General features: G+C 45.2%; 2 protein-coding genes across 8 annotated transcripts; both read right to left on the bottom strand.

Annotated features, from left to right (window-relative positions):
• Window positions 1–19832: 19832 nt before the first annotated feature.
• Window positions 19833–100732, bottom strand: GAN (gigaxonin). 7 transcript variants are annotated; one of them, XR_009499007.1, is made up of 14 exons: window positions 100421–100732; window positions 68457–68571; window positions 66251–66601; window positions 63522–63739; window positions 63184–63305; window positions 59667–59779; window positions 58548–58697; window positions 57489–57625; window positions 57102–57230; window positions 42862–42969; window positions 34378–34573; window positions 25854–25945; window positions 25053–25236; window positions 19833–19909 (listed from the first exon to the last, which is right to left on the bottom strand). XR_009499007.1 is itself a non-coding variant. In XM_059904472.1 (11 exons), exons 1-11 carry the CDS (start codon window positions 100585–100587, stop codon window positions 47313–47315), a joined length of 1794 nt encoding a protein of 597 aa, XP_059760455.1. In that variant the 5' UTR covers window positions 100588–100732; the 3' UTR covers window positions 46019–47312. The 7 variants fall into 7 exon arrangements, 1 of the variants encoding a protein (XP_059760455.1); XR_009499008.1 differs by having other exon boundaries at window positions 25053–25200; XR_009499010.1 differs by lacking the exon at window positions 42862–42969.
• Window positions 79180–91061, bottom strand: LOC132353869 (protein SLC31A2-like). Its single transcript, XM_059905367.1, has 2 exons — window positions 91035–91061; window positions 79180–79602 (listed from the first exon to the last, which is right to left on the bottom strand). Exons 1-2 carry the CDS (start codon window positions 91059–91061, stop codon window positions 79180–79182), a joined length of 450 nt encoding a protein of 149 aa, XP_059761350.1.
• Window positions 100733–108965: the final 8233 nt, after the last annotated feature.

The following is a 108965-nucleotide window of genomic DNA, read 5'->3' as shown; positions in this document are numbered from 1 at the left end:
TCTTTCAATAAGAATATCTCTTGGTCTGAGGTTGAAGTCAGTGTTATGGAGCCCCCAAGATACTGCCAGAAGCTCCTTGAGAACAGAAACCACTAGTTCCTGGTTGACAGCAGCACTCCGTGCCTGCACGCAAATAGGCAGTGACTTTTGGTCAGACTCACCTACCCTCTGTTGCTTAGGAACGTGCAGGCAGTAGGTCGAGGTCAGTGAGCGTGTGAGGAGGTGGGACACATTGATAGCTGGTGATACGCAGAGCCCCTCGCCTCCCACTGTCCCAGGTTCCTGACCTAAAAATGAGTAAGTCCAGCTGTCAGATTCCTTCAGAAGTCCCCTCCCTCCAGCCCCCCAGCCTCTGTAGGAGACACAAGCCCATCAAGTTTCCACTGATGGATCATGTACCCAGGTCATCCTTGGTGCCACAGGAACCCTGACTCTGCAAAGAACAGTGCAGGCCCCTTAGAGTTCACCCTCCTGGCATCAAACTTGAGAGGGTTACGGAGCAGCAGGAAGGGCACGCAAGTTCACGAACCCTTCACTCTCCTCAGGCCCCCACTGGCCAGCGGACTCACAAAGGTCACCAGACAGAGCTGCCGCATTCTGCATTCTTTGCTGCAGTCCCAAAGAGCAACGTTCTGCTCTCACCTGCTCACTTGGGTCAGCACGTGGGAGACTCAGCACTACAGGCTTACCCCGGGCCATGCGGGTGGAGAAACTACTCCGCTCGAGGAGCCGGGGGAATGCAGCGAGCAGGCAGGGAACTGCCCTCGTGAGCGCACATCTCAACCCCGAGGTCCCTCACGTCACCCCTGGAGCCAACTCAGAGGGGAAAGACAGACCTGTTACCCTGGCTGCCCACAAAGAGGTCTGAGGAAGTGGCCAAGTGCCTGGTGGGGAGGAGAGCATCGGAGCTGACGGCCAGCCCTAGGAGAGGGCCACCTAAGCACCCGCTTCTAGCAGCCCTGCCCCTTCCGGCAGACGCCCACAGGTGGGTGTCCTCCTCGGACTGGTCTCCAGCGGAGATCCTCAGCAGCCTTTGCCCAGCTCCCTCCTTGCCCCCACCCCCAACTATGAAGTGGTGCACAAACCCAACACACTGTACCCTGCAAGAGGGCAGGGTCCGTTCCATTTCTGCACATCATCGTGTCCAGTGGTATGCTGGTGAATGTTTAACCATCGGCTTGCGGGGGGCGGGGAAGCCCTGATTTATAGCATTTGACAATTCCCCAGTTGGAAATATTCCCACCATGGCCGTTTTCAGGTTATCAACATGCATCACTGAACGTGAAGTTGGGAAGAGACACACCCCATTGTAGAGTGCTTCTACCCTACAGACAGAACATTCCAGGGGGCAGCAAACAGTGGCTGAGGGGCCAGACTCAGCTCATGGCTTACAAAGCCTAAAATATTTACTACCTGGCCCTTTTACAGAAGAAGTTTGGCGACCCCTGAAAGAGACATAAATAACCTACAGAACGGAGATACAAAATGTAGTATAATATGTAGTCAAATAATTAGGAAGTGGTGAGTTTTATTACCTTTTTAAGAATATGATTTATTTAATCGTAACTCTATATTAATTCAATCTTGTTTAATGGCTGTTTGACAACCAGCTTGCAAAATTCCTGAAAAATTAACAATCAGCTCTCATGAGCCAGTATAGGTCAGCTTCAGCAGGCCCCTGCCTGTTCTGGCCCAGAGAAGATGCACGATGGTTATCTGCTGAATGGTTGGAAATCAAACTGCAACACCAACGTTCTAACCACTAGGCAACCTTGCCCTGCTTCCTTCCTTCCTTCTTTCATTCAGTTCCATTAAACATGTGTCTGTTAGCACCTAATGAGTGCCAAGGACTTTGTTGGGGACTACAGATACAGCTCACACAAGATGCTGCCCTCATGGGCTCATAGTCGAGCGAGGGGAATCAGACACCCCTCCTCCCCCAATCACCCCCCCGCCGCAAAAAAAAGTATGCAAGGAAGAAAACAAACTCCTTGCCCTTTCCTTTACCAGCTATGTGTATCTTTGGTTGATTTACTATAAAATGGGACTGCAACAGTACCTTTTTCCAGAGTCATAGGAATTAAATGAGATAATCAGTGTCGAGCTCACAGCCTCGCACTGGGTAAGCACTTAGAATAAGCGCTGGCTATTTTGTGTTGCCACTGTCATTTTAGAACCCATGTTTCCACGGCCCTGATCGCAGGCCCTCCTCTAGATCACTTCTCCAAACGTTTCCCATCTGCCCAATAACTGGGATACAGATACCCAATACAGCATCTTTGCAGGGTTTTCAACTTTGGCGCTATTAACATTTAGGGCTGGATCATTCTTGGCGGCAGACAGCTGTCCTGACGACTTCAGGGTGTTTAGCAGAATCCTTGGCCTTAACCCACAGATGCCAGGAGCAACCACAATTTGTGACAACCAAAATGTCCCCAGACGTTACCCCGTGTCACCTGGGAGACAAAATCAGCCCCGATTGAGAACCGCTGGTTTAAGGGAAGACGTTTTTCCCACCCTGTCAGCCGGTACAGGCTTCTCCCCAGCCATCCTGTGGTTCCCAGTCTGGGGGAGATTATCTTGTCCACGTTCATGCAACGGCACGTCCTTCCTCAGATGCCACTTCCCAGGGGCCGGAGGAAACTCGCAGCCAGCTTTATCAGACTGTCAAGGAACACGAGGACACACAGGATGAAATAAGGTGCAACCTGTTTTAAGTCGTGTTTTTGGAGCCCTTTAATGGCATGAAGCCATGCCTGTAATCATATGCCAAGCACCAAAAGCAAGACAACAGAATTGTTTGTTCTTAATTTCATAGCTGCCCATGGCACTGTTGCTTTTGGGGAGCGGTCCGGAAGCTCCATCCGAAAACTCCGTCTCAAAATTACATCACCCAGGAGAGCATTCCCGAACCTCATTTTTAACAGGCATGAGACACCAGCGTAACGGAACACACACTCTGTACCGATGGCATTTAATGTACTGATCGAATAATAAAATGTGCTTATTCTCCTGGTATAAGGAGAGGAGTCATGTTTTCATCCTTAAGTTGGGGAACACGCCCCTTCTGCTTCTGAGCTGATGTGAAGTCAGCCCATTTTCTAGGCTCACGGGTGGGGAAGAAGGGAGGAGCGGGTGGGAGCACGATTCCTACTTCGCAGCCTGTGATACTGGGTGGCTGAGTGATGACTGTGCCACCCCCACCTACTTCTGTGGTTTGGGGGATTTGGGGGGGCAAAGGTGGGCATCAAAGGAACATGGAGTACCACCCGCTCTGCCTTTCTTTCTCACTCTCACCAAATAATTAAATCTGAGGTTAATTTTTTTTTCAAGTATTACAGAGGATTGAACATTTATCTGGAACTAATCTTTGTTACACACAATCAGTGGATTCGTTTATATACACACACCAAACCCTTAAGAGCGGTTCTCTCTGGAGTGGTGGGATTACAGGTCATTCTTTTCCCTTTTGAAATCAACATTATCGAAGTATAATTTACATGAAATAAAATGCACCCACTTTAAAAGAACAGGTTGATAAGTGCTGACGAATGTCTACACCCAGGTAACTACCACCCCAATCAAGGTATTGACGTAGAACATTCCCACAACCCAAGAAAAGTTTCTTACGCTCCTTTGCCGTTGATTCCAGCCACCCACTTGCGGACCTAGGCAACCCCCGATCTGCCTTCTGTCACTACAGATAGTTTTACCCCTTCTTGAACTCCATATAAATAGAGTCAAGAGATATATCCTGCTTCGGGTCTGACCTCTTTGATGCAGCGTAACAATTTTTGCAATCCATCCGTGTTGGTGCACGTATTGTGGTCTGTTCCTTTCATGGCTGACTAATCTAACCATTACATGGCTATAACAATTACAGGGAAATATCGCTTTCTTCTTTATGCCTCTCTTCCCACCCCCCAAGCCCAAATTTTCTACAATGAACATGCATTGATTTGTTTCACTTTTTAAAATGAAGATGAATGCCATTCGTTTTTTTTTTTAATTCACGGGGACTTTATGAAGAGCCCAAACGCCAGGCTGCCGCTGACTCGTGGAAGTGGATGCCTGACACAGCTCCGCAGAGGACTGAAGGCCATGGATCATATTTTTAAAAATAAAAACCACTGTGTTTTTCAGATTAATTGCATCTCTCTCCCACACCAGCCTTTGCGGTGAGCTGCTCAAATTGACCAATTTAAATGTGACCTCACTTCTTTCCCCTCCATCCGCTCTGAGTCAGTTGCTAAGAAGCAAAAGGAAAGGAAGTATCGGGGGGGGGGGGGGAGGGAAACGTGTTACATGTGTGGAGTACGTGTGGCTCTTCCAAAACTTCCCCACACCCCCCTTCCATCAGCTGAGGCACGATCGAGGGTTTGTGCAAGATCCCAGAGCAGGACAGCAGAAGGATGCCATCCAGGGGCTCCAGGTAGGATGCGAAGGAGGCTGAAAGCACAAACTTTGCATCTGGAGCCCAGCCGTCCACCTGACTTAGGTGGGTGATACTAACCAAACCTCTTAACCTCTCGGAGCCTCAGTCGCTTCATCTGTGAAACAGAGATCCAATCATGATACTCACCATCGAGCAAATGAGATAATGCATGTAACGTGCTCAGAACAAGGTTTAGGAAGAAGTCAGTGCCCAATACATGGTAGGGAAAAAAACGGTTGCTCAACTCCTGGTCCCTTCTTTCTCCAACCACAGCACGAAACTGAAACTGCAGTCTGCTTGGGCTGACAGGAGAGGAGTGGACATTTTCCTGTAACTCCAGGGAGCAGACCCTCGCAGATGCAAAGAAACGAGGGGAAGTCAGGCTGCAGCATCCAGGTATTCACCAAGACCCCGGTTGCAAGAGAAACCAATCAGAGTAGCTTCAAAAAGGGTGGAAATGGGTTTTAAGGAATCGAGGGTATCTCACAGAACCCCAAGGGCATAAAGGTAGGCAGGTCTCAGAAAGAGCCAGAAACCAGGGACCCAGGAGCTTTCTCTCTGCTTTGTGTACCTGCTTCTCTCTGACTCATCCTTCCCCCTATCCTGGCTTTCTCTGCTGTGTTGCCTCAGCCTGACAGAAGGTGACCATTCGAGAGACCAGCGGGATCAACAAACTAGGAGCTCTCTTTTGGTCCAGTTCTAAGGGAAGAACTTGGTTGCTCAGTTGGCCCAGATGCCCACCCTAGCCAGTGTCCGAGCCGAGCTGTACAAATATGGCTGCTGGCAACCCCTCCTTAGAGGTGAGAAGGACGGTCAGGTGGGTCACTGTGATCTGGTCAGACCCCCCCCCCCCAAGAAACGTCTTATCCCAAATAACAACTACTTCTTTCATTGTGTTCCCCAACCTTGTGCATTTCTTGACTTTATTAATAATAATAGCAAATAGCCACATAGGGCTTACTGTGTGCCAGCCACTGGTGTAAGCACTTTGCCTATGTTGATTCCTTTAAATTAATCCTCACAAAATTGCAATGAGGTTTATTGTGTCCATTGTACAGATGAGGAAACTGACAAGCGGGGAGGTTAATTAACTTGCCAAGGTCACACTTGAACTCAGCCAATCTGGTACCAGACTCGTTCTCTTAGCCACCATGCCATGTTGCCTATTTTAGCCCCGATCATGTTTTTTATCATTTCTCTGTTAGCCCATGTCTCTCAAAAAGAGAAAAAAAAGATGAGGAAGGGGATGAACGCCATCTCTGACATTTCACAAAAGCCTTTTACAGTAGACAATGGAAAACGCTGGAACTTTGCTGGCTGTCCTCCCTGTTTCATTTTGAACTGTGGGAGTCGGAGGGACAGGCATGACAGCATTGTTATTGCCTCTCCACGCTGCCCTGTGACACTCCCCTGGCCTGGACCACCTGGGGCAGGACCTGCAGCTTCTTAACCTGCATGCAATGGGCGCTCAGTAAGGTGGTTTTTGCCGAAAAAATGTGTTCCCCGCATTACAGTTTTCAAAGCACTTCCAAAGACAGGCAAAGAGATCAGTTAATATATTGTCCCCATGCTACCTCAAGGAAGGGGAGTCCGTGGGAAGAACATACACGTGAGAACCCAGCCAAGGAACAGGAATCACGGCAGGGTCTGCACAAAGCCTCCTCTCTCCTCTCTGCCTTTTGTCCTGATCTCTCTGGGATTCTGGTCCAGTGCCTCATGGGACTCTGGCTGCCTCTGCTATGTGTCTGGCACTGGGCCTGAAATGGCCAACTCAGCCCAAGCACCAGGGCTAAGTGGGCACCATCTCCCAGCTTCCCACCACCTCCAAATGTCCATGTGAGGAACCTGATGGATGTCTGGATTTTATCCAGACAGGCCCCGAGTCTCAGGTTCTTTGGCCCCAGGCTCAAAGAAGGAAAGTAACTTGCCCAAGGTCTCCCAGAGGGGAGGCCACCAAGTCAGGATTCTGGCCTGTCAGCACCCAGACTCCTTTCCTGGGCTGCTGTAACAAAGCACCATAGCCTGGGTGGCTTAGACAGTGGAAATGTACTCTTTCACAGCTCTGGAGGCTAGAAGTTCTAAACCAAGGTGTCAGCAGGTTTGGTGCCTTCTGAGCGCTGAGAAAAGGACCTGTTCTGTGCCTGTCCTGTATCTTCTGGCGGTTTGCTGGCCATCTCTAGCTTGTAAACAGAGGCATCTTCCCAAGCTCTGCCTTCAAGTTCAAGGCATTCTCCCTTGGTATGCCTGTGTCCAAACTTCTATTTTTATAAGGACACAGTCATACTGGATGAGGGGCCCACCCTATTCCAACGTGACCTCATTTTAACTTATTACCTCTGCAACAACCCTATTTCCAAATAAGGTCACAGTCCTTATGTGGAGGTACTGGGGGCTAGAACTTGGACTTTTTTTTTTTTTTTTTCTCTTGGTTGCGCTGCATGGCTTGTGGGATCTTAGTTCCCCAACAAAGGATGGAACCCGGGCCCCCCAACAGTAGAAGTGCAGAGTCCTAACCACAGGACCGCCAGGGAATTCCCCTTTGGACATCTTTTTTGAAGGGCATAATTTGACCCCTTACAGAGCCCAAAGCCGGCTTTGGAAGTGCCACTCCATTCTGCCCCAGCCGGTTCTCACCATGACGCCCTGGCTCCTTACAGCCCCGGAAGGCTTCGCTCATCCTGTTTTCCCTGGAACAGGCATGGACAGAAGTCTGCCCTCCTGTCCTCCAGCTCACATGGGAGCAGTTCCCAGGAAGCAGCTGTGATTCAGGAGGACCCACTGGGGCACCCTGGGTGGGGCATTAGGGAGCTTTTATTCAGACGGTGGCCCATTGTGTGACCTTCTCCACCAAGCCCCAGTGTCATCAGGCAACTGCAGAGGCATTAAACCTGTACAGCTCACAATGGACTAATGAATTTCATTCAGCGTGGATGACAGTGACCCAGGCATCAAAGCCGGCTGGTGTGACCTCCGGCCTTGTGGTTTCACAATGGTGATGCTGGACAGGTGTCTAGGTCCTGGGCCAGAGATTCAGGCAAGTGATTCATTTCTATATTTATTCACTTCTCTATTTGGTTTGGCTAAAAATCTTCAGCAGATTTTCCTCGAAGGTGAATCAGCCAAATCTACCCCCCGAGGATTAGTTGCATCTCGGAAGCCCAGGATCTGGGTTAAGGAAAAGTCGGTCCTGCCCATTTCTTCAGCCTTGACAGATATCACCAATCCTCTGTGGAATGCTACCTAAGATCACAGGGCAGGAAGGGGTGGGGTGAGGAGTGGAATCCAGGACGGTGTAGCTACAGTCTGTATTCATTTGGTACTTTGACTTGGTGACTCACAGTTTTGAGACTGGACTTGGTGTCTGCCTCCTTGAAAGGAAAAGTGCTAAGGGCATCACCAACGCATCCAGATCCCAGCAGCTGCGACCCCCTCCTTCATCCCCAGGGAGCAGTCAGTGAGATGGAACATTGGCCTTGCCAGACCTCAAAGAAACCCCTATGGGGCTTTCAGTCCACCCCTCCTATTTTGCAGGTGGGAGAAACTAAGGGTCAGAGAAGAGAAGGAGCCTTACCCAAGACCACACAGGTGATGGATGGGTGGCAAATCCAGGCTCAGAGCTCCTGATTCCCCAACCCAGAGCTCTCCCCGGCCCCCAATCTCCTGCTTTTCTTCTCCCCAATCTCCTGCTTTTCTTCTCCCGCTGCTGACGGAGGATGCCGGATCCTTTGTATTTCTCATGTGTCTGCCTGTTGTCGGAGTCTGTGGAATCAAATCCCTGGGGAGGCTCATCGTCCTCTTTTCCATCTGCCCCAGCCCCTCGAAACCAGGCCGTGCGCTCCCTCGCCATCCTAATGATGTGTGCTGTTGCTTCCACCCTCTCCTGGGATTTCTGCAGCTTTTCACACTTTACTGCGTTTCCTCTGGGCCTCCCTCCTGGGGTCACCACCCTCAGGCCCCAGATTCCACCCGGGGCATTTCCTCTGAGCCCCTCTGGCTCTGTTTCCCACCTCGACACTCCCTCATTCTGCCATCGTCAACTGCCTGATGCTGGTGGTCCTTCCTCAGGGCCTAGTGGATAGGGTGGGCCCAGCAAACAAAGTGAAGACAGACCCCCTTGTGGCTACAAACCAACGTAGCTTCGAAAAGTCTAGCAGCCCAGGAACACTTTTAAACTTTTTTTTTTTTTTTTTTTTTTTTAGAAAATGGATATATTTTCACTTGGAAAAAATCAGAAGATACAGATGAAGAACAAAACAAGTCATAATGGATGTTAATTAGGTACCCACTACATTCTAAGCACTATGCACATATTAGCTCATTTAATCCTCAAATGAGAAATCCTACACGACAAATGACATGATTTCTTCAACAAATAAATGGCAACAAAACAAAAAAAAACAAAAACATGAGAGCAAGGAGAGTGTTGAGGTTAAAAGAAACTTAAAAGTGCTACCAACTGTAGAGAGACAGGTAGATAGATAGGCAAGTGACAAAGCACAGTAAACATGTCAGTGGTTCAATCTAGGGGGTGACACACGCGCTCACTGTAAAATCCTTCTGCCTTCACTGGATATTTGAAAATTGTCCTATTAAAACTCTGGGGAAGGGATTTCCCTGGTGGCGCAGTGGTTAAGAATCTGCCTGCCAATGCAGGGGACACGGGTTCGAGCCCTGGTCTGGGAAGATCCCACATGCCGCGGAGCAACTAAGCCCGTGCGCCACAACTACTGAGCCCGCGTGCCACAGCTACTGAAGCCTGCACACCTAGAGCTCGTGCTCCGCAACAAGAGAAGCCACCGCAGTGAGAAGCCCACGCACTGCAACGAAGAGTAGCCCCCGCTCGCGGCAACTAGAGAAAGCCGGTGGCAGCAACGAAGACCCAACACAGCCAAAAGAAAAAAACAAAACTCTGGGGAAATGGATATATCAAGCAAATGAAATGTGTGGATCTTATGGATCCTGATTCAAGCAAATCAAATTTAAAAAGCATTTATGGGACAACCAAGGATGACTATACACTGATTAGACTTTAGATGATTTCAGAAATTGTTTTTTAAAAAATTTTAGGCATGATAATGGTATTGTGGTGGGGTTTTTTTAAGAGTCTCTTTGTTTGGGATTTGCTTTAAAATAACAGCAGGAGGAAGGGTGGGGAGGTAGAGATGAAACAAAATTGGCAATTTATTGCTAACTCTTGACCCTGGGTAATGGAGGTTCACTAGACTATTTCTTCTTCTTTTGTGATGGCTTGAACATTCCCATAATAAAGAGTTAAAAAGAAGAAAAACACTCGTATTTTGCACTTGAGGAAACTGAACTGAGGTTTAGAGATGTCAGGTTATTTGCCCAAGATCCTGTAGCCAGAAATCCCTTAATAGGGATTAAAGAAAAAAATTCCTGGAACTTCCCTGGTCACCCAGTGGGTAAGACTCCATGCTCCCAATGCAGGGGGCCTGGGTTTGATCCCTGGTCAGGGAACCAGATCCCGCATGCATGCCGCAACTAAGAGTCCGCACACCGCAACTAAGAAGCCCGCATGCCCCAACTAAAGATCCCACATGCCGTAATGAAGATCCAGCGTGCCGCAACTAAGACCCTTCGCAGCCAAAATAAATAGATAAATAAATATTAAAAAAAAAAAAATCCTACCTGACATCCTATCACGCACTCTTCACACCTTGGTGAATACCCAGAACTTCTGTGCATATCAAAGGATTGTACAAGACTTAAAATATGTGTATATACACTGCCTGACTCCATCCCTGGGCAACGTGAATCATGTTAGTGTTGTCCTCAAGCATCTCTTTCTGATGTGGAACTCCGGAAAAGGAACTCACCCATATGGAGGGCCTTCTGAGCTAAGCAGTCCAGCCCAGCGATTCAGAGGATGCTCAGGGATCCTCCAGCATTACTGCAAGTCATGTGATTGTCCCTGTTTTTACAGAGGAGGAAATAAACTCAGAAAGGAGAAGCAGCTTGTCCAAGGTCACAGACCTAATCACTGATAGGAAAGTCATGCCCGTATTTGATGATGTGACTTGGTGAAGGTCTGTCTGCCCCTGTTGCCTGGAGCCTTCAGCAGGGCGGCAACCTTGTCGGCTTCCCTCACGGCCATACAGCACCTGAACACGAGAAATAAAGCCACAGGGACAAAAGAACGCACAAAGAGGTGTGGCTGCGATTTTTTTTTTTTAATTTTTTATTTATTTAATTTTATATTTCTGGCTGTGTTGGGTCTTCGTTTCTGTGCGAGGGCTTTCTCCAGTTGCGGCAAGTGGGGGCCACTCTTCATCGCGGTGTGCGGGCCTGTCACTATCGTGGCCTCTCCCGTTGCAGAGAACAGGCTCCAGACACGCAGGCTCAGTAATTGTGGCTCACGGGCCCAGCTGCTCTGCGGCATGTGGGATCTTCCCAGACCAGGGCTCGAACCCGTGTCTCCTGCATTGGCAGGCGGATTCTCAACCACTGCGCCACCAGGGAAGCCCTGTGGCTGTGATTTGAATCCCCCCTCCGCCAATCAACTACTATACTAGGCATCCTTTTTGTAACAAAACCGTGGTCAAAGACACATAACGTATAATGTACACTTAACCACTTGATAAACGTACAGCTCTGCAGCATTAAGTATATTCACCTTGTTACACAACCATCACTACCATCCATCTCTAGAACTTTGCAACTTTCCAAACTAAAACTCTGTCCCCGTTAAACACCAACTTCCCCCTTCCCCTCCCCCCAGGCCCTGCAACCACAGTCTACTTTCTGTGTCTATGAATAATCTGACTACTCCAGGTCCCTCATATAAGGGGACTCGTACAGCATTCGTCCTGTGTGTTTGGCTTACTTCACTTAGCATAACATCCTCAAGGTTCATCCATGTTGTAACATGTGTCAGAATTTCCTTCCTCTTTAAGGCTGAATAATATTCCACTGTGTGGACAGACCACATTTGGTTGATCCATTTATTTGTGGATAATGGACATTTGCATTGTTTTCACCTTTTGACTATTGGGAATAATGCTGCTGTGAACACGGGTGGACACACATCTATTCAAATCCCTGTTTTTCCTTATGGGTAGATGCCCAGAAGTAGGACTGCTGAAAAGTACGGCAATTCTCTGTTTTTAGGCACTCTTTTTTTTTTGGTAAGATTTATTTATTATTTATTTATTTATTTTAGGCTGCATCGGGTCTTAGTTGCGGCATGCGGGATCTTCACCAAGGCACGCGGGATCTTTTCTCGTCACGGTGCGCGGGCTTCTCTCTAGTTGTGTCACGCAGGCTACAGGGCGCGTGGGCTCTGTAGTTGTGGCGCACGGGTTCCAGAGCACGAGGGCTCTGTAGTTTGCGGCATGCAGGCTCTCGTTGAGGCATGAGAGCTCAGTAGTTGTGGCACGCGGGCTTTCAGTTGCCCTGTGGCATGTGGGATCTTAGTTCCCCGACCAGGGATTGAACCCGTGTCCCCTGCATTGTAAGATTCTTTACCGCTGGACCACCAGGGAAGTCCCTAGGCGCTCTTCTGAATCAATTTTTAGGCTGCATTTTTCACCTAATCAGGCACCTTTCCATGTTGCCATGTTTTTGTAATTTTGGTGGCCAGCTGTGGGTCCCAGCAAGGTAGGTCAGTTCCTGCAGACTTGTTGCCCTCCTCCTGAAACCTCCTTCCTGGCTCAGCCTGGTCCACCAGAGAAAACTTATCCCTCATGACTTAGTTTCATGGACTCAGACCAGCTTCGAGCCCCTGGATCACACCTGAGACTTCCCTGGGTGTCCACTTCCTAACTGACATTATGTGATCCTTTGGGTGATCACAAGTGGAACATCCCCCCTCGCTATGGAGGCAGCAAGTGTACCCTCGTCTCCTCTGCTCTCTCCTTACCCCATCTACTTCTAAGTCTCTTCGTTAGTCTGCATGACGAACAAATGTTATTGAAGTAATTAAGTAATTACCTTCTCTCCTGGGGGTTATGTCTAACTTTTCAATGTTATTAACAAAGCCACAACAAGAAGATCTTTTTGTCCACGCCGTTGAATCAGTTCTTTAAGATATATTCCCAGGAGTGGGAAAACTCATCACTGGATTTGGGAATCGGGGAGGAAATAAAAGAAAAACAGCAGACTGGGTGCCCGGTTCACCAAACAAGGGAGCCAGAAGGCAGCGCGTGTCGGTGAGAGAAAGCGACTGTTGAAGGAAGAAACTCTTCTTCCCACTACAGATAATACCTCTAGTGGGTGGAATGGTGGCCCCCAAAAGATACATTCCACCCACAACTTGTGAATGTGACCTGACTTGGAAAAAGGGTTTGGCAAATATAATGCAGGATCTCAGGATGAGATCCTCCTGGGCTAGGGTGGGCCCTAAATCCACTGACGATCCTTAAAAGAGAAGGGGAAACAGACACAGACATAGAGGAGAAGACCACGTGAGATGGAGCAGAGGTTGGAGTGACCCATCTATAAGCCAACAAATGCCAAGAACTGCCGAAGGCCACACGAAGCTCAGAGAGAGGCATGGGACAGATTCTCTCTTGCAGCTTCCAGAAGGAATCAACCCTGCTGACGCCTTGACTTCAGACTTCTGGCCTCCAGAGCTGTGAGAGAATATGTGTCTGTTATTTTAAGGCACCAAGTTTGTGGTCATTTGTTATGGCAGCCCCAGGAAACTAGTACCGTATCCATCTCTGCAGCCCCTTCCAGAAGGACACAGCCACAGCTGCGGGCTCCAGCTGGGCTCATCCTGGGAGCAGGCATAGACGTCACTGTTTTGAGCACTGAGCCCTTTTCAGGAGGAAAATCCCCGGGTGTGCCGTGAATACTGATGTCAGGGATCAGGATGCCGGCGCCTTGGCCCACCAGGGAAACCAGAGCATGAAATGGGGTGAGTCCGGCCACTGGCAATCCATCTGGGAAAACAAAATTAGATTTTTTTTTTTTTATCCATTGCACATGCAAATAAATCCCAGGTGGACTGAGGCCAGAATGTGAGAAACAAAGCTTGGAATTATTTAGTAGAAAATATAAGACAGTATTTCCATGACGTTGGTGTAGGGAAGGATTTCTTAAACAAGATCAACCTTGGTGCTTGAAGCATTTGACTACGTTGAGATGAAAAACCTCTGTACATCAAAGGAGACCGTAAACAAGTGTAAAGGTGAGCCAGAGACCAGCTGAAAAGGCTTGCAATGCAGGGTAGTATCCAGGATCTACAAAGAATTCCTACAAATCAGTATGAAACACACTCTTAACTCCAACTGAAAAATGGGCCAAGGTATGAATAGGGAATTCGCCAAAGCAGACACAAAACACATGAAAAGATCTCAATCTCACTAAAAACTGGGGGGAGAGGGGGCAAATCAGATGACAGTCATGTGCACCTTCAGCAGACTGGCCAAAAATGAAAAATTCTGACAATGTCAGCAGCTGTGAGCCCTGAGAAGCAGGAAGGTCTACGTGTCCCTGGCAAGCGTGCACTGGTGCAACCAGGGTGGAAAGCCATAGCCTCACTAGTGTCATAGGGTGACCTGTGTCCCCCCCCAAATTCATATGTTGAAGCTCTAAAGCCCAGTACCTCAGAATGGGACAGTGCTTGGAGACAGTTCTTTAAAGAGGCAATTAATTTAAAATGAGGTCATACAAATGGGCCCTCACCCAACAGGACTAGTGTCCTTGTAAAAAGGGAAAAATTTAGACACAGAGACAGAAACACATAGAAAGAAAACAGTGGGAAGACTCATGGAGAATGCCATTTACAAGCACCAGGATGCCTGAGGCCACCCGAAGCTGGAAGAGAGGCCTGAAACAGACTTTCCCTCCTAGCCCTCAGAAGGAACCAACCTGCCGACACCTTGATTTTGGACTTCTAGCCTCCAGAACTGTGAGAGAATACATTTTTGTTGTTTAAGCCACCCACTCTGTGATATTTCATTACGGTAGCCCTGGGAAACCAATACAGCCACCAACCAAAGAATGGCTCATTAATTGTGGGACATCCACCCAATGAAATCCTATATGAGAAGGAAAGCAATCAACACAAGCAAGCTGCAGAGTGACACGGACAGTATCATACCATTTACACAAAGTTTGGAAACATAAAAAAATGCTAGATCTAGTTTTTGCAAACGTAAATGAATAGAAATAGTATGAAAACAAGCATAGGAAGAGAAACTCCAGAGAGGGGTGATATATCCCTGGAGGGAAGAAGAAACTTAGCTACAAAAGGGCCCCCTGAAGTCAGGAGCTTCAGCTACACCTAGAATGTTTCTTTAAAAGGATTGAGAGAAATAAGGTAAGACTCATGCATTCAATAAATGCTGAGTGCCCACTAGGTGAGGGGCAGGGGTGGGGCCCATGCAAAATTGCCCCCAAGAGTCTGGGTAAATGCTTCTTGATTCATACCCTTCTCTGGGCATCCATCCTCTCCTTCACCCCAGCAGACATCACAAAAACACACAAGGTGAGTTTCAGAAGGCAGCTTTTTACCCACATCTGTGAGCGTGCACGCACGAAAACACACACAGACTTCAAAAAGAACAACACGACATAGCAATTTTCTCTCTCTCTCTTTTTTTTTTTTTTTTTGCATAAATAAGCAGAAAAATTCAGGTCCATCTTTCACATCGTGGTAATAGGAAAGAAAAGAACAAAAATATACCAAGAAAAAAGCTGCCAGCAAGACAACAGGAACCCAGTTTTCAGCGAAAAAGGTATGCATATCCCAAAGCCGTAACCTCACAAGGCCCAGGAGGAAATTCAAAGAGGAAACAAATGTATGGAAAATGGTCAACCTCAGGAGTGGCCGGAATCCCCACTCACAAACCCTCCCACCTGCACACGTCGGGAGTGACGGGGGTGAGGGGGCTCCTGGGGCCTGAGGTGGGCCTGAGAATTCCTACCCACTGGGCCCACAAATGACAGGGAGCAAGTGACCTTCAGAGAGGCCAGGTGTCTGGAGTGTGGGAAGGGGCCAGGCTGAAGAAGGTCGGGGACACCAGGCCATGTGGGGAGGCCGGGGGCTCCCCAGAGACTGTCTCAAACACAGACGATTTGTGAGTGCCTCAGTCATGGGGCAACAGAGTAACTGTCACAGAAACTACGATGAAAGCACCACTTTACTCTATTTCCAGTTTTTTGAATAACACCCAGTGGTGGGAAGATGGGGGACTAAGAAAAGGAGAGCTTCTGTGCGCACAGGATCTGAACCATCCATGAATCACCCAGTGCCCATTAAGGGTGTGCCAGTCAGTTTCGGGCACCGGGGCTGCCCTTTCATCCAATCAGCTGGTTTCGTACTTACAGCAAGTCTCTGCGGGGCACTGGCATGATCCGACCATCACTGGACTGACCAACTTGTCCGGGTTTGCCTGGGACATGCCTGACTTCAGCATGGAGAGTCCCGCATCCCAGAAAAACAGGGACAGTTGGTCACCCTACACTTTTCTGGTGAGGAAATCTGATCAGAGAGGTGAAGTGGTCGGACCAAGGCCAAGTCGCCAAGCCAGGGTTCAAAGAATCCACAGTGGCCCAGGTAGGGAGCAACAGAGAAATCAAGGGCACCCAGATCAAATCAACTTTGAGGGCCCTGGACACGTGCTCTTTTGGACAAGAGTAGCTAAGCCTCAACACCGGGTGAGGGCTGGTGAGTTAGGCAGGCCCAGCTGCCACCCATGTCAGTGTCTAGAGGGCTGTCTCCTCGTAAAGCAATTTGGCAACTTGCAGTTCGTGCTGTGAAACTGTCGAGCCTTTGACTGAATAATACTATGCTTGGAAATCTATTCTAAGGAAATTATCCCTTTTTTAAAATTATTATTAAAAAGCTACTGGAGGACTTCCCTGGTGGTGCAGTGGTTAAGAATCCTCCTGCCAATGCAGGGCACACGGGTTCCATCCCTGGTCCGGGAAGATCCCACATGCTGCGGAGCAACTAAGCCCATGCGCCACAACTACTGAGCCTGCACTCTAGAGCCTGAGAGCCACAACTACTGAGCACGTGTGCCATAACTACTGAGCCCGCGTGCCACAACTACTGAAGCCCATGCACCTAGAGCCCATGCTCCACAACAAGAGAAGCCATTGCAATGAGAAAACCATATATTGCAACGAAGAGTAGCCCCCACTCACCACAACTACAGAAAGCCCACACGCAGCAACGAAGACCCAACGCAGCCAAAAATAAAATAATAAATAAATTTATTAAAAAAAAAATAAACCTGAACAGTCCACAGGGGGCAATGGCTTCGTACATCATGACCCATCTGCCCAGGGACATTGTCACACAGCCACAAAAATGTAATATGGATGACTGGCAACATGGAAAACTCTTACAATGTACGTTGTAGCTTATGGAACAGGATAAAAATGTCTCTTGTGCCTACAACTTTGCAAAATGCTCTTGACTGAGGATCAGGCTGGAAGGGAATATGCAGAGTGGTGGGCATGGTGGGGATAAGGGAAGATTTTTAAAAATTAAAGATAGTTTTTAATCCCCTTATATTGTCTTTTCAAAAGCAAGAAAGAATTTTCTGCACAGACAGGCTCATGTACATGGACAGAGACATCACTTACCAAGACGGTCTTTGTGGCACTGGTGGAAATACCAAATGATTGGAAACAACCTGAAAATCCATCAAGGGGGAATAGTTAAATAAAAACTGGTACATCCAGGGACTTCCCTGGTGGTGCAGTGGTAAAGAATCCATCTACCAATTCAGGGGACATGGGTTCAATCCCTGGTCCGGGACTATCCCACATGCCGCAGAGCAACTAAGCCCATGCACCACAACTACTGATCTTGCACTCTAGAGCCCATGAGCCACAACTACTGAGCCCTTGTGCCACAACTACTGAAGCCCACGTGCCTAGAGCCCGTGCTCTGCAACAAGAGAAGCCACCGCAATGAGAAGCCCGTATACCGCAACTAGAGAAAGCCCGCGCACAGCAACGAAGACCCAACGCAGCCAAAAAAAAAAAAAACTGGTACATCCATACAATGGAGTACTACATAGCTGCTAAAAAGAATGAGGCAGCTGCAGTTACAGGACGATCATTAAGATACATTAAGAAAGAAAGGCCAAGTGCAGAAGTGTGTAGAGAATGCTACTATTTGTGCACAAATGACACACACACACACACACATACAGCTATACCTATATTCCTATATACGCAGAGACTATCTCAGGAATGAGCTCTGTGGAGGTCTATGGGTGCCTGGATGACACGGGTGGGAGGGCGCTTACCTCCCCTCCATGCATTTGGTACATGTAGTGGGTTAAATGGTGCTCCCCCCCAACCCAGATACAGATACCGGAGGCATTCTACAGATTCAATGCAATCTCTATCAAATTACCAATGGAATTTTTCACAGAACTAGAACAAAAAATTTTTTAATTTGTACGGAAACACAAAAGACCCAAATAGCAACAGCAACCTTGAGAAAGAAAAATGGAGCTGGACAGGCTCCCTGACTTCAGACTATATTACAAAGCTACAGTAATCAAAATAGTATGGTACTGGCACAAAAACAGAAATATAGGTCAATGGAACAGGATAGAAAGCCCAGAAATAAACCCACGCACCTATTGTCAATTAATCTATGACAAATGAGGCAAGAATACACAATGGAGAAAAGACAGTCTCTTCAATAAGTGGTGCTGGGAAAACTGGACAGCTACAAGTAAAAGAATGAAATTAGTGTGTTTTCTAACACCATACACAAACATAAACTCCAAATGGATTAAAGACCTAATTGTAAGGCCGGATACTATAAAACTCTTAGAGGAAAACAAAGGCAGAACACTCTTTGACATAAATTGCAGCAATACCTTTTTGGATCCACCTCCTAGAGTAATGAAAATGAAAACAAAAATAAACAAGTGGGGCCTAGTTAAACTTAAAAGCATTTGCACAGCAAAGGAAACCATAAACAAAACAAAAAGACAACCCACAGAATGGGAAAAAATATTTGCAAACGAAGCAACCAACAAGGGATTAATCTCCAAAATAAACAAACAGCTCATGCAGCTCTACATCAAACAAACAACGCAATCAAAAACTGGGCAGAAGATCTAAATAGACATTTCTCCAAAGAAGACATACAGATGGCCAAAAAGCACATGAAAAGATGCTCAACGTCACTAATTATTAGAGAAATGCAAATCAAAACAACAATGAGGCATCACCTCACATCGGTGATCATCAAAAAATCTACAAACAATAAATGCCAGAGAGGGTGTGGAGAAAAGGGAACTCTCCTACACTGTTTGGTGGGAATATAAATTGGTACAACCACTATGGAGAACAGTATGGAAATTCATTAAAAGAATAAAAATAAAATTACCATATGATCCAGCAATCCCACTCCTGGGCATATATCTGGAGAAAACCATCATTCGAAAAGATACATGCACCCTGATGTTCACTGTAGCACTACTTACAATAACCAAGGCATGGAAGCAACCTAAATGTCCACTGGCAGAAGAATGGATAAAGATGTGGTACATATATACAATGGAATGTTACTCAGCCATAAAAAAGAATGAAATAATGCCATTTGCAGCAACATGGATGGACCTAGAGATTATCATATTAAGTGAAGTAAGTCAGACAGAGAAAGAAAAATATCATAGGATATCACTCATGTGTGGAATCTAAAGAAAAAAATGATACAAATGAAGTTATCCAAAAAACGGAAACTGACTCACAGACTTCAAAAATGAACTTATGGTTACCAAAGGGGAAGCATGGTGGGGGGAGGGATAAATTAGGAGACTGGAATTAACATTACACACCACTGTATATAAAATACATAACTAACAAGGACCTATTGTATAGCACAGGGAACTCTACTCAATATTCTTTTTTTTTTAAAACATCTTTATTGGAGTATAATTGCTTTACAATGGTGTGTTAGTCTACTCAATATTCTCTGATATGGGAAAAGAATCTAAAAAAGAATGGATATATGTATATGCATAACTGAATCACTTTGCTGTACACCTGAAACTAACACAACACTGTAAATCAACTATACTCCAATATAAAATAAAAATTAAATTAAAAAAAATACAGGATATCCAGGGAGCTGCTCACCGTGGCTGGGAGGGTGGGCTGGGGGCAGTGGAGGAATGTACACATCACCCTGGAGACCCAGGGAGACAGAGGGAAGCCACATGGCCCAGGTCAATCGTGGAGGGGTGCTCCGGGGACGGGTGCTCTCCCAGCCTGCCTACAACCTCCTGCGGGTCCACGGAGGCTCAAAGCAGTCACAGGGATGTCGTGTGGATTGCAACCCTCCCCCAAAGACTGCACTGTGGTTGTTCTTGTGAACTCATCAAGGGTCAGTAAGGGCTCTGGATGTCATGCAGATCCATTTGATCCAGTTCATTTGTTCATTCATTCATTCCACAAGTATTGACTGAGTGCCTACTATGTGCCCAGCCCTGCTCCAGGCACTGCTGACAGAGCCGTTACAGAGACACACTGTGAAAGAGACAAATACATGAAATCAAAGGTATGTCAGGTGCTGCTAAAAGCTAAGGAGGAAAAGGAGGTAGGGGTGGAGGACAGGGAAAGGGGACGGTTTGACTTTAGGTAGGACGGGCCCTTCACTTTTGTTCTGGGATGCATCAGTAGGTACTCAAAAAATATTTGTTGAATGAATCGTAAAATATAAAAGGCGCAAGAGACTTTGAAGATCATCTGCTCCCAAACTTTCAGTTTACAGATGAGGAAACTGAGGCTCCAAGAGGCTAAACCATCAGCCACGTGTCACTATAGCTATGAAGTGACACAGCAAGGAGGAGAAGATGCTGGGGTCGTCCGCCTCGTGACGCCAAGGCGATGCCAAGGCTCCGCCAACGGCCCTCCCTGCTCCTCAGCCGTCACAACCTGTGGAGGGCAGGGCAACTCCACATCCACTTGTGGCTGGAAGCAGTGAAAGCCTGTGGCGCCGCCCCTGACCCGGGTGTGGAGACGCAGGGCCGGCTAGGTGTTGGCGCTGGACGCTGAGCCTTGCCTCGCCTGCAGCTCTTCTCAGCAATCTCAGGGGATGATGAAAAGGTGCCCCTCTGCTCCTGGCGTGCATTTGCAGTGACTTGGTTTACACAGAGCCCAGCCAGCATGTGGGGATCGTGCACGAGGTCACTGATGGGCTACCGGCCAGGCCTGTGCTGGTGCCCCAGGGAGGGGCCCAGGAGTGAGTAAGGCATGCCCCGCCTCCAGACACGGCCATCAGAGGCGCTGGGAACACAGCTCAAATATGGCAGCCTGCAAAGCAGGGGCAGAAAGTGAAGATCTGGGGGCTGTGATGGGGAAAGGGGCCTAGGATGGGGGTCGGGGAGCAGCACCGGTGATGGGACTTGAAGGATGGGCAAGATGGAGATGGTGGGGGCAAGGCCAGGAGGAGAGAGCGCGACCGGGCTCAGGGGCAGGTGTGCGGGTCGGTGCAGAGTCCGGGGCTGTACACCCAGAAGGGCAGGGTCAGTAACGAGGCTGGTGGGGGCCTGGCTGCCGTGTCTTTGATGGAAAGCCGCGGGAGGTGTTGAGCACGGCAGTGAGGGAGAACGGAGGATGCTTCTCTGGAGGATCTGAAGTTCCGGATTCATTTCCTAGTTTCCCGTGTGACCTTGGGCATGTCACCTGACCTCTCTGAGTCTCAGTTTCCTCCCCTGCACGTGGGACTAAGAATACTTGCTGGGCTGCTGTGAGGACCAAGTGAGCACAACACAGGAGCAGGGGCCACTACCAGGAGTCACGTCTTTGACAAACATTTATTGGGCACCTACTGTATGCCAGGCTCTGAAGCTGACCTGGGCTTCAGTGGTGAAGGGCAAAGGCTTCTGGCTTCCTGGGGGGAGATGGACAAGTTATCAAGGCTCTCAAATTCTGGTGGGTGGGGCCTCGGGGGCAGGGAAGGGCATCGCCCCAGCCTGGCGGCATCGGGGTGAGCTTCCTGAAGGAAGAGGAGACACTCCCTCGGTGAGAAGGAGAGGGAGGAACAGCATAAGCCAAGACCCGGAGGGACAGCCTGACCCACTGGCCCCTTGTGCTCCTGGGGGCAGGCCTGCCCCTGCCATGATTGGACTTGTGTCCCCAGGACGTGTGTGTGTGGGAGCCACTGGCCCTTGGCAGCGGCAGTGGGCAGGAAGGCTACACGTCCTGCAGTGCGCCCGGCAGTCCCCGCGACCGGGATGGGCCCACGTCCCGCGTGACAGTCTGACGGCTCACCGGGCATTCACGTAGGCGAAAACCCTGCTTGAAGTGATCTGCGTCTAGACTCTAACTTCATCTTACATACAAATGCAAATTTTCTTTTACTGCCCCGTTTTAATCGTCACTGAATTTTCCAGGAATGCAACCACCATGTCAGTTGAGGGAAGGTTGTTCTTTGTTTCATTTGGACATTAACCAAGAGCTGGTCCCCATTCTGGAAAATCACGTCACCAACGGCCTCACCCACAGGGCGCACCTGTGACTGTCTGCACTTGTGGCCGCTGCCTTCCTGGAGATCCTGGTACAGGACAAGCTTCTGATTTCCCACATATCATTTTATGACAAATTACCTTCCTTTTAATCCTCCGCTTTTACATTATAATGAGGGAATTATAGCGCTGTTTTGGAAATCGCACATACAGGTGAATTACATACCTATGAACTCAACTTCAGGAAAGAGAGTCACGTTACAAAATATTAGTTTTATAAAAAAAGCATCGGGGGACCTCCCTGGTGGTCCGGTGGTTAAGACTCCGTGCTTCCACGGCAGGGGGCATGGGTTCAATCCCTGGTCAGGGAACTAAGATCCCACATGCCGCGCGGTGCAGCCAAAAGTTTAAAAATAAATAAATAAAAGAAGCGTCGGGTCTGAATGTTTGCGAGCCCCTGAGTCAGGAGACAGACAGGGAACTGGTTTTGTGATGGTGTCAGCCAGGGCTGAGTGGAGGGACCAGCTAGCCTGGGGCACCCACCAAGGAGCACGCAGACCTCAGGCATGAGTCAGTGATGTGGGAATGAGTCAGGATGGGGGGATCAGAACCTCGCACCACCCCCTCCAAACAGTGCCCTCAGGCAGAGATTTCAAAAGTACCTTTGCCTGGTACTGACGCATCTGTGTTCTCACAGGTGCGTCCTGGGAGAGGACTGTGAATCCGAGAGCAGCCAACTGCACACAGGTGCCCTGATTTGGGCAGGCAAGGTGGAGGCTCTTTACAGCAAATAAGACTTTGAAACTGAATCCACCTGGGATACAGTCGGCCTTTAAGGAGGGTGAATGACCCACCAACGAGGGCAGGGAATGTCAAATGAGAGACACTTCCAGACCAAATGGCAGGTCACTTCAGAGGACATGATCTAAAGCTCCTGGGTTCACCAAAAGAGAGAGGGATGGACTTTCTATTCGTAAAAAATGTGGTTTCCTTTTGGATAAATGTGCAAATATTTAAAAACTATCAAGACGCGTGTCAAATTTCCAACCTGCCTGGGACCCCCGGGGTTGGACCCCGGCTGTCCCTTAGAGGGATGAGGCTAGAGTGCCAGGCATCAGCCAGATGACCAACGGCCTCGTAAATCACGTCAAGGAGTTGAAACTTAATCCCAAATTTAATGGAAAGCCTTCGGTGGGTGCTGACCAGGGAGCAACGTGATCAGGTCTGCATTTTAGAAAAGTCAGTTTGGCTACAGGGTGGACGATGGATAGGAGGGTTCAAAGGGAAGTCTCGCAGCATGGTGGGGGAGGGGGCAGATTGTCTTAGGGGCAGGAGATGACAGTAGGGGCCGTGTAGTGGGGAGATGAGGGTGGCCCAAGAAATCTCGGGGGTGTGGGCACAGAGGTGGTCTGGATTGCCTAGAAGGGAGATGTCAGCGGCCTGGCTTAGCAAATGGGCATGTGCAACCCTTCTGTAGCCCATGCCCTGGGCAGGCACTGCTCAGGCAATCCTCCCAGCAAACCTCTATGGCAGGTCCATTATGATCATTTCCGTCATTTTTACAGACACGGAAACAGAAACAGAGAGCTTAAGCCCTTGCCGTGGTCATCTCCGTGGGACCCCATTCTCAGAGATTCCAGGGCTCTTTCGGAGGCAGACTGCCAGGTCTCGTGACTGATTTGTGCTAAGGAAGAATGCGTGTCTGCGTGGACTGGCCAGGGTCTGCTCAACCTCATTCAGGAACAAAGAACTCAGGTTCTTCTGTCCAGACCACGGCCCCTAACTCAAACCTGCTCATGCTGGGAAGGTGGCCCTGCAGAGTTGCCTCGCTGAGAAATGGGTGGTAGAGTGTTCCCGATGGGCAGCCGAGCTGGGTGGGTGCAGCCAAGAGCCTCTTGTCTGAGTGGACACAGCTGCCCCACGCAGGGAATGGACCAGACCCTCCTCCCGCCTCCCGAGGTCACAGGCAGCTCTGATCAGGGCCAGCAAGGTGCAGGACGCCCCTCCGCCCCTCCCTTCCTGCTTCTCCACCGTCACCGGCGAGTCACTTAAGCCCTGTCCAGAGTCCAGCGGTCCTTCTGCAGAAGACCTGGCGGGGTACCGGCTGGAGGCCACAGCGCAGAACCTCCCCCTTCCCCACCCACGCCTCCCTCGGCGGCCGCGAGAGCAGGGGAGGCCGGCCCTGTGGGTTTGGGGCGCCCTCTGCTGGACATTTTCCACTATCCGCCGTGTGATGCCGGCACCTGCCTCTGGACTGGATATTTGGGTGTTTGCGGCAGGGGGGACACGAGGCATGTGGGGAGAGGATCTTCTTTCTCCTCAAGCTGGGAAGCGGAGGCAGTCACAGGGGTAAGATGGCCGGTCCCCAGCCGATGAGAAAGAATACGCAAGGCAGATGAGCCTACGTTTTTCATTTCAATTTTTGTGTCCCCATCAATAGCGATCTGCCCTGCTGGGACCCCCACTCCATCCCTCCCACAGGCCGTCTTTGATCGCTTACCTTATTTACGAGTCACAGTAGCCCTCGATAATCACAGCACTAAAATCATTTTAATGAATATCACTGCTACTACTACTTATTTTATTGGATATTATTTATTAGCTATTGGATTCACAATAGCCCATGATAATAGTATTAAAATTATTTTAGTGGATATAATTATTCCTACTTATTTATTAGATATTATTTGAATGGATATGCCAAATATTCTTACTTATCTGTGGGTATTTTATTCAATATTATTTGTTGGATTTGGAAATTTATTAGATATAGGATATTACTGTATATCAGATATTACTTATTGGATATTGGATTCACAGTAGCTCATGATAATTATATTAATTATATTAATTAATTAAATTCATTTTTAATGGCTAGAACCACTCCTCCTATTTACTGGATATTTGATTGGATATTATTTGAATGGACAAAACTGACAGAACTCAGTTATATGACCAAGCCTCATTACCTCGTTTAATCCTCACTTCTATTATCAAGCCCATTTTTCAGATGAGAAAACTGAGGTCCCCAAAGATTAAGCCCCATGCCCAAATCACAGGCCAGCGCTCTCCCACCTTCGCCTTGCGGGCCCCTCCCGCTGAGCCAGACAGCTTGCACACACACCCCGCCCCGTCCCCCCACCCCGCCCCAAGGCGGTGGGAAAGTTCTAACTGGGCTCCGACTAGCGCAGGGAGCCCCTTACCTTCCGCCACCCGCTGGTGCAGCTCTGTCCGGTAGCTCCTTACTTGAGAAGCGGCGGAGGCGAGAGTCCGGCCTGACACATGCGCACCAGAGTTCCCGCAGCGCCTTCTGTGCTGGGGGTGGGACTTGGGGATTCCCATCACCCCTCCCTGCGTGCAAGTGAAGAAGGCTTTGGCCGAAACCATCTGTGTGATCAGGAATGTTGATTAAAGAAAGGTCATTTCTTGGCTAGGGAAGCACAGCCTCTTCCAACAACATTCTTTCAAAACAAATCCATCTCAGCTCTGTGGGGTGTGCGTCCCAGGGTGCTGGTGCTTCATGAAGATCCCAGCACGTCCTAAGGGGCCCCTTCAGGTTTTCTATCTGGAGACACACCTGAGCTAGACATTGGGCGGTGGGGGAGGAAGGACGGATGCAGAATTAGCCCTCACTGAACACCCTCAACCAGGTTTTCCAGGCCCTGTGCAGGGTGTTTTCATTTGCTATCTCACCAGCTCATTACTCACCCGTGGGGAGACTGAGGCACAGAAATGTTAAAAGACTTCCTTGCCCAGGGTCATGCAGCTGGGGTATGACAGGCCTAGGATTTGAACTCAGACCTTTCTCACTCCAAAAAACCCACGATTTCCCCATTAAAGTGACATTTGTATTTGGCCTGTGGCCCGCTTTGACTTCCAGATCTTTTTCTCCTCCACGTTTGCACAAGGCCAGTCCTATCCTGCCTGGCAGCGATATGCAGTGTTTAAGTACACGGGCTCAGGGATCAGCCCACCTGGGATTTAATCCTGAGCCCACTACTCACCTGTACCAGGCAAATGCCTTCATCACTCTGTGCCTCAGTTTCCTCATCTGTAGAAGAGGGATAACGATAGCAGTACCTACCTCCGAAGGGTCCTGTGAAGAGTAAATGAGTTACTATTTACATATGTAAAATTCTTAGAGTCTGGTACAAGATAAATGCTCAACAAATATGGGCTTTTAATCACTGATGTAGTTGCTCTCAGCCCTGGTTGCGAATCAACCCAGGAGCTTTAGAAAAATGCCAACATGTGGGTCCCACCCCAGAGATTCTGATTTAATTGGTCTCAGGTGGAGGGAGGCCAAGTGTAGGTGTTTGTCAGAGCTCCCCAGGTGATGCCAATGCTCAAAGGTGAGATGCAAAAAAAAAAAAAAGGTGAGATGCACCAGGCCAGAGTCTCCATGGCAGGGCTGGTGTCCTGGGCACCCGGGATAGTGGGCGGCACCCAGCAGGTGTCAGGAAATGCTGGAGGGCTACTCAGATGCCCTGTGGGTCTATGTCACTCTTTACTCAACATCAAGATCACGAGTTTGGATCTCATCTCCCATCACTTAGGAGGGAGGTCACCCACTCAGACGCAGGTCATCAACCCTGAAATAAAGACAAGCTCTGTCCCATCCTGAAAGTCCCTAATCCAAACATGAAATCATCCCAACTCTGCCTCTGCCAAGGGCTGTGCAAGTTCCGCCTGGATTACGCCAAGTCCCCGGAATTCCAGAGAAGGGACTCGCCCCGTTTCTTTCTAAGTCACCTGCTGCTGGCCCCTGGCTTCCCTGGGACGTGCCAGGAGGAGAAATTCAGGTCCAGTGAAGATGTTGGGTCAGGTGGAGGGCTCTGAGCTCCGGCCCACCCTTTCCAAGTCACCCAAATCCCTCTCCAGCCGAGGAGGTTGATACACGTTGGCTCTTTATACCATTTTACAAATGACTTCCACTCTCTGGGTCTTTGTTTCTTTGTCTGAAAATACTTTGTAGGTTTCAGCGAGGATTCAAATGATTGAAGACACAGAGCAGGGTTGCATTAAGTGGTGGTTATTTATTTATTTTACTTTTATAAATTTATTTATTTAATTTATTTATTTTTGGCTGTGTTGGGTCTTCGTTGCTGCGCGCGGGCTTTCCCTAGTTGCGGCGAGCGGGGGCCACTCTTCCTTGCGGTGCGCGGGCTTCTCATTGCGGTGGCTTCTCTCATTGTGGAGCACGGGCTCTAGGCCTGCGGGCTTCAGTAGTTGTGGCACTCAGGCTCAGTAGTTGTGGCTCGCGGGCTCTAGGTGCACGGGCTTCAGTAGTTGTGGCACACGGGCTCAGTAGTTGTGGCGCACGGGCTTAGTTGCTCCGCAGCATGTGGGATCTTTCCGGACCAGGGATCAAACCTGTGTCCCCTGCTTTGGCAGGCGGATTCTCAACCACTGCGCCACCAGGGATGCCCCTTAAGTAGTGGTGATAATACAACAGTGACACCCGTCGTGATGGGGGTGGCCCAGGCGCATCACCTGATGAGGCGCAGCTGGCCATGCTGAGTGGGGAGAGGGCTGCAGGGGTTCAAGGCCCAGGTCTGGCCCTTAGAGGAGGGGTCAGAGGCTGGCAGAGAGCAGACAGAGAAAGTGCAGTTGGCACCAGAGTCAGACCCATCCCCTGCTCCATAAAATGTTCCTAACTGGGACCTGACTGCAGACAGGGAACACACTCAGGGACCACCATGGGTTCTGTTTGCAGCTCTGGAGCCAAGCATCCTCATCTCTGCTCTTCTGGCCCCAGCTGCAGATCCCAAGCATGGGGACCAAGCCAGAAAATGCCGCCCACCCAAGACGGCGTTTCCCCCCAGAGACATCAAGGGACCCACATTTCCAGAGTCCCTCCAGGCACAGAGCAATATGCCTACACAGGCATGACATGCATCTTGGGTAAGCCTCCCAGCAGCCTTTCAAGGAGATGCCAGCCTCTGCTCCCATTTAAAGACAACTGTGGCTTGGAAGGGTTAGATACTCCAGAATCCACACCCAAATTTGCTCAAGTGTGAAGCCATACCTTTTCTACTCTGTTTGCATGCTAGAATCAGATGTAGCTGAAATATCAGCCAGGGGTCTAAGGGACCTCCCTACATTATCTGGTTAAAATTATATGATGGAAGACGCACAAGTCTAAGATGTGCAAGTCTAAGTCACGTTCCCTTGTGGGGGGACAGGTCACTCTTGTCTCCAGCCTGATGTCTTGTGACAAGGGGTTGGCATCACAAATCTTTGTTGACTTAAACATTCATTTATTCATTCTTTGAGCAAATATTTGTTGAGCACCTCCTGGCCATGATATGAAGCACTACAGACCCAACAGGGAAGAAGACAGACAAGGTCCCTGGGCTGACAGAGCCAGCATTCCAGGGTGTGTGGGGAGCCAGGTGAGCACGGAAGAGACAAAAAGTAAACAAACAACAATGATGAAAGACTGTAATAAGGGTTATGTATCGGTTATGTGTTGCTGCCTAACAAACACTCCTAGACATATGGCTTAGACAACCATCATTTATTTCCTCCCAATTCTGCAATTTAGGCCAGACTCAGCTGGGCAGTTCTTTTGCTGGTCTTGCCTGAGGTCATTGGTAGCCTCAGCTGTTATCGGGTGGCTTGACTGGGGGTGGGGTGGCTGGAGGGTTTCAGCTGGCCTCACCAGTGTCTTCTCTCTCTCCATGTAGTCTCTCATTATCCAACAGTCTACCTGATGGCTTCCTTACATGGTGGCCAGAGGGTTTCAAGAGGGCAAAGGCAGAGCTGCAAGGCCATTTGGGGCCCAGGCTTTGGAACCAGTGCTATGTCACTTCTGCCACTTTCTATTGGCAAAGCGAGTCTGCAGACCAGCCCAGATTCAGGAGATGGGAAAATTAACTCCCCCTTTTTTTGTGGGAGCAGCTGCAAAATGATATGGCCATGTTTTTCAATTTACTCCAGGCTAGGAGAGGCATACCAGGTGCTGAGGTAGGGCAGAAGTCAGAAATCAGGCCCATAGACATTATTTGCTTAGTCTCAACCGTGTTACACTTAAAAAAAAAAAAAAAGCAAATTAACTTTAAATGCAGCAACCAGAGCATTTCGTGCAAAACTCCAGATTGTCCAGCTTCTTGGGAAAAAAACAGAAGTTCTGGCAACACCTGGCCAGCATTCCCACATGGCAGCAGACTATTTGCTGAGCTGTGGCTGCCACCACCAGATGGGTGTCAAAGTTCTCACCTCTCCCTGCTGATTTCTAACCCTGAGCCTGAGCGTCTGTGGCCAGTTAGGACTCTTCAGCTATTGTGGTTCTGACAGTAGAGCTAAGGAGGAAAGTGAAACATTGCTCCTACCTGTGGAAAAAACAGTAGACCTAGAAGAGCCCACGTTTGGTTATTTGTATTGTGTATGTCATTCATATTTGCATAGAATCAGCAGTTCATTCTTTACACCTCTGCTTCACTTTGGAAGCTTTTAGACCCTTTTGGCCTCTTCCACCCTTCTGATACAGAGTTGGAGGAGAAGAGCAGGGAAGTTCTCCATAAAGACAAGCCATTGATGCTGTACCTGAAGGATGAGAAGCCAGGATGAGTGAAGGGAGGGGGCACAGCATGTGCCAATGCCCTGTGGTCACAGAGGGCCCCTGGGGCTGAAGGGTGAGGTGTCAAGTGGCACAGAATGAAGCTGGAGCCGTGGGCAGGGGCCCCCTTGCAGTGGTTCAGAGGCCACGGCATGGTCGGGTTTCATTCTCAAGGCAGTGGGACAGCAGCAAAGGGCTTTTAAGCTGGGGAGTAACATGGTGGGATGTCCAGAGACTGAGAGAACAGATGGTAGGGGGCTAGGATTTGGGGGATGGGTTTTTATAGAAGTTGAGCGGGATTGGCAGAGAACACTGGTGAAGACAAAGAGGGTCTGTCTGTCAAGACTCCTGTTTGTCTGAAGGAAGCCTGGGTAAAGTGAGGCCTCCAGCGACTCAGGTGGCCCAGGGCCTTCTGCTGTAGCCTCTGTAGGGTAGGAAGTTTGAGTGGCTCAGACCTTGAGGAGTAGGACCGGCAAACTCTGGCCAACGAAAGCCTTGGCCAACTCTGGAAGCAGATGCATCATTTCCAAGATGGAAAGAAGTCTAGGAGATGGGTGGGTCTCAGTTCTGGCTGAACATCCGAGTCACCTGGGTCCTATTCCTGGGCCCCTCCAGACTAATCAAAGTGGAACTCCTGGAGGGTGGGGTTGTATGAGTTTCCTATGGCTGCTGTAACAAACCACCACGAACTGAATGGCTTCAAACAACACGTATTTATTATCTCGCAGTTCTGGAGGTCAGAAGTCCAACACTGGTCTCACTGAGCTCAAATCAAGGTATCACGGGACTGTCTTCCTTCTGGAGGCTCCAGGGCAGAATCGGTTTCCTTCCTTTTTCCAACTTCTAGAGGCTGCCCACATTCCTTGGCCTGGGGCCCTGCGTCACTCTAACCTCTGCTTCTGTTGTCACCTCTTCTCTTTGGTCCTCCTGCCTCCCTATTATAAGAACCCCTGTCATGACACGGGGCCCACCTGGATAGCCCAGGGTCATCTCCCAGCTCAAATCCTTAACTCAGTCACACCTGCAAAGTCCCTTTTGCCACATCAGGTCACAGATTCTCTGGTTCAGGGATTAGGACATCGAGGTATCTGGGGGCCGGGGGAGCGTCGTTCCGTTAACCACGGGAGTTAAGGTATCTCAGGGTTTCTTCTGCAGAGAACGCTGGAAGGGAGGGCCCTGAGCACAGCTGGCTCTTCTGGCCGTGTCTCCAGGCTGGGTGCTGTGTGGACCCATCAGAGTGGGGACTGTGTTAGTGCAGTCGCCCTGTGTTCTGTCTGCTGACAAAGAGAGACCGCATAAAGGCGAAAGGACAGTTGTAGGAGGAACCTGGGCACGGGTATCAGATAGACCTGGGTCCAAATGCCAGCTCTGCCTCAGACCAGCCACGTGACTGGGAGCGAGTGACCCAAATGGCTTGTGACGTTCCTGTCTGTTAGGGGAGGGTCACGATGATCTCTTAGGAATGCTGTGGGGGTAACCGGCAGCAAAGGACCCACCACTGTATGGCAGGTGTCTGATGGATGCTGTCCCCCCCAAAGTCCCTGGGCAGCTTAAAGGATGGGGGGAAGGCAGCTAAGGGGCGCCGACACCCCAGGCAGGTGATACCCCCTCTTCCTCCCAGCTGCAGTGGGGAAACACAGCAGTGGCAGCGATGGAGAATCTGGCCGGGCTGGAATTGTTAGTCAGTTTCCCCTTTCCTGGCCATAGCTGATAAGTATATCCTGCTGGATAAAAATACATCCACCCTTACGGTAAGATTCCCAGGCTGGGAATTCTCCGAGCACCCCGCCTCCAGCCTGGGGGAGCGCAAGTTGCCTTTCCCTGTAAACATTTTAGGAGTGGCTGTGGTTCCTGGGCGAGGGGTCCGGCAGCCCTGCCACACTCTGGGACGGGGCGGAGGCTGCTGCCGCCGCTGGGGAAGCAGCAGGCCAGGCTGGGCCGTGGTGCAGGGCACCCTGTTCGTAAGTGGCAGTGCCGACGGAGCCGAGAGGCAAGAGCCCTGTGACCAGCACGGGGCCTTGCTGTGCGCCGGCCGGGGCTTGGTACCACGTGGTAGCCCCTTCAGCTCGCACCATGTCCCCAGGATGGTCCCGTTGTCCCCGAGGCACAGGGGGTAAGGAACTACGCCAAGGAAGCGTTGGTGGTGGAGACTGGATCTGAACTCAGCTGTCTGGTATTTAACAGGTAGACTGGCTCCTGCTGAATCGAATTTAGAAAAGCTGTTCGGATTTTCAGTTTCCTGATGGTGAGGAAGAGGTCTGTGGATCACCCCAGACGCCAGCTGACACACTCACAGGTGGCAGACCTCGCACACCAGACACGTGGCACTCCCGCCCGGGGCCGTCTACAGTACACAGCACTGGGGGTAGGAAAGTGGATTCCCATTTCCTCAATCTTCCCGAAGACCCAGCATCTATTGTTGATCATTTTTCTGATTTGTTCCCTATATTTGATCCCTCATCCTTTTTTTTGAGGTGAACTTCACATAACGCAAACCATTTGAAAGTGTGCAATTCGGTGGCATTCAGTACTTTCACTACGTTGTGCAAGCATTTCTCTCTTTTTCCAAAACGTATTCTTCACCTGAAGGGAAACCCCGGGCCCATGAGCAGTTGCTCCCCGTTCCTCTCTCCCTCCAGGCCCTGGCAACCATGAATCTACTTTTGGTCTCTAGGGATTTGTCTTTTCTGGACATTTTGTATAAATGGAATCATAGAATACATGGTCTTTTGTGACTGGCTTCTTTCACCTGGTGTTGTTTTCAAGGTTGATTCATGTTGGAGCATGTATCAGTGCATCGTTCCTTTTTACGGCTGTATAGTATTCCACTGTATGAACAGGCCACATGGTGTGTATCCATTCATCTCTTGGTGGACATGTGGGTTGTCTCCACCTATCGGCTAATGTGAGCAGTGCTGCTGTGAGCATTGGTTTGAGCCCCTGTCTTCATCTTTCCTGGGTATATACGCCTGAGAGTGGAAGTGCTGGGTCACATGGTAACTCTCTTCAACTTGCTGAGGAAACGCCAAATGGCCCCCCATAGCGGTTGCACCGTTTTCCATTCCCACCAGCAGTATACGAGGGTTCCAATTTCTCTACACCCTCAGCAATACTCGCTATTTTCTGTAGCTGTTGTTTCACGATAGCCATCCTAGTGTGTGCAAACTGCTTATCCTTCACTGCGAAAGTGGAGCTGAGATACCACGCAGCCCCACCTCCAGAGATCCATCTGAGAAAGTGGATTCCCAAGGTCATCCTAGAACTCAAACCCTCTGCAGCCCCGGGGGCGACTTTATTAGCAGGGAATGCGTTGCACGCAGAGAAAGTTCCTTGGGTGAAAATGGACTGGGGCCAGTGGAGGCCACTGACACAGCTCTTGGAAAAAATTCATGGGGACAACGAGGGTCATGCCCTACTCACACCAAACTTTCAGAAGCTGCTCCAAAACCTAACAGGCAGAGACCATGAATGAACTCCTCAAGTTCTCCAGAAAGCTACAGGTTTCTTCTACAACAAAACAACAACAACACACACATACACATACACACCCTCACTCAAAGTTGGTTTTGGTTTTTGTTTTGTTTTTTTTTAAATTTATTTATTTATTTATTTTTGGCTGTGTTGGGCCTTCGTTGCTGCACGCAGGCTGTCTCTAGTTGCGGCGAGTGGGGGCTACTCTTTGTTGCGGTGCACAGTCTTCTCATTGCGGTGGCTTCTCTTGTTGTGGAGCACCAGCTCTAGGCTTGCGGGCTCAGTAGTTGTGGCACTCAGGCTCAGTAGTTGTGGCTTGCGGGCTCTAGAGCGCAGGCTCAGTAGTTGTGGCGCACGGACTTAGTTGCGCCGTGGCATGTGGGATCTTCCCGGACCAGGGCTTGAACCTGTGTCCCCAGCACTGGCAGGCAGATTCTTAACCACTGCGCCACCAGTGAAGTCCGGTCTTGGTTTTTAAAAAAAAATACCTTGGCTCTCATCAGCTTCTATTCCAGCTGAAAAAATGGTGGCGGCACCAGCAATGAACCTCCTATTTTAGCTCCCATCGAGGAAGTCTTCTCTGACTGACCCCTTTGGCCACAAAACTGTTTGATTTTTCCATCCTTGGCCATTAAGCAAACACATGAGCAGCTTTCAAGAAGGTCTGTCCCCTTTCCAGAGAGACAGGCTGTTGGTCTGCCTGGCCCTGAATCCAGCTCTGCCCTCCCACCACTGAGCCTGAGTTTTGGCCAAGTGATAACTTCTATGGGCCTCAGTTTTCTCTGCTGTAAAATGGGTTGTTGTGAGGATGAAGTGAGTTAACACGTGAGGTGCTTAAAGCAGCCCCTGGCGCACAGTTGGTCAAAACAAGATACGAGTCACTCTCTGAAGCCAGCAACAGTATCAGGAAGGTGACACGGTCAACCCCCATTGTCCCATCTCCACCTGCATCAAAACTGGCAAAGCACCCCTCCCCCCCACCTACAACAGGCAATCTGGGGTATATTCTTCCAGAACTGGGTTCCTTTGCAGGGCAGGCTTTGAGCAGACTGACATCTCAGGTACTGTAGACATAAAAGGGACCTGGCAATGATCTGGTCCAGGGTTTTATATAACAAGGAATTATGTCCTTGCCCTCCAGACAAGGAAATCCAGTGACTTAAGTCTCATTTTAGAGACAAGAAACAGAGGCTCCGGGAGGGCAGAGACTGCCAAGGTTTCCCAAGGGTGAGTGGGCACAGCCAGGACCCCTTGGAGCTGCTGGTGGAGGCCTGGGCATCGCAGGGCCGGGCTTCAGGCTCCGACAGCTCCGACTACACCCTTCCGCAGTCAGCCAACGTGGACACTGGTTTCTGGCCAAGTCTTTGTTTAAAGAAAGGGTTCCACAGCAACCTTCCCACCCCCCAAAGATAAAAAGGCTGGCAGACCGCTGGACCATAGAACCTTCTCGCTATTATGGAAGGTGGAAAGAATTTAAAACCAACTTCCAGACCTACCTGACGCTATGCTGTACGACTGAAGAGGAATATTCCATTTCTTCTTCTTTCCAGGTGACTTCAGGAGTGATTCTGGCAGACTTCATGTACGTAACTTTGACATTACTGGGAGAGTCTCTCTTTGCCCCATGTCTTCGGTGGAGATCTTTGCCTGTGACATTTTTCAGGACCCCTGGTCTTTGTAGCTTTGTAGTCTCTGGGCATGAGAGCAAGAAGAAATTACAGGGAATTCTGTTTGTCAGAGACAGAATTCTCCAACATATAACTAGACCGTTGAGGTCAGGATCCTCTATTCCTCGTAAGTCTAATTTCGTTCTCTCTTCCAAGGAAAGTAAATTTGAAACTGTCTTTTGGGGGAGTCAGAATGGGGACTTATTCTGATAAGGGATGGAAGACACCAAGGCAATGACTGTGGAGTGTGGTGAAGGAGTGTATCTTACACTGTTAGCCAGGATCCAGGGAGCTGACACCCAAACTGTTTAAGATGTGGTGCAAAAAGATAATTTTCCACTCAGAAGTCAAGCCAAGCTGTATAGACAACGCTAATTTAGTGGGAACCACTGTAAAAATCAGAACCCATTACAATGCCTTCCCCATCAAATTGTTTTATTAGGTTAATTAAACAGCTTAAAGACGATTCATTTGTTCGGTACCCTTCTACAAAATATTTCAAGTTTTAAATGAACTTCCAATACATAAAACAAAATTACTTTACCATAGACAAATTTCAGATCAAAATACAACACTCTGTTTCTGTTTTCTTACAGTTATAAAATCCAGTCAATACAAACTACATAAAAAAGATAAAACACTTTCACTGATCCTTGGTACAAGAGAACAGCACGACTGCAGTATGTTCCCAAAGCACAAATCCTGTGCTCGTGAAACGGGGTGACCCCGTAGTTACCCCACAATAAACCAAAGCTGGTAAACAAAGTGCGTGCTACTTAATTTTAAGAAAGTTAACATAGCCTCTTTGCATCAGTATTACTTGTAAACCATAAAGCAACTTTGTAAGAAAGGTTACTAATTCAAAATTACTTCAACTTCACTAAAATTTCATACCAGCAACGGAATAGAAAACTACTCCACAGAACAAATGAATACACTTGTACCACAGGATGTTTGAGACGTGACGTTTCAATGAAATCACATTAGCACAATTTCTCTGCTATCCTACTGAATTCGGGGAGGATAATTCTACAAGTTGCAACTTCCCAGTACTTGAAATATTTTGAACTTTCCATAGCATGTCTTTTGTCTAGCTTATGTATATTTCATTGCAAATCTCTGGTTTTTTCAGTAGTAGGTCTTTCTTTAAAGATCGAGATACCTCATCTGAACACACGTAACCCTCATCTGAATACACGTCTAAGTAGACTGACTGCTCAACTTGGAATCTTACCAGATAATAAAAGCTGCAGGATTTAAATTAAAAACTCTTCTGTATGTACCATGTCAGAAAATATAGATATGTTAATTAAACAAAGACTTGCATTTAAGAGGATGAATTTTGATATGGTATTTTGGGAATCTGGTATTCATGGACTTGGCTTTATGGTATTAAAAGCATCAAAATGACAAAACAAGAGTGTGCTGAAAACTGGTTCTTGACAAGGGCGACTGTCACATATGGCGGCTGGTGCCACACAGGCAACCAGGCAACAGGAGTGTCGCTGGTTGTTCTGCCGGACCAGGGCCCACTGTGAAGATCAGCCCTGAGTCTGGGAAAGTCAAACTGAATTTATGGCCCTGTTTCAAGGAGTTCCCTTGGTAGTCTTCTCTCACAGCGGAAGACTGGGATCGGTGAGAGAAAAGGAATGAATCTACACGTTTTAGAATGAGTGATGGATGGACCCCATTCACAGATAGGTACGAGCGTCTCTGTCACCAGGAACATACAGTGTGAAAATGAAGTCTGCCAGAGCCTGCTTGAGGTACTTCTACAATAGTTTCTGATGAGGATGGGAGGGAAGGGGTGGAGGAGGGAGGTGCTTTTGTTAAATCCACTCATCACTCCCAGCTCTGCTGATGCAAGTGCAGAACGGGCCGCGACAGGTGTTCAAAAAGTTCTGCCGAAAACATGATTATTTTTTCATGGTCGTCACAATTCACAAGTGGTATGACTGAACACAAAACAAGTATCGCTATGTCACTGGCGACTTGAAGGGGTACAGGAATGAGGAACCAAACAAAGGCTGTGTTACAGATGAGTCAAAATGAAAAGAATCCCATCAGCAGAAAAAGCCACTGATATTTAATGAAGCTAGTGTTGCTAAAGCGCCTGTGCTTTTCTCAACTAAAGGCCACTTGAGACATTTCCCACCATAAAATCATCTACCCCATGGAACCTGGCTGATCTCTGTTTTCACATAAAACTTGCATTTTGAGGTCCCCTAGAGGAAAACAAAGCTGTAAACCCACCGACACTGAAGGTTTGTTTTTAAGCTGATGATACAGACCCTTCTGCCCCACGTACCAGATCCTACGTACTTTTACACAGAGCACAGAGTCCAATTCAGTGAGCATACGCTTAGATTAACAAGAATACATTTACTTTCTGGAGTGTTTTCTGAAGCAAAAATTCCTTTTGAAAAAAATACGTAAAGATGGTCTCTCTCTTACTGTAAATGAGGAGTTCTAATTTCCGATCCTATTCACAATTTGGAGTGCAGTGTGTTTTTAATCAGAGCTAGATAAGAGGAAAGGACGAGGCGGAGCCCGCACGGCGCCTGGCAGCTGGGTGCTGGCATCTGGGGTCCCTGCTCCTGGCTCAGACAGGAGCCCTAAGAACCTCCGGGGCAGGTGTGGAAGGTGAGGCTGCCCAGGGCCCCGGGGAGGCTGTTCCAGTCTAGCTGCTTAAGGAGCCGCAGAGATGCACTTGGCCATGCCTGGGCGGGAGGCTCTGGGCCCCGCCGGTTCTCAGTGCGAGGAGCAGAGTATCGCAGACTCTGGGAGCTGCCCGGCCTGGGCGACCGCTCTGGCTCTCTGGCGGCCGAAAGTGCTGGTCACAGAGGCCAGGTGAGGGCTCCCGGAAGCATGCTTTTTCAACACATGTTTTTAGGTTAACAGTCTGGGGAACCAGAAGCGCGCCCCCCACTCTTTTGGATACATAATTCAAGCAGTTAAAAAACCAGACTGGGAGAGGCCAAGGGATGAGAACAGAGGGCAGGTGAGGATGCGATTGCCAAGAAAAGTAGGTAAATAAGGGCACGCTTCAGAACGCAACCAAAATACCTCCTCCCATCTTGACTAAAGTTCCTCAACCTCCCAGAAAGAAGTGCCAACTGCAGGAAGGGCCTATGTCCTGGGAGATCCCACCCGCAGTCTGTGCGGGCACAATGGGACATGGGGAGGAAAGTGAACACTGGTTCAAACAAAGGGTTACCCGTGAGTGAAGACGACCGAGGGGATGGGGAGAAGGCACACACCCGGAGAACAACGCGGAGAGCTCCCTCCCTCGGACCTGGACCTGGACTTGCGTGCCCGCCCCAGCCTCTGCTCAGTCCCTGGGCTTTGGGGCAGGTGGGGTCGGGAGGAGACACAGAGGGGGAGTGGCGCCCCTGCAGGCCGGACACCCGGGAGGAAGACTGCGGGGCTTTCATAGGAGAGCGAGCGACAGAACCCGAGAGGAAGCGGGTCCTCTGGAAACGCTTCTCCAGGGATGACGAAGTTACCCATCAGCGAGGTGGCCGTTCCTGGAGCTGGGAGGGGCTGGGAGAGGTCAGCCGACCCAACTCCCCCCCCCCCCCAACCCGTGCACGGTGCCCTCGACGGCGTCCCAGGCCCCGCTTAAAAGAGTCCGATTTTTACTTATCAGCTTTCTTAAGTCTGCAGAGGTACTGAGGGATTTAGAACAAAGAGTATATAAACAGCAAGAATCACTGTAGTTAACAATACGGTTTTAGGGAAATCTCTAGAAGTACGTCTATTTCTGAAGGTTCCGCTGAAGCTGGCTGTGGCCGTGGGCCGGTGGCCGCAATCAGGAGACGGTGAGCGGGCAGAGAGGACAGAGGGGAGGGAGGCGGGGAGAGAGCACACGTCAGGAGGAACAAAGGCCCTTCTCCTCAAAAACAATGTGAAAGCTAAAATACAAATGTTATTTCCCACCCCCCCCCTCCTTTTTTACTAAACTGTTCACAGAACCTCTTGTCTGCAAGGAGCTTTGGAGCCTGTGACAACATCCTGTCACCGTGCAAGACTCCCATGGCTGACCCTGTCGCACCCGCTAGTCCCAGCTGCAGGGGGGCATCCTTGGGGTGATTCTCAGAGCTGAGCGCTCAGAACCACAGGAGGCACCCATTTCATCACGAGGCAATTCTAGAAAGTTCTAAGAGTGACAGAAACATTCTGCCTCTATAGTTTCTGCCTCTCGGCTTGAGCAAGGCGCTCTGGGGCACGCACATCTGCTCCTTCTAAAGCTCCCTCAGCAGGCCAGAGCCTGAGGCCTCCAGAGAGCCCACCACCGCGGCTGTCATCCCCCGGGCGGCCTCCCAGGCGCTGTGCCCGGAGCCGGCAGCTCAGTGAAGTTCCCAGGGCCCATCAATGCATCACATGGACGGAACAGACTTCCTCTTCGGGCTACCAGCCCCCCACACAGACAAGGGCACTATTTTTTTAAACAGTTGGCTTATGTTCAAATTATCAATGATTTCCCCCCCCCACACACACATTTTTTTCTTTCCCTTTCAATTGGGAACTACCTTCTCTGAACCTAAACATAAGACTATATTTAGCCATGTTATTAGACTGTAAAAAAACCACTGCAGACCCTAACACCCAACACTTTCCTCCGCCGTCTATAGTTTTATACAAGTTACTAGTGAAAACGTTAAAAACGCATACTGCTAGATTACCCCCATCCGTGCTGACACAAGGGCCCGTTCCTATCAACACTGCCTGGGTATTTCTCAGCCCTTTTAAACCTATTTCTACTTCCTTTTCTCAATCACAAAAATATCAAGAATGACTTTATCAAATGTCTTACTGAAGTCAAGATAAGCTGGGTATATCACGTACCACTAAATTCACCAATCTGTAATCTGAACTGGAAAGGAAGTGATTTTATAAAAGGATTAAGTAGCTCACTTTTGGTATCACTTTGTTAAATAACCCTTCTTTACCTGAAGGTACAGAAGTTCTACACACACACACACACACACACACACACACGTAACACAAAGTTTGTTTGTTTGTTTTTAGGTTCCACATAACATCCAAGTTCAGAAAACATAGTTCAGGTATACTGATCTCAAACAGAGATCTAGAAAACATCCAGTTTATTGGACTAATATAGACTACTACCTTTAATATTTTAGGAAAACAGAAAAATTCAACTTCAGGAAAGAGTTTTAAATATTATTAGAGTACTTCATTAGGCAAACCCTGAAATAAGGGATATTTATAACCACTCTAAATATTCTAAACACATATTTTGGGGTGTTTCCGCTGTCTAGAGTTACCTCGAATTGAGGTCTTAGAGAAGTAGGAGGAGAACGGAGTCATGGACCCAGAAAATAAATAATTTTGGAAGTGCAAATATGCATTTACTTGTGTATTGTGGTGGCAGACGTGAGAATGAAGAGAGCACTAAGGGTGGGGACAACTGAGCGAAGGGCGAGAGCTGAGACCACGAGTGACTAGAGGCTGAGACGGGCGGCAATGGCAGCTGAGATCCCAACCACCCCATCTGTGTGCAAGACACCAAGTTCTCACCATCCTTACCCCACTGATTCCCCACAGCAACCCTAGCAGGTAAACACCCATCATCTCTTTCTACATGGTAAAGGGCTTTGAAGCTCACGAAGCAGCCAGCGGCCAGCATCTCCAAACCCACGTGCACCCCGGCCCTGAAGCCCACGCGTGCTCACGACCATTGGGTTCACTTGGGACAGTACAGAGGATGTTTACAGATATTTTCCTCAAAACAATTACAATACAAAAGCTTGGGGCTTTAGATGGGTGAACCTTGGTTCTCTTGGAAACCACCTAAGGGAATGCCTCATGGCCGACGGCTAGATCCACCCGAGGAGAACTTTGCCAGAATACTGCTGTCAGGAGCAAGCCCTTTAGTCTAAAAAGCACAAGCACATCCATTAAATCTTAATGCACAGGGACAGTTAAGGTTTTAGATCTCACCTGGTATGTAAGTTATTCCTAGTTTGCTAGGTTTTTAGGAATGGGCATAACTCTTTTTGGCCATGAAGGGTACTGGGTAATTCCTATAAGAAATCACCCCCGGAAGGGAAGGTCTGTCTACGAGGAGTGGTGGGCCCCGCAGCTCCCCCCAACTCACCAGCCAGGTAGGCTGACACATGCTGGCGAGGACAGCACCCACACGTGCCCTGTGCAGATGGTGCGTAGGGGAGGAAGCTGGGGACATTCCACTGACACACAAAACAAACCCGATCACTTGTGATTTTAAGTGTAATGCAGTTCTGTGTTGTTTGGTCAACTCAACCCTGCACTTTCAGAGTTTCATTTTAAAACCCCAGGTTATCAGAACTAAAAGAGAAGAGGAACTTCTTCATGAACCCTATACTTTCATCAAAATTAAGATTCTTGGGAAACAAATTCATGAAACTACACTTAACAGACCCTTAAACTGCTCCCAATAGCACCTTACAGAATATGAAGAACAGTAGCCCCAAGCATCCAAATCCCAAACACTGGGTCAAATTACTGACAGACAAGATTTCCTGTCTGATCTGAATGACGATGGCAATGAAGCCCTCTATTTTACACAGCAGTGGTGTTTAAATATACTACTTTTCTACATTATGAAAACATAGCCTTGTAAAGACTCTTTAAAGTTCAAGTTGAGTTTCAAGTAATCACTTTGCAGCAGCTCTAGGAGAATTACTGTTCCTCCTGATTAAAAGTGCCTATTAAAAAAAAAAAAGCAGTAAAATGGAAACTACGCCTTAGAGAATTGTATTCCTCAAGGCCACTTACTGCTTGTTTCCAGGCTTTTGTTAAAGGACAGAATGTGTTGAATTCTTCTAAACTGGCAGGGGATCAAGCACAACACTACATAATGAGGTAGCCGAGAACAGCGTCTTTCCTATAAACACGAAGAACAAGGGAATAAGTGCATGTGTAATTCTCATCCGATTAAACAGGAAACATGATAAAGCAACCTGTGAACCAAATTCCTCGGTTTAACTTGAAAAAATTTAACCCAAGGTTCTAAGGTACACCTTGTGTGTAATTGATGAGTGAGAGGAATAAAAATAAGGTACTTAAAAAGCTGTACTGACATGCTAAAAATAAAGTTCTAACAAATATAATTCACCAACCAGAAAGAAAGATGAACCTACAGCCACTCGGGATCTGAATTATTTGAAGTGGCCATTCATTTACTTGGGTCACAGGAAGTGGCTAAGCTTTCTCCACGTCATCTTACGCAATGTGTACCCAGACTTCGTGGGCTGTCACCCCCTCCTACCTGCACCTTCTCTAATTCAGATCACAGTGATTTAAGAGTTTACAACAACTTTGTTGGGCCATGAGGACGTCAATATCAAAAAAAAAAAAAAAAAAAAAAAATAATAATAATAATTAGCCTAAATTTCAGGTGAGTAGCAATTTTAAAAGCTTAGTTTTTATCTCAACGTGAAAAAGAGAAGGCAATAGACATTTCTCACTAGATAATTATGCAATGTTATTAGATATTTGATTTCATAAGAAAGGGAAGGAGTTTAAAAATCCATTCGCTTAGAGAACTTCAATGATAGAATTGAAAAAGAACTAACTTTCCTAATCAGTATGCATCAGTCCAAAGAATATAGAGTTACATCTGAGCTTCTCACATGTCACATACTGCAGAGACCAAGTTGAGATATGTTTAAAATTAAAATAATAGAATTACCTCTGAAAAAAAATTACAAAAAATTTAGAATTTTTACTAGCTGGTTTGCCAAAAAATAGAGGACGTCTCCAGTTCAACACCAGGAGGACTCAGCTGCCAGCAGGCAGGATTAACTCACCTGAGTTCACGTTCCCCTCAAATGTGGGCAAGTGGGGCATTCCTCACCCTTGTACCATAAACTTCCATCAACCAGCTCTAGGGAATACTTCAGGGATTACTAGAAAGCCAGCAAAATGCTTTCCTCCACATTCTAAGACACAGTATCTTTTCCCTTACTGATTACATGTGGTAAGAAAGGGAAGGATAAATGAAGCTTCAGCTTTTAAAAGTAAAAACAGCTTCTCTCTCAAACACAAACGCTTATGACTTCTGTTCTTACAACTTTAGTAAATTCTTAAATTTCCCACAGCTAAATGACAAAGAAAACCAAAGATCTTTTAGTTTATATTTGTGCAACTTGCAAAGGATATGTTTGGGGGTTTAAGTTATACCATAAATGGTTATTATATGATTAAAAATACTTGTATGCCTAAAAAATTAAGTGATATTCTAATACACTGAACAGTGAAATTGATAATCCAAAGACCAGATTCCACCTTTTGGCTTCTACTCACATCTGAAGCGGGGAATGAAGCTGTATCCACTGGGCCTCAAAGGCTGCTTTCTGTCCAATGGCGAGCACTGCACCCATCACAGAGACGTGAGGATCAAAGCAGTACGTTCTGGAAAAGATTTTGAGCCCCATATAAAAAGCAGTGAACAAAACCCAATATTAGATGTGGTAAACATTATTGGGTGTGCTGAGTACAGGGTCTCAGAAATCCTCCAGAACATATGGAGACCACAGAGCTGTGCGTCACATATAAGTCAGGCACTTTGCATTTTTTATTCTGTACTGGTTTCCCACTCTGTATTATGAGGCCGACCTATCTGTGTGCAAAGTTTCTCATTTAAAAGCAAGTCCCTTTCAATCCTGCGAAGAACGTCACCTGGATCACAAGGACACTGTATTCATTGGTCATTTATTGACTTACCTACTGCGTGCCAAGCACTAGGATTAGCAGAAGACTAAAGTAGGGTTCCTGCCCACAAGGAGTTTACAGTCTAGAGGGAGGGCAGGATTTCATCTGCCTCACTGTGAAGCTCACCAGAAACCCAAGCAGAATTCTGAGTAGGTGCTCAGTCGACACTGTTGATGAAACCCAGGGCGGGCTTTTCTGTGCCGGCTGGAGTCTCTCCTCTCACGGCTCCAGGGGCAGCCGCTGAACCAGAGCAGCCTCACCCTTCCCTTCCCTTCCACGGGGTGCTCTGTACGGGGGTTCCAGCACCTTCAAAACTGACGTGGTGAAAGTGCCACCTCATTCTTTCCCCAGATAATCACATGTCTTCATCTGACCACAGGCAGCCTCCTCTTGAATCAAGAAAGCCAACGTTCTGGAAGGTAATGCTGCAGTGTTTTTAACGCTCCTCGGAAAACTTCTGGAGATCCCTGGTTTGGTGCAATGAAGCAGGAACACACCAAACGGAACCCCAAAGGACCTAAGCAGCTAACACATTTCTCTAAAAACCTAACTTGCTACCCTGAGTAACTGCAGTGCCACAGCAAAGGAGCCCTGTCTTTACCACATCAATATAAACGATGTACCTCCCATGCATTGCCTAGGGAACTCCTCACTCATAAATGACAAAATGGCACTTCCAAAGCATCACCGAAGAAAGTGCCATCATTAACGTGGTAGTGAAAGATAACAGAACACTTCAAGACAAACAATATGCCTTCCAACATCCCCCAAATACTCTTTTTTGGTGGTTGCACAGTTTGAAAAAAGCCTACCGTCAGCTATCAACTCCTCATAGCAGTAAAAGAACTGATGAATTTAGAAATTTCTTAGGCCAAATCTTTATAACATAGCAACTATGAGTTGGTAAACACTAACACTGCTTTTAATATGCTAAAGAAAAGAAATGCAAACGCCCAGTAAAACTTACTACAAACTACAAATACATCAATATATACACTCAACATGAGTTTAACACAGTAGTATAAACTGAAGGACCACAGGCTCAAGAATTTATCTGAAGCACCAGGAGACAATAATATATGTAGTTTGGAACGACAATTCCAAAGGTAAACATATACAAACAGACTTACCTAGTCACATCACACACACACACACACTCACACACACACTCTCTCACACTTTTACATCTCACAGGATATAAGCACTATCACAAAAAAATTTAAAACTTCATTTTAAATTAAACACTTAAATCTTTGAAAAAAAATCTGTATTTGGATATGTTAAACAAAGAAACAAACAAACCTACTTTAGACCGTAGCCTAGAAGAAATCCTTTAAATTACTCTAAGCTGAGACAACTTTCCTTCTGTTGGCGGACAATGAAAATAAATTGCACTTCCCCCAAAGATACTGGATTTAAAATTTTAAGATCTATCTTTCGCCACTAATTTCCAACACACACCTGATAAAAGTGCCTAATGGATAAAGAAGTATCAAAAATTTACCAAGAAAGGATATTTCAAGGCATAAATGGATGGTTAAAACACAAACCTGTGTGAAATGAGTTAAAAATTTTTTCACGATACTAAAGTAACTGTAATTTACAAAAGTCATGATTAATTTTGGAACATAATAAAATTAAATACATCCCTACACTTCAATGTAATATTTTTATATTTATATATAGTAAAATAACAGTTTGGCACTTAGCAGCTTTTCTTGTTTATTGCATCCCATATTATGTGGCAAATTTAATTTAAAAAAAGTTACCTAATTTCTGCAGCTACAGTGTCAATGAACTAAATTTAAAAAAAAAACAAACTACTTTTATAAAATGAATTGACCAAGTCATGCAGGCACTGATAATATTGCAACAGGGACCCATTCACTCCTAAACAATGAACTGTCTCCTTGGAGACGCCTGGCGTAGCCTGGGAAGGACTTTAAATTTCAGTAATTAAAGAAAAGAGAATTGCTGATTGTCATGGCTTTAATAGGACATCAGTTACCACTTTAATGTATCTCAGCTGTGGCTTCTGAAGGCCAAGGTTCTGTTCTGTAGGGGACATTTTACCAAAGAAAATCCACTTTTTCAGAAATTTATTTCCTCTAAAACTAACATCTAGTTGTACAAAGAAAGTTTTCTTTCTTTGCAGTGGCCATGCAGTTTGCTTTGATTAAAAGACATCCAAGGTATCCTGGGGAAAGCGTGCAGACAACAGCTGACTGGTACACGGTACAAAGCAAAGAGGCTGGCTTTGACTTACGTGTCAAATCTGACTGTTATGTGAATGGCTGGCAAATCTGGCCCAGTGCCTCTGATAGAGAAGAGGAAAACCCTGTACCTCCTTTTACCCATGTCTCTGCCAGGATGGAGAGTTAATGCGCACACACAACATTCTTTAGAATTCCCACAGACAAGGCTGCTCAGTGACTTTTCTAGCACTGGATTGACTTCTACTGTTCCTGGGTGGGAAAAGACAAGTGATGTTTCATATGCATGGGAAAAGCATACAGACATTCCAGGAAGGAGGTTTCTAGGAGAAATTTCTATTCTCAAATTTATAACCAAAGGATACACTTATACATTTATTAATCATTAAGACTAAATGCTGCTTCTTATAGCCATATACTAAGGGGGGGGGAAGCTGTAGAAAACAATTAGAAATGAAGAGCTCTATATTAAATTGATTAGAAATTTGATATTGCATAAAATTCAAATGATGAAGTCATCAAGCACTTTGAACTCCTTGGTTTCACACTAAGGTGGTATAATTCGAATGGAAAACAAAATATCTTACAAGGTAAGTGCCACTAATGACAGACTTTTTCTCCCTTGGGGAGTGGGGTTATGTGGGTCGACATGGGAGTGAGAGGGAGAGAAGGAGGAAAGGATTAATTTGCTCTAAACGAACAGAATGAAATTAAGTTGAGGTAGTTTACTCTACCAGCCAACCTTTACTTGTAATGTAATTTGTCTGAAACTCGTACTAGTGAACGGCGTTGAGAAAATTCTGCTACAAAGACTAGATTCTTAACATGGATTTGCATTCCAAGACACGTTTTCAAATCCTAGACAGTAGTAGACAAGACTTCGTGTGCTTTCAGACAGATTACTTTTAAAAGTTTTTGATCCCTATATATTTTCTCTGGACTTCTTTTTTTTTTTTTTGGTCATAGCAGACCTTTATTATTTGTCCGGCTCAGGTCCTTCTTTTACAAAATCTCCTACTCACTAACATCCTCATATTTATAAAACAGTTCTGGTTAGTTGGAAAGGAAGACTGGCACTGCATGAGATCCTTCACAACCCCAGAAATGACGGCATGACACATCTTCATCTGAATTAACACAGAAGTCAGCAACTTCCTTTAAATTCACAGGAAGGCTGCCACCTGACTCCTTAATTTATTGACTCTTTTGGATTACTAAGATAGAATGTCATAAAAGAGAAATTTTATCTTAGTTTCCATTCATCATAATTTAGTTTAAAAAAGATTCTTAGGACAGAGAACTAGTAGTAAGTGGAGACTAACTGGCATTGAGTCCAATCTAACATTTTAGGCACAAACCTTAAATTGCTGGGCAGAGTTAGGCATAATATCTCCTTCCAAGTGCAGTGGAAAAGCAATCCCGGTATGTTTGGATATGTTGATATATGCATGTTTGCTCGTTTGTTAACCAAAGCCAGGTACTCGAACACAGCGGTCAGCCAGACGTGAGCTCCCCGCGGGGAACATGCACCTTGGTGCTGTAACTTCCTGATTTTACATGACACGGATTCCCACTTCCCTTTTCCTGACTAGCCCGGTTGGTCTAGGGGCACATCTCCTGGAGGAACTGACTCTTCCTCGTTTTTTTTCAGCAGTTACGTGTTCTCCCGAACAAGAGCTGGAAGCCCAGGCTTCTAAGCATTACAAAACCACTCGCGTTACCGCACAGAGGCCGGCGCAGAGCAAGGGTCGCCTGCCATCTCTGTCCCCTCGCAGAGCGCCGCGTCCCGGCGCGCTTGGTCAGGAGCTCCGCTTCCGCGCCGCAGCCCCATCAAGGTGAGTGAACGCGGATGCGGAACAAGCCCTGCTGAAGCTGCAGGCGGAAAAGCTTGCAATTCGCAATACGTAAGGCTGCACACCCGGTGCGGCGGAGGTCGGAGGGGAGGAGGGGCTTGGTGTGGTGCCAGGTTCCCGTGCTCCTTTTGAACTCGCGCACGTAGTCGTAATTGGTACCTGCGCCGTGAGAATAAGCAGAGGTGACACACCGTGCCTCGGAATCACCGGGAAACGGTTCCGACAAGATCACTGTAACATTCTGACCTGTATCAAGATCTCCGATGACATAGATACTGGCTCCTATGGGGACAGCTCCGTACACAAAAGAGGAACTGGCGGGGATGCATAAATTCTGGTCATTAAGATAGATCCACCTGAGGACAAACAGAGGGACAGAATGACAGAATGAAGGAGGTCAAAGGGTGTCCACGACATCTCAGCAGACTGAGATGACAAAACTCAGTGAGCCACCTACAGTACAAGGCATGACACCCACACCCCTCTTCTGGTGAAACACTCATTTCCTTCCTGTCACTGAAGACTTAGTTGTGTCTGTTCCAGAACGTCGCATATAATGAATCAAAGAGTGCACTATTCAGTCCGCTTCCTTCACTCAGTACAGTGTGAAGGAGATTCATCCGTGCTGTGGCTTCATCGTTATCTCATTTCTTGTTATCGTAAGCAGGATTCCATTACATGGTACAGCAGAATTTGTTACCCATTCACCTGTTCAGGTTCATTTGGGCAGCCTCCAGTGTCTGGCTATTGTGAGTGAAGCTATTTTGGAATTGAGAGAGCAAAGCTCTTTTGTGGGCTTACGTCATGGAATTGCTTGGTTATATGGTTAAAGGTATATTTCCTTTGATAAGAAAACACCACACTGTTTTCCAAGGTGTTGTGCCATTTTGCATTCCAACGAGCAACATGTGAAAACTCCAACTGCTTGGCATTACTGCCAGCTCGGGTACCGTCGGTCTTTTTCATTTTAGCCATATGAGTGGTGTGCTTTTCCCTGAAGACCAATGGTGCTAACCATCTCTGCATGTGCTTACTGGACACTTCGTGTATCTGCTTTTGTGAAATTTCTGCTCAAAGATCTGCTCATTTTTCAAATTGGCTTTTCTGTCTTCTTATTAAATTTTAAGATTCTTTTTATTTTATGGATATAAGTCCTTTGTTGGATACATGTATCACAAATCTTTTTCCCAGCATGTAGACTGTCTTTTCATTATCTTAATGGGGACTTTTGAGAACAGAGGTTTTTTAATTTTGATGAATTCCAGTTTATCCTTTTTTTTTTTTTATAGTTCATGTTTTCTATGTCCTCCCAGGAAATCTTTGCCTACTCCAAGGTTGCAAAGGTTTTTTAAATGAAAATTTCTGGAAATTTTATTGTTTCAGTTTTTACACTTAGGTCTTATGATACATTTCAAGTTAACTTTTGTGTATGGTATGAGGTATAAGAGTCAAGTCCTTTTTCTCCCCCATACAGATACCTAGTTGTTCCAGCATCACTTGCTGAAAAGACGTTTCTTTCCCCACTAAATTGCTTGGTACTTCCGTTGAAAATCAATTTAATAGCCACTAAAAGGAGCCAGGGCTCCATGAAGAAGTGGCTGATTCCACAGAAGAGGCCGAAAATACAAGATGAGCCTGGATCACCTTGTGCTGCCACATAGGAAGAGCTTAAAGAAGGATGAGTTGTGTCAGAAGGACAGCGGAGCTGATACGCAGTAGCTCCCAATGGCCATGGTGGGAACAACTGGAGCAACACAATAAATAATGACAGTCCTGGACAGACAACTCATAGAATAAATATCCATAAGTCCACACTGACAAAAACAAATGACTCAATACATTAAAAAAAAAATTAGGGAGAAGGGGCAGGTCTTCTTTACAGAATTCCAGCTGACAAAGGTAGAAGGAATGAGGGAAGCAGAAAAATCACCATTAGGCAAACAGCACAGTAATAACTACTGCAAGGCCAGTCCACCAATGATGCTAAATTAGTGGTGAAAGTTTAAGGAGAAACAGTATACCCCCATATTCTCAAATTCTCTCTTCCAAGATACTCATTAATTACAAAGGGAGAAATAGTGACTTTACAATGGGGAAACCCAGAAGATGCCACCTTAACCAAGTCGTCAAGATTAGCACCACCAGTAATGAGACATTATCGACGTCATGCTCCCCCGACGCCGGGCTGAGAAGGGCCCAGCAGCACTTCTGTGGGAGTCCTGGCCCAAACGTCCAACCTCAGCCTCCTCACGAGACGTCATGAGACAAACCCACATGAAGAGACATCCTAGTAAAAAACTGACCAGTAAACTTCAAGGGTGTCAAGGTCATGAAGGACGAGGAAAGACTGAGGAACCGGCACAGATTAAAGGAGACCGAAGAAACTCAACAACTGAAAGCCATGTCAGGTCCTGGATCGGATCCCGGAGCAGGGAGAAAAAGATATTAGTGGGCAAGCTGGTGAAATCTGAATAAAGTCTGTAGTTGACTTAATAATACTGTACCTATGTGAGTATCCTGGTTTTGACATCTGTACTATGGTATGTAAGATGTTAACATTAGGAGAAGCTGGGTGAAGCTGGGAGAAGCTTTTGGGAACTCTGACTATTTTTGCCACTTTTCTACAAGTCTAAAATTATTCCAAAATAAAAGGGTTTTTTTGCTTTAAAACAAAAACAAAAATAAATGACTCTGCTATGTAGTAATGTTTACTTAAGGTAATCTGACTAAACAATTTCCCTTTAATAGCTAAAGGCATAGCCAGGTCAGAGCAGACCTCAGTCAGATCTTGGAAATGTATCTAAACCCTTCAGAACTACCAGTGTCTGGGCCTCCACTCACCATCAGAGCACTAAGATGCCCTGGCACTGTTCCCGTGTGTCTAACCTTATGCCATCAAGTGTCCAAGAAGCCACTGGCTAAGGTCTACAGCATCTTGATGTTAAATACAAATGTAAAATTATTTCACTAAGAACAGCACTTTTATTTCAATGAGCACTCTTCCCAGACTGTTATATAAAGCAGTAGCTTCCATATTTTTAATCCGAAGAAACACAGAAGCAGAATGATTTGTCCAAGATAATGGAACAACTCAGAAGCAAAGCTGCTGTAAAGCTGCCATATTCCTGAGTACCTTTACCTGACATCCGATTCCTCTAACATCTGAAAGTTGATTGGAATCAAGCAGTTTGCTGGGACTGGGAGTTCAGTTTGGTCCCTGCCTCCGAGATGCCTCTAATAAACAGGAAAAGGGGAACATCTAAGAGCTCTCACTGCAAAGTGAAAATGGGGACCCGAACAGGCCTTTGAAAGAAAAAGTTTGAAAAATGTCAAATACAGTAACTGGTTTGTTCATATTTTATGTCTTCAAGGCTAAACATAAATAACTAAACCTCAACGTTTAAATTCTTCCCAGGTCCTGAATCACACAAAGCTGATGAGCATCCCCCTGCCCTGTCTGCAGCTGAGCCCCTCCCAGGATGACCCTGTTGGAGAGGCATACAACCCTTCCAGCAAGTCCACCAACAGGGCCACAGGCACGCCCACAAGGTAGCTGGCACTTCTTCTGAATTAAGGCATACGCGACTAGATTATCTACTGAAAGAACACATCAGAATACAAGGGCATTTCTCAGTAATTTTGTAGCGTTGAGAATTCAACATAATTCCTCCCTGGAATAATTCAACAAAACTGAAGAAACTGGTCTATGTAGACTGTCTACCAAATTTGGTCCAAAGCAGATCAGTGATTCAGAGTTCCTGGGTTTCCGAAAAATAATCCTATGTGATCTATTTTATATAATGCTGAGGCTTCAAAGTACATAAAATATGAGAAATTGGATCATATATTTAGCTGCTGCTTTTAAAAATGGTATAAATGGCATGTAGTTCTGCATTTCTTTCTCTACCATTTATCACCTCGTTGACCTTGGACGACTGAGCTAACCCAGTCTCTCTTTCGTCATTTGTAAGGTGGGGACGCCATCACCAAGCTCAGGTGTCTGCTGTGAGGATGAAATGGAACAGCCAATGTAAAGTACTTTGCACAGTGTCTAGTACATAGCAGGCATCATGAAGTAGCAGTAATTTTTGTAATGGACAAGGCAATATTATGCCTTTATTACACTGTTCTCAAACGTGGGCTCCTCAGGACTTGGAGGCTACAGTGATGTGTCCTCTGGTAACCCAGAATTAAGAATCCCCCCTCCCTCAAAGGAAACTTTAAAATGGGGCAAGCTTCAGAGAGAGCCGAGTAGGAGGGGTAAGACAGGCAAGGAGAGAAGGTGGGAAGGAGAGAGGGAGGGGAGAGCGAGCTTCAGTGAGGGCTCGGCTGAGCCTCCCACAAGAAGCAGCCACGAACTCTAGACAGACAAAATACAGAAGTCAGACTGCCTGAGGGCTCTGGAGACTGAGCAGAAGCAGGCAGATTTGGGAAAGAAGTTGAAAGTTGAACAAGCACCCACATGGAATGAGTTTCCAGTTCCTTGGTAGCTCCGTCTGAAGGCAGCCTGGGGCTGACAGCTCTGGGGAACAAAAGCCCTAGAGAAAATCCTGCCGTCTTTCTGGCCACCAGAATCAGGGGAGAGCATCTTGGGGCAACAAGGATCACTGAAGTATGCGGGGGTCTCAGAAAGATGGGAGGTACAGAAGAGCCCCTAAACGGACGGGCATCCACCTGAGTCACGTCTGACTGACACCGGATCCACGAATGCTTGCACCTGAGGCTCCATGAGTCTAACCAAGTCCACTGTCTGCTAAATGCCCGGAGCAAGTCTCTGAAGCAGCAGCAAGAGACCTCGGGGCCTCAACAATGTCATGTTCGCAACGCCCCGGACGCAATCCAGAATTACTCAACAAAAGAGCCAGAAAAATTAAAACCCCTTTGCAAGGAAATAAACAATCAACAGACGCCAACTCTGAGATGACTCAGATGCTGGGATTATCTGCCAGGCAGGGACCTGAACGCAGCTACCATAACGATGCTCAGTGAGGGAAAGGAAAACATGCTTACGATAAAAAGATAGGAGACCGCAGCAGAGAAATAAAAAAAATCTAATATGCCACCTGAAGAAGCTAGAAAAGGAAGAACAAAATAAACCCAAAGTAAGTAAAAGGAAGGAAATAATATAGACAAGAGGAGAAACCAATGAAACAGAAAACACACAGTGGAGAAAATGAACATCAGTGCGTAGCTGGTTCTTTGAGAAGGCAGGCGCAGTGCAGAGAGCGCTGGCGGGACTGCAGGGCTGGGGAGAGGAAAGGGCTTCTTCCCTGGCGTCGGCGGCCTTTCCCTTCCTCCATCTGCTCTGCCGCCTCCTGTGTGCCGCGGGACCAGAGTGGCTCTCCCTCAGGGAGGTCCTTTGCCAGCCAGCAGGCAGCTTTCATGCACCAGCTCTGGCCCTGGCGCCCCAGGGCTCTGCCACGTCCGGGGCCACCGCACACCCTCCTCCACGGAGGTGAATCCAGCCTTGCGGGGCAGGGAGGGCTCTTCCCAGTTTGCTCCTTCCTGGGGCACTTTCCCTCAGCCCTAAAGGCTGTAGTCGCGCTTCCTTCATCGGCTGTTTCTGCATCCTCTCACCTGTTAGCAGCTAACTACTCTTACTAGTTAATAATTACGTACATTAAATCTCCCTTGCAGATTACGGGGTGGTTGCTGTCTCCTGGCTGGACCATGACTGAAGCAGACTTGGTTAGGAGCAGCGTTCGTCTCCCATCCTCTTGCTCACATGTCTTACAAAGGCATCTGTAGTGTGTGTTACTTCCTAAGCCTCAGATCCAAACAGCGTAACATGGTCAACGGGGCAGACCAATACAGTACGGCACACCAAGGTGATCAAAATCTCTGGGGACTAATAATATACTGCACACGGCAAAACTGACACAGCCCTGAGGCAACACTGTACAGGGGTACCGCTGGTCCTGCCAGGTACAAGAAACAGCTGCTGGTGGTCGCTGCAGATTGGTGTGAAGAGAAGGCATCAGCTAAGGCAACAGCAGCAACCAAGGCCAGGCACTGTGCTGCATGAAGATCCCACCCGTGGGCCTGAGTCTGTGATCAGCTTAACCACCTGCTTAAGTTTATGAAAGCTCACGGTTATTTTCCAAAATCCACTTGACTTTTCTACCTTTTCTAAGTGAATTAAGTGGGGATATGATACGTAGCACGACTCTTGCATTTTCAAGCCTTTGACGGTGGCACTAATGTCTGCACATTCCTCAGGATGCAGTACTGCTTCTGGTTTTCTATCTTGGCAGGGAAGGAAAGTTCCAGTGACTTCCACTTAACCCTTGCTACCATAATGGTCCCTTACCCACAAGTCAGAGGACCACAGGGGATTCAGCCAGTGGTCAAACGTGTCTATCCAAGTATGCATTCAGGCATCAAAAGATGAAACTGACAGATCTAGGCTTCAAAGAATAGTTAACATGATTTACCTATCATATAAAAATGAAAGGGGGAGGGCATCTCGGCTTAGCAAATGCACAGAGACAATAAAACACAGGATGGCTATAAGAAGTGAGCTGGAGTACAGAACATGTGAAAAGAAGAAAGTGAAAAAGGCTGAACATTTTTCTCAACCTCAGATCATGGAGGGCCCCGGGTAGGAGGCTAAATACTATTATCTTTACTTGGTAAGCAACGGGGAGACAGGAAGAATTTCCATCACAATGAAATGACCAAAGTCAGATTAATCTTTCAAAAGCACAAGTAGGTGTAATGTATTAGAGAGACTGGTTAGAAGACTTTGCACATATAAAAGAGTGAGCTCACTGGAGTCGGGGCAGAAAAATAAAGGGGGGGGATGTGTGAAAAATACTACAGAGTTTAAAAAAAGAAAAAAAAGAAAAAAACTTGGCAACTCATGAGATGTGAAGCGTAAGAAAGAATCAAAGATGACCTTATTTTGAATATGGACCACTGGGAGGATGGTAGTACGAGTAAAAGAACAGGGATATACAAGGAACAGAAATAGATACACTGTCTTTCTGGATATATGAAGTTGTTGCCATGACTTGGTATAAATAATGGCAATTTTTTTTTGCTTTCCTTCAAACAGTTTTGTTTTTAGTCAGAAACACAGAAAATAGTAAGATATGGCATTTTTCCAGGAAAGTTTTAACCTAAAAATAGGGAACAAAGACAGGAAAGACAAGAGATTACTTAAAAACAGTAAATGGTCTCCAATCTAATGCAGGTTGTTCATCTGGCAACAGTTTCCAGAGTATGCAAATATCACACACTTAGAAACATCTGATCTTTAAAGAAATAAACTGCTTATAGATTTTTTTTCCTTCTATAGATATTTATTGGAAAGCCTATATTTTTAAGGCAATATTGTGTGGTGGCTGAAAATGTGGACTCGGGGCCCAGAACGCCCGAGTTCAAATTCCAGCTCTGCCACCTGCTACCTGTGTGTTTTGGGGCACATTACTTAACCCCTCTGTGTTTCGGTTTCCTCGTATGCAAGATAGGAATAAAAAGAGTAACTATATCTCAGAGGGTTGTTCTGAAGATTCAATGAGTTAATACATGGCACTTAGTGTTATATGCATATTTAGTGTTATCTAAACAAGAATCCTATATATCAACAGAAGTTAAGCTTTCTTCATTCTATTTGTGAATCAACACTGGAGAACTTGAATATAAGCAAACTAAAGATAATACAAATTTTATTTGGAAGTGCTTTTAAATAGCAAGGAAGAAGCAATACTCATGTTTAACAATTATGAACTGAAAGCAAGTAATATACTTATATCTGAAGCTTATCAACTATATTAATATGAGACAACCTGATAGAAATCTAAAGGTTCTAATAATTGATAGCATATCAAGGGCAGACAAAAAACTTTACAGCCAGGTTTAAGTCCTATACAATCAAAATAGGGACAGAAAATGGTAAAACCGTAAGCAACCCTGATTACTTCAGCAAGCGAGTTTATAGCTCTCTAGCTCACACTGTCCAAACAGTAATTCAGTCATTATGAGAAAGGCTTATAACAATATTTTATCAGAAACCAAACGTACTGACCACTGCTTGTTAATGAGGTTGGGCACACTGTTTTGGGATTCATTTGGGCAAGAAATTAATATACTACTTCATACCTTGAACAGTCAGCCCTCGCAGTAACATATTATGGAAGAGAAGTGTAGAAAAGTCCTTGAAATTCTGCCCCCCACCGCTACCAGAGCAAGCATTCTCAAACTGCTCTCACACTTTGTCTAGTAAATTTTCCTAAGACTGTTTGCCCCCTGTAATTGAAGGAAAAAGGGGGAAAAAAGGCTATGCAAATATCCTAAATTTAAAATACACTAATAGTTAGGTAACATTTATACATATTTCTAAAATCTTGGCAACTGCTCATTGTTTGCCCTTATCTAAAATAATATGAACTTGAACATTATATTCTGGCACCCCCTACTGGTAACACAGTTGAAATGCTATCACAAGATTAACTTTAGCATGGCAGTCTCCCTGTAGGATTTGAACATATTACTGCAGTAACAATACTGTTTGGTGGTTACAACAATATAACGTGTCAGAGGAGGGAAGTGAGGGGGTTGGAAGGATGCTGCCTACTTCATAAGACATATGGCAGCCTGTCAGATGTTTTAAGAATCTCTGACACCACTTTTACTGAGTGTCTGATACTGGCCAGGTATGATGCCAGAAGCTAGGACCCAAAGCTGAGTTGGAACTTGTCCTGAAGGAGCTTCAGTTAACTCTATCACATCCAAGAGAGGGATGTATAGGATCCCAGATTGAGGAGCCTAACTCAGCCTGGGAGACGTGAGAAGGCTTCCTCTGGGTAGTGATAATTAAGCAGAGTTTTGGAAGAGGCCAAATTAACTGGATAAACATGGGAAGGGAAATATTAGGCAAAAGGAACAATACAAAAGCACAGAGCTTTGTCACAGCTTACCCTTCCCCCTCCCCATATCCTCAAGTCCATTCTCTAGTAGGTCTGTGTCTTTATTCCCGTCTTGCCCCTAGGTTCTTCATGACCTTTTTTTTTTTTTTCCTCTTAGATTCCATATATATGTGCTAGCATATGGTCTTCGTTTTTCTCTTTCTGACTTACTTCACTCTGTATGACAGACTCTAGGCAAAGTGAGAGAGTGGCATGGACATATATACACTACCACACGTAAAACAGATAGCTAGTGGGAAGCAGCCACATAGCACAGGGAGATCAGCTCGGTGCTTTGTGACCACCTAGGGGGGTGGGATAGGGAGGGTGGGAGGGAGGGAGACGCAAGAGGGAAGAGATATGGGAACATATGTATATGTATGACTGATTCACTTTGTTATAAAGCAGATACTAACACACCATTGTAAAGCAATTATACTCCAATAAAGATGTTAAAAAAAAAAAAAAGCACAGAGCTGAGACAATCATACCATGTTTTGGAGGAAAAAAGTTACTTAGTGGGACTCAAGTGACGCATCTGGGTTGAACAGTAGCAGAAACAGTAGACATAGGCCAAATCACAAAAGGCCATATCTGCTAAGTTAAGGGGTTTAAACTTTCTCCTAAAAGCTATCAAAAGTGTCAAGGTCTGATCTACATTTTAGAAACATTTTTCTATGGCTTTCCTATGAGTTCCCAAGATTTCTGAAGTCACTGAATAAATATCTACTATGCATTAGACATAAATAGATAAATTCAATGAAATAATTTGAAAACAAAACTAAACAAAGCTAAAACATGCCTTTGAAAGCATAAAGAAAAAGTTGCAGAAGCCGCATGAAACCATTCATAAATACCTTTTAAACTCATCGTGGTAGAATTCTGACTTGCAGGTTACCATCTCGCCCCCCTGGATGTCCTCGCGACTTCTGACTCCCCCAAATACATACAGTTCCATGGCGACTCCACAGGCTACAGCTCCAAACCTGAAAGGCCACATAGGGCATACTAGGTATTAGATTTACAACTCATGACCCGATTCCGTAATTCCTCTTACGCTTGTTTTAGCTCTGCGCCATTCAACGTTTCACAAATACATGGGTCTTCCTTTTTCAGGAAATGGTTTATTCATTTAATGTTATATCAACCAAATGCCAAGTCAAATAAAAGATTAGCTGGAAAGAAGGGAAAAACAGAAGCCAGGCGAAGGGGGCTCTGCACAGTCCTTATCCAAGTTCTCTCACCTTCTCTCTTTCAGTGGACAGATAGCGGTCCACTGCTGGGTCCGTGGGTCGTAACATTCCACAGACTCGAAGAGTTTTCCATACGATCCTCCGCCCATGGCATAGATTTTCTTTTTCATGGCTGCATAGCAGCCAATCTGAAAGGAGAAAGCAACAGCGGGGGAGGCAACACTTATTATTAAAGTTAGGCGAGTAAATACCAGCTTGGCTAGAGAGCACTGGCAAATATTTGGAAAAGGATCTGACTTCTAATAGTAAGACTAGGTATGGTGCCTTCCAGTATTACAACAGAGGCTTTTAAAAATGAGAAGAGCAAGGTAATACACACACTGTGAATCCTCAGAAAAGGATTAACTCCATCTAATGCTATTCCACTAAGTGAGAAAAGTAAATAATCCTAATTTTTAAAGTGGCTTTCCAGGCTCTCTGTTCTCACCACTATTTGAAGAGTCCAAGATGTGGACTCCATGGAGCAAGATGTCATTCAATTCCTGCCCCAAGTCAGTCAGTTGAAAGGGCACAGACAGTGAGAGATCATATTATGAGTAAATCCCAGTACCCAAGGTGTAAAATACCTAGGGCGCTGGACAAGGCTTTGGCCTGATGATGAAATTCCAGCCTCTACCAGGGAAAAGAAATACAGACTAAGCTATAAACAGCTAACATGAGCCATTTGTTTTCATTCTACCCAGTAAGCAATGGCAGTTCTCTACCTATGGATTAATGTTTCTCCCCAGTCCTGCACGATGATTAAGAAAACCGGTTTGGGAGACCTGGTTCCTTCCTAGGTTAGTGCAATCACAAAGCATTTATCAGGCGTGGGCCTTGGACACAGCAGCGCTGCCCAGAGCCCACCGCCAAGATAAACTCTCTCACACACCGTTTCCTGGCTTGCTGTGTGGCTGGTAATAGTGAAGGCAAGCTACCAACAAAGACATAATTCTATAATGTTAATTCTTTTAACACTATCAATTGCGCTAAAAGGCATACGTAGGAAATGAAGAAACATAACTTTAAAATCCAATTTGTGAATTAGTTATCACAAGATATAGTTCTCACCTTTCTAACCATGGTTAAATCGGGTTGCTTTGTCCAGGTTTTAGAATAAATATCATAACATTCCATGGAAATTAGCTCTTTTTCACCATCTTCTCCTCCTAAAACGTACAGCATCCCATCTATCTCCACAATTCCAAAGTTATGTCTTGCCTGAAAAGACATCAAAGATCTTTGCGGACAAAAGGCCAACTATCAGATTGAAAGCTGATATTCATACATTAAATAAAAATTACAGACATCACTATATTCCAGCGTTCCAGCAAAGAAATAACCAGGCTCAAAACCGTCTCTCTCAAATATTTCTGATTTCCCTATCAGCTCACTCTTCTATCACAATAGACAGAGAACCCACGTCCAGGGAATTCCCGGAACAAGGGAACTACACACGTGATGAACTCGCTGGCAGAATCCTTACTTTTTACTCGCAACAGCTCACGACAAGAAAGAGAACTAGTGCTGTGTGGCTCTGTAAAATGATCTTCGTGCAGCAGTGGGCAGCAAGTGGCTCCCAGCTGATGTGTGAAGTCCGGTAAGATCCACATCAACAGCACTGCCTGTGGCTGGAGAGGTGGGGGCGGGAGGGGGAGAGGCCCGGGCTAAGGCTGCCTCGAGCAACAGAACCTGATGTGTTCCACACTCCTCCACTCACAGCACTTCCCGGGTGCCCAGCCCCCTTCCAGCACTGAAGGGAGAGCGCTGACCACACAAACTAAATGCGCTGCCATCATCAAACAGTTTGTGCGAACCATCGAAAAAGATCTAGTATGTGAGGGGCTTCTATGTGGTATGAAGAGAAAGAAAGCAGGGGAGGGGGCGGGAGAGCTGAGAGGCCGGGGGAGGCCTCGCTGAGAAGGAGCCATATGGACAAACCCTGAAGGAAGCAAGCAGCGAGCCACGTGGGTACCTGGCAAAGGTCCCAAAGCAAGTGCACTCCTAGGAGGCCTGAGAAGGCGGAGCGAGGGAAGGCACGGGGAGCAGAGCCGGGAGGGGGGCACGCACATACCAGGGAGGGGCGCTTGGCGAGGCTGCTACCTCTTTCCTTATACTCAAATGCAAAGCAAACAAAAGTGCTAAAGGGAAAAAAGAAACATCAGACAAACTACAAAAGCAGTATTTTACCTCGTTCATTGGTGGCAATGTGGTCCATGTGTTTGCATCTGGGTCATACTTTTCTCCTGAGCTCAGGGTCTGCTTATTTTCATCTTGGCCCCCATATACAAACAAAAATCCTTCTGCAAAAAATCAAAGAATACACGCAAGAAAGTTGAAATGTAAGTTTTCAACACCTATCTCCAGTCAAATACAAATGCCGTAAGGGCAGAGACAGGATGTGGAGATACCTTCTCTGACAACAACGGATTCGAGATCTTACCAAGCCTGGGTGATAGAGCCACATCTGTGAGTCACTCTGACCATTTCACTTGCCTCGGGATCTCTGTGTGGATCCCCACTACCCTGTGCCTTAAAAGGAAGACTGACACCACCCACCCGGTCAGCAAGTGACTCTGAGTTACCTCAGTTCATCTGTTCTGTTCCCCAGCCTCTATTTAAAATAGTCTTCTTAAAGGAGAAGAAGCCAACAAGACACTATGGTAAAACTGAAGGGAAATGTGGGCCCTACAGAGGTTACCATGCGTGGAAACCATTTTGCTCTGAGGGCGTTTAGCAATCTGGGAAAAATGCAACCTTTCTCTTAATGGCTTTGAGGGGATGAAGAAGATAGAAATCTAAATCCCAGGCCCACAGACAGCGTGGCTTCTGGCAGGAAAGCCTCGCCGAAGTTCTAACCATCAGGATGAAGGCCAACCAGAATTAGAAGCCAGATTTAAATCTCCTTGCTTATCTAGGAAATCTCAAAATTCGAATTCGATTTACAGTAATTACAAATTAGTAGTGTTTTCAGGCAACTGGCAGAAAAAAACACAAAACTTATATGGAAGAAAGTACGTTTATCTAAGTTTTAGATTCTAACATTCTAAGATTTTAAAACATCACGTTATCCCTACAAATAATTTTTAATAAAACAATCTTTGGCACTCAGTCAAAGATACTGAGGTATGCAAAGAAACCAGACTCTATTAAGAAGAACCAGCAGAAGCAGACAATAGGGAGTAGTCTTGCAAAGATTCCAAATTTCAAATATTAGAGTAATCAGAAAGACGATAAAACAACAATGCTCACTATGTTTTAAAAAAGACAAATGTGAAGGTAACTCTAGAAGAAGGGACAAGAGAAGTGACATAGTAGATCTGAAAAAAACTTAAGAGAATTTCTAGGGAAAAAAAGATAAAAACAGATTAAATAAAAAATTCAATGGATGGATTTAATGGCAGATTCATCACAGTTAAAGAGAGAATTCATTAAGTGCAAGATAAATCAAAAGAAATCACAGAGAAGGCAACATGGAGAAGCAAAAAGATGAAAAAGAAAACAAGAAGAAGGTAGAAGGCAGGGGCTGGAGTAGAAAGTTCTAGCCATGTTTGATCTGACTTCCAAAAGCAGAGAGACAGAGTAGAAGGAGCAAGGATGACGTATGAAGACATAACAAACAAGAAGTTTCCAGATTTGATGAAAGGCCAAGCTACAGAGTCAAGATGCCCAACAGTCTCCAAATATGGTAAAATTTCAAATAAAATGTTGCCTAAGCACACTACAGTGAAATGGCAGAAAAACCAAGACAAAAAGAAAATCTTAAATACAACCCAGAGAAAAGGCAGAGCTTTAGATCTGACAACTGACTTAACAACAAGGAATGACAGAAGTCAGTGGAAAAACACCTTCAATAATAGATGCCAACCTAAAATTCTATACCAAGCAAAAATATCCATTAAGGATGAAGGCAAAATAATGACATCTTTAGACAAACAAATCTAAGAGTTTGCTACCACTAGACCCACATTAAAGGAAATTCAAAAGAATGAACTTCAGAGAGAAGGAAAATGATCCTGGACGGAAAGTTTGAGGAGTAAGAGGGAAAAACAAAGAAAGTGGTAAATATGTGGATAAATCTAAATGAACACTATCTACAGATACGTGTATAAAACAGATAAACATATACATGTAAATATTTACTTATAAATAACCATGTGTTTTAATACTGTAAGACTATGGAATGTGAAAAATAAGAGTATAAATGTCCTATTTACACTACTAGACTTTGTTAACTTAACAGTACAGGCTGTGGATTCAAAAGTGACCTTCAGGGGACTTCCCTGGTGGCGCAGTGGTTAAGACTCCGCGCTCCCAATGCAGGGGGCCTGGGTTCGATCCCTGGTCAGAGAACTAGATCCCACATGTATGCCAAAACTAAGGAGCTGGCGAGCCGCAACCAAGGAGCCTGTGAGCAGCAACCAAGAAACCTACCTGCCACAACTAAGACCCAGTGCAACCAAATAAATAAATAAATAAATATTAAAAAACAAAACAAAACAAACATAAAGTGACCTTCAAAGGAATATAGACATAGAATATAACTTCTAACCTGGTAGAGAGGGAAAAAACTGAATGACAAAAAAGTCAATCAAGTTTTTGAAAAAAGGCAAGAAAAGAAGAAACACAGAACAAGCTGGACAAATAGGAACTACTCAATCATTTCACGACTTCAATGAATACAACTGGGCACAATTCCTCTCCTCATTGTTTCAAGTTTCTGAAACAACAACCTCTCTAGGAAATCTGAAAAATCAGTGATATAGGAACCTTTGTGGTAGGTGTGCATGTGTGAAAATTATGCACATGTATACACATTATGGGAGGACAACATAAGGAAGCTAATTTTAAGAAGGAACAGAGAAATCAGACCCACATCCTGTTGCCTACACCACTCCATCCAGCTGATTATCATTGACAAAAACTTCAATAATTGTGGAACTTACGATTCCATTTCTATTCCATAGCTTTAGGCATATCTAAAATATGGTACGGTGTGGCATAGCTTAAAAATTTAAGGTAATGTTTGTGGGCAAGCAGAGACTATAAAAGAAGAACTGCTAACAATAATTAGAATGAAGTGAAATGGCACTTGCAGGACGAAGCCAACAAGGCAGATCCAAGGTGAAGAGAAAGGCAGCAAGGACAGCCTTCCCCATCACCTCCTGGAGAGAAAGCTTTGAATAACGTTCCAAACGTGTAAACGTCAACTAAAACATACTTCCTGTCATAAAACAACTTTAAGCCAGAACTAATTTAAGCAGTATTTTCTCAAGTTTCATATGAAATGCCTGCTTTTATGTGACACTCTTATTTTGAATATAGTTACATGTTGCGATTCTACACTGCACAACTTTCCAAGATGGGGGGCTATCACGGCTCAAAGAAGTCCTGCATCTCAGGTGTGATCATCCAGCTAACGGGTGGTAAGAGTCACTGAGTTTTGCTCTTCTAGCAGTTAAGTCATCCAATAAAATGCTCCTCAAGTGACGTCTTAAAAAGAGCCACGTATTTCAGATTTGGGAACGGTAAGGACTGACAGAAGACACTCCTCTTACCGTAGCCCTGGAAGCTAGAGCCACCCTGAAAATGTCACCACAGAGGGATAATAAAATTATTTCTTTAAAAGGTTTTGAGTCATTCTGCACAACTCTGAAATGACATTACTTGATCCTGTGTTCAGGTAAGCTTGATGACAGCACGGTACCTGCTGAGAGGATTCCATGGTTGATTCTCGGCATGCTTAAAGGGGCCAGTTCAATCCACAGCTGCCGATTAGGGTCATACAGGGGGCACATACATCGCATCGCTGCTGTTGGCTTCCGTGAACTAAGGAGATAGATAACTGATTAGTAGTTAATATGTTTTATGTACTTCTGCTTGTAATAACTATGACTAGTTTTACTACTCTAAAGAATGTTTCAAACATTTTAAAAAATCTATTGCTGTTAGGCTTTAGATACTGAAAAGTGTTATAAATTTCTGTTTACGCGGAAATCTCTCTTCCCTTACAGCACCCGTCAAACCGCTCACAGCCACGCTTACACTCTTTCCTCTCCGCCAACGGTCACGATGCACTCCGAGTAGCCCCGGGGCTTGAAGCTGGCGAGCATGGCCTCCCCTTGCTGCGGCTGGCTGAGAGGGATGTTGCTGCACTCTTTGACGATCTCTCGGACTAAGGGCTCGTTCAGCATCTGCTCCCGTAAATAGCTCGAGTCCAACCCTGAAACCCACAGCGCTGACATGACATCCTTCATGTGGACCTGGAGGGCGGAAAGCACGGGGAGGAAAAATGGAGAATACGTTGTACATTTAGAATATACGTTTTCCCACTCCTGGAAGACTAAAATTATTGACAGTCAGATTATCAGCAGGCAAGTGGTAAGGGTAAGTACTGCTTGAATGTGCTTATGGCCCCTTTCCTTTCTACTTCCCTTGGCCTTAATAAAAGTTTAACTTAAAAAAAACCATCACTTCAGATTTATATTTGATGTATCACTGCGAAGTTTTAAGCAGCTTTCTTGAATGCCCTACAGGGTTCCCACAGCAACAGGAAAACTTAGAGAAGAACCCTGCTATGATTTGCCTTATTTCACATACTTGGATGTGCTGTGAGTCACATCACATTTATAGAAACATTATATACAGGAATAGCTTGATACAATATGGTCAACTAGATAATGAACATGTATCAACATTAACATTACAAGAAAAATCTGAAAAAGCCAAATTTCAACAAAAAAAAAATCCTGAGTACTATATAATCATTTCTTCAGTAATTACTGTTAAAAATTATCTAACATGTATAATGTGAATGATATACTTTTTTAAAAAAAAATTCATGCATTTTACTTATTTATTTTCCTTATTTATTTATTTATTTATTTATTTTTTGCCTGCGTCGGGTCTTATTTGCGGCACATGGGATCTTTGTTGAGGCATGAGGGATCTTTTTGTTACGGTGCGCGGTCTGCTAGGGTTTCTCTCTAGTTGCGGCATGTGGGCTTCTCTCCAGTTGTGGCGTGAGGGTTTTCTCTCTGTAGTTTGTGGCACGCGGGCTCTCTCATGGAGGCACGCGAGCTCAGTAGTTGTGGTGCGCGGGCTTAGTTGCCCCGCGGCACGTGGGATCTTAGTTCCCCGACCAGGGATCAAACCCGCGTCCCCTGCACTGGAAGGCGGATTCTTTACCACTGGACCACCGGGGAAGTCCCTGAATGATACACTTTTCATGCTCAGTCATCAGATTTGAACCAACTGACTACAGCACTCTACGTACATAAGGTGACTAGTTTCTCTGGGCTTTGAAATTGTCATTTTAAGGTATACTCTTTTATACCCTGAGTAATAAAAGCCAACAGTCCTTACAGCATCAAGTTCAGATTAACCACAGGACGAGGAACTGCCTCTTGTTTCCCAGCAGCCGTTCCATCTTATATGCCCTCATCACTTTAAGGCAAGAAGAGGGTCAGAGGGGCTTCCCTGGTGGCGCAGTGGTTGAGAATCTGCCTGCCAATGCAGGGGACACAGGTTCGTGCCCTGGTCTGGGAAGATCCCACATGCCGCGGAGCAACTAGGCCCGTGAGCCACAACTACTGAGCCTGCGCGTCTGGAGCCTGTGCTCCGCAACAAGAGAGTCCGCGACAGTGAGAGGCCCGTGCACCGCGATGAAGAGTGGCCCCCGCTCGCCGCAACTAGAGAAAGCCCTTGCACAGAAACGAAGACCCAACACAGCCAAAAATAAATAAATATAATAAATTAATTAATTAATTAAAAAAAAAAAAAAAAAAGAAGAGGGTCAGAGAGAAGATACTTCAGTGGTGGCAGCAAGGTGGAAACTCTTCTATCCCCTTTCCCAATCTACCTCACCAATGGGGAAAACAGAACACTAATTGTACTAAGGAGCTGAAGCTACGAATGTGGTTTCTAAGTGGACACGCTCATGGGCCTGCAGAATTTAAAAATTACAAGATAATCATTAAAATGTAAGTCAAGAGTTACTAAGAACAATTAACAATGCAATTATGCATTCTGAAAGCCACTCTGAAACCTAATATACTTCTTTATTTTGATATAGTAATTGGAGCTAGCCTCTAGTATATAAATATTAGACTTAAAGCCCTGTGATTTAAAGGTTAAAGCTCCCTCCTCCAATGTATTAACAATGTGGATCTCAAGCCTGATATTCTCTAAGACCCTTCCTTCCTAGACTGTCACTCCTAGAACCTTCCTATTTGGAACCTCATTGCCATGAAAGCTCCGGAATGCTCTCCCACTTTCTCCTCCAGTGGTGTCAATCACTCCAGGGAGAGCCCAGTGCCAGAATTCAGCCCTCTGCCAGAATTCCATGTGCCCTTTTCTCACCCCACTTCCTGCATCAGAGTCCCTGTAGAGGTTAGCCCGCCACCGTAGAGGGAAGGATGCTGAAAGCTAGGATGAGGAGTATAGGGTGCACTTCTATACTCTCCAGCTTAGCTTGAAATCCCTTTCCCCTTAGTAACAACATTCAAAGGATATCACGTGACTTGTAAGTATTACTATTTTCATTGCTATATGATGAGTTACATGGACTTTGGTAGACTGGTCTGAACAACAAACTGCTTTAGTGAGTCTATAGGAAGATGTTTTCCAGGTTATGGTTTAGATCACAACCTTGTCAGTTTTTCAAGTTGGAGGAGAAAAATAAAACATCTAGAATTTGGATTAAAAATAAACAAACAAATGGAGAAGTAAGTGAAAAGGCAAAGTCGGAGGAGCACGCTATAAAGTACGGGTACCTTTCTTATTTCTGTATCATGTGCTATCCATCGGATGACTGCTTCAAATACATATCGTTCATTGCCAACGTTTAACTTCTCAAGAGAAATCACTTCTTTAAGCTTTTGAGGACTCAGTTCTAGGAATTCCTCTGTGCTGCTGACATCTCGGAAGTGAGTCTCCAGGTATTCTGTGGACAGGTAATGGACGTGGTGCAGGCAGTAGTGGAGTGCGAAGTCTCGGATTCCGATGCAGTTCTCAGCGGCAATGCAGCCTTCTAAGAACTCACAGCACAGAGTTTTAAGGTCCGTCAGCAGGAGCAGGTCCGCTGCCTGCACAACATCTTGGATGGTATCTTCGTTCAGCCGGATCTGTAAGGATGATCATAGATAGTTTATATTTGAATGTATATATTTAGAACCCAACCACTAATCTATTAGGCAGGACCATATGAAAGCTCCGTTTACAGAGGTCAAGGATGATTGAAAACTGGCAATTTCATATGGTTCAGCTTTGTTTTCAAGAATAGTCGGAGGGCACCAAGGCACCTGCGGACAACATAGGCAGTGCATGGCTGATTAACTTTTCCCAGCTCTTCCCTTCCTTTACCGAGATGAACCACCAATAACCCTGCCAAGGTGAACTGTCCATGGGGCTCACTTCTATACTTAGAGAAAAACCTTAAATGACTGAAATGCTTAGGAAATGGCAAGTTCCGCATTCTATGGTAAACTGAAGGCGATTTCTTTAAATGCTAGCTCCTGAACTAATGAAAATCCTGCCTCCAAATAGATTAAGTTCACTTCTTTGCCAAATGGTACGTGGAAGATACCACACGGCCCCTTGAAGAGAGGGAGAGTCACACTGCCCGAGCGGCCTCGTTCTGAACACCAAACATTGCACTTGGTGCAAAAGATACAATCTGGTTTCAAAGCTACTTTCTGGAATAAATCCCTATGAAGATTTTTTTTTTTAAATCATTGTGAACATTCACTTTCCCTTAATTTTCTTCAGTTTCTTGATTGATGCTTCTTCCTCCACCCACGTCACAGTTATTCTGCGCAACAGTAAGGCAACATCAAGAAACAGGCCCCTAAAATACTGTCACAATCATGAACGGCCCAGACTCTCCGAAAGAATGCGTACTTATCCTCCATTAGGAAGCGTTAAGGAGAGATTTCACAGTGAAGTGCAGCAAGAAACGTTTTACCACAATTTGCACATTCTGTACCACAGATAAATAAGGTTTCAAGTTTCCAATGCAAGCCTGAACATGAATACACTCTTCTAACTTGTTATAACTGCCACTGAACTGATTTTACAAGTTAGATAAGAGTTTGGTCCTAAGCCTGGTTTTGTGATGCTAAGAGCATGGCCAGTATTTTAAGGGCTGTCCCCAAATTGGTTTAAATTCATTTATTTTTAATAATCATACACATAACCTTATTTCCACACACCCACCTCCTAGTGTTTAGAGAAAAGAGAAAGTGATAACATCATGAAATGAAATAAAAAAACTTCAAAAAGGATGACAATCACCGAGTTTGACTCTGGACAGAATGAACATATTTAGAGAAAGTAAGCAGTACACTCAGAATACTTATGTAGGAGACAGAGCCTTTACAAAAGGAAAATTAAAAGAAGAATGAGGAAGAAGGAATAAAGGAGAGAGCAGGACATGAGCCCTCAAAAGGAGTAAAGATAAAATGTAATCACATCTCTTGTGTAATGAGATGTGAGGCACATGAACTTCTTCCTAATTCACACCTAAGATTATCCTTAAGTGTCCTCATGCTATACACTTTAAATCACATAAACAGGGGAGTAGCGGGATGGAGGAGGGCAAAGAAACGGAAAGGACCACTAGCCACTGATCACTTTCTTCCTTGGCTTTCATGAAATCCCCAGAAATATAGATGGGTACGGAGAGTAAAGGGAAATCAGAAAGAAAGAATGCAGGGGAACAGGGATGTTGGTCCTCCTGAGGCAACAGGACGGAGGCATCATGAGTACAATGCAGGTGCCTGTCACTGGTGTGAATCTCTCAAGGGCAGAGCCCCGGAAGAACACCCTTGGGCGCCACGTCCAGCAGAAGACCCAAGTCAAGCACACAGTGACAGAAGATGGCGATGACACTGTTGTCGGTCACAGAGTGGATGAAGGAGACCCTCACCCTGAGCTCGAGGAGCCTCTACTCAGTCCTCCTTCCTCTGTGTCTCATCATACCTGCCCACTGAAGATGTAATCCAGGATCTCTCTCATAACCATTACCGATATCCCTTCAAGTTCAATCTTATAGGTTGATCCATCATCTTTTGGAGGATTATAGTTTAACTTTGTCCTAAGAAAGGGAAAAAAAATGTAAAATTTCTATGAAAGAACAGAAATAGCTAGAAATATTTATGCACTAAATACTCTATAAACTATATGATACGTATCCATATATGAATCACACCTAAAACATTGCGTTTGTTAACTTTAGAGCAACATATTTTTTATGACTTTCAACTACAAAGCATTTGTTCCAGGATTCAGAGTGCTACCTCTTAAAAAAAAACAAACAAAACAGACAACCAAAGCACTAAGGTCCACGTGAGCAAGGATCTCTACTTCACCTTGGGAACCCTAGGCCCTTTAGGTTTATTTTTTCCCTGTATTTAATTATCCAATTTTCAGTAATGTAACAAGGACCCCACAAACCTACCACCCAAAACAAAAGCTAGGACCTTGACGATAACCTGCTTCTAACCAAATGGTCCTCCCCACCAATTCATTCCTCTGCTTCCCCATCTGAAGTAACTATTATCCTAAATCCCACCTATATTCAATTTTCTCTTGCTTTTTTATTTTTGTATCCATGAAATATATATAACCTATAACATATATAGATTTATTGATAATCAATGTATATATATATAATTTTAGGTTGTTAATTTTATAAAAGTGTTTCATGCTGTAATTTTCTGGGGCTTTTTTCATTTAATATTATATTGCTGAGTCATTCATCTTGCTGCATATCACACGCGTTCTTTTGCTCTTTCTGCTGTATAGTATGCCATGTTCCTGTTGATGGGCCCCTGGGCTGGGGCTCCAGGTTTTTGGTATTGTGAACAGTATTGCTATGACTATCCTTGTATATGTCTCCTTTTGCGATACGCAAAAGAATTTCTCTTGGGTGTATCCCTGGGCGTAGAATTAAGCTACATTCTTCTCCAAAGTACGAGCTAATACTCAATTATTCTCCAAAGTAGCTGGAGCAGTTTTTAGCCTCATCTGGTATATGTAAGGGGATGTGTGGACCCACAACGTCTACGACATTTATCTCTGTCCCACCTCCTAATCCTCCAATCCACAATCCAGTGAGCGAAGTATGGTCTCTGATGGTGGTTGTGACCTGCCTTCTCCTCATTACCCAGGTGCTAAACAGCTCTTCATAGGTCTGTGGCCCCCTGTGTTTCCTCTTCTGTGAAACACATGTTCAGTTCAAGTCTCTCTCTTTTTTATTCATTCATTCATTCATTCATTTATTTATGGCTGTGTTAGGTCTTGCTGCACGCAGGCTTTCTCTAGTTGCAGAGAGCAGGGGCTACTCTTCGTTGCAGTGCGCAGGCTTCTCATTGCGGTGGCTTCTCTTGTTGCGGAGCATGGGTTCTAGGTGTGCGGGCTTCAGTAGTTGTGGCACGAGGGCTCAGTAGTTGTGGCTCGCGGGCTCTAGAGCGCAGGCTCAGTAGTTGTGGCGCACAGTCTTAGTAGCTCCGCCACATGTGGGATCTTCCCGGACCAGAGCTCGAACCCATGTCCTCTGCATTGGCAGGCAGATTCTTAACCACTGCGCCACCAGGGAAGTCCCTCAACTCTCATTTTTAATTGAGCTAATCGCCCTCCTCATATTGAGGTGTAGATGTTTTTTATTATCTCCTTGATATCAAACCTTTGGCAGACATGACACTTTTTTTTAAGGTGATGAACAATGTGAAGAATAATTTTGCACAGTCAACACTTTTTGTGTCTTGTTTAAGAACAGGTACTTTCCCCAAGATCTAAAAGATATTCCTAAAAAAAAAAAAAAAAAAAGATATTCCTAATTTAGCAGCGAGGGAAGCTCAGACACAACCTAAGTTGCATTTAAGAACCCCCACCAAGGCTCGGAATTGGTAGGATGAGGAAGCTGTGGAAGGAGGGGTGAAGGATGAGCTAATTACAGAAGAAGAGACTGACAAAGTCTTAGGAAATAGGTGAGTTCCAGATCCTTGCTCCACATAGATACACGACTCCTCTGCCCTGTTTAGTAAGGCTCCCCAGCTCCAGTGGAAGATAAGTGACGTCCTCTGAAGGGTGTGAGATGGAGGGGGCGTCTCTGGACAGGGGGGTAGCAGGCACATCTGAGGGTAGGTGCACTGCACCAAAAACTGAGAGAGTTAAGAGAGTGTTTACATATTGAATGCTGAGATCATCAGTCTTTTTTCTCAGTTTTGCTCCTAAAATTACTGAAAGCCAGACCTACATCCTCCAGGTGAGAACCTGATGACTCTTCTGGAGGATTTGATCAGCTCCAAAGGAAAGATCTAAAGATATGGGCACAGATCTGCCTCAAGAAAATGACCCAGGTGGACCATGCAACAATGAAACCCACTGTCACTAAGCCAACCTAAGGGCTCTGAGCTTCCCACACACTGTGGGGAGCACTTCTGAAACTTCTTCACTTCACACCACACGCAGAAAATGTAATATGACCCTGGGGTGAACAGATGAGGCTGTGTGCGGGGCCAGGGGGACTCAGCCTCCCCAGATGCTGCCCTGCCACTTGGAGGGCTGACACCATCATTATCTTCACACATTATGACATCTTTTTTGGGGGGGGCACATGGGTTAAGAAACTCTGCTTTAGAGCCCCACTCTTAAAACTGAGCAACTCAACAGATGCCTGACAAAGAAGAAAGACAGAAACCAAAACCAGAAGAAAAAAAGTCAACTTGGAGGAAGTACAGATCACGCAAGATGAAAAGTCAAGGAAAAAAGAAAACCTCTCATTAACATTCACAGAGAGAAAAGAGAGGATGTTGTGCTCATGAAACAAGAATAGGATGCTCTAAAAGGGAACATTCAGAGAACAACAACAACAACATTTTAAAGACTACAAAAAAAAAATTTCTTTTAATGTAATGTCAAAATTAAAAGTTGTAGAAGTCGTAGACTGTAGACTTCAAGTCATAGAAGTTGTAGACCTCAAGTCTCCCAAGAAAGCAAAAAAGACGAAGGTAGAAAATAGGAGACACAAGGTAAGAAAACTGGAAGATCAGTCCGGAAGGTTGAACATCTGAAAAACAGGAATGCCCATGCAAAAAAAAAAAAAAAAAGAGAGAGAATATTATCAAGTAAATGCTCATAACAAGGGATAAAAATACGCCTTTCCGAGGCATATCATCATAATGCTTCAGAATACTGGAAACAGAAAAATTCATATAAGCTTCCACAAAGAAAAACAGGTTACACAGAAAGGAATGGGTATCAGAACGGCTTCGTACTTCCAAATGGAACTTTAATAGCAGTGTGGAAATGACTTCAAAATTCTGAAGGAAAATTATTTTCAACCTAGATTTTTATAGCCAGCCAAACTACTCATCAAATATCAGGACAGAACAGACATTTTCAGCTATACAAAGTCTCAAAACAATTGATCTTCCATGCAGCCCTTCTCAGAATGCTGTTGGAAAACTGCCCCAACAAACAAAGAGGAAGATTCTGGACTAAAAAAAGACATGATCCAACACAGAAAAGCAGGGAAAGGAATGGTGAAGAATGACCCTAGGGTAACAGCTCTGTACCAGCAGAAGGAAAGCTGGCTCATTCTGGTACAGCAGGATGCCTTGGCAGGCCTTAGGAGGGCAAAACTGATGGAATATATAACATATGTTTTAGACAACTTTGTTTCCCCCCTATATTCCGTATCTGCTATTCCTACCTCTACAATTTCTATAAAACTAATAATTTTACTCAAAAGGCATTTCTTTTCTGCTTGCTGCACCCTAGGTGTATCTATATGACTGACACTTTTACTAAAAGAGAAGAAAAAAATTTCAGTCAATTCTCAGTCAAGAGAGAAAAATAACGTAAGTAGTAAGAATAACACCTAAATCATTAATATTTGGCTCTGAAATCTATCGCATGCAGACACGTCCTCCAGGAATGTTTCACTCAGGATGTCGTGACTATTGGTGTTTCTTAGTCACCGTGCTGGTTATCAACATACTGCCTCTCAGCTCCAAGTCCACCCTTTTTGCATGCTGTGTGAAAACGGCTCTGAGCCTTTCCAACAGTTGTTCTGCATTAACTGGCACGATGTTAAGCTTCTCAGTGGAGGGTGCTGGAAAGACACTGCAGGAGGAGAGAGTTTTGCTGCCGGGCTCTGCTTCTGCAGCTGGGTAGGCTCCCACAGCGCACAGCTGGCCAGCAGCACCCTGCAGCTTTCCCTGGAACTCCCAGAGGCAGCTTTGCAGTCAACTGTTTCTGGGGAGACACCTCCCTGTGAACAGCTTTCCCAGACACCTTAAAGGACAGATTTCTGGCAGGTTCCAGAGGGCTGATTTCAAGCAAGTTCCACCAGTGTGGCTTCTCTGCCATGAGGTGAGCTGTGGCTGTGTGCCGTCCAACAAAGCCTGGATCTCAGCCCTGGGTACCCCAGCTACTCCTTTAATTTTTAGAGTTTACTTCTTAGTAGCCAATCCCTTATTACTCTAATCTCTTGCTGCAGTTAAAAATTCTTTATATTGAACTGTCCTTGTTCAAATTACTATGTGGTTTCTTTCTCCTGACTAGATACAGAGTCTTGCACCTATTTAAAGGGAGTAGCTCTAAAACGTGTTCAGATAGACGGGCACCACCTAGAATTCAAGTTGTTCACGCAAGAGCTGGCTGCGCCTGCCCATGGGCTGTGGACAGTGCAGGAGGAGGGGGACCAGGCTGACGGGGAAAGGGGTTACAAAGAGACCGTTCAGTGTGCCCCCTTTTTATTTTTCAACTATGCGACTGGATTTGCTTTTTAAAGATGACTATACAGTCATCTCTTGGTATCCTCGAGGGACTGATTCCAGGACCCACACGGATACCAAAGTCTGCAGATGTGCAAGCCCAATAGTCCGCCCCCCGTATCCTCACCCACAGACTCAACCAACCACAGATCGTGTACAGTTGACCCTTGAACAACACGGATTTGAACTGTATGGTTCCACTTATACGTGGATTTTTTTTCCAATTAATCTGTGTATAAATAAACCCGTGCAATATTGAAAAAAAAACGTGCATATGTGGATCTGTGCAGTTCAAACCCATGTTGTTCATGGATCAACTGCACTATCTCATGTTTTCACAATGAAAAATGTTTCCTTTTAAAGAGTATGGTTTTCTTTCAGCAGATGGCAGGATACAGACAATGGCTAAGAGGACAGAAAAAAAGACTCCTTTAAATATGAGCATTGACCATTTCAGATCCATAAAGTCTGACCTTTTTCAAAGCCCATGAAAAATGAATCATTGTACTCTTTTTTTTTTTTTTTAACTTTTATTTATTATTTATTTATTATGTTTATTTTTGGCTGTGTTGGGTCTTCGTTTCTGTGTGAGGGCTTTCTCCAGTTGCGGCGAGTGGGAGCCACTCTTCATCGCGGTGCGCGGGCCTCCCACTATCGCGGCCTCTCCTGTTGCGGAGCACAGGCTCCAGACGCGCAGGCTCAGTAGTTGTGGCTCACGGGCCCAGTTGCTCCGCGGCATGTGGGATCTTCCCAGACCAGGGTTCGAACCCGTGTCCCCTGCATTAGCAGGCAGATTCTCAACCACTGCGCCACCAGGGAAGCCCCATTGTACTCTTGAAGTCTCTAAATATCTGAGGGTTAAATTTTAAAACCTTACTTTGATTACGGTTTAAATTCAGATTCCAAGCTTCCCATCTTTCGGTCCCACTTCTGATCTCTCCCTCATGCCGTCTGCGCATGTCCAATTCCTGCCATCTTCTCAGGAGCTGTTCGAATGCCGGCCTGGCAGTGGCTCCCCTTCACCCGCCCTGCCCCAGGCTCCACCTCCGCCCTCACTGCCCTGCGCGTGAAAAGAATTCCTCATGTTATCAATTTCCCCAGCGCTTGATATTGTGGGATCATCAAGTTCTGTCTTGCATGATGATATTTATGTACAAAGCCCATTTCCTCTCTCCTTTATTAAATCTCAAGTTCCTTGGGGTCAGAGTCCTCTTTATCACTATAACCCTACAACGTAGCCTGTCAGTTTACAAAGAATAGATGTTCAATAATGATTTGTAAAATAAATTTTTGAATTAACAGCAGTCTTTAAATATCTGAAGAGCTGTCACAGGAGATGTTTTTCCTGCAGGATCTCAGGTACAGTGAAGCAGAGCTAGAATCAATACGAGGAAGAACTTCCTAATAGTTTCATCCGTCCAATGTTGAAAGGTCTGAAGCACAGAGCTTCTCAAACTTTCAGAAGGTCCGTGGTGGGAGCTGAGTTTCTGCATTGGTAACACCCTCAGTGACGCAGACCCCTCCAGACCTCTCTGAGCAGCAAGGGGTTAAGTGATGCTTCTCAAATTATCCATGTGTGTTTTTGTATTTCTAACCCATCTCAGATGAATCTTTTGTAAAATACGATAAAAATGTAATGGGGATGAAGTGTACAGCATGGTGCCTAGTTAATAATACTGTACTGAATACTTGAAAGTTGCTAAGAGAGCAGATCTTAAAAGTTCTCACCATAAGAAAAAGAATTTTGTAACTATGTGTGGTGACAGATGTTAACTAGACTTATTGTGGTGACTCTTCTGTAATATACACAAATATTAAATCATTATGTTGTACACCCTGAAACTAATATAATGTTCTATGTCAATTATACCTTAATAAAAAAAATGCATGAGTTATTAAAAAACAAAATTTAAAGGACATAAAATACAGGCCCCAATTCTTTTCTAAATTTTTTTTTTTTTTTTGGTTGCACTGCCCAGGGATTGAACCTGGGCCACCGCAATGAAAGCGCAGAGTCCCAACCACTGGACCGCCAGGGAGTTCCTGTGGCCCCAATTCTTTTATCATTAGATTCGACGGACATAAAATTATTCTGTCAAACTGCTACAAGAGTTTCTAATTCTTACTCTCCGTGTGTACTTATATTATCATGGCCAGGTGACAATTCACAGCCCATCATCAGCCTGCAGGTGACGTCTCAGGAGGCTGATATCTATCTGTCTGTCAGGAATATAGTGAAAATTGGCCGTTAGTCCTTACCCATCTTAGACGCTAAGAGTCACTCAGACCTGCTGTGAAACTGTCTTGCTTCACAGCCTGCTGTCATTTGCAGTTACTTCCTTCTTTCATTTCTTTCTATTTTTAAAAATTTTTTATTGAAGTATAGTTGATTTACAATATTAGTTTCAGGAGTACAACATAGTGATTCAATATTTTTATAAGACTTTTTTTTTTTTTTTTTGGCCTCGCCATGGGGCATGCAGGATCTTAGTTCCCCGACCAGGGATCTTACCCTCGCTCCCTGCATTGGAAGCACGGAGTCTTAACCACTGGACCACCAGGGAAGTTCCCCCTTCTTTCATTACTTGGATACTTGCCATCCCTTTCTCATTTAGAAACCTCACAAACTTGTCTTATTTTCCCTCTTCTTGTCTTCACTTCCCCCTCCCCTATTCCCCAATTAAATCTCTACATCCCTTCAGTTTTTGTTGCATCCTGTTTCACATTTCTTTCCTCCAGTAAATACCCTAATTTTCCCAATACCTACCAACACATTTTCTCTGTATTTTCCCTTTTTTATCTAGAATTTTCTCACCTTGCACATCATTTCTATCTTCTCTGCCACATATAACTGAGAATTCAGTGAACTGAACAGAATGAGTTAATGAATTAAAAAAAAAAAAAAAAACTAAGCCAAAGGGTTAATAACCAATAGTTTTGTTTCTAAAGTTAGTCCATATATATCAGGAAGTAAATCAACTCTTCTGTTTCCTTTCTTATTTTAATTAAAGTATAGGGGCTTCCCTGGTGGCGCAGTGGTTGAGAATCTGCCTGCCAATGCAGGGGACACGGGTTCGAGCCCTGGTCTGGGAAGATCCCACATGCCGCGGAGCAACTAGGCCCGTGAGCCACAACTACTGAGCCTGCGTGTCTGGAGGCTTGTGTCTTGTGCTCCGCAACAAGAGGCCGCGACAGTGAGAGGCCCGCGCACCGCGATGAAGAGTGGCCCCCACTTGCCGCAACTGGAGAAAGCCCTCGCACAGAAACGACGACCCAACACAGCCATAAAATAAATTAAATAAATAAATAAGTAAGCAAATATGGTTAAGAAAAATATATTAAAGTATAGTTGATGTACAATGCTATATAAGTTACAGGTGTACAATATAGTGACTCAAAATTTTTAAAGGTTATACTCCATTTATAGTTATTATAAAATACTGGCTATATTCCCTGTGTTGTACAATATATCCTTATAGCTTATTTTATGCATAACAGTTTGTACCTCTTAATCTCCTACCCTGATATTGCCCCTCTCCCTCTTCTTTTCTGTTTTCAATCTCCACCCCAGGAAGATATAGAGTCATATGTAAATTTATTGGAAGTCACAAAATCCTTGTTTTTATTATTATTATGTGATGTCAATTTACAAACTCTCTCCTAGAAACTGCCGTAGTCTTAAAACATCACTTTGAGAATTTCATAACACTCTTTGAAAAAACTAGAAATAATGGGGAGTATTGTAAGATTGGGCCTCCAGTGTTCAGATATAAATATCCATGCCTGTCACATTCTTCCCCAGTTTTCTGTTTCTAGGGCAAAACATTCCCCCCCTCTGCCCCTGTTCTCTCATTTGTAAAAAGAAGAGGTTAAATAAGGTGATTTGAGGGCTTCCCCACCCCTGAGCACTTCTGGGCTAAACTGCTGAAACACACCAAAAGGTTACGGCAGAGACTCAGCTCCGGAGACACATTCTGTTGAGTCCTAGAGGATAAAGTCCAGCCAACTCAATCAGTTTCATAGGATTTATAATATGCCTTCTGTGGGCGATGCAGTGCAAGTTCATTTTCCCTCCAATCACCTACCCTCTGGGCAAGCATTTATTTTCTGTTCTATTAAACTTAAACACAAGTGAAACAAAATCAGTTTTTCTTTCTCTGGACAACACTGAAAAGGTTTTATAAGAAAAAAGTTGTTGGCTAATAAAGAAGCTGGTATGATTCAAAGTTTTACATCCATGAAAGAGGTCTACGACTTTTAAAAAAGTGTAACAGAGCAAAGTCCTCTGCTGGTTATATACTATCCTCTTCTAACTGGCTTCCAATTGCTGGAAAAGTCCGGTGTGTCTAAATGTCATAACAAACAACCCAGATAATCAGTCCTGGTCCTCCTCCTCACGGTAGACGTTACTGAACGGGATTTGATATAACAGTGACAGAGAAGACATCTAAGTGACTTTTCCTCCCCGGGGATGCAAAAGCTTGTCTCCAGTAAAAGCAAGGAAACCTACTCAAATAGGATGCAAGAGAATGTAATGCTCAAGGAGTCAAGCTTTACAGAAACTCCAGGGAAATTCACGGGCATTACTCACACAGTTTCAAATGATTCATGTCACCTCTAACTGGGTAGCTCTCAAGAGCAGAGGGGCGTGGGCTCAGCACTGCATTTGCCCACTGAGGCCCAACTAATGATGTCTGCTCCTGTGGGGAGCCTGTTTTACAGATGCCCCCTCCTTTTTTTGTCTTCGTGAGCTCCTAAAAACCACACCAAAAAAGGATCTTTAGGGCAGAGGAATTTCAGGGCAGTGACACTAGTCAGTATGTTACTACGATGGTGGATACATGTTGTTATGCATCTGTCCAAACCCACAAAATATACACCAAGAGTGAACCCTAAGGTAAACTATGGACCCTGGGGGATGGTGTGTCAATGGAGCATCATCAGTTGTAACAAAGGCTCCCCCTGGTGGGCGATGCTGAGCATGGCGGAGGCGACACATATTCTGGTTTTTTTTTTTCTTTTTTGACTATTAAAAAATATATATTTATTAAAATATATTTCTTTTTAAATTCTCAAAGCTTCAGACCATCTTTCATCTAGCCCATGAGGTACTTGAGTGTAGACATTACAGTATACAGCAGTGATTTTTCTCTCCCTGGGTCTATTCTTTCCTTTTCTTTAAAGTGAAAAGGTTCAAATATCTGAAGAGCCCCACCTAACTCTACTAGTGCAATGCTTTGGTTTGACTGCTTATTGCATCTTCAGTCATTACCCACTGTGGCTTACTCAGTATTTTAAATGGATTAGTCATGTTTCCCTACCAGATCATTATGGGTGAGCAGTAAGTAATAAATAAAGAACATTTGTATTGAATATTATTCAATGCAGTTCTTGGTTTTGCATAGAAGGAGGATCAGGAGAAGAGGGGGGCATTAAGGCCATGAAGAGCTCCCTGACACCTAAAGTCATTAAAGTATCATCTTCCTGCAGGCAGTGCTCTCTGATGGGAGGAGCTCACTCTATTTGAAGGATAGGTCAAAGCCTTGCTAACAGTCCTGCTTCTCTGCCTTTAGCCTGCTATCACTCTCCCCCCAAGAAAGGGGAACAGGTCCCAGCAGATGCTGCCATCATCATGAAACCTGCCCCCCGGGTTCTGGTCTCTCCATCCACCCTCCGGTCACAGCAGCCTTCTTAAGGCACAGAAAGACTATGCCTGGGCCCTCTGCAGCCTGGCTGAGGAGCTGCAGTGGCCTCTGAACTCCAGGGAGCAAGTGCTGGCTTCAGCTCAAAGTTTCCAGGAGCTGGGAATGCTGTGAGAACAGCCAACAGAAGAAAAAGGAGACGTGGGGCTGGAAGCTCAATGTCTGGAAGAAGGGGCCCCAGCTCTCTCCAGCGCCCAGAGCCTGCACAGCTGTCACCAGCTAAGTCATGCTGAGATGTGGATAGGCTAGGTAGTAGCCCACACCTGAGCCCAGGACCATGCCAAAGAAAATGTAGGACATAACAGCCAGCATCATGAAGTAGCCGATGACCACCCGAGCGACATGAAGTAGATGCTGGCCGAAGGGACACAAGAACCACCTGAGGTGGGTTCTGCTGACTGCGGGGGACTCTGAGCTTGAAGAATTCCGGCCCGTCTCTCCGATGAGCTGCTGGCTGGTGGAGATGGACAGGCGCGTCAGGGCCTGGTGGAGCAGCCTGGCTTTGCCAACCTTGATGCCGTCATACAACACAGCCAGGAGCAAGACGACCAGCCCCGAAAGGGCCACGCCTGCAGGACTGTGGACACTCCAGAAATCAAAGAGAAGCGGAAGTAGGTAGGAGGTATATGGGGAACCTCTATCCTCCTCTCAGTTTTGCTGTGAACCTTAAACTGCTCTAAAAAAGACAGTCTATTTTTAAAATACTTTCTGGTCCCAGTCAACTTTATGAAATATAAACGTGCAGGTAATATTTCCATCAACAGATGGCATCCTCTCACGACAAGGCCTGCTTTTTGGTGGATGGGAATGCAAGAACCCGTCTATCTCCCAGTTCCTGCCACCTAAGAATTCCATCTACACAGGAGAAAAGCGTTTACACACATGTATGGCACGTGACCAGGTGTCCCAGAGGGAGGTCCGAGGAGATCCCGAGGCACACGGTGGGATATGAACTAGGTGCCACCGGCCAACCTCTAGGTAAGCTCCCCTTGCACAGCACCTCAACCTACATAGGCTAACTAATCCTTGCAATGCTCCTCCTACAAGACCGAGCAAAGTCAGGGAGCAGTGAGCAGAGGAAAACACGAGAAAACACAGGTATGGTGCTGTGTGTCCCATCTGGGAACTGCCATCAGCAGGACACTGGTTCACTCAGAGCAGGAGGTGCCAAAGAAAAAGTAGAAATGGGGACCAGAGCCGCAGTCCTCTATTATTCTAAGAATCACACTTTATCATAAGAATAGCATTCTCATTAAGGTTCAATACTGTTTCTTTCCCTTCATTATTTCCTTGTATTTCCTCTATTCATTTCTCTTTGCCTCCAATTCTTTTTACCCAGACAGATTATGGTTTTTACTTATTTACCATCAACACTTTTTTCCTCATATAGATCCTGGAATGACTCATACTTCTAATGGATTTTAAGAGTAGCTCCCCAACCTGCTTCCCAGAAGCTTCTGAAGACCTTTTAGAGAAAAGCAGGTCCTAGACCAATTATGTCAGGTTCAAGACAACGTATATTTTAAAAGTTTCCAGCTTATTCTGATGTATTCCCTCCTGCCTGGAAGAGTCTCTCCACCTCCCACTTCCTTGATTAGTGGAAAGAAGACTTAATCCTTCACTGACTTCAGGTCTCTACTTCAGTAACACCTCCAAAGAGCGGCCCAGGTACCTTGTTATCTAAAATAACAACCCCTGGGCTTCCCTGGTGGCACAATGGTTAAGAATCCGCCTGCCAACGCAGGGGACACGGGTTCGAGCCCTGGTCTGGGAAGATCCCACATGCAGTGGAACAACTAAGCCCGTGCGCCACAACTACTGAGCCTGGGCTCTAGAGCCCACGAGCCACAACTACTGAGCCCGCGTGCCATAACTGCTGAAGCCCGCACGCCTAGAGCCCGTGCTCCACAACAAGAGAAGCCACAGCAATGAGAAGCCCCTGCTTCGCAACGAAGAGCAGGCCCTGCTCCCCGCAGCTAGAGAGAGCCTGTGCGTAGCAACTAAGACCCAAAGCAGCCAAAAACAAATTTAAAAAATAGATAAATAAATAAAATAAAATAAAATAAAATAACATCCCCACTCCCCTCCCTGCTTTATTTTATTCCTAGAATTTACCACCATCTAATAGACGGCATTTGTTTAATGTTTACATCCATGAAAATAGGGACTTTGTTTTGTTCACTGCTCTACCTCCACACCCCATAAAGTGTCCAGTACTGAATGCGCACTTGAAAAATATCATGCGCTTGATAACAGCACGCAGCCAGGTGGGGGAACCAATGGATTTTAACGCTGCAATGATCAGTTACTGTTTTCACTTGGCTCCGAGACCAAATGAGCACAAGCGTTCAGAAGTGGCGTCATTCACCAGCTAAGCGTCTGTACGCCCCCCTGCACAGCATCGCTGGTTGCTCTGCACTGAGGGGAAGGTGCTGCTTTCCCCCGGCATCCGAGCCAGGGTGTGCTGCAGTCAGCAATTCAAGAATTGAACGTTCAAATAGTCCACTGTCCAGAGGCCCCTGATGCAATCACCTGCCTTTGTGCTGAGGCCTAAATGTAAACTGGCCGTGGGGAGGCCTGTCGTCTGTGAATGTGCCTAACTGCCTGGCACTCCATACCGCCCTGCTTCGCCGCCTTCCCCTCACCGTCACTGGTGCCCTGCATGGGAATTAGGAGCTACAGAGTGATGGAAAAGTGCGAAGGTTAGGCAAGGTTTCCAGAAAATGACAGGCTTACTGTCCAGGTGTCAGCCCGCCAAACCAGCCCCCGGTAATGAAGCCGAAGCAGAGCCACTTCACCATAGGGGATGCAGAGGCCACAGTCCTAACCGTCCCTGACCACCTCCGCGCTCCCCGATCACACAACACGTGAGGATTCACAAAAATGTTTTCCATCTTCCTCCTCTTATCACATCATCCACTCTGAAGATGAAGTACAGCGTTTCATATTTAGATCTGCTCTGAGTAACCACATCCAATGACATCAATATCTGGAAGAAATACGAAAACACAAAGTATATGCCTTCCAGTCTGTGATCTGAACAAAATAGAAATTTACCTTAGGGAAGGTGATGTTTTCTGAAAAGAGAACGTGGAAAGTGTGAATTACACCTCAAACAGGAACAGCTCAAGGAAACTGTGTAGACTGTGAGCCAGTGTTGGGGGCGGGGCGGGGGGGTGGAGCGGACAGGGAGGGAGGGAGGTGGTATCCACAAAATATCACAGGAACAGTGGGTGTACACGACCACGGGTGACATTAATTAGTCCTGGCAGAAACGCAGTAATTGCCAGAGGGAAAGCTGTAAAGTGAGACCAAACCCATAAAAATGGTGACTCTGTTTTGCACAGCTAGTCCCTTCACTGCCCGGGCACAGCCTTCAGCACTGGGCATGGATTTAGAAACTGGATCTCAACCAGCTGGTGGTCCCCATCCTTGAGGAACTGACCAACTGTCACTTCTAACCATGGTCTTAATGTTAGTAAAATGAAATGTTACCAGTCATTTCTAGGAATTTGGGTTTTAACCCCCTCATCTGAAGCCTCTAGATAAAGTACCCTTTATGTTCCACAATAAATCTTTGTCCCAACCTGCTGAAAGCCTGTTCCTCCCTCTACTGTCCCCATTGTGGTAAACGGTACGATTTCCTACCCAGCTGCTTAAGCCTAAAATTTAGGAGCCTGACTAATACATACAGAAGGAATGATAGTTACAGAGCATACGCGGATGCTAAAACTAGAGAAAGAAAGTTGACGGGAATGCAGTATTTACATAATCTCAAAGTCTCGCCCCATTAATTACACGTTAATTACAAAGAGAAAGGGAGTGGATTAACCTGGCGGACATCATCTCTAACCATGTGATCAAACCAACACTACTGATGTTGGGACAAACTGCCGACACGGGCCCCTGATACAATGCACCGAGGAGGGTGTGGCATCGCTCATGCGCTGTTCTTGCCAAAAATGCGTAACCTCAATCGAATTGTAAGAAATCAAACAAACCCAAGTCGAGGGACCATGCAAAAGAATGTGGACTTCACCTTGAGGGAAATGGAGACACTCATGAGGAGTTTCTTAAAAGTCTTTTCATTTTGAAATAATTTTAAACTCACAAAAAAGTTTTTAAGAATTGTAGGGTTCCTGTATACCCTTCATGAAGCATACCTACTGTTAATGAATTACATAGTCTTTAAAAAAATTATTTTTAAAATTAAAAAAATTTTTTAATTAAAAAATTTTTATTAAAGTATAGTTGATTTACAATGCTGTGTTAGCTTCAGGTATACAGCAAAGTGTTTCAGTTATACATACACATACATCTATTTTTTTCAGATTCTTTTCCCTTACAGGTCATTGAAAAATATTGAGTAGAGTTCCCTGTGTACTACAGTAGGTCCTTGTTGGTTATCTATTTTATATATAGTAGTGTATATATGTTAATCCCAAACTCCTAATTTATCCCCCCTCCTTTCCCCTTTGGTAACCATAAGTTTGTTTTCTATGCCTATGGGTCTATTTCTGTTTTGTAAATAAGTTCATTTGTATATATATATTTTTTAAGATTCCACACATAAGCAACATCATTTGATCTTTGTCTTTCTCTGGTTACTTCACTTAGTATGTAACCTATATAATCTTAGTACAATGATCAAAACTAAGAAATAAAGACTGGTCAATACTATTCAATAAACTATAGACTTAATTCAAATTTAACCAGTTTTCCCCCTAATGTCCTTTCTCCATTCTGGGACCCAATCCAGGGTTCCAAACTGCATTTAGTTGTTGTATCCCTAACCTGTGACAGTTCCTCAATCTTTCTTCATCTTTAAAGACCTGACACTTTGGTGAGCACTGGTCAATTATTCTGTACAATGTCCCTGAACTTGGATTTAATTTCTTATGATTAGACTGAGGCTGGGCATTTCTGGCAGGGATACTACAAAAGTGATGCTGTGCCCGTCACATCAGGGAAAACATGATGTCAATATGCTATTAACCTTGGGCATGTTATTAACCATGCGTCAATGTGCTGACCTTAACCTTGGCCACTTGGTTAGGTGCTGTTAGGTTTCTCCACTCTGAGATACTATTTTTCCCTGTGTAATTAATAACTATGTCAGAAGAGGTAATGTGAGAATATGCAAATATCCTTTTTCTCTTCAAACTCTTGTCCACTAATTTTAGTCTCCATTATTACTGTGGTGTTCAACGGATGATTTCCTTTTCTCTTATTCCTTCTTCTACATTTATTAACTGAAATTCTTCTGTAAGAAAGAACTGTTTCTTCTCCACCATTTATTTATTTATCCATCCATCCATTTATTCATCCATAGACACATAGGTATTTCTTTATTCTATGGATTATAATCCAACATTGTTAGTATTCATTTTCTTGCTCAAATCATTCCAGCTTTGGCCGTCGGGACTTCTTTCAGGCCAAGTCTGTGCTCTTTCTGAAAGCCTCTATCTTCTTTTGGGCACCTCTTTACTTTACTTTCTGGCACAAATGCTCCAGGCACATAGTATATTCTTCCTGCCCCAGCGCCTGAATCAGCCACATCCCCAAAGACACTGGAGTTTCGAACATTATCTAATTACATTCTAGAAACATCATTCTGGTGGCAGCTCTGGGAGACTGATGGACCAGCAGAGATCCTGCCACAACTCAGGAATTATGGAAGCTAGAGCACGAGTGCCGACGATGGTAACGAAGAGACAGCTTCCAGGAGGGTAAGGGAGGGGGTGGCGCCCTGAGGACTCCCCCATTTCTCCTGAAGAGTCTGGTAATGAAGGACAACCTGCCTGAGGGCAGAGGGAGCTGGACCTGACTGGGTGTGGGGTGGCCGTGTAGCTGGCCGTCGGATGTCCAGGCCTGGGGCTCAGAAGAGAGGGGGTGGCAGCACCTTTGTTGCTGATTTGATGAGATTGTTGTGGGGAGAGTACAGGGAGAAGACAGAAGCTTGTGCCACATCACATTTAGGGACAGACGAGGAGAGAACCAGAAAAGGAGACTGTGGGGGAAATGGGACAAAGGTGTCACAGAGGCCTGGAGAGCCTGAGCGTCAAGAAAATGCCCTAGAGTGATAAACACAGACAGGTCGAGTACGAGAAGCACTTAAAAGTTTGAACTTGAATAAGTCAGAAAGAGAAAGACAAATACCATATGATATGACTTATATGTGGAATCTAAAATATGACACAAATGAACTTCTCTATGAAACAGAAACAGACTCACAGACATAGAGAACAGACTTGTGGTTGCCAAGGGGGAGGGAACTGGGGGAGGGATGGATTGGGAATTTGGGGTTAGCAGATGTTAGCTTTTATATATAGAATGAATAACAACAAGGTCCTACTGTACAGCACAGGGACTATACTTAATATCCTATGATAAACCATAATGGGAAAGAATATTTAAAAAAAGAATGTATATATATATATATATATATATACACATATATATAACTGAATCACTTTGCTGTATGGCAGAAATTAACACAAAATTGTAAATCAACTCGACTTCATTAAAAAATTTTTTTTCACTTGATTTGGCCATTATATTTAGGAATTTTTGAACGAACAGTTTTAATGGAGTGAGAAGACACGAGTCTACGGGCAGAGTGAAGCAGGAGGTGAGACCGAGGACGAGATACACAGACTCTTCCTTCAAGAATCAGTGTCCATCAACAGATGAATGGATAAAGAAGATGTGGCACATATATACAATGGAATATTACTCAGACAGAAAAAGAAACGAAATTGAGTTATTTGTAGTGAGGTGGATGGACCTAGAGTCTGTCATACAGAGTGAAGTAAGTCAGAAAGAGAAAAACAAATACCGTATGCTACTACATATATATGGAATCTAAGAAAAAAAAAAAAAAAGGTCATGAAGAACCTAGGGGTAAGACGTGAATAAAGACACAGACCTACTAGAGAACGACTTGAGGACACGGGGAGGGGGAAGGGTAAGCTGGGACAAAGTGAGAGAGTGGCATGGACATATATACACTACCAAACGTAAAAATAGATAGCTAGTGGGAAGCAGCCGCATAGCACAGGGAGATCAGCTCGGTGCTTTGTGACCACCTAGAGGGGTGGGATAGGGAGGGTGGGAGGGAGGGAGACACAAGAGGGAAGAGATATGGGAACATATGTATATGTGTAACTGATTCACTTTGTTATAAAGCAGAAACTAACACACCATTGTAAAGCAATTATACTCCAATAAAGATGTTAAAAAAAAATGATTGGAGCAAAGTCAAGGAAGTCGTGCACTTGTTAGAAGAGGATGCAGAGTATGTTTGCTTTTAACGGACGCATTCATTCAACATTTGCACATCTCCTAAGTGCCGGTTGCTGGAAAGGACTTAACCATACTTGCATGCTCGGGGAAAAGAAGCCAGAAAGGACGGGAAAAAAAAAATTTTTTTTAAGGAGAAGGAAGAGGATACACAACAGACCATCCAAGAAGAAAGAGATGAATACGGGGGGCGGGGGGGGGGGGGCGGGGGGGCGGGGAGAGCAGGTGAGGGAGCCAGGGAGAATCAGCCTTGACTGCCAGCCTCTGCTCTCTGGAAGACCGGCATGCGAATCACCACATGACATTTAAACTGCATTAAAGATGATCGCCAGCGTGAGAGGTTTTATGTCCAAATTTTAAAAACTCAAATACTCTAGATCACGGTCGACACACTACAACCCACAGCCTGTTTTTGTATGGCCCTTGAGCTAAAAATGGTTTTTATGTTTTAAAAGGTTGTTGTTAAAAATAAGAACAAACAAAGAAGAGTATGTGACAGAGACCACATATGGACTGGAAAGCCTAAAATATTTCTGACCCTTTAGAGAAAAAGTTTGCCAAACCCTGCTCTAAATATTTTTACCATGGCAAACGTACAACATTTAGAAATCCAGCCTAACAAAACAGTAATAATATGCAAAATAGTAATAACTTTGAGAAACCACTTGCAAAAGGGACCAGGCAATGGTAATAAACCTGAGGGGAAAAAAAATAATCAGATACACACTGCCAGGGTCTTGATATGATAATCCAGTCTTCCTGGACAGTAATCTGGTTTCATATAATAAGAACAAATTTGTTTCTATCTTCAGAAACAGATATGCCTGGGACATAGTCCCCACAGTGGGTTTACCCACAAAAAAATACAAAGAAAAAACAACCAAGAGTTTTTTTTTTTCCTAATTTGTTTATAGTGACTATTCAGAAGAAAAAAATAACTGCAAATTAAAATGTCAAAGAGGAATGATGAAGCAAATTATATGGAGCAGCAACGTGATGTCATAACAAATAGCTATTAAAAATGATTATGGGCATTACACTGAGATATAAGAGGGACACAACTTGACTTCAAATGAAAAGATGAACCAGAAATAATACGTACATATAGACTACAACTGTAACAATATATTAAGTACCCTGTTCAGAACCAGAACTTAGGGTGACATAAATAATTGAACCCCCATGTGGTTTTCCATAAAACTTTTTGTATAAGAAATTCTTAAAATTTAAATCTAGTTCTTGTACATTTGAAAGTAAAGCAGTCAATAAAATTTACCTTTTAAAAGACAAGGTTTGAAAATGCATATTAAAATTTTAGGATGAGTTCAAAGACAGAATCATAAGGCAGCAACTTGTGAAGCAAAAAATTCTTCTAGGATGAAACAAGTCTGATTCCTTGTCTGGTCACACCCTGACTTTTTGGAAATAAAAGAAAGACATTCATGCCTCAACCTGTCAAATAGTTCCAGATGTTCTCCTCAGGTATGGTTTTTCAGATGCTGTTTAAAAGAGGCTCCTCCTATAACCTTAAGACCCCATGGAGGGCTTCCCTGGTGGCGCAGTGGTTAAGAATCCACCTGCCAATGCAGAGGACACGGGTTTGAGCCCTGGTCTGGGAAGATCCCACATGCCGCAGAGCAACTAAGCCTGTGCGTCACAACTACTGAGCCTGCGCTCTAGAGCCCATGAGCCACAACTACTGAGCTCGTGTGCCACAACTACTGAAGCCTGCGCACCTAGAGACCGTGCTCCGCAACAAGAGAAGCACTGCAATGAGAAGCCCACGCACCGCAACGAAGAGTAGCCCCTGCCCACTGCAACTAGAGAAAGTCCATGTGCCGCAACGAAGACCCAACACAGCCAAAAATAAATAAATAAATAAATTTATATATATATATACAAAAAAGAGCCCATGGAAATAACCATCTCAAGAGTAAGCCCTTTTGATCTGGGGGGCATTCTTACAAGTCTTCTCTAATTAAAAACTGGTGGACCTGGTTCTTCTTTGCTGCAGTACACACATGGCACTGAATACTACAGAAATTTCATACTGCAGAAGTAGGTCCATATTTCTACTCACTTTCTATTCCCTCTTCCCAATGTAAAGAGTTAGAAGGAAGGTTTATGTCTTTTCAAAGGCAAGGTGGAACTCCTGAACAAATTCAAAGGAGAAGTAAGAATTTATATGAATTTATTCTTGTCTTTGTATTCATCCTTTCAAAGGAGTTCAAACCAAAGCGTTAAGTGACGGTTAAGAAGCTCTTTTCTTCTTTTTAAAAAAGGAGATAGTGGGAGTAGGAAAACAAAACCAAAACCAAAAATCAACTACAGCCTGAAACACACCCCCTTTCAGTTTTCTTTAATAAATGAGAGGCAGCTCAGGATGAGTTTCACTTCAGCATCTCACAATGATCTTTCTGCTTCTGGCGCCTTCTTAATTTATAATCTACTGTTATAAACTTCTCTAAACAACCTGAAGCTGAAAATGCCTTCCAAAATGCTGTCAAGGGAATGAATGCTTCTCTATTAATTCTTTAGTCATGTTGAGACAAAAGCTGTCTCACTGGAGCTACTACTTTTGAATAAAGAATTTGGCCCCTTCTCCCAGGTTTCTTGGCACCAGAAATGGACTTTGTTGAGCTTGACTGTGCCATCTGAAACGGTACAAAATTAAAGACTCTCTTCTGGGTTAAAATCTGTTCTAAGATGGTTTCTTCTGTCCCTCTCCCCCAGTCCCCAGTACACATTCAGCTATACAGTAAAACGCCACAGCCAAAAGTTCCATCTTATTTGGAAGCAGTGTATACGGCATCCTGAACTCTGATCTTCTACTTCTTCATCAGTACTTAGACTGCAGTCAACTCAAGTCTCTTACCTACAGACTTCCCACTAATGGATTTAGTGCCTCTGGCCCTAGAGATAAGACGTGTTAAAAGCACCCAGTCCATCTGTCTGTTCTACTTCTCCCCACTGAATAAAAGTCAGTGGAGCACTGACACATGGTACACTGAAGGTACACGCCATACACTACAGAGAAGCCTGTAGGAGACAGTGATCATTTGGCAGAATTGGGAAAATGTTACAAAGGACGGGATACCGGGTCCTGAAGGATGAACAGGAATTCCTCTGCCAGTAAAAAGCAGGAGGTCAAGAGAGGCAGAGGTGAGAAACACACACATTCACAGGTAAGGGTCACACTCCATAGAGTTTTCAAGAACTACAAAAGAGTGTAATTAAGGGGTTTATAGAGCAATGCTACCCTGAATAGGACACATCGAAGACAGATTGTTATCTTCCCCACTTTTCTTAAGCAGCTGGCCTCAAAACCTGTTAGCTCTTCCCTCTCCCTCAGCCTAATTCCCACATCCAATTAGCAGTCGATTGCTTCTTCCTCTAATCCCGACCTCGGCCACTACTACTGACATGGGTGCCGGGACAGCGCCACGGGGTGCTGACCTGAATCAGTAAGCAACTCTGGTCCCCCTCTCGGTCCTGTGAACAAACAACCACCAAATTACCTTCTTAAAGCAGAGCTCTGTTTCTATCACTAGTACTACTGGTGAAAGACGGAATAAAAATCTAAGAGATATGGGGATATATGTACATGTATAACTGATTCACTTTGTTATAAAGCAGAAACTAACACACCATTGTAAAGCAATTATACTCCAGTAAAGATGTTAAAAAAAAAAGAAAAATCTAAGCGAACTAGCCTGGCACTCGGGAATACCGTCCTGACCTGCCCGTCCACCAGCACTTGCCCCCATCCCTAGCCAAGGCCCCAGTCCAGCCCGGGGAAGTATACTTACTACCCTGGGCGCATACAAGTCCCCGCACTCACACCTTTGTTCACCTGAACCCTTCTCCTTGCCCCCCTCTTCCCCTACCCGCCCACCCACCTACCTCCAACTCCTCCCCGAGGCCGTGTTCAATTCTGTTTACGAAACCTCATGGGATCACGCAAGAGGTCTTTCCTCCTCGGAACTCCTATGGCTAGAAGTGTCTATGCAATTAAAATAGCCTTGGTTCTACACTTTGTGCCTTCACAACTAAGCTGTAAACTCTGAGGACAGATCCTGTACTCCACAGAGTCTTTTACAGCTATCCTTATACTCACAGTAAATGATGACAAGCATTGTTCACTGAGGATACTGAGGAAGTGAACCTGGGCTCTCCTGGGTCTTTCCCTTGTCTCACCAACAAGTCCCATTGCTAATCTCCCTGCTACAGCCACTTCACTCCAACTCCACGGACCAACCCTAGCCCAGGGCACCCTCATTTCCTGTCGGAACCATTGCAGTACCCTCCTAAATGACTCCCATCAATGCCTAATCTAAAGCCTTACAATAAAACCTAAACTCTCTTGCATGGAATAACCTATGTCAGAAAAAATTCTGAGCTCCCTTTCCCACACCCACCACCTCCCCAGCCAGCTCCCAATACACAGCCCCTCTGGGAGATGTTCCAGCGAAAGTTTAATCTTATTGGGGAGCAGTGCATGTGCCAACCTGAACTCAGGACTACGAGGCCCTGCTAGCCCTCTAGTCTGGTTTCCTGCCACGCTCCCTGCCGCTCATCATCTCCTCACGCTGCTGTTCTCCGCCTCCCTGGCTGTGCCCATCTGATTTTGTCCCCGGAGCGCAGCACTTCTGTTCCCTGTGCCCTGCCCCTCTGCCCCCAGCTCTGCTCACACTGAACCCCCTCCTCCACCTCCTCTTCCTCCTCCAGATCTCAGGTTAAGCGGCACTTCCTCAGAGCGGTGCTCCTCTCACCCAGTCCACGGCGGCAACCACGTCCATCCCTCACGTCTCTCTGTAATGAGGCCTCTTCATTGTCTGCCTCCCCAGCCGGAGTCCACGGATGCTCGAGCCTTGAAAGCCCAGAGCACGGCAGCGCCACACATAAACGCTCAAGAAAAGTTTAATGAATGAACGAGCATTTAGGAAACCTTGGCTGAGGATCTATGTTCTCTACTTAAAAACAGTTGTTTCTGGAATCCACCTGCCAATGCAGGGGACATGTGTTCGAGCCCTGGTCCGGGAAGATACCACATGCCGTGGAGCAACTAAGCCCGTGCGCCACAACTGCTGAGCCTGCGCTCTAGAGCCCGCGAGCCACAACTACTAAGCCTGCGTGCCTAGAGCCTACGCTCCGCAACAAGAGAAGCCATGGCAATGAGAAGCCTGTGCACCGCAACAAAGACTACCCCCCAACTCACCGCAACTAGAGAAAGCCCACGTGCAGCAACGAAGACCAAACGCAGCCAAAAATAAATAAATAAATCTATCAAAAAAAAGTTGTTTCTGTACATGTGATTAATTGTGGTTACTAACATAGTAGCGAATGATCAGATGAGTCATTTAAGTATACTCTTTATTTTATTTTTAACATCTTTATTGGAGTATAATTGCTTTACAATGTTGTGTTAGTTTCTGCTGTATAACAAAATGAATCAGCTATACATATACATATATCCCCATATCCCCTCCCTCTTGAGCCTCCCTCCCACCCATCTAGGTGGTCACAAAGCACCGAGCTGATCTCCCTGTGCTATGCAGCTGCTTCCCACTAGCTATCTATTTTACATTTGGTCGTGTATATATGTCCGTGCCACTCTCTCACTTTGTCACAGCTTACCCTTCCCCCTCCCCGTGTCCTCAAGTCCATTCTCTATGTCTGCATCTTTATTCCTGTCCTGTCACTAGGTTCATCAGAACCATTTTTTCTTAGATTCCATACATATGTGTTAGCATACGGTATTTGTTTTTCTCTTTCTGACTTCACTCTGTATGACAGACTCTAGGTCCACATCCACCTCACTACAAATAACTCAATTTCATTTCTTTTTATGGCTGAGTAATATTCCATTGTATATATGTGCCGCATCTTAATTATACTTTTTAGAGCAGACTTTCAGAAGCGACTACTCCAAAAATAAAGTCAATCTCTTCTTTTCCCATTCTTGAAATTCTGGTACTACCACACTACACAGTACAGTAGTGAAAAATTAAGTGAACGTCAAAGATAATTTAAAAACTGTTAGCTTTATGTTTCTTTCCTTTACTGGCCCCACAGGTGGAAAAAATAAGTTGAGTGATTTTGATCTCCATGTGCTCAGTCTCAGTTTTGACAGTGTGTGTGGGAGATCATTGAATATACACTCAAATGGCAGCCAGCACACAAGAAAGACAATGGAGCCTGGGAAGGTGTAACACTCTGCAAACCATGAAATGCAAACTCCTGCCCGTCTCCCCCCAGCACCCAGCTGTTGCTGATACCCAGTGTCTCCGGTGTATTTGCTGAAGGAATGATTAATCTTAATTAGTCAACACTAGTTATATAAGGTCCCTTGACAGGGAACTCTGTGATGAATTAATACATGACACATTTCAACGACTTATGACAATACTAATTCTTGAACTGTACTTTATTATTGGTGAGCACAATCCCACAAGCATATGGGTTAAGGTGGTGATGACATTTCTAAAGAATGTACCAACAGCGTGTCAATGGTGCACATTTTCATAATCCCCTTTCCTATCAATAGGAAAAAAGACGGTAAGGAAAGGAAACAGAGCATGTATTTTGCTCCTGCTCCACTGCAGGAGGTGAGAGAAATGAGAATTTCGCTCCCTCTCGGCCAGCAACAGGGATTCTCCCTTTTGGGCAAGGAACAAAGTTGGTAGCTCTGCTCATACAAGTAGCAGTGTTAAGAAGTCAGGCAGGAAAATAAACAGACAAACCAACCAACCAACAACACCTGAAAGAAGTCTCTAATTTGTGAGGTAAGTCTGAACTTCCCATACCAGCTTCAGCACAGGAGGAAAAGCTGGACGGAGGTGGGAAACTCTTCCCTTAACTAACCAAATGGAATATTCAAGAAGACCCTGGGTTCTGCTGGCCTCCAATTCCATCCCTGAAGCAGAAGTGGGCTCCGGCGAGGAAAGAATAGAAATCAGTGATCAATGACCTTTCTTTCTAAGGATTCCCATGGCTTTTCCCAATCCCACCTTTCTCACACCGCCGGCCACTCCCGGTGAATGTGCTCTAAGTGTTAGAAGAGACTCATCCCAACCTCACACCCTAAATATGCGGTTTCCTCCAATTCAGGGACGGACTGATATAAACAATTTCAGTGACAAAAGTCTGAAAATATTTTGAACTCAACAATACTAGACAATTTACAATTATTCAGAGGCATAGGCAACTGGTTACTGATGAATGCGAATATGACTATAAAACTATGTTTTACCATATTTCTACTCATCTTATCGTGTTAACATAAAAATCACAAGTGTCAAATGGTCTTTAAAATTGCTCCTAAAAAGATACCAAAATACTTAGTAGTTGAGAGAATCACAAAATACTTATGAACAAAAATGTACATTTAAGGTTCTATATCCACTAGTACATTAACTCTAAAAAGAAAAATGAAGGACACTGTATTGGTCTATATCCCATTATAACAGTCTGGTTTTAAAAACCAGTCTTGCCCACTTCCACTTGATATGTGCTGCCTCTCAAAGCTTTACTGCCTGAAGGCTAACTGTTTTATCTAACAAAATATTTCACCAAGATCTTATTTTTCCCTAAGTATTCTATTTTTCTAAAACTCTCTGAAAAGAAGAAAAAAAATTATAATTTACTCCCACAGAGAAATGGAAGCAGCAAACATTAGACCATCATTCTGTGGTGAAGACATTCTTTGGCAACACTTAGGAAAACGACTTCAGTCTCTGCTCTTCTGAGCACGGGGGTCAAGAACTCCAGCTGAGTGACAGAGGACATTTAGATGGACACACGACCTTTACCCTCTATAGAGCTACAGCTGCCATCTTTGATCTCCTTCCTTCTCTGGACTCATCATGTCTTAGGAGGCAGAGGACCCATGGGAAGCACTCAAATTCAAGGCTGCAACCCTAACCTGCCAACTGTCACACCCACACCCCCACACCTCCACCCTTAACCTAGGATTCCAACTTAAAAATTATGCATTTGCACAAAATGATAGATTTGTATCCTTCTGAAGGATGAAGCCAAACAACTCCTTATTTGTCCTAATTATGTTTTCTTTATGGATTATAAATAGATTTTAAGCCTCACTTTGATATCATGAGACAGACTGATTAACAGTGTAAACAACGGATAAGGCGGTTTTATAATCTGGATGCTTAGTCTCTATTATCCAAATCTAAATCCAAGGAACCAAACTTTCTATGTGGAAAAGCACTTTGCTTGACTCTCTAAATTATATAATAAAAATTACTTTAAGAACACTGAAGAGGACTTGCAGAGGAAAATACACACTGGAAGAAGAGGTAGAAGTCAAAGGGCATAGGTAAAAGAGGGAGAACTTATCAGTTGGTATTCAGTGGAGCTAGGATTTACTTCTATCACATTACTATTACTCAAAATGACAACCCTCGGGAAAGTTCTACAATAAATCTAAGCATTCAACACTTCACTTTATGTTAGATTCACTAGTCTAACAAGAATTTTATTGATTTGTTTCATCGTTTGAAACCTTCCGAGAACCTGTCCAGAATTAGAGCATTCACTGCTACTAAGAGTGGCAACCGCTGCCTTGTACAAATAAACACATATATTCCAGCTAAAATAAGTAATCTATGTTAAACTTAGAGCTCCAATTCACAAGCTCTTAGTTTCCTTAGAAGCCCAGAGAAAACACTTCTTTGATCTTCTGAAAGAGAACATACTTTAATATTGGTTTTGAAAAACTCACGTTAAGAAAAGGGTTTAATCAAATATGACTGCAAATACTAAAGAGAAGGAGGGGGAGGGGGAGGGGGAAAGGGAAGGGGAGGAGGGGGAGGAGGAGGGGGAGGGGAGGGAAAGGGGGAAAGGGAAGGGGAGGAGGGGGGCAGGAGGAGGAGAAGAAGGATGGAGATGATCATTTTGAACCATGGGACTGTAAGCCCTTCAGGACAGATTTCATCTTTTTAAGCAGTTGTAAGGGATGCCTTATAGTAGGTGGATAAAAGCAAACAAGCCTAGATCCATCAAAAGATATTCAGGCCCAATGTATTTCCCATCACCATCAGAGGATAGCAAGCGGTAGGTACAGTTGATTTGATCTGAAGACTGCTCAGGATTCAGCAAGAGTCTCAGAACCTGGAGCTTCTAGCTGAACCCTTGAGAACTAAGAAACTTAACAGGTTACAATCGCTATACAAAACCCTTATGACAATCATTCATGAGCTGCTATATACACAGGTGACTATGAACTCAGAACACAAGTGAAAGAAAAGGGACTTGGGGGCTGACAGCTTGCTCTGCACATAGCAGACAACACTAGTGGACTTTAGTGCTCATAAAATACAGGGCAGATTTCAAGTACCCAAAGAAAGGATGATAACAATTTCTACATCACCATGAAACTTGGACTCCTACAGAGATCGTATTAGTCTCCTTAAGAAGTTTCATCAGCATCATCTATGAGTCAAATTTTAGATTTAAATGGCAAGACAGGCTCATCAATAATTAGGCCTTGGAAAGCATCCAGATTAACAGCATAAAATAAATGCTTGTTACAAAACAGCTCTACAGGGCTGGATTTATATAGCAGAATACCCAACCAAGTCCTGTGCGACAGGGCAAAGGAAAGGCTTTAACATCAATGTGCAGCAAAACTTTAGATGATACAATAAAGCTGTAAAAACAGAAACAGACTCCCTCCCCACAACACAGACATGCCAAGCGGACCGAAAACAGCACGGAGCCCAATCAACCTCACTTCACAGATGAGAAGACTAAGGCCCAGAAAAGTTGTCCAAGATGATCCAGGCTGGATTCTAGGCCCAATGTCTCCACTCCACCCTCACTAGACCAGCTTTCTCTCAAAAAACAGGGACAAAAACTGCCATTCTTATTGTTGGCTAACTCATCAAAGGATCCCAAAATCTTGGGAATCTTTCTTTCCTTTACTCTCCAGGACTAAAAGCTAAACAAACTCATGTTCCAACAGATTCCCTAGAAAAACCAAAATTCCCAAAAGTGGATACGGGACTGGAACCTGTACAGAGCCACTATAATGCCACTGCAGAATCACACGGCAATTCACTGCCAAATCCCTTCACATACATTACCCCCCAAGAACCACAGCTCACGAAAGAGAGGAGTCTGAACTCCACATCAGATCAAGGGAATTGTGCCAGAATGAGAAGAGCCTCAGACATGAAGCAAAGCAAACTTTGCAATATTCAAGAGAAAAGGAAATTTCCTGTAAGTCTCAGGGAACCTTTCCCAGAAGGTCTCAGGGTTGCTGAGAAAGGAAAGGGTTGCTGTGGGCTGTTGTTATAGCTATGAATTCAATGTCATCATTCTTAAAGGTCGTCAGCTACATTTAGATTTTGTTTTCCCAACAAACCAAAGGAAAAATGTCATTCAGGATCATGAGAAAATGCTGGGCAGAGGGCATGCTGGGAAAGTAGCATCCCACTTACTGGGGCGAGTGATGAACTATGGAAGCTCCTGCCTATCCTCCCCGAAGCATTTGAATCTTAGGCTGCGTGACACATACCCTACACAATCTTCTTTCAGGTTATCACTGGGGTTTTGTGGCCGAACTTGGTTTTTTTCTGGCTTTTTCCTTTTATACTGAAAGTGTTTCTAGGGCAGTATGATTGCTAAGACGATCCGGAGGAAAAACAAATGTTAAGCCAAAGATAAAGCACAGGAAAAGAGTAAACCAGTAAGGCTAAAAGACTTCTATATTAAGTAGAAAGTATGCCAAGTTAGTTGCTTTAATTCCTAGTGCAACAGTGTTGGATTGGTTCCCTTGGTTGATGATACAGAAGCAATATATAACATTGTTTCTAAACTGCACAACTTCAGACCCCTATGACAGTTACTAAAACCAGGCTAACTGAAGACATTAAACAAAACTCAGATTTTTATAAAACTTCAGAGACTACCAAACTTTTGAACTCCCAATCCATATACTAATGACATCACAGACCTAAATGCTTAAGCTTCAAAAGGGAAAGTGAGAAACATCAAGTTCTAGAACATACAAACTCATTTTGTTTCAACAGAATTCTTTAAGTTCCATTCAAACAAAACAGAGATGTTATAAAAGCCCAACATCATTGGTATCAAAAATTAAAGTTTGTTTCTAAGTAGTAACATGAATTAGTCATATTACTTTGAAGTAGCCTTGAGATTGATAATTTTAAAAGAACCCCAAGAACAAATATACCACTTCAACAGTCAAATAAAGTTACAGCAATTAGTCACTGAAAAAACACATATTGACTAATTCATATTTATCTGTAAAATGTCAAAAATATCTGCCCTGCCTACTGTACAAGATGGTTGAAAATGAAAATCAAAGTGAGACAGCATGTGAAAGTACTTAATAAGCACGTAAATCATAACATATTGTGTAAACTCTACCGCTTACTGACTTGCAAAGAATAGTTACATGCGAGTAATGCTGTAACTTGGTATGGTAAACGAGTAGGAGACTAGGTGTCATTAACCTGGAGTCTAATCCTAGTTCATCCATTAAATGCTAATAACCTCATTGTAATACAGATCACTAATGCCCACCGAGCACCACTTCTTTATCTGGAAAGTAAAAGAATTGGATTAGAGGAGTCTGAAGTCCCTTTTGGCTCTGCTACTACGATTAGTAATATTTCACATCTAAATTACTGCTAGCAGGACTTCCCTGGTGGTCCAGCGGTAAAGAATCCGCCTTACAATGCAGGGGACGCGGGTTCGAGCCCTGGTCGGGGGAACTAAGATCCCACATGCCGTGGGGCAACCAAGCCCGCGCGCCACAACTACTGAGCTCGCGCGTCTCAACTAGAGAGCCCACGCGCCCTGGAGGCTGCGCGCCACTAGAGAGAGAAAAACCCGCAGGCCACAACTAGAGAGAAGCCCATGCACCGCAACGAAGAGCCCACGCCGCAACGAAAGATCCCGCGTACCCCAACAAAGATCCCGCGTGCCGCAACTAAGACCCGACGTAGCCAAGAATAAAATAAAATAAATAAATAATAAATAAATCTTTAAAAAAAAAAACTAAAAATAAAAAAAAATTACTGTTAGTCTAAATAACATTTCACATTACTAAATATTCTCATACGTGCCACCATATCACAAGCGGATGCCCCACCTTTCCTAATTCAGCAGATATAGCAGTGATACCACTACCTTCGGAAACCTGTGTGCAGACCTGGGAGCGGCTCAAAGCACTATTACCTACTTCTTCACAGTGTGGGTCAAAGATTAAATGAGATGAAGATGCATTTTATCCCTCATTTATCAGACTAGTGAGCTGAAGCCAAGAAGAAGTCATCTACGGACAACTCACTGAAGAGTGAAAGCTGGGAGCAGAAAGCAGGTGCAGGGCTCTTCTCAATCAGGGACAACTGAGCATCTGAAATGGAAACGCACCAGGGCTGGTCCTCTCATGTCCAATCTTCTGTGGCATAAAGGAAGGCAGTCCCTGCTTCAACCCATCTGCTAACCAGTAGGCACTGGTCTTTCTGTGTGCCAGGGATACGGTAATGAACAAAAGGAAAGTCCCTGGCCTCTTGGAGCTTACACTGTGGGTGGGGAAGATCCACAGAGTAAATGAGTAAAATACAGGGTATATTATAGTGGCAAGTGCTATGGAGAAAAATGAACCACGGAAAGGGAATAGAGAGCATGTATTTGGTGATTTGCAATTTTCTTTTAAGCCAGCTGGATGTCTCTTACAGAACTAGAATAATACATCTAAAGTGGTTTTCCTAAGCATTTCCCCAAACAGGGAATACTTTGGATACAGGGAAGACGCTGGCCTGCTGATGCCAATTTTATATTGACTGCTCAAAGCTCTGAACTGCCAGCTATGAGATATCTGTCATGTTGGCAATCTAAATCCACACTAATGACAACTCACCCCAACTCCACCTTTAAATCCACAAAGAAAGAGTGCAAGTGGATTTAAGAAAGAGAGCCAGGAGGAGCCAGAAGTTACCAGAGCACTTGAACTGCTTCTGACTTAGCACAAATGTCTGCCAATACAAAGGTTAAAATGCAGTTTGTGTGCCGAGTTCTGCTAGGACAATGCACTAAGAATGCAGCGCACATCATTTTGCGTTTTCTGACCTGTCAATTCTAGTGACATTCTCTACTATTAGTCTATATTTAACCAGCTTACTAGGCAGTTTCTCCAGCTTCTAGCATTTTCTTTTCTTTTATTAAAAGAGTAACCCAGTTTGCAAGAAAGTTGCTGTAACATAACAGCCCCCTCAAGATGTGACACACTTGTATGAGCACTGTCCTATCAACCTTTAAATTCACCTCGTTAGCTGAGCTGGCAAACCAGGTTACGCTTTGTTTTAAAATGCCTTCTCCAAGTCGCTAAAATCTCATGGTCCTCGGGTTGTAACAGCATCCTGAGAATTACAGTAAGTCTTTTAAAATGTGCTACAGCTTACTTTAACGTCTATAACGCACTACCCTTCTTTTTAAAAGAAGTTCCCACAAAGGGTGGAAAGTCACTTCTGCGAAGAACTTGGGGCTGGTGGGGGGGGCGGTGTCGGATCGTCCATCCTAAGAAAAAGATCCGATAGGGTTTTCCTTCTGCCCACACCCGGAGAGGTGTTTATTTGGCTTCTCCGCGGGAGGGGCGCTCCCTGGCCGCTTTCGCGGCGCTGGACCCGGCCCACTGTGCGTCGATTTGGAGGCGAACGGCCGGCAAACTTCAGCCGGGATCCGCGGGCTGGGCCGGGGCGAAGGGGCAGCTCTTCCTGGGCGCCGCCCAGCCCTGCTCGCGGTCGCGGGGCCGGGTCCGGCCCAGGACGGCGTCTGGGGGCCTCCGGGGTTCTGAGGCCCCGGCCAGCGCCGGGCGGTGGGAACCCGAGGAGGGAGGGCGGGGGGACTGCGGTCCGGCGTCAACTCCAGGGGGAGTGGGGTCCGGTGGGGGGCACGGGCCCGGCCCGGCCGAAGCCATAGGGGCTGTCCTGCGGGGAGGCAGTGAGTGGGGCCCGGCCGGGGTGTCTGCCGGGAGGGACGCCGCGCTAAGCGGTGACCAGAGGGACCCCAGCGGCTGGGGGGTGGGGACCAGGGGCTCCGGGGACACGCCCGGCTCGCCCCGCCCCCGGGCTCCGGGCAGCGCGGGCCCGCCCGGCCCCCTCCTCACCTGATGTACGGGCTGGCAGCCGCCAGGATGTTCTTCTGCACCGGTATCTCCTCCCCGTCGAGGACCAGGTGCGCGTCGCAGAAGCGGGACTCCTCGCGGAAAGAGCTGAGCGCTCGCAGTAGGCGCGTGGCGTGCTGAGGATCTGACACGGCGCTACCCTCGGCCATCACGGCGCCCGCTCCTCAGCCCGCCGGTCGGGCTCCGGACGCCGCCCAAACGGATGCCTCGAGCCGCCCGCGTCCAGCGCGCGCCCAGTCTGCACAGCCCGCTCGCGCCCGTCTGCCCGGCCCGGCTCTCAGCGCTGCGAGCAAAATCGGGAGCCTCCGGAACGCGCCTGCGCCGTGCGCCGCGCGAGAGTCCGGCGCCTTTAAGGAGCCGCGGTGTTGCGTCATTTCTGCGCGACGCCCCCCGCGCCCTTGTGCCCTCCCTCTCCCCCGGCGTCGCCGGAGGCTGCCAATCCGAAGCCTCGTTCCTCCTACTGAGCTGCCGGTCCCCGAACGGGCGCTGCCGGGCGCGGTCCGCCGCTGAGAGCGATCGCTGCAGCGATGGAGGGGTGTGCGGGCGGGCTGGCACTCGGTGGTTGAGCCCGTGGCCTCTGGCGCCGTGAGTCTGAATTCGAGTCTCGGCTCTTCCACTCACTAGCTGTGTTACCATGGGTAAGGTGCCCATCCTTAATTTGTCCGTCTGCAAAATGAAGATGATATCTTAGTGTTGTTGCGGATTCATGTGAGATAACGCATGTAAGCGAGGGCGCAGTAGGTGTAGCTTTCATTATTTACGAGAGAAAAGGCGCTTCCCAGGTAAGAGCACAGAGACCCGAGAAAGCAGGCCCTGAAAAGAGCGTTTGGGTTGCGAGCGAGGGAGGAGATGGAGCAGAAGCAGGGCCTCCTTAGCAGTGGTAAGGAAGTTGGTCTTGATCCCGTAGGTGTTAGAAACCATGAGAGGGTTTTTAGCAGGTCGTTTCACGAAGATCACTCAGCTGCTGCATGGAGAACTGGGGGTGGCGGGGGCGGGAGGGTGCCAAAGGCAGAAAAGTTCTTAAATATTGCCGTACTTGAGGGAAGGGAACGGTGGCCTGGATGGAAGGGTGATGATGGAGGTGGACAGTAGTGGATGGCTTTAAAAGAATAGGCAGAATTAGAAGGGAAAGGGAGTCCAGGATAATGTTCTGGGTTGAGTAACTAATTGCATGATGTTGGTACATTTCAGAGAGAGAGAGAAACGCTGAAGGGGTGGAAGGTAGAGAGGCCAGATGTTCAGATGTGACCAGGCTCCCCACCCAGTGAAGATCAAGGTGGTGGGAGGAAGCAAATCTGGGGCAGCTTGGCCTGCAGAGCAAGCCCCATACTGTCTGAAGTTTCTGGGAAGGTTGCTAAGGGCACATGGGAATGTGGAATGTAGCCCCCGTTTTGTCCACACATTAGGGGCTCAACAAGCTTATAAGAAATTAGCAGTTTTACAAAGGCCAAGGACCGGAAGAATATGGTCAGTATTCCAGCTAAGGCAGGATGGGGTTTTCACTGGATCAGCTGAGGCTTTTCCTTCTGTCAACTCAAAGGCTCCAATAAAGTCTTGGATCTTTACCCTGAACCAGTCAAGGATTTGGGGTTACTGGTGGGAATCAGGGTATATAACTCTGGTGGAGTCAGTGGCAAAAGAATAGATTGGGAGAAGGATGTTACTAGCGGAAAGTCCAGACATTTCCAGCTCAGTATGATGGATGAAATGATTAAAATGTCTAGGATTGGCTTCGAAACAAAACAAAGGGATGGAGTGAAGTGGGTGGAGGTATAAATGAATCAAAAGTGGCTATGAGTTACTACTTTTAAAGCCGGGTCATGGGTACATGGAGATTCGTTGTACTTGTCTCTATATTTTTGTGTACGTTGTAAAATGTCATGATACAAAGTCAATAAGATAAGCAGCTGGAGCTTATTTTCTCCATGATACCTGCCCAGTATTCATGGGAGCAGTCAACACTTCTTGCTTGAAGTTACTGCTGTACTTTGAACGTTGCTCTGGCAGGAAAATTACTGTAAGGGGTTTATTTATCCATGTCACCTGCTAGCTTGTATATGCAAGCATCTCCATTTCTAGGTGCCAAGCTCACTGCCTGGCCCTATTAGTGCTCAGTAAATGTTGGATGGATGGAGGGATTTTAAAAATTGTGAACATCAGGCATTTAATAAATGTTTTCTGAATTGCAGTCTGTTTTCAGTTTGTGTTTGTCTTCTTTCTCAACTGGGTCGTTGTTGGAGTCAAAAATGATATATATGACAGAAAGAGTTCAAATCAAATACATGGGTGTTTGATAAACACTTACTGATCAATTACTTGGAATGTTGGTCTATTCTTCAAATGTCAGAGGTTCCAAAACAAAACAAAGAGCTCAAATAACAGAATCACCCTCAGGTAGCCAGTTTTCCCAGAATGGGAGTGTTGCCTTAGTTGAAGTAACTGGAGGTGAATGGGGATTAGTCAGGCAGGCTCTTCCTGGTAGAGGTAACCTTCTCTGGTGTTTTGACAGAAGGAAGGTATGGGAGGACCTGGGCAGAGGGTTGTAGACAGACCAGCATCAATCAGGGGAAAGGCAGTTGCTGGCTTGAGAGGTTCCCCTGTGCAACAGGCAGCAAATCGGCAGAAGATCTTTTAAATGCTCTCCATTCCACCCCCACTGTTTGCAATATTCCCCACCAACCACCTGCCTGAATCACTCATATTCATCCTTCAAAATCCAGCTCAGTGCCCTTCAGAGAACCTCCAACCTGTTTCTCAGGGCAGAGTCCCCATGCTATGCCATGGTCGTGCCTTCTGTGCTGCATTTAGCTCACTGCGCTGTAATTAACTGGTTTATACACGAGCTCCTCCAGGGTAGTAGCTGTGTTGCGTTTACATATTCCAAGAGACTTGCACAGTGCCTGGTGCTCAGTGGGTTATCCCTGAATGCTTCCCGTAATCTGTTAGAGGTGGCAAGTTGGTGAATGAGCCCAGGAGGCAGGATATAGCACAGTAGGGGCAGGTGGGACCACAGAGAGCTGAAGAACACACCCCCTGTGTCAGGTGGGAGGCTGCCCCTCACTTCCAGCTGATTGCTCCAGGGGATGAGGGCCCACGGGTGCCAAATCCAGCGATTTTTCAAGAGACCTGAAAATTCAGATTCACATGTCCAGTGTCCCAGTTTTTCAACATTAGCCACGAATTCCATCTGAGAAAAAAAGATGCAGCATGTGTCTGCAGACAGGATCTGGCTTCCATTCATTTCCAGAGGCAATCAGAAGACCATCTTGGTTTACTGAGAAGGGAGTTAACAATCAAAAGAATGCTAGATTCTCAATAAAAATGGTTGAGTTGAACTCAAGTGCCCCAGAAAACCGCATCTTGGTTCTGTAGGGAAGGAAGAGGGCCCAAGTGTGGGAGGAAGGACTTGTGGGGCAGCTGCTACCAGAGCCACTCCTGGTTAGACCGTGGACTGTTCTGCAGCCTTTCTTGATATTGCTCAAACCGAGCTACCTTGATATTGTTTATGGCCATCAGAGTGGTGTATTTAGTGTCATTGTTTCCCTACATTCCATAGATATCAGACATCAGCTGTTGTGAAATGTGTAATCTCAGAGATTCCATACAAGTTTCAGTCTCAGTGACTATACTCAGTCCCAGCAAGTTTCAGTCTCTGGTGACTATAACTATAGCCTCTTCAGAGGCTAAACAACCCCAGAGAAAGGATTCTTTTTTTCCTCTGAAGACTAAAAAGGATGTTTTCACAAGATACTAACAATAGTCATTCATTCAACAAATATTTATTAAGCACCTGCTATATGATACCCATTGCAGAGGCACTGATGGTGAAAACAGACATAGTTACCTCCATGGTATCATTGTAGGGACTTTTTATTCTCTTTGTGCTTTTCTGATCATGTATCATTTTACAGTCAGGAAAAAACAAGTTTCATTTGCAAAAAGAAAATACTTTGCTTCAAAAAATGAACCCTTAAAAGAAAGAAGAATCACCTTGGAGTTTGGGGTTTTATTTTAAAATAAATGTTAGAAAGAGGAATAAGAGTCCAGGAGAAGATAATGCAAGGAAAAAAATTAGTAGTTTGGAAGCGCTTTGGAAAATATTGCCTTCAGTGGATTCATTTTATTGAAGTGAAAACTGAAGCAAGATGATGAAGGACTCAGTCAAAGTCATACACGTGACCTAGTTGGGCAGAACAGACAGGCCCAGAGCTTCTGCCTTCCAGCCCTGTAAGCTTTTCCATTACACCAAGTTGACTCTTCATAAACATTAATTTGGTTGAGACAGTCTCTTCTGATTCATTGTAAGGCAGTCTTCAAATATTTTATTAGGTAAATCTGTCATTTGTCCAAATCTATATATAGCTCCTTTCTTTCCGAGAATCTGGGCTCTTCCAAATTGCTGAGTCAGAGAACATCTCAGTATTTATAACTCTTGAGAGTTGATTCTATATATTTACACAATATTCAGAGAAGTGTCTCAGAAACCAGTGAACTAATTAAGCTGTAATGAAGATAGTTTCTGTTTCTGTGCAAATCCATGTTGTATTCCCAGCACCTGGCACAGGGCCTGACACACAGTAGGTACTCAATAAATATTTGCTGAATGAATAAATGTTAATAAGTAGGGAGAACTGGGATTTTTCTATCCACAAGGGATTACTTCACTTGTTGTTTTCCACAGTACCCCCATGAACTCCAAGCTGGTCTATGCAACAGCAGGCTAACATCTCTGGTTGAAAATAAACTCCTGATTTTACCCCTTAAACCTAATCATTCCCCAAATAAAGTGGCAGCATCATTCATTTAACCAAGGACAGAGATTTCGGGACATTCTTGATCTTTTTTCTCATCCCCTTCATCCAATTCACCAGCAAATCCTGCAGCTCCTCCTACAGTCTGTGTCCTGAGTCCAGCCTCATCTCCTGACCCCCATCAGTACCACCTGAGTCCAGCCGCCAGTCAGCTCCCCCTGGACTCCTGCAATAGCCTCCTAGGCTGTGCTCCCTGTTCCTCTTGCCCCCTTATGAGTTCTTTCTCCCCGTAAGTTAATCAGATCAAGTTGCTTCCCAAAACAAAACCCTCCAATAGCTTCCCATCAAACTTAGGGGCAAAAAGTCCAAAGTAGAAAGCCCTGAGAGATGTGGCCTTGTACTTCCTCTGTGACCTCATTTCCTACCACTCTCCTCTCCCTCGATGTGCACTAACCAAACTGGCCTTCTTGCTGTTCCTTGGACAGGCCTCACATATGCCCACCCCAGGGCCTTTGCACTGGCTGATTTCTAAGCCTGGAAATGTCTTTCCTCATATTCTCAGACTTTGATCTTTCCTTCTGCATAGATCAGAGCTCAAATGTCAGCTCCTCAGAGAGGCCTTCACTTATCTCCCTGTATAATGAATGCTTCCCTCAACCTCCTTCATTTTTCCTCACTGCATTCAATGAGTACCTAAAATAATATATGTTTATTTGTGTATTGTGTGTCTCCTCTGATTATAAGTTTCATGAGGCCTGGCAGGAACTTCCTATTTTATTTATCACTGTATCACCAGCCTCTAAAACAATGCATGGAATATAATTGATACATAATAAATATAGACTTACTGAAAGAAAGAAACAGACTGAAGGAAGGGAGGAAGGGAGAAAATCTTCCTGGATCTTTTCGTCCCTTGCTGCCTAACCTGACCTTGCCAACATGGAGAAAGATGAATTATCAAGAGTGATTCAAAGGACATGAAACTTCCAAGCCTCAGAAGGTCACGATATAACAGCTCTGGGCAGAGGTCGCCCCAGTTACTTCTTTCAAACCAAGTCCTGTGCAAGAACCTTTATTTCCTCCTTCGAGCCACACCACTTTCCACTTTGTACTCTTTAAATTTAGTTTGGATATTGTATGTTGTTTATATACCCCAAAGCATGCAAAAGATACTCAATTTCTGTCCTCCCCCTAGAATTCTAGCCAATACGCTGCTGATTTATTCTGCAGCATTTATATCATGTAAGTAATTTGCCTGCTCCTTAGACCTGTTTTAACGTGAAGTCATTTGAATTCCTTTAAGTCATTGGATTTCCTCACTACCTCCCCACGGGGTCTCTTTCTCCTATTCTTGGAGGCTCTGGGTTAATTACTCCACGTCTTCAGTTTCTCCCTCTGTAAAACTAGCATAATCGTAGTAACTTCCCAGAGCGGTTGTGAGGATTAAATGAGATGATACTAGTGAAGCACTGACAAGAAGGTCTGGCACATAATAGGTGCTCAGCAAGTGCTAAGTGTTTTTATGTTTATGATCGCTATCATCACCACAGTCATCCTCCTGGTTTTTAATGGCATTTTTCCCAGCTCACGAATTGTTAGCTTCTGGTTGACTTTCAAGTCAAAAATCTAGTCTCTTCACCTCTACAGTCCGGGCTCCACCAGCTACCTCCTCTCGGGTCTGGCTTGACAACTTCACGTCTCACTTCTCCCTGATGTAAATGCTGGACTGTAGTGAACTTCATCTATTTTCTGACTCCATCTGCCATTTTCCCTTCCTATTCCAGCTCTTTAAACATCCCTATTCTGCTTTTTATTTCATGCTCCATGTGTTTAATTTGATTTTTTAACCTTTAAATTCATTCTTATATTTTCGGAAATATGTTAGACATCTTTGCCTAGCAAGGTTTGAAACTAATTAACACTTTAATATATTTATTATCTTGGAAAAACATCTTGATTGAGCTATAACATAAAGTGTACGGCTCAATGAATTGTTCCATGTGGATACACCTGTGAACTCACCAGCCGGATCAAGATAAAGAACATTCCCAGTAACCCAGAAGGTTCCCTCAGTGTTTCCAGTTAGTACCTCCCACAGGAAACCACTGTTCTGACTTCTATCACTATTGATTGGTTTTTCCTGTTCTTGAACCTTTGCGTTTGGCATATTTCACTCCATACAGTGTCTTTGAAATTCTTCCATTTGTTACTTTGAAATTCTTCCATTTGTTATTTGTAGCAATAGTTGGTTCTTTATTACTGTGACTCTACCACTGCGTGAATATACCACCATTTATGTATCTGTTTCCCTGTTGGCAGATACTTGGACTGTATCCAGTTTGGGGCTATTACAATAAAGCTATTATGAACATTCTCGAACAAGTCTTTGTTTGGGTGGACACATGCGCTTTTTTCCCTTGTGGATGTGCCCGAGTTCAGTTGCCCGGTCATAGAAAAGGCATATGTTCAGCTTCAGCAAATACTGCCAGTTTTCCAAAGTGGTTGTACCAAACTACACTCCCACCAGTCGTCTATGAGAGTTCCAGTTGCTCCACATCCCTCAATAATGGGTGGTGTTTTCGTTTTAATTACACCCATTCTGGTGGGTGTGTAGTGGTATCTTGTTTTTTTAATTTGTATTTCCCTAATGAATAACAATGTTGAGCACCTTTTTATATGCTTTTTGATCACTTGTATCTTTTTTTAAGTGCTTGTTTAACCTTTGTTTCATTTTTAAAAATTGGGTTTTCAAATCGATTTTTTTAGGAGTTCTTTTATTATGTATATGGAACACAAATTTCTTCTCCCAACCTGTGGCTTCTGGAAGATCTTACAGAAAAACCCGAACGAACTTTTTGGCCAGCCCAATACTTTCCCCTTAGAACATCGGCATAGATTACATTCCCTACGTGCCATGATCCTGTCCTTCTCATCCTTCACTGGTCCCCCAAGTCCCTGTGCCTGACTCATGAGGTGTCCCACCATCTGGCCCACTCCTCTCTCCCCACCCTCACCTTCTAGACCCACACCGCCCTCCATTCCAGACCCTCTGCACAGACCCAGCTCTTCATCCTGCCACCTCTTCTCTCCTGCCTGGACTCCTTCTCCCATGACTTTGGTGCCTGAAAAACTGCTCGCCGCTCCAGCACCTCCTCTGTGAAGCCTCTCCTGGCTTCTTTCTGTCTCTTTGTGCCTTGAAATCTGCCTCTGGAACCAGATTGCTGGGTTCAAACCCTCCTTCTGTCCCTTTCCACCTCTGTGGCCCTGAGGTTTAAATGGCCTAAACCTCAGATTCCTCACTGGGAAAAATTGTGGTTCCTGCTATATATGGTTTTGTGCAAATAAATGAGATGATCCAGGTACAACTGTTTAGCAGTGTCTCGCACATAGTAAGTGCTCTTTAAATGTTTGATTTATAAAAAAAAAAAGTCAAAAATAGTCATACATCACACTAATGACATTTATCTGTTAACATATTGGTCTTTTCACTAGACTGGGTATTTCTTGCAATCAGAAGTCATTACCTTAACTTTTGGAGTTTGTGGAGTTCTTAGTGCAGTTTGCTGTGCAGGGAGCTTTAGGTCCATTACCCCAACAGATGTTTACAACAACCTGCAAGGTAAGTATTAGGATCTCCATGCCATGGGGTTACAAAACTGAGGCTCCAGCCCACATCCCTCAGCTGATTCATAGAGGAGCCAGGATTTTGACTCCCTGATTCACTGCAAAGTTTTTGAGCCATTCATTGGACATCCTTGCCTCTCCATGTGTCCCCA

The sequence above is a fragment of the Balaenoptera ricei genome, chromosome 19 (genome assembly GCF_028023285.1).
Source record: "Balaenoptera ricei isolate mBalRic1 chromosome 19, mBalRic1.hap2, whole genome shotgun sequence".
In the NCBI taxonomy this organism is placed as follows: domain Eukaryota; kingdom Metazoa; phylum Chordata; class Mammalia; order Artiodactyla; family Balaenopteridae; genus Balaenoptera; species Balaenoptera ricei.
This window is presented reverse-complemented; position numbering and strand designations above follow the sequence as displayed.

Coding starts and splice junctions, on each gene's coding strand:
- LOC132353869 (XM_059905367.1), bottom strand. CDS start 91,061: ATGGACGTGGTTGCCGCCGTGGACTGG. Junction 79,603..91,034: donor TGGTTGCCGCCGTGGACTGG/GTGAGAGGAGCA, acceptor AACTGAGAGGAG/GATAGAGGTTCCCCATATAC.
- GAN (XM_059904472.1), bottom strand. CDS start 100,587: ATGGCCGAGGGTAGCGCCGTGTCAGATCCTCAGCACGCCACGCGCCTA. Junction 63,740..66,250: donor ATGATACAGAAATAAGAAAG/GTACCCGTACTT, acceptor TCCGCCCTCCAG/GTCCACATGAAGGATGTCAT. Junction 47,495..47,581: donor CATCGGAGATCTTGATACAG/GTCAGAATGTTA, acceptor CTCACGGCGCAG/GTACCAATTACGACTACGTG.